This window comes from Lutra lutra, chromosome 17, assembly GCF_902655055.1.
Source record: "Lutra lutra chromosome 17, mLutLut1.2, whole genome shotgun sequence".
Taxonomy (NCBI): Eukaryota; Metazoa; Chordata; class Mammalia; order Carnivora; family Mustelidae; genus Lutra; species Lutra lutra.
Window position 1 is genome coordinate 30,812,909 of NC_062294.1, and position 144,179 is coordinate 30,957,087.

Below are 144,179 nucleotides of genomic sequence, written 5' to 3' on the forward strand. Positions count from 1 at the left end.
TTGTGGGCAACACTGCAGGGCCCCTCCTGCTGGAGAGCCTCTGAGCTTCCTGATTTTCACTCCTATATAAACCCCCCACCCCCATCACTACCTTTGTCTCTTTGGGGAAAAAAAAAAAAATCTTTTCACTTGAGCAAAATAAAAACTACCCCGTATTTGTTTCTGGAGTGTAATTATAAACTTCATTGTACATTCTTCCTGGCTTTGATGCTTATCTTGAAGGGTTCAGTGAAAATAAATTGTTTTTATGAAAGCAGAGAAACCATTTGATAAACACGCTGTCTCTGAAAATTGTTCCTGCAAAAGAGGTCATTCTTTCACTTTAAAAGAAATAGAATATATTTCAGAAAACAGGCAGGACAACAGTTTAGGATTTCTGTGAATACAGGATATTTTTTTTTTAAGGCAGGGTGTAAACACACTGAAAATTGCACACCTCCTGATTGTGTCGAGTGTATTGGTTTTTAAAATAGCTTTATTGAAGAGCTACTTAGATCACAAGCAAATACTTGCTGCATTTCATATTTCTGGGAATGAATTCTCTGCTCAGTACTTTTTTGCTACTAGGGGTTTTGGGGGGTTACAGTTCCTTAATCACTATATATCTCTCAGAACCAATGGCTGTACCTATTCTTAGTAAAAGTAATAGTCACCTGGGAAAATGATTGGTTTTCTAGAGTGGTTCTTGTATCTGGTAGCACAGAGACCAATGTGGCCAAAGTTGGTTGCAGTAATGGGAGAAGTGATCTCATGCACACAAATGCACACACACACACACACACGTATGTGTATGTATATATGTATATACATAAATGTAAACATATATGAAAAGTGAGCTGTTTCCCAATTTGCTCATGTTCCTGCATTTTTTGACCTAAGTAACAATAGCAATATAATTCCTGTTTCCCAACCTGAAAAGTTTGGACTCATGGAAAACTGAAGCTAACAATGACAAAGCTTGGGGACCTTTTCAAACCCTAATTCCTGTGTGGAACTCTCTCCCGGTGAGTAGTTTTAGAGTCTGCTCTGGGGATTTGTACTGAGATCCCGAGGTCGGAATGCTTGCTCTATACCATCCCCTATTGTGAGAGCCTTGACTTGATTTTATCTGCATGCGATTTAGACGACGAATGCAAAGTCGTGATTCTCTGACATGAAACTCTAAATTTCACGGAGATGAGTTATACAGATACTAAGAATCCATGCTGGATAGAAATGCTCTGCTTTATGACAGGAAGCCAAATTCAGACATAAAACCAAATATAAAATGTTTTACCAATATAATACATTAGCTGTTACTATGGGAATAGGATGAGAAGAAACTGGAGTAGCTCTGGCCTTGTTAATTTCCATTTGGAGCTGCCGTTAATTTGGCTACATTACATACTGCAAACAAGGATCATAATATTTGGATAGGACTTTTCATGACCAAAACTCAAGAAAATTAAACTGTACGTAATGTTTAATAGTATCCTCATCTCATCTGGGCAACCAATTCACAGAGAGATTAAATCACTGTTCACAGATTCCCTAAAAGCTGGGGTCTCAGGAAGACCTTTGGGTATAATATTTGGCGGGTTGAATGCAATCCTCCTGGGAACTTTCTTGCTTAATTTGGACACAGAGTAGAGAAACAGAGTTTTCGAGTTCTTTCAAGAGGTAAGAGAGTTTTCCCATCATGAATTCTCTCCTTTCATAAAAACTATTTTCCCTGAATCTCTTAAAGATAAGCTTGTGTGTTACCACCTCCCACCACCCCTCCACCCCTGTTTTTTTTTTTTTTTTTTTTTTTTTTTTTAGAGATTCTTGGATCATAGTACTGTTCAGTTGGAAACATCAAGGTAATAAGACTGACATTTTGATTCACGTCATCCAAAAACTTTACCGGAATTTTCTTATGCCCAGGACTTCTATTTTCTGTATAGCTGAATCTTGTACTACCCTTCCAAATCGGTAACTTAGCACTACTCAGCATAAATTCAAAGCATGTTTAAGATATGTTCTTGGAGAAGTTTCTTCAAACTCAAGGCTGACCTAGTACAAAGGAAACCTTTGTCTGTGGCACTTCAGAAACGAATGCTGACAGCCTGAAAAAGGTGACACCCTTAAGATGACAAAGCATGGCAGTTACAACTGCATTCATGTTTTACAGGCGTCATTCTCAAGTGTTCCATGGATGGGCTTCCAAATCCACTCGAACCCTTAACATTGGGTGGTATTCTGAACGCGACGGGCAGTGTCAGATCAACTCTAAATGAAACAACGTATGATTCTAGTTGTGTTGTATACAAGAGATCTAAAACAGCAGCGTGCATAAGACCACCCCCACCCCCGCCCCGCACCTTCAGGAAGGTTGTTCTTATCCACATCAGAGGTCTTGGGGTCGCTCTTCTCCAATCTTCCCTTGACCAGATTCCCTGGGAATGCTTGTCTACAGTTAAAACCTCTGTTTGCCCTCCCCGTCCCTCCCTTTCTCCACCTCTCCCTTCTTGCCTTTCTTCCTTCTTGCTGTCCTCACTTAAATGGATATTCATTCATTGCAAACCCCCCTGAGTACCAAACATGGTCCAAGGTTCTTGGGATACGGCTGCCATCCAGCATGTTCCGCGCCCCCTCCTCCCCCACCCCGAGCTTTCTTTTACGAATATCATGGAAGTACAGAGCCTGGCATCCCTCCTACTACTTGTGAATGTGTTTCTCAGATTGCTTCTCTCAATAGCACTGGTGGTTTGTGTCAGGCCAGGATCTCCCGGTGAGCGGATGGGATGGGGTATGCATCCATGTGTGCATGGGGATATAGGTGTGTCAAGGAGTGTGACAGGTCCAAACCATAGTGTCCCCAGAGGATTTCCACGCATGTCATCTGGGGACCCTCTTTCTCATTCACAAGTGCCTAAAACAGCACGGGGTAGGCAAGCGAGTAGCTGCTGAGGGCACGGAGACTGTAGGCAAGACTGTGAGGTCAGCAGCTGTCCCGAAGGGATGTGTTTCTGCTCCAGGGATTTTTTCCGTTCCAAATGCCTGAACACACGTATCTCAGACCCTTCACTTTCTTTTTCTCCGCCCTACCTACCCCTTTTAATCAAGATCTACAATCGAAAATCACCTACCTTACCTCCTAAATCATCATCATAATAAAATAGTGACTGATGAATATTGTTCCCTTCCCCAAGGCATTTGCATCATAAGGGGGAGGGGGCGGGTTTTAAGGGGAAGGCTTTTTCAAAACGAGGGCCAAGAGGTGGTATTGGATGTGACCCGGCATTCCTAACTCCCCGGAGCCTCCTGGGGCTGTTTCCAGCGTCTACAGCTCAGGGCTGTGGCAACACGTCAGCCCACATGCAATTCCCAGGCTCGCAGCTAGTGGGGTTTCCACTGTGAGTATTTGTATTCCAGATCCCCGAGGTCTGATTACAACTACAGGTTTAGTCTCTCCGTAACTCTGATTATACTTTCCCTCATCCCGTGGAATCAAGCTCAGATTACACCAGAGTGAGCACAAGGTGGGCAAGGGAAGTGTGAAATGAAAAACTTCTTCTTCCCAGCCTTTGGGGCTCCGGTTAACAACTATCTGCAAGAAAAAAAAATAATTTCTTTTTTGGTACCTCAGATCAGCAGGCTGCTTCTCTCCTGTGGCCAGATGCTGCCCTATACGCCATTGTTAAATACTAATAGTGAAACTTAAAAGATGTTCTCGTGCGAGGCAACAGGTGGCCACTGCACCCTCCCGCTCTGATTGGTGGAAAGGCCACAGGCGCCCAGTGGCCCAGAGAAAGGGCCTCCACGTCTGCAGTTTCAAGAACCTGCTCAATGGGGTGTTGTCCTGATAATATCTCAGCTCACTGCCAATTTGTGCAACCCGCTGGGCCATTAGGGAGCGCCGCTGGGTTGTCAACGTTAAATGGAGACCCGGGAGAGAGGACCTAAGCTTTTTTTTTTGGGGGGGGGGGGGCTGGAGTCAACCCAGGGACAATGTAAGCAGTTGTTCCTTCCCTGAATACACAGCGCTCTCTCGGGCGGTGTCCAAACACACGTTTCGGCTAAGAGAAGAGCAAATACACAAACTTTCACCTAATTGACGTTTATTTTTCCTGCTTGGTTCCAGAAAGATAATACTGGGGGAAGGTACACACACCGGTGTCACCAAGCTGGAGAGCCTACTTTGGAGAACAGAAGAACAGAAGAAAAGCAACCCATCTGAAGCTCGTCTGAAAAAGTTCAGGCCCCGGGGCCAGCCAAGTGTGTTCAGGCGACGGAAGTGTTGGAGAGTGTCCGCTAAAATATTTGAAATTTCTCCCTTCTGGTTAAAGCAGCTTCTAGATAACCAAATTGGCGAAGGGGGGAGCAAAAATCCCACCGCCTTTCCTTAACGTTCTCATCTAAGCAATAAAGTCACTTCCCTTCGCCAAGGCTGAGGGTCAAACTCTCAAATTAACCCAAAGCAATAAAGCAAGGGAGGGGGGGACGTGGAGGGAAGGGGGGGAAGGAGGGGGGAGAGACAGAGACAGAGACAGAGAGAGAGATGTAGCTTAAAGAAAGAGAGATAAAGAGGAGGTGGGTGAGTGCTGTTTGGGGAAGTTTAATCACCCAGAACCTTTTAGGAAAATGGGGACATTTTCTCTCTGGGAGCAGTGAATGATCCGCCTAGATCCAGTTACTCAAATGCCTTTCGAATACAAACAAGAGCAAAGGAAATACGGAGAGAACCGACACAAGGCTTAACTCGGGAAGCTTCAAGTCTGCCTACCTGTGAAAGGTCAGGCCCCAACACCCCTTCTGGAAAATACCACAGGTGTACATGGGGTCCCGGCTCCCGGGTCCCGGGAGGCCCTCATGCCGGTTAGCTGCTCGGTTAGGTGCCTCCGAGCAGGGGCCATTCCTGCGTGAAGGCGGAGTAGGGTAGACGGACCGGGGGACCGGCACCACGAGGGACGAAGGGGGCGAGGGGAGGAAACCGATGGAACGAGGGGTGGCAAGAGAGCGGACGGCGTGTGGACGCCGGTGGCCGGGGCTGGGGGCCGAGCGAAGCGGGGCTCGGAAAGGGGGGTGGGAGGGCCACACCGGGCACCGGACTGGCGGCCGGCCCGCCGAAGCGGCCGAGGAACGGAAGGGAGAGAGGAGCGCTCCGAGGCATCGGGGACAAAGAGGACCGGAGAGGGAAGGGGGGCGAGGTGGGGAGAAGAGGGGCCCCGGGGAGGGGGAGGCCGCGGCGCGCGCGATGGGCACAGCCAGGGCTGCGCAAGGCGCGGGGTGAGCCGCGAGGGGCCGCGAGGGGCAGGGGCCGCAGCGGGGCGGGGTCGGCGCGCCCGGGGGCGGTCCGGGCCGAGAAGCGCACCGGCGGGGCGGGCGGCGCGCCAGCTGCCCGCGGTGGGAGGGGCGGAGCGGCGGCGGCGCGGGGAGGGGACCGGCGGCGGAGGCAGGAGGGGGAGAAGGAGGGGAGGGGCCGGGCCCCTTGTCTCCGCGGCTCGTCTCCTCAGTCCGCCCGGGGAGGAGGAGGAGGAGCGGGGCCAGCCGCCGCCGCCGCCGTCCCAGCCTCGCCCCGCGCACCTGAACTCGCCGCGCCGCCCGGGCCCCCGCGCCGCGCCCCGCGCCCCGGGCGCCCGGCCCGCGCGCAGCGCTGCCTCGGTGCCCCGGCGGGGCGCGTCCTCCGGGCCGCCTCCCGCTCTCCCGCGGCTCGCGTGGCCGCGCCTTTGTGTGCGGCGGCCGCGGCTCCCGGGCTCTTCGGGCTCCGGTCGCAGCGCTCCTCCGGCCCCGAGCCCCGCGCGCCGCCCCCGGGAAACCCCGGCCGGGCGCCCCCGACGGTGGATCTAGCGGCTTCGAGGAAGCGGGCACCGGACCCGGCGAGCCCTAGCCCCGGCCCCCGGCCCCGGGCCCGGCTCCGGCATGGATGTGAGGTTCTACCCCGCGGCGGCCGGGGACCCCGCCGGCCTGGACTTCGCGCAGTGTCTGGGCTACTACGGCTACAGCAAGGTGACCAGGCCGGGGCCGGGGGGCGGCGGGGCGGGGGCCACCTCCCCATCCCCGGCGCGCCCCGCGCTCCAGCTCCCCGCCCGCTGCACTTTTCTCTCCCCTCTCCACGCCTTCCCTTTTTGCGCCTTCGTCTCTGTCCAACTCTCTCACTCTACTCTTTCTGCCCCCTTCCCACACCCCCCTTTTTGTCCCTCTGCCGACGCTACACTCTCTCTTCCCCCACTACTCCCCCCTCCAACCCCGCCGACTCTCCTTTGCTGCCCCAAAGAAGCGAAGAGCAGCCCGAGGACTGAAAGAGAGGACACGCTTGTGATTCTTTGTTGTTGTTATTAGTAAACATGGTCGCAGCGCCCCGGAGTTGGGGGGGCACCTCAAGAGTCCCGGATCTCGTGGTCCGACGACCTCGCCACACCCCCACACCCCCAACTCCTCTTACCTTCCCGGCGCACTCGACAGCTGGACCCGGGGCCGCTCGGGGGGAGGAAAGGAACAAACTTTTGAGCGTGCCCTGGATTGGGCGGGGGCGGTGGGGGCGCGAAGTGTTGGGACCCCCTCAGGTGGCTTTTGCTGCCCTCTCGCTGGGGCGCCTTGGACCCCGGAACGGAGGTGCCAGCCCCTCCCTCGTTACCTCCAAGCTGCTTCTCATCTTTCATTTTTTGGGGGAAGGGGTAAGTTTTGCATTTCGGGGAGATCAGGCTTGAAGACCTCCCCACCACGCCCTGGGTCAACCCACCTCTTCTCCCCCCACTTCCCCGCGGCAACTTCGAGCACTGAGCTTTTCAGGTGGGCGAAGGTGGGTCTCGGAAAGGCAGCTGGCGCAGCTCGGACCGGCGAGGCGGGGCTGGAGTCGCAACCCTTGGGCCAGGGCGGCGCGGACTCCCCTTCTGGGTTCTTCCTCCAGCCCCCAGGGCCAAGTTTTGGAGGAAACATTCACCCCGAGGGCGATGTTCAGAGAAAGAGCTGTGCTCTAGATGGCCTGTGCCTTTTGAATGTGGTTTTTCTTTCTCCTTCCCCCTGCTCCTCCCTCCCCTCCCCCGCCTTTTCTTTCAAATCGTAGTTTGTTTATGATTGCTTGGATAACAGAGGAGGAAATAAGGAGCCGCTGAAAGAAAGGTGCTATACAAAACTAATGAATAAATAACAGGAAGAGGAGGGATTGTATCTAGAGTGTAGAACAGTTTGCTGTGCCCCGTGGCTGATGGAGGCTCGTGTTCCTTTCTATTTGTTTATACTCCGATCCCAACTCCAGTGCTGAAGTTTGTAAAAGACCTTTAGGGTCTCTCTGCCTAACCCCTGTGTCCCCGTCGCCCAGCCCCGCGCCTGGCACCGCGGGCCTCCCCACCAGTAAAGAACCAAGGGACATTATTCAGTGTGTTTTAACCCTTTGGTGGTGCTGGCGGTGGAGGGCCGGGGTTGGGGGGGGGGGCTTTCATGCTCTAAAAATTCCAAGAGTGGTACGTGAAGCTTAGAAAGGGAAGCAAGAAAAGGCCTCTGTCAGTAGCCAGGGTTAAGGGTTTTAGTTTCTGTCCTCTGATTTTGGATTTACTCAGGTTATTAAATCCTTTAAAAAGTCCCCCTTGTATGCTCAGTTAGTGACTTAGGCAGCCTAATTAAGTATGTCGTGTTTCTGAGAACCCACCTAATTGTTCCAGCGGGGTATTATTTATCTGCTTACAACTTAGCCTGTGTATGCAAGCCTGGGAGAACTGGGCATGCTCTTATTTTTGGAAGCCATTACCTTGCTTAATGTAACTACTTCTTTCTCTGATTTAAGATCAGCAACACTCGAATGACACCAAAATAGAAACCTTTTGTACTAATCCAGTCACTGAAGTGCCGTTGCAAATCTCTGTTCACTGCGATCCCAAGGGTACTTCAAGGGACCAGAGGAAATTGTGGGTGTTTTGTGTGTATGTCTCTTTTTTATTTTTTTTTGAGCAAAGCTATTTTGAGCCCATTTAAACTCAGAACATTTACTTCAGGAGGGTATAGAAAGCTCGAAACCCACCCATTATTTATCAAGATGGTTGTTCAACTTCGTGAGTGAGAATGCAAGTTGGTTTGCTGTCATATTTTCTTTACACAGCTTTTTGCCTGGAACAACCTGGTTTCTTAGTAATTCAGCGATCTGGTGGTCGCAAGTGCTGTGTGTATCTGATTTATGAAAGTTAAACACAGTGCTTACTTAATATTGGTGGAAATCAAATTGTACTTCTTTTAAGGGATGTCCGCATTTAATTCCTTGCAGATAAAAATCCAGTAATCTTGCATTTGAGCCCCAAATATCTTCGTAGTCTTAATTTCAGCAGAGAAAAAACCCAATTTTATTCACAGTGATTTTTCTTTATAGGGAGAATGTAGTAGAAGAGGAAGTATTAACTTTGTGGGTATAAAACAGCAAGTGATAATTAAGGGTTTATAGCATTTTGTTTCACAGCTAACTTGTGTGTCTGAGGTGGTGCTATTCAGTACAGATTTATACTGAAAATGTAAAAACTAGCATACAAAGACATGCATTTATTTTAATTTGGAAATACCTGTAATTATTAATCTCTTAAGACTTAACTCTTGGTGAGGTATATTGTCACTCCGGAGGCGAAATGATGGGTTTCAAACAAAGTATGTTTCTGCCCTTTCTTGTTTTTAACGACCATCTGGGAAACTTTAGAAGAAATACAGAACCCTCTGCTCCAGGCTTAACAAGTGAAAAGTTAGCACTTATCTTTAAATTTATTTACAAACCGTGAATAATAGGGTTTTATTCATTTCTCTCTTTAACAAATGACCAGAGTCTTCGTATAAATTATATGTTGTGTGTATTATCTTTACGTTCTGTGAGTATATGGATCCTTTTAAAATGTCAGCGCTCGGAAAGTGTACTGTCTATGGAGAATGGATGAAAGAGTTTTGAGGGTTCAAAAGTCATTGCAAGTAGGAGAATAACTTCAAATAAAATATAGCCAGGATCATTAAAATCAGTTAATAATTCATGAACCAGCCGCTGATGTATAAACTTACAGTCATCTCTGCTTTCTAAGGGCTAATTTCCATTTTAATTTCAAGTGGAGAATCTACTGTTTGAACATTCCTTTTTCTGATGTGGCTAACAAATTAAACTAACACCTATATTTTTTAAAAAGGCTGTGGGGGGGTGGGGCTAGGCTTATGTTGCCCAAGTGCATTAGGGATCCGCTGTCTATATATCTGGAATTTTTCTTTCCCCAGGGAAGGGGAAAGGACCCAGTCCTTTCACCAATAAGATAATATGCATCAGATCAGTTAGCATGTAGTTGTCAGAAGTCTGCCACCCCCAAATAAACTATTGTATTGAAGGTGGGTGTGAGCCAAGTGAAATGACACAGTAGGTTAATAATGAACTTGGACCAGACTCTGGTTACTAGCTTTTTCTGTGTATTCTTAGGTTTTGTTTTGTTTTGTTTGATTGTTTTTATCCCCTGCCCCCTTCCAAAATCTGGCTCTTGACTTCTTACCCTGTGCAGAATGGCCTTTGGTTGGTTTTAATTTATCAGTCCCAAATCTTGCTTTCTAATTACTATATGTGTGATTGATCACTCTGCTTAATTAAGGTGTTCTGATGTGAGTGCTTTTACCCCACCTCCTTGGGCTGGCCTCTACCTTGGCCAGCTTGGAGAGTAAGAAGACCTGAAGGGTCGTTTGTCATTTGTCTATCTTATTGGAGACCGTGGTTCAAATTGAGGCCACACTGAGAGGGGGATTTGATTGAAACTTTTTTTAAGTTGATACCTTGCACTGGTGTGAGAACCAGTGATTTTGTTTCTAGGGCCTGGTGTATGGGGGTGTTGAATTTTCAGAGAAGATTGAGAGATTTCCATGTGAGGTCTTCAAATAAGATAGCTATTGAAGCCATGTTGTGAAAGAGATAGAAGGTTTTTCTAAGGACCATAGACAAGGGGTCATAAACTCAAAATGCCTCTAGGGACAGCCAGTTAACCTACATGAAGATAGGGTTTGTGGTCGGATGGAGAACATGCCCCGTGTAAAGGGGTAGCCTTGCTCAGCATCCCTAGATTGTTGCCATGCCTACATTTGAGCCCAGGATCTGTATTTTGCAGTTATTTTTCCAAGAGAATGATAATCTGAGTTTTTATGTGAAATAGCCTGAATGCTAAATGTTGGTAGCAAATTAACCCATTATTGAAATCCTTATGTAAGACCCTTAAAACATGCTTGTGTACTGCTTCTTTGCAGGGTTTTGTCTTTGATAAACTCAGATACAACTGAGGTTTGAAAATCATTTTTTAGTAAGTCGTTTATGGTTTATGTTCAGCTGTATGGACAGCTCTATGGCATCTACCTGTGTGGACAGTTCGGTGGAATGGGTGCAGGTAGTAGGACCTGACCACTTTCAGCATAGCTCTGATTGGATAATATAAATTCTGTCATTCATTAATTTTAGGTCTCGAGTCTGTGGAATAGTTCTAGATCAGGGGTTGGCAAACTGTGGCCCATGGGTCACATCTGGCCCACCATCTGTTCCTGCTTGGTTTGTGAGTTAAGAATGGTCTTTCTGTTTTTAAATGGCAGAAAATCAAAAGAAAGATGACTTCATCGGTGTGAAAATTACATGATATTCACATTTGTGTCCATAAATAAAGTTTTATTAGAACACGGCCCCCTCATTTGTTTATATATCATCTGTGGCTGCCCGCATGCTGCTGTGTCAGAGTCGGGTCGCTGTGAGAGAGACGGTATGGCTTGCGAAGCCTGAAATATTAAGTATTTATCCCTTTACAGAAACAGTTTGCTGACCTCTGTTCTAGATCACTAGAGCGCTTGATAGCACCAGGGTCTTCCTTTGTTCCAAGACTTGGCAGTAGAAAGAAAATCTAGTTAATGAGGTGGTGTAACTGGGTAGATGAACTATGTCAGAGACTGTGTTCCAGAATGTTTCTAAAACGGTGGGGATTTAACCCTGGCTATACTCGAGCTATGGTGAGTGGGGTGAAGCTCGTGAAAGATACTCAGCCTCACAGCCTTACCCTAGTGCAGTTTAGTTAGAGCCTCTGGGGCAGGGAACCAGGCAGCCATGTTTCTGAAGCTCCCTAGGTGGTTTCAACGTGCTGCCATGGTTGAAAACTTTGTTTCAGGCTGGGGATCCTCCTTTGGAGTAAGCAACCTTAAGGGGCAGTAGAACGGAGTCAAGAAGTTGGGGATTGCTTTGAAGTAGACAAGACTTAGGACGGAGTGATTATTGGTTCCATGTTGACGTTCAGGGCCTTTTCCAGACCTCAGCAGGTCCTAAGCCCTGTTGGTCTGGCTCCCCTCCACATCATATCAGACGTTAAAATGCTGTGTCCACGTCCTGCATTTACAGTGCTGACATATTACTAGACCCTATCTGAGCTGATGCTGCTTGGTTGACTTATATTCACATGTTGTAGGCATCTGTTAGTTTGAACTCTGTCACATGTGTGTGGAAGGGGTGTGGCCAATTAATTTTTTCCTCACCTCGTAAGCATTTTTGTAAGCCCTTGAGAAGCCTGTGCTTCTAGATGTCATCTTCACTGACTGATGGATAAAATAGTCCTGTTGACACTAACTAAAGGTCCATGAACTTACCATTTCACCACCCCCAACAGGGGAGCGTTGATGAAGACCCTGTGCCCAGGAAAGGCTGATACACAGTAAGCCACAGAGAAATAATCATAGTCGTTTTAGAGCAAGTCGATGAATGTAGATGGCCACAACATTCAAAGTACGTGTACATATTTTAAGAACTTGCTGTTTTGGGTCATAGACAGTCAGGGGGATGCTGAGTCCACCTGAGGACTTGTTTTATCTAATTTGGACCAGTAGTTTAAAAAGTTCAGTTAGTTGTCTATATCTAAAAATCTTGCATATAAATCTGGACTTTAGGTCTGTCTGTCTTTCCTTCCTTCCTTTCTGTTTTCTTGACTTGTCTCTTCCTTCCTTCCATTCCTTCCTTCCTTCCTTGACGTAATCATAAATTTGGCAGTCCTGTATTTGTTCCCTTGCATGGCAATGTTTTCCTCTCCACTCTGACTTTCTCATACTTAGCCCTTGGTGTCCCTCACCAGCACCCGGAGGCTTTGAGTTTGAAAACTTTAAGAAGAGATGAAGTTAAATAAGCAAAAAATGTGATGCTCAAACCTAGTGAAGTGGGGTTACCACCACGGGAGAAATACAGACCCCAGTGTTCCTTAGGGTATGTAGGGTAATAGGTGAATGGGGAAAAAGTAATTTGTGATCATATTACAGGAGAGTGTTTCTCAGACTTCAGCATACACAAGAATTACCCCGAGAGCTTTTTCGAGCACAGACTGTTGGACCTCACCCCCAGAGGTTCTGAATCCTGGGGTCTAAGCTGGGACTCCCACTTGATGCTGATGTTGTGCTTTGAGTACAACACATAGCACAGAGGACCTTCCAGTGGTAAGGCAAAGAGTTTGTTCCTTGTAAGAGTTTGTGAGAATGCTTTGGGCTGTAGGTAACAGACAGCCAACAGACACCGGTCTGTAGGTAACAGACACCCAACAGACAGCAGTGTAAAGCGTAAGGACATTTGCTCACTTACAGAGAAATTGTTAGGGTATCAGTCTCAGGCTATTTTGGATGAAAGCAACCATGTCTTCAAGGACCCTCTTTTCTTCTTATTCTGCCATTCTTGAAGTTTTAGCCATCTCCTCATGGTCACAGGTTGGCTGCTGTAGCTCCAGACATCACATCCTCACATCCTCACATGATAGCATGCAAAACAGGAAGCAAGATAGCGATGGGGGTGGAAGTGATGGCAAAAGTTCTTCTATGTATCTCTTAATAAGAAGGACTAGCTTTCCTGGAAACAGTTCCATTGGATTTTTAAATTTATTGATCAGAAATGGATCAGCTGACCTTGGATGGGCATAGGCCAGCCATTGACAAAGACGGAGCTTGTGATCAACTTAGACCAATCCCCTGTCATCCCCTGGGGGCCAGGCACATCGTCATGTGAACATCAATGATCTTAATGCTGCTCTGTGAGTGAGGATGAAGGCCTTTGGAAAGACAACCAGCTCTATCACTGAGCACATTTGAAGACTTTGGCGTGGACCAGCATCGTGGTTGGAGTTGTACATTGTGAGAATGGATCTGACATTTTGACTATATTAGTGTAGAGCCTGATAAGAGGTAGGGGGAGCAAGAGAGGATGCCATCACCCAATGGAGATAAGGTGTGAGAAGATTTGAACTAAGGTGATGTGACTATGGATGGGAGGGAGAGGAGGGCACCAAACAGAGCATCTCTGTAACTTAGAAGGGAGACTGAGGCGGCACGAGTGACTCAGGGTGTTTGAACTAAGGCTCTTAACAAATGGTAGGGTCTGGAGCTGAAGCAGAGATGTCACAGAAGAAGCTGGTTTTGAAGGAAAGCGAAAGCTGATATTGGCTATTTTGGTGCTATGTTCCCACAGAGACATCATGTAGACACTCGCATGAATGCACTGGAGAGCCCTCAGGGCTGAGGCGGATCCAAGTGGGAGTCCTGTAGGCAGTAGAGTGATGGAAATGCAAGTGACTGCCTCCCCCCAAAGTTTGCACACTCACCTCCCCAGTTGGCAAGGCAGTGTTTCAGGAAGTGATGTGTGGGACTCAGAAAACTTGGAAGTCCTGCTGTACCATTGCAACAACGGTATAAAAAAGGAGTACGTGTGTGTGTGTGTGTGTGTGTGTGTGTGTGTGTGTGTGTGTGTGTGATGGCGCAGCCTTTTTATCTCAATAGTTGTTTGGGAAGAAACAATTTTAAATTGTTGTTATTAAGGGGGAATGATGTAAAATTTATAATAATGTAATTGAAAACCCTCTCAGCCATTTAGGAATTTAGGAACGTTTCATGTCTTTTCTTTATGTAAGTGGTGCAATTTCTAGTTGGATTTTATGACATGAGTGAAGTCATGAGTACCTTGGAGAATCTGTTTTGAGTGTGCTTAATGAGGAAGGATGGGATTTTCGCTAAGGATGCTTATAAATAAAAGGTATTTGGAAAGTGGATTGAGCTCTTTAAAAACAAAAACAAAAACGAAACTCCCCAAACCCTGTTTATAAAGTAGAGGCTTTTATTCAAGGTCTGTATGAGCCTCTGATAGGTTTGTCTTCTCCCTTTGTAGTAGATTATTTTGTTTTCTTTGTTTCCTGGGTTTGTATCCTTAATCCCTTCCTCAGGGAGGCCATGTTCTCTTAAATATGTTCTGTGCTTGTGCGCAGAACATCTGACCTTGGGCAATGGCCCTTCTCTTATGACCAACATTCTGTCTTTAATCTTAACTTGATTGTACTTCACTTATAAAAGAATAATTTGAATGTCTTGACAATCCATAAGTTAAACAAACTGGCCAATACCGAGAAGTTTTTGGATTTTGCTCTAAACGCCTATGTGAAGGGTATGGATTCCTTCTTTTAGAGGAGATACATTTTAAGCTAGGCCTTCCTATTTTAAGTGGTACAAGTTGAATGTGGTCATTTCTGCATTGACTGAATCATTCATGTAGAAGAGCTCTATCAAACATGGTGAGGGAGGTGAGTTTTTTTAATACTCCAAATTGATGTGATTTCAGCGATGGTACCATATTGTGAAAATTTGTAGTAATTTTTCCCTCCGATTTGTATTGAGCAAGGGGTTTGATGTACTCTAAAATAATAGAAGTTTTTGCACTTTCTCTTAAAATCTTCTTGGTATAGGAGGTAGAAGTCCCAAATGCTGACTGACTACCAAGCTTTTATGAAATACATATGATTGGTTGGAAGTTGATTTTCTGGAAAAAAGAGGAGTTAAACTTTACTGGAAACATTGGATACTCCAGCATACTCAGTAGATTTTTTTTTTTTCTTTTTAAGATTTTGTTTATTTATTTGACAGAAGAAAAAGGGAGAGTAAGTACAAGCAGGGCAATTGAGAGAGGGAGAACCGGGCTGAGCAGAGAGCCCAATGTGGGGCTTGATCCCAGGCCCCTGGGATCATGACCTGAGCCAAAATCAGACGCTTAACTGACTGAGCCACCCAGGCACTCCTCAGTAGATCTGTCTTGTTCCTCCTTTATGCCTGTGTGTCTTTAATGAGAACCTCAACCCTTATTATTTGGCTTTTATATAAATTCTGATAAAAGTGTTGAATGGAGAGGTAGTTAAAACTGTTGGATTTGTGAAAATTCTTTCAACTGCAAATGGGAAAAATTCCTTAAACTTTTAATTAGATAGGAAAGGGGTAGTGAGCTTTCTCTCAAGCATGACTGAACCAGAGTTTCCAGGGATGTTATCAACACTTCCTTCTTGGCTTCCCTGTCAGGCCCCACTCAGGTGGGGGGAGGGTTCCAGCAGTAACTCCAAGGCATGTCCCCACATCCCCATAGGTGTGTGCATGTGAGCATTCATGAAGTGTGTGTGTGTGTGTGTGTGTTAGAGAAACAGAGAAAGAGAGTATATGTGAGCCTAAGGGAGATACTGTAGTAAGTAAAAGAACTCCAGGAATGGGACAAGAGAAGTTATTTTGGGGGGGGCGGGGGTGGGGGGTGTGGTTTGGTGCAGGAGCTCACAGAGGCTGAGGGTTTGGAAAGGACAAGTTGGAAAAGGGGTATTAGAGAAGAGAAGGCTGGAGAGGGAATTCCAGGCAGGCCTTCTGTGTAAGCATGACACCCTAGTAAAGTTCCCATTGGGCCTGTGTAAGATGGTCCCTGGGAGAGTGTTTGCAGATAAGTTTGCATCTGTGTAGACGTTTCCTTTGGTGGTTGATGTGGGTGTGGTGATGCCGGCATGTCTGGTGACAGAGTTGAGGTTTTACCAGATACTGGTAAAGGATGTGTGCCTGTACGTGTGTGGGGGTACATCTGCTTGGCGCGTGTGTGTGTTTCCATATGTGTATATGTGCCAGTTTTGTGGGGTGCGTGTACGTAGAGGATGACCATTTGAATGTGGGGGGGAGGAAATGAGAGGCTGTTTCAACAGTACCCGAGAATGTTTGAAGGAGAGAATACAGACACACGAAGAGAGAGAGTGAGGAACTGATGGACAGATGGTCAGTTGGTGTTGGAATGAAGGCTGTAGATAGAGGGCTATTCGCCTTGAAAGTTGGCTACCCCTTCCTCTGAGATAATTGGGCAGAAAGGGAAGATGGTTGAAGATTCAGATGTGTGTTTTAGTGGACAAGAGGTGGCGGGGAGGGAGAGAGACAGAGACAGTGTGAGAAGGAGGGAGGGAAGTGGGGAGGAAGAAGAGAACGTGAGGAGGAATGGGTGGGGGAGATGACTGACAAACCCAGGATCCACCCCCTGCCTGTTTCTACCTCGGTTGTGGCCCTTGGTCCCTCCACCTTGGCCTTGTGTGTCTTATCCTGCCAGTGTGGCCCTCGCCACTTAAAAACATCTGAATATCTAAAATCTCTCCCCACCACCCCCCACTAACCTCCAGTCACTGTCTCGTTACTTCATTCGTAGCGTGTATCTCTGAACGTTTTTGTTCATTCATTCATTCATTCATTCGTTCATATATTCCCTGTTTACCTCTTTCCACTAGCATGCAAAGCTCTGTGAAGGTGGGGATATTTGCTGACCACTGTATGCCCAGCATCTAGAACAGTGCTTAGCATGGGAAGGAAGGCATGCTAAGGAGCGAACTGGAGATGAGTTAGAGTACTGTTGAGTAGACCTCGTGGAAGTTTAATCTTTCTTTCTTTCTTTTTTTTTTTAATATTTATTTTTTAAATTTTTTTCCAGCGTTCCAGAATTCATTGTTTATGCACCACACCCAGTGCTCCATGCAATACGTGCCCTCCTTAATACCCACCACCAGGGTCACCCACCCCCCCACCCCTCTCCAAAACCCTTAGTTATAAGCACATGCTGGACCTACTATGTGCCAGATACTTGGAGACAGTGGGAGACGATGGTGAGGGGTCACCTGCCCTGTTCTTGAGGAACTGGCCTGGGGTTGAAAGGGTGATCCCTCTTGGATGGTTTTAAGATTAAATTTTATTTTAAATTTCCCCTTTCATTGTATCGTGTGCTGCTGGCAGGGGACAGAGCGATGGGTGGTGAGGACGAGGGCCTGCGTCTTGCTTGGGCAGGAATGAGAGAAGAACAGGGCTTGCGAGAAGAGCAGTTTGAAATGACTGTACTCAGTCCTAAGGATCCAGGCTGGCTGAGGAAGGTCAAATGGTCGAGGACAGGAAGACTTTGCTAAAAGGCAAAGACGAGTGTGTTAGTTAAGGTGGGCCAGTGGAAAAAACATAACTTGAGTAGCAATCGCATAAATGAGGTAGACCTTCGTCTCTCTTTTCTCTAATGAACTCAAGGGGTAAGCAGTCCAGAGCTGTTGGGGCTTCGTAGACACCTGGGAGCCAAGCCACCTCTGACTTCCATGTGACCCTTTACCCTGCAGGGTAGAGCGCCGTCAACATCCCTGTCTAACCAGAAGAAAGATGGTCAAGGGAAAAGGGAGGTTTCCAGGGGCCGCCTCGTGATACGTGCTTACTTCTCATTGGTGGGCACTGAGATGCATGGCCGTGCTTCCACCTTTAAGGTATCCAGGAAATGTGGTCCATACTGTGGCTGGCCTTGTGCCCTGCTACATACTCCACTGCTGTGGAAGAAGGGGTGAGTGGACAGTCAGGGACAAAATGCATCTTTCAGCAGGTGCATGGGAGTGAGTGAATGATGGGGGAGGTCCAAGGAAGACTTCTTGGGTATCTTCATGTTTGAGGTTTTTGGGTACCAAGTATAGCACTATATTTTGGTAAACCTTATTCAATATTTTAGTTTTCATTTGCTCTTTGGAGGGGTCCCCTTTTGGCGATGCACTGTGACGAGAGAGCTTTTCAGTCCTTTGTTCATTCGGGGGTTTTATGTGGGGCATGCTTAAAATACTCAGTGATTTATCTTCTTCTTGCAGGAACTGTAAATCCTATGTCCTGATTTTAATTGATTACCTTTATTTCTGGCCCACATTTCTCTTCTTTTTAAAAAATACCTCTTGAATTTTTATACTGCCATTTCAGCAATCCTGACCATTGGTAACAAAATTTTGAGTACAGGTCAATCTTCAGGCAGCATTTTTTAAACTAGACTTTTTTTTTTTAATTTTTTTTTTTTTTAACTTGATGCTTTTCTTTTTCAGTCAAACCCAGCTTACCTCTGACTCCCCCTGCGTCTTCTTCCCTAGAAACCTGTGGTTCTTTATGCTCTTGTATACTCTTTCTTCCTCTGTCCCTCCACTGGCTGATTTTGTTAACCCTTGACCCTTGTGCAGCCTCGGTGACAAAGACATGTCACCGTCCTCAGCCCCTACCAACCCCCTCAATCCCCTCCCCTTTTGCTATGTATGTCCTATCAGCCTCCAGGAGGTGGCCTCTCTCAACCTGAGGGTGACTGAACTCGGGTGCCCATTTTCCTGACTAACGATGAGCACTTGGGCCTTTGCTGTGTCAAACTTCCGTTCATCTGTTGATTCTCTTGGCCATTCTCCACAACGGCTGGTCCAAGATTTCTGCTGGTATAGTCCACCCAGCCCTACTCTCCTTAGATAGGAGCTCTGGTCTTTGACTTTATGGGGAACATTGATAGTTTGCTGTCCCTCCTTGTCATTTTTCCAGACCCAGGGGAGAGCAGTTCTACTATTTGGGATAAATCCTTCCAGCAGTGCTAATCCCTTCCTGAGTGTAGTGTACTCTTGGTTTCACAGACAGCTCCCGTCTTTCCTGTTTCATTCCTTTGTACTTTCCACCAGTGCCCAAGGGTCTTCAGACCTGCACAAGGATTTTCCAGTCTTCAGGTTGCTGAGTGTCGCTTCCCTTGCGATGACGTTGGCTCATTCCTCATTCCATCCACATTCTGTTTCGCTTCATGTTTTTGTGGAACTCTGGTTCTTCCCTTAGAAAAATGTGAAATGAAGACCACCACAAATGGAAAACCCTATCACTTTCCTTACACAGAAGAAAATCCTGAAAATAAACACCATTATCCAAAGCTTACTGGAGACCTTGCTTGCCTAAGGCTTTGCCTCTGTTTGTGGAAAAGCGAGCTTTGCAAGTGTGAGAAAGGTGTTGAAGACCCCTTAGCACCAAACTGAGACTTTGTCTTTGATTTTATCTTGGGGGGCGGGTGGGGACGCCAGTGGGGAGCTTGAAAGGGAATTCAAAACAGAATGACTTTCTCAAGATGTAATTAAAGGCTCTCTTGCTTTGTTGTCTCTGTACCTCCAGAGCAGTGCTGCTTCTACTCAGATGTGCAGATGTGCTTGCAAGTCAACTGGGCCTCTGGGTAAAATGCAGATCAGCAGATCTGGGGTGATCCTGAGAACTGGCATTGCCCACAGGTTGCCAGGGGGCCCCTGCTGCTGCTGGCCGCTGGCCCCTCTTGGAACTGTAGAGTCCAAGAGAAAGGACCATGCACATTCAGAAGTCCTCCTGACTCCATGGGCCCCTGTTCCAACATGTCTCTGAACAGTTCCTCAAACCGGAAATCTTTACTTAGGCTTCCATGTCTTTCCCATCTGGCCCTCCCCAACACGCTGCAGGCCCCGTCTGTTCCATTATCAAAACTGTCTTCCCGCTCTTCTGAAGCCAGGGCGCTCCACCTTGCCAGACCTGACTGCTTTCACTCATCCAAGCTTCTGGAGTGCCTCCTTAGGCCAGCCACTGCCCTGAGCCCTGGGGTTATGCTTTTCTGATGACTCCTTGACCTTCTGTCTTTCCGCCCTATCCATGTGTCTCCCCTAACCTCCCATGTCCCTGGTTTTCTCTACTGTTGTATATGTGGGCACTTCTGATTGCTGTTGCTCTGTTACCTTGTCTGCTCTCCAGCCTCTTCCCAGGCCTTGGGGGACATCCTCCCAAAACTTTGCTTCTTCCTCTTTTGCCTCTGTATTCTTCTAACGTTGTCTGAGCATCTTGTTTTCTGTCTTTAGCTGTTCCCACTCTGGTACTGTTTGTATCAGTCATCTATTACTGTGTAACAAACCAAACTTTGAGGCTTTGGACAAACCATCAAACCTGCAAACCCATCTCCCTCATGATTCTGCCAGTCCGCCCCGTAGGCTGGGTTCCCCGCTGTGTCAGCGGTCGACTACAGGCTTGACTTTGCTTCTGGAGGTTGGCCAGCTCCAGCTGGGGCCTCCCTGTCAGTTCTCACTGCACAGAGTCCCACTTTTCCAGCACGCTGTACCCAAGAGCCCTCCTGGGGGCTGCGTTCTGAGGGGTACCCTGAAGCACTTGAGCCCAGGTGCAGACATGTCGCACCATTGCTTCTGCCATCTCTGCTCTCCCGAGCAAGTCCCTAGGCCAACCCAGACTCAAGGGGAAAGGATATAAATTCCATATGCCCAGGAGAGGAGCATCAACAATCAAGTTGCAAAGGGGTGTAGACACAGGAAGGTGGGAAGGACTGTGGCCCCTTTTTGCGGCTGATCCCAAGGTCTCAGATCCCCACCCCTACCCTAACCTGTATGTGTCACCTCCTAGATGGCACATGGCTCTCTATGGGAGGCCATCCCTTCATGGCGGGCTGGCGGTTCAAGTCCAACATAAACCTCATGGAACCCAAGTTCCCGTTCGGGTTCTTGCCATTTTTCTCAACGCCCTTTGTGTTCCCAGGTACAAAAAGTGAATTTCGATTATGTGTCCCCTTTCACTCCCTTCGTGCTGTGCTGTGAGTCTTCACGTGGGCTTTGTTTTTCCTTCTGATGATCTCTTTTGTGTCTGTGTTTCCACGGATCCTAGCTTGGGCTTCTGCCTAGAGTTGCAGGGTCCTCATTGACCCCCTGTACCCTGCATTTCTCCCATCTACAGCTGAATCTATGGCCCCCTTCTGCTTTAATCCTTGGGAGGATACCAGTCTAAGCTGTCATTCTCCTTCTGAAAACACTTCAAATCACTTGTCCTTGTGCCGAGCAGTGTTTTCTCAGACCCGCCACCTTCATCTATGCCACATCTACCTACCATGGGTATTGCTATTTATTTGAATTTCTTTACATTGACCCATTTTAATTTATTTTTTATGTTTTTTTAAAAAAGATTTATTTATGTGAGAGAGAGGGAGAGAGAACAGGGAGAGGGGTGGAGGGAGAGAATCTCAAGCGGACTCCAGACTGAGCATGGAGATTGTGACCTGAGTTGGGGACTTAACTGACTGAGCCACCCAGGTGCCCCTACATTGACTCATTTTATTTATTTATTTATTTATTTGACAGACAGAGATCACAAGTAGGCAGAGAGGCAGGCAGAGAGAGAGGGGGGAAGCAGGCTCCCTGCTGAGCAGAGAGCCCCATGTGGGGCTCGATCTCAGAACCCCAAGACCATGACCCGAGCTGAAGGCAGAGGCTTATTAACCCACCGAGCCTCCCAGGCCTCCCTACATTGGCTCATTTTAAAATTAATACCACTCTTGCCCAAGGCAACCTTGTATAGCTTTCAGTATATAAAAATTACCCATACAATAAATGCATCACTATGAACATTTTACAAACTTCATACACCAATTAAATTAGTCCAGTGTGTGTAATAGATATTGAGAGAACTGGCCGACAGGGTAAATTGCTGTGTCTTCAGTTTGACATCGAAGACCCTCCATGTCTAATGCCAGAGTTACCACATTAAGGAAAACCAAACTTCCTTAGAAAAAAGCTGGTGAATTCTCTTAAATTTTAGAGTTCTGCTCAAGGTCCCTGTAGTGGTTATAGATCAACACCACAAAGTAGGATTGCCTATCTTAATATTTTTAGATATTACATAGATATATTAGTTGTTCTGAAAATATTAATTTGAAATAGCTCTTTTCCCTGTCCCCCAAATCCCAGTTGTTCATAATAAATAGCTTTCTGGGTGGCATAAAAGCCTTGCTCTGTCTTTCTTAATAATTTTTCAAATACCCACTTCAATTCTGGCTTTGGCTTAACAGGTTTCTAACTGCCAGTGGGCTAAAATCATATACTATGTGTTTCCATTTTTGTGGCTTGTCTCAATCTTAGATTCCTAGGCAACTCTGTAGTTAGGATACATACTGCTTTGATCATCTTCTTACGAAGAAGATCTTTTCTTCTTATGAAGAGCTTCTCTTCCTAGTTTGGCACTTTGAATTTACTGCCATTCAAACAGGGGCAAGATGGTGGGTTGCAGTTTCCATTCTCCTTCCTCCGCATTTTTCGAGGCTGCATGCTTATTAGGGAGAAACTTGTGGAAGTTCAAGGGAGAAACCAAGTGAAGAAACCCGAATCAAGTTAAGGGAATTCTGATAGACTAATGAGAAAAGTAAGAATAGTGATAACAGAAGACAAGAAGAGTGACAATGGCTGAGAGTGATCTAGAAGATTCTTAAATAAGGAAGAGAGACAAAAAAAAGCAGTATCTAGTTGTGGAGAGGAAAAAGAGATGGTAGATTTTAAGACATGAGGAGAATTCCACCTAAAGTTAGAGGGCAGACAACACCTCATTACCCTCATTGCTTGATTCCAGTTGCTGACTTAAAGTTCTCACTGGGATATAACATGTACTGGTTAGAATTCAACTTTGTGGGAAATTTTTTTTGTGATGCTGTTTTGCCAGTCCTACTTAATGATTGACACCACATTTTTGTTCTTTGGTTTCTTATCAGAAATTACAGTCTTGAAGTCTGCTGCTGAATCTTTATTAAAAGTTCTGTTGTTAGAAATGATATATTTGTGGAGAGTGGTCTGAAGAAGATGCAGTGCTTCCGTTCATCCAGAGAACCTAATCTGATGGGAGGCTTCTGCCAGCCTGGGAGCTAAATGCTCATGATAGTTCATCACTGTGAACCACCCTGCCCAGTTGTCTTCCCTGGCTTTCTCTCATGTGTGGAATTAGCATACTCACTTTGCACTGAGTGGAGTTAACGAATAATAATTTTGTGAATGTCCTTTTTTAGGGCTCTGTTTAGAATATAGCCTGTTACATATCGAGTGTCCATTTTTTTTTTAAAGATTTTATTTATTTATTTGACACAGAGAGAGATCACAAGTAGGCAGAGGCTGGCAGAGAGAGAGAGAGAGAGGGAAGCAGACTCCCCGCTGAGCAGAGAGCCCGATGTGGGGCTTGATCCCAGGACCCCGAGATCATGACCTGAGCCGAAGGCAGTGGCTTAACCCACTGAGCCACCCAGGCGCCCAAGAGTGTCCATTTTTATAATGATTTACCAGAGAGTCTTCTTAGCTTACTGTATCAGGAAGAGCTGAAAAAAAATCACTTAGTTTTATCTTAGGAGTGTTACTAATCTTGTCATTCTTGTTTCCTTCTTGTCATTAGCTTCCAAGAAGCTTGGAGTCCGACATAAAACCAACATGTAACTGACCACAGTAGTACACGCATTCCGTGTGCTGGCCATCTTGGCTTTGTTACCTTCTTAATTTTATTTTTTCTTTGCCTTGATTCTTTTAAGTATTACCCCTCCTTTTAGAGTCAAAAGTACTTTAAAAATTCACCCCTAACTCCTTTGTGGAGAAAAGCAGGCAGTGAATAAATACTTCAAGTACTTAGAATTGCGATGAATATGTTTGCGTAGTGTCAAGGATACTTTGCTTATCTTTCTACAAGAGAAAGTTCCACTTAAAAAAGCAAAAGTCTACTTGTGCCAGTATTGTAGAACTAAAAAACTTAACACTTCCCCTTTTGGCCTTTTTATAAGGATGAATGTAATTCTCAGTTTATAGCTCTCCCTAGAATTTGTTTCTTACAGGATGTTTCCCCCGGAATCATGGCATCTCTTGAAATGATGAAAATAGGGAAATTGGTTCACTCCCTGAGCCTTTCAATAAGTTTGAGTTCTCTTATTATTCAAAAAATACAAATTCCCGAACGTTTGCATCATGCCAGAATCAGTATCGATCTGAATTGAGGAAGATGTGTGGGAAGATTGGGCTGGCATTGGGGTGTCCATTGGACCTGTTGTCAAGTGTTGACTGGGTCCACAGGTGCATCTCATGACCCATGAGTTGGCTTTCCAGTGGTTGAAAAGAGTTTCTGTGCTCACCAAGGGCATTTGTCCTTTGACAAAGCTGGCTTGACTTGGGGAAAGCTGCCTGGTGCTTCGTGAGCTCTGCTCAAATTGAAAGAAGCAGCCAACTTCGTGTAAAACCAGCCACCCTCTCAGATTGATTTCAAGTGACTCATGGCCATGCAAATACACTTCACCATTTTGTTGGGGTCACTGTTTTGTTTAACCAGCTTCCTGAAAAGTGGACATTTTTATTTTGGTACTTTGGAAAGCAGTCTCTGATTCATTCCTGCTTAAGTTGCTGTGGGTTTTATTTATCTAAGGTTAGGCCCAAGAAGTACTTTGGATTTTGATGTCCTCGGATATCGGGTAGTTGGCAGGCTGGAAAGGCCTGCGGGCAGAAGCCTGGTTTGAACCCATTTCCACCACTTACTTATTGGCACTGGGAGCTCCAGCACATTCTTGAGCCTGTCAGTGTCTTCCTCTCTTAAAATGGGCATTTTCCTCTGCTGGGTGTTGGATAAACAGTGGTGAATGAAACCAAGAAAGTCCTGCCCCATCACATTTAGATTCTGGGGACCTCAAAACCCACCTATGGCGCAGGGTTATTGTGGGTGAGAAGCTGACTGTGTAGAGAATCCTAATAGTATTTGCTATTATGTATTGATTGTAACCCCATACAAAGTACCGTTTAATGTTAGCTATTGTCATCACGGTTATTATAAGATACTGTTATTGTCCTGAGATCTGGGACATTTCCTAACATATGGATAGGTTGCTGAACACGGACTGTGGGAGAAGAATCTTGCTACAGAATAGTTTGATATTTTAACAGAACTCTTTGAGGAGACGTTAACACTTTGAGCATTGCTGGGTAGACCCTCTCTGTTCTTTACTTAGGTCAGGTTTCTCAGCTTGAACACTATTGATGTTTTGGGCCACATCATTCTTTGCTGTGGGACTTTCCTGTGATTGTGGTATGTTTAGCAGCACCCCTGGCCTCTACTTACCAGATGCCAGTAACACCCACAGTGACAACAACCCAAGAGGTCTCCAGACATTGCCAGATCTTCTCCGTGTGTGTGCGTGTGCGCACGCACGCATGTGTGCAAAATTGCCCCGGCATGAGAACCACTGAGCTAAAGGAATATTTTGGAAAAGCTTTCTGGTTTTGGCATTTAGGGAGTGCTAACGGGGATGAGTTACTCCTTTGTTACAAAGGGCATCTGTCTAAATATAGGGCAGTTTCTTCTCCCGGGCCTGTTGGAGCTAAAAGAAGCCTCTCTCACTTGCATGTTCCTCAGAAGGGCTACGAAGGCCGCCATCCATTCTGAGCTGTGGATGGCCAGCAGGGAAGGGAGGCTCCAGGGCCAAGTACAAGAGTCGATACCTGTCTTTGGCACCTGCCAACGGTTTCCTCTCATTTTGCTTCTCTCAACTTGTTTGGGGATCTCACGGAATTAGTAAAGATGTCTTTAATTTTGGAAGCTGTGTGATCTAGAGGATGGGGAAGAGAAGGCCTGCGCTTGTTAGAGGGAGTAAGGGACCATCATCCGTGGAATTGGCGCCATTGGGGCCTACCTGTGTCTCTAGGTGCTTGAACTAAGTCCGTTGCAACTAAGTCCAATTCATTATGTATCTAAGTCTGCTTAAGAATGTTCCATCGGGGAGGAATTGTGAAAACACTGGTGAGCAACTGGCGACTAGCTCTGTGCAGTGATCGTATCAGAATAATGGATAGGACCTGACTGTCAAGAATTTCAATTTCTCCGGATGCGTGGCTGGCTCAGTCAGTTAAGTGGCTGCCTTCAGTGCGGATCATGATCCCAGGGTCCTGGGATCAAGTCCCGCATGGGGCTCCTTGCTCAGCAGGGAACCTGCTTCTCCCTCTGCTCCTCCTCCTCATGCTTCCTTTCCATCTCTTTCTCTCAAATAAATATATAAAATCTTAAAAAAAAATAATTTCAATTTCTCATCCGATTTCTTTTAATTTGGGGGCAGACTCAAGTTGACTGTTTCAGATTTCTGGTCACTTCCAGTTTATATTCTGCTTATATTTAATTTAATTTAATTTATTTATTTTTGTCTTGAATCACATGAACCCTAAGCTCAGAAATCTCTTCTTCTTCTTCTTTTTTTTTTTTTTTAAAGATTTTATTTACTTATTTGACAGAGATCACAAGTAGGCAGAGAGGCAGGTGGGGGCGTTGGGGGGGCGGAGCAGGCTGCCCGCTGAGCAGAGAGCCTGATGCGGGGCTCGATCCCAGGACCCTGAGATCATGACCTGAGCTGAAGGCAGAGGCTTAACCACCTGGGCCACCCAGGTGCCCCTCAGAAGTCTCTTCTTCATTTATTCCTCAAATATCTTGGGAATGGCTACTGTGTATGTTGTGGCACGCATAGAAATTTTAGAAACAGTCTTGGTCTTTCAGACTTGGCTTCCAGAGAGCAGTGACCATATCTGTTTTGTTCCCTGCCCCGTCTTCAGTGCCTGGCACTGTGCCTGGTGTGTAGGAACATTTCACATGTAACTCATTATAAGATTTCATGCCACTATTCAGTGTCCCTTGCTTAAGGATTTCATAGTTTTTTACTTTACACATTTTTTGAACCATTTTGAGGGAGGATGTCTCAAGGAAGCTACAGCATTTGGTTTGAAAGGACAGACTCCAAGAACATGCATTGTGCTGGTCTGGCATTATTTCCCAAGCAGTAAATTGCAAAGCCTACCTGGTTGATCTTTCCCAAAGCAGTTGTCGCCATGACCCTTCCCTCTCTACCATGCCTGGAATTCCCAAAGGAAAGGGGGGAGTGCTACAGACAACAATGTCCCCTCTCTGGCTGTGATCAGGGTTTTATTGTCAGGAAATCCCCCTTTTGAGGGACTTCATTGTCCGCATCCTCTAACCAGCTCTCTCCCATCCCCCCCAAGCCCCTGCCAGCCAACGATTTCAAGGCTTTATGGAAATGAAAAGTTGCTCTTCTTCACAAAAAAGATTGGAGGAGATAAAGTGATTAACACTTATTTTGTTCGGGAATCCATCCGAGCTGCCATCCTTGAACACTCATTTGGCTTGTTGGAAGGGTAATCTCTTTCAGAAACATTGGACAGAATTGACCAATTCATTATGTATGTAAGTCTGCTTAAGAATGTTTAATTCAGTGAGCCCTCATCTCCTGGCTTCTTAATCTCCTGCCTTGGCTATTCTGTTCTCTTTGAGTTTCTGCAACTCATTTCTCCCCTGATTATTGAATCTTTCCCTGGACATTCCAGGCTCGGTAGAATCTCAATGAATAGATTTATGGGGGGAAAAATTCCATACTCTTAGATGGTTGTCGATGACTGAATTGTTCTGGGGTAATTAAATTTGGGGAACGACAAATTTAGGCGGAAAAGTAGGAGAGAATGCTTAAGCCAGTGGGAATGTTGGAGAATGTTTTCGAGGCAGTGGGAAATTTTTATAAAAAGTAGCCACTTTGGAGCTCAGGGGCAGTTCTTGTAGAGTCAAATCTGGAAGATCTGAATGAAAACAAATGAACATTTATTTCTTTATGACAGACCAAGATTTTTGCTGTTTAAAGGTAGGAACAAATAATGCAAATAATTTGGGGCACCTGGGTGGCTCAGTGGGTTAAAGCCGCTGCCTTCGGCTCGGGTCATGATCTCGGAGTCCTGGGATCGAGCCCCGCATCGGGCTCTCTGCTCTCTCGGGGAGCCTGCTTCCTCCTCTCTCTCTGCCTGCCTCTCTGCCTGCTTGTGATCTCTCTGTCAAATAAATAAATAAAATCTTAAAAAAAAAAAAAAAACAAATAATTTAATCCAGGAGGTATCTTTCAGTGGGCTATATTACACGTTTTTAAAGTTTCTCTTCCTTTTGGGTTTTCTTGACAGCTGTGTATTATAGAGTATTACTGCCATTATCCCCAAATACAAAAATACTGGAAAATGTTATGGTGTGCGTGTGCATGGGCTTGGGCACCTGCTGTCCCCCAAGGACTTCCCAGTGGGGTTGCGGGGAGAGGAGCAAAGGCTGGAAAGAGGTCATTCCTTTGGTTGCTGCCTTTGTAATTCATGCCCTTATTATCTCTGATAGCAAAGAAGCAATGAGATAAATTCATAAACGTTTGACAGTAGCCACTGAATTGAAATTAGTGTTTGCCCCTCTAGGTATAGCTGGTAAAGTCACTGAGGCAGGATGCACACTTGCTAGCAAGTGGCCAGGATGCCTGAAGTTGAATTTGATTTATTATTATTATTATTATTATTTTAAGATTTTATTTATTTATTTGGCAAACAGAGATCACAAGTAGGCAGAGAGGCAGGCAGAGAAAGAGGAGGAAGCATACTCCCCGCTGAGCAGAGAGCCTGATGTGGGGCTCGATCCCTGGACCCTGAGATCATGACCTGAGCCGAAGGCAGAGGCTTAACCCACTGAGCCACCCAGGCCCCCTATTATTTTATTTTGTAGGTGCTCTACTGTCTGAGTAATTTAGGTAGGTACTCTATGGTCCAGATAAGTTTTCTTTCTATTTCCTTTCCAACAGGGGGGCTGCAGGGAAAAGGACAAAAGAAAAAGAAAAAGAAAAGGAAGAAACAACCCCATGAACGGATTCAAGTGTATTGCGTCATAACCCATGGATAGTCCCTCCCCCAGCCATCAACCTCTGCGTTCGTCAGAAGGAATCTCCAGTCACTTTATTTATTGTATCTGCATAGGTGTGGTGGGATTGGGCACACACAGCCCCAGTTAGGTTCTGCAGTTTTATTTTCTTTAAAGAACAATTAGGGGCACCTGGGTGGCTCAGTGGGTTAAAGCCTCTGCCTTCAGCTCAGATCATGATTCCAGGGTCCTGGGTTCGAGCCCCGAATCGGGCTCTCTGCTCAGCAGGGAGCCTGCTTCCCCCTCTCTGCCTGCCTCTCTGCCTACTTATGATCTCTGTCTGTCAAATAAATAAATAAAATCTTAAAAAAAGAAAAAGAATAATAATAAAAAACCCCCCACAAACCTCTTTTCTCCCCCACTCAAATAGCTTTCTCTTTAGATGTTTGAAACCAGAATAGGATAAAGTAGAATTTTTCTTTTATCATGATCACTCCAGCTAAAGAAACTGTTTGGGGGAATTTTACCTCAGTGGAAGAACATTAGGAGATATGTGCCAGGGCAGGGGAGGGGGGTGAGGAAAAAGCATCAGCAGGCCAAGGGGTCAGAAATGGGCAAAACTGGGGATTCTCAGAGAAGAGATCTGGGGAGGAGAGTTGAGGCCAGATTTTGGAAGATCTTAGGCTGTCATCCTTCAGAGCTTAGGTTTTATCTTTTAGGTACTTCATAGCTCCATGGACATCAAGGGACATGCTTAGATTTCCATTTTGGAAGATTGGAACTGGCATCAAGGAGCACCCCTGGGAGAGGAGGAGAGGGAAGAGTATCTGGAGTGGCCCTGTCCTTGTCCCAAGAACTGAGTCCCTTTCAGCCCTCTGCCAGGGGAGGAAGGGCCTGGAAGCCTTCATTCTCTTTATGTCTTGTTCTGTGAATGCTGAAGTCTTCCAAAATCTCATTAGGAGACTTTGTAATCATGCACACGTACCCGTGGTGATTTGAAATCATTTGCATTTACTGCTCCATACATGTAAATCATAGAAATTTTAGGAAAAAAAAAATCGGAAACATCTAAAAAATTCATTTGAATTCATTTCTCAAATTCCATCTTTAATATACCCTTTTCTTTCAGGCAATCTAATGTCCTACCAAAATTCTTTTTTTTTTAAAACTGAAATAGGCCACTTTTAGCCCCTATCGGATGCAGTGAGTTATTAAATTTCACGTCTCCCAGGGTTTTATTTTTTCTGATGCCATAGTTCAAGATAATGTTTTTTTAATACTACATGCAGAATTCCAGAGATTCATAATAGCTTATGACATCTTAATGTCCACAGTGACATTCCACTGGTCATATCCAACTGTGATAAACAGCTCTATACTCCATAAAGACGACAGTCACTCAGTAAAATGCAGGAAGATACAAACAGTCCCTCAATCTTATGAAAAATGTTCCAGATCCTGAATGTTAATTTTGAGGAAAACACATGCTTAAATTTAAAGTTTATGCCTTCAATTCATAGTCCTTTTATTCTTCCAGGGGGGGAGAAAAATATCAAGCAGCTATGCTTTAAATGAATTTAATGAACTGCAAAGACTGACATTTTCACTATAAAAGTCACACTTCATTTAATGAGTAGTTAAATATTGATGCTGTATTAAAATACAGGCAGAATAAAAATGGCACAATGGATTTCAAAATAGGAATTCAGGGTTCTTTTATGTTGAAAATTTCATGAACGGAAAAAAAGAAAAAGTATCGTTCATCAGAATGTCTTCATAAACACAAATAGCGTAGTAGCCCGCAGTACATAAATCCCAGCGGAGGAACTGAGGTCAGACATGCTTTTCAACTGCCTGATTCTCTGTCAGTCTTTGTTGCTTAAGGACCCTGTGATGTTTGGTGTAGTTCCTGTGGTGGATGGGAATGATGCTGAAATGATAGAGGGGTAGAACTTACCTTCCCTGAGCTGACTTGGATATGACCAAAAGGCAACTGTATGGTGGTGACTATTCTAGAAAAGTAATTGAGCTACTTACTATCTCTCCCATTGCTCCTGTGCTCAGAACTCACCAGTGGTTCTGATCCATTCACGGTAAGAGTCACAGTCCACATGCAGGCCTGCACCGCCTTAACTAGGTGACCGCCATGATGTCCTTGACCTTAAAATTTCTGGGCATGTCTCACTCTGCTCTTGCCGCACACTGGCCTCCTGGTTATCACTCGAAACTCTAGCACATACCCCTCTTCAGGGCCTTTGGTTTACCTCCCTCTGCCCCCAAACCTCCTCAGATACTTCCATATCTCCCTTCTTCATCTTCTCGGGGTCTTTTGGGAAGCCGTGTATGACCGACCCTGTCTGAAATTGAACCCTCTTTCCTCCACCTGATATTCTCCATCTCCTCTGCCCCTATTTCATTTTTCTCCAAGTGTGTGGTCTTAAAACATACTCTTGTTTTATCAATTTCCTCTCTCCTCCATGTTGGACATAACCTTGTGAGGACGGAGAGCCTTGTCTCCTTTCTTCATTGCTTTATTCCTGTTGCCAAAGAGGAGGCATTCAGGAAGTGTTTGCAGAAGGAATGGGTGAAGGAAGGAAAGGCATTTTTTGAGGCAAAAGTGGAATTTGCAAGGGAAACGTTCCCCACGATAGTTGGACCAGAGTGTCAGGAGAGGCACCTGGAATACAGATCTGGTGACCCTATGCATGGAAAGGGTGACCACGGTGTTCTGGGTTTCCTGGGACTCTCCCATTTTCGCATGAAAGACCCATGTCTAGGGGACACCTTCGGTCTTGGGCAGGCTGGGACTGTTGGTTACCATGGGCACAGAGAACATACTGGAAGATGTTGGACTTTGCACGAGGACAGGACTCCCAAAACCACGGGTCACAGACACCTGGAAGATGACACCTGGTGACAGCGGACCTGCTCCTGTGTGAGTGGCTGGGGACTTTGGCGAACAGGGACACAGACCCTTTTGAAGGCAGTGGTCATAACTCTGACAGCTCTGGGGAATTGTAGGCCAGTGTTCTCTGAGCTCCCAAGTTTTCAAGGGGAATAAGAGATTTTCCTTCTGTGGTAGTTTTTCATTTGTAAATGTTGGCAGCTAATCTCGAACTGTCTAAGGATTACATATGGCCTGTGGGCTGTTATTTGGCTACCTCTACTAAAGTAGACCCAGACTTCCAATTCATTAGGAGAGAGGGCCCGTGAATCTTAATTTTCAAGTGGTAAATGAAGAACATGGTTATTGAATGTGTTGTTTGGAGAAAATAAATGTCATGATTAGCTGTAGGTAAAGGTTTTACATGGCTTCCATGGAATGATGTTAATATGTGTGGAGTATTTCCAGGACCTATTCTGAGCACTGTATGTGTATTAGTAAATTAAACCCTCAACAGCTCGGAGGCAAGCCCTCCTAATGTCCCAGCTGGCAGATGAGGAAATAGAGGCCTGGCTACATGAAGGAACTCCTACACCGTCATAGGCTAGAAGGTGTCAGAGCAGGGATTTAAACCCAACTCTTCCAGGGCCTTTAAACCCAACTCCCCCACCACCCCCCACCTCCTCCAACTTGGTTCTCAAATTTTAATGAGCATCAGAATCCCCTGGAGGGCTTGTAAAAATGCAGATTGCTGGGTCCCACACTCAAAGGTTCTGAGTTACTTGGTCTGGGGTGGGGCCCAGAAATGTGCATTTCTGACATGCTCAGATGATGCTGATGCTGTTGTCTTGGGATCTCAGTTTGAGTACCTACCACTGCTGTGAACCATCCTGAGGCCTCTGAAGGAAGGGTCAGGGGCCATTGGAGAGAATATACTGGCGTCCACTGGAGCTTTGCGCACACACGTGTTCTGTTACGCTTGCCTATTCAGGGGATGATAGTGTCTTCTGCCGTGGCAGCCAGAGACAAAGGCAAAACCTATTAAACAGGCCTCAGATGGGTTTTATGGGAAATGAAGCACTTCCCTTGTGGCCTTATATAAACTTCAGTTTCCTTTCAGGCAAATACTGGAGACCTCTGTGAGTTTCCAGACATCCGACAGAGAAGGTAGGGCGGGCCAGGGTCACCAGCAAGCACTGGGATGGATGCATTGGTTTAGGGCAGGAGGAAACTGGATGGTGGCGAGCTTCTACCATTGGTAGGGTGTGACTTGATTTTTGGCTAGAAGGACATGTCATTGAACCATATTGGATTATATAGAAAGTGTTTTCTTTCCATTTCCCTTCGAGTCTCTCTTATTACATCAATGAGAAAAATCTCAGGTTGGTGCCAATCTGTCTTTAACACCTAACACTTGCTAATCTCTTTTTTTCAACACAGAGATTGAGAGACCGAGAGTGAAGAAAAGGAGAGAGGGAGGGATGGAAGAGGGAGAGAGCCAGGGACTTAGTTACTTAGTTACAGAATCCTGGGTCTAGAAGTTTGCTAGGATGAAATAACTTACTTTACTTTCATTGTATTTCTTTTGGTGACTATGTTCCATTTATGGCAAAGAATGTTGTTGGGTTTGTTTTTTTCCCCCCACTTAGGCTATCAAGTATCTCTTTGTTAGTAAAAAACACAATTGTTTTTATTCAAGTGGCTGACTTAAGGAGAAATAAAGGTTCACAATACCTTATCCATAATTCCAAAATTCTAAAAGCTCTGTAAAACAAAGTTGCTTAAAAAATAAGTTTATGGCAACACGTTTGCAGCAAAACCTGAACTGAGTTCACACAAGACTGTTTTCATTCTGTATTTGTCCATATTAAGACATTTTGCTGCAGAAATATTTACAGATTATGAGGTCCTGTGTCCAACCACTAGAGGTATTATGTAATAGATGGAATATGTCCTGTATTACTTTTCTAAACCTTAAAAACTCTCAACTGTAAAACATATTCTGGCCCCAAAGTTTTAGGGATAAAGATGAATGTGCACCTGCTTTAAATGGCAAAATGCATAAAGGTGTTATACGAATAATTGAAATTTGGCAGATGCTGATCTAAGGTGAAGAGCTATGATTTGCGGTGACTCTATTAACGTGAAAGGAACAAACATGACATCTGATAGAGCGCTCAGCTTTTGCTGTTCTAAACAGTTGCTAGTGGTTGCATCTCTCTTTTTTCTGTCTTCTGCCTAAGATAAGGGGCTAGTCCTGCTGCTAAACTGATCTTAAAAGCTTCTCAGGGAAATTGTAGTATGAAAAAATTACACTACTGTCGTTGGAAAACTGAAGACATTCAACCAAGAGCCAGTTTGTAAATAGATGTAGAGGTATGACCTCAAGGTTCTTTGAAATGCACCAATTACTCCTACGGATCTCTTTTTTATGTTTGGGTTTTATGCAGTAGTACTTCATACCATTGGGTTTATCTGACACGCGATACCTGCATCCACATTTCGGTGTCTGTTGGCCATTGTATCTGTAGGTCATTGTGTTTAAGTGTGTCTTCTCACCAGAGAAGAAAAATGGCTGATGGCCCAACCCTCTCCTCCTGCCTTCACTTGCTCACTAGGATTCATTTCTTTCATCCAACCCAGTCCAGCAGAGGGACAGAAGAGGCAGAAGTGGCAGAGAAGAAAGACTCAGATGCTCACAGAAGATAGAGGGAGGGGTGATTGCCTAGCTCAGGGCACAGAGCATGTTGACATGAGGCTTAGTTACCTGATAACTACCTATCTGATAGTAAGACCTAATCTTCTGGTAAGGTTGGCTAATGGATCTTGGTGGGCCAAGTGGTAGTGTATTTTATCAGTTTGAGTGATGAATGAACTAGCCCTTACATTTCTAGTCTAAAGAAGATGAAAGTGATTGGGAGTAACAAAACATAAATTTCAATGTAACACGTGGGAGCTAATGTCAATTTCATGGGCTTTAAACAGTTTGTAGCCTCCAAAAATATTTGTAGATAACTCAAGCCCTCTTAGCCTATCCATCTGCCATGGAAGGTCGTTTAGTGTTAGAAGAGATTGGTTTTACATGTCTTGAGTGATACAGTTTCCCTTTGATCTTGGTGATCGTTGTCCTCACTGTAAGGAAGGATTTCCTGATGACTGACATTTTGCCTTTTTTTTAAACCTTCTTCCTGGTCCTAAATCCAGGTTCATGAGTCACTGTCTTTTGTGTTTACACTCCAGTGTGAATTTTGGTAGGAAAAAAATTGAAATGATTTGCTTAATCACAGAATATTAATGATCATTGAAATAGGATTCAAATCAGAAACATCCTACCATGGGAAGACGATGTTTGGAAAAGCAATTCATTGTTCATCATGCTTGGAATCTGTGAGAAATGTATCAAGTAAAGTAGTTGTTCTTTTAATTTCTATTATTCAGGTGAACATTAAGGATTCTAAATTAGTATAAGGTACTGCTCATCCCTGTGCCATGTAGCATTTTGCCACTATTGCATTTTATCAGAGTAAATGTAGATATTTAAGAAATATGTTGCTGACAATTCTTGTAAATATTAGAATTCTGTGTGGGAATATTGATATTAAAGCTGTATTAGGACTGATACCATTAGCAGCAATAGAGAGAAGATGTTTTATTAAATACTAATTTCATATGTTATTTAACAAGTAGCCGGCTTTGAACACATTAATCTCTCTTTTTAATTCAAGGTTGATGGTCTGGCTTTTACATATTGTATCCCTGAATAGGCCATTCAATAACTATGCAAAATATCTATTTCTCCCATGGGTATTTGTGCTTTGATATATTCTGATCCTTATTAAATTTAAACAGGATCAAATTTATACAGCTCTGCAGAGATTTATTAAAATACACTGAATGGACAGCTTGTGGGAGTGCAGTGTACTGTAATAACATATGCCTTTTACCAGAGAATAGTAATTATTGAGAATCAAATAAATCTGTAGGAGGTTAAGTATATATGGAAAAGATATCAATTGCAGATCCTCAAAACTAGCCTGAAATATTATTTGAAGATGTGTTACCATGCAAAATAACAACCCCCATCCTTTTAGACTCTAAATATTTAGCAATATTTGAAATGCAGGTTTTTAGGGCTGTTGTAAATTCCAAAAGCAGGGGGTGGGGTGGGGATCTGGAATTATCAGAGGGGTTGCATGTGTTTAGCATATTCCATCTGTAGAAGCACCTGCTTTTTACTTTGCCCTACTTTTTATTAAATAAAATTGAAAATTGAAAGCACATGTATTATACCGTTGGTCCAAAAAAAAAAAAAAAAACCCACAGAGAAAGACAAAACTGTTTTTTGGAAGCCGAAATGTGTGTGTCTCCTTTGCTTGGGGGTTTGAGAGGGCTCGCAGATGGATTGAATACAAATGTTTTCATACTTTGAGTGGTTTATATTTTAAAAAATACAATGCTATGGTTTGATACTTTTGTGTTTTCCTGCATACATTCAAAGTGGTCTTGATGGGTTCACTCAGACCAGAAAGACCACAGTGTTCCCAATTTATTATTTTGCATGGAAAGTGATGGCACTGTATAGACAGTTAGACTTTTATTTGTTTATTTTCATTTATTTATTTTTAAAGATTTTGTTTATTTGAGAGAGGGAGACAGCACAAGTGGGGGTCGAGGGGTAGGAAGGGCAGAGGGAGAGGTAGAAGCAGACTTCCCACTGAACAGGGAGCTGAACCCCGGGCTTCATCCCAGGACCCTGGGTTGATGACCTGAGCCAAAGGCAGAGGCTTAACCCACTGAGTACCCAGGAGCCCCAACAGTTAGGTTTTTAAAGATTGAACTTGTGCACAAGACACATGTAGCCTTTCTGTTCTTCCAGAGCTCCCCTGGCTCTAATATTTTATCCTTCATAAATTATTTAATTATGTTACATTAGTCGTTATTAGTGCTTTTCTCCTCTGCTCTCTATTTATAGACACTCTTGGGGGCCAGCCCAGGGCACCTCCGAGGAGAAGGGAGCTATCAGTGTGTCAAGAGAAGGTTTTGCAATAACAGACCTGGCTTGCCGCTAGATCTTTTTCCTTCCTGTATCTGAATCTCTTTCTCTGCTTCATTCTTACTGGTGTTGAGGCAGTGGCGTGGGTGGAGGTGAGCCACTCTTTCCTTGTCAGGATCATTCTGAACATCGAGTGAGACTAGACGGAAGTGCTTGGGAAGGAGGGCATTCTTCGAGGGGTGGATATCTGGAGGAAGTGACTTAAGACACTTCTGGAAATTCTCCCATTCTGCCCTAAGTTAGACTGAGCATGATTAAGGGATAGTCAGGGCAGGGGGTGGGAAATATATTTTCCGTTCTGTATGATGGTGTCTGACTGAATTTTTGTACTTATTATTCCTTAACATGTAGCATGTGTGTGGTTGTCTAGGAGAACACCATGTACATTCTGCACGCTTTATATCATGTTGGGTCATAGGATTTGTGTGCACATGGTGTTCTAGACAGGTACTCCATAGAAATTATTCTTAGGAGTCATGGTACATCAGGGTTTGGGTTTTTTTTTTGGGGGGGGGGTGTGGGGGGTGGACTCAGATTTATTGAGATAATTTACATAAAATAAAACTTGCCAATTCTAATCGTGTAGTTTGGTAAGTTGATAAATACGATAGTTGTGAACAACCACCACCGTGATAATTGGATATTTCTGTCACCTCAGAAAGTTTATTTGTAGGGGCGCCTGGGTGGCTCAATCATTAAACGTCTGCCTTCAGCTCAAGTCATGATCCCAGGGTCCTGGGATCAAGCCCCCCATGGGGCTCCCCACTCAGCGGGAAGCCTGTTCTCCCTCTTGCACTCCCCCTGCTTGTGTTCCCTCTCTCGCTGTGTCTGTCAACTAAATAAATAAAATCTTTAAAAAAAAAAGTTTCTTTGTGCCCCTTTGTACAACTTAACCCCTAACCACTCATCTTGTCTCTGTCTATATAGTGTTTATGATATACATTTATTTTTAAAGCAATTAAGTTAAGCCAAGAAGTATGTAAATGTTTAAATATATCCATATTGGTAAACCTCTGTGGATTAACATATGTTTTATTTCTTCAGTCTCTTGCTACTTTTGGTGATGTTGAGTCATTATCAGAAAGAAAGAATGCCAGGAATTTTAGTGAAGAGTTTATATCAATTATAGCAAAAAAGATTTTTAAATACCCCAAATTATTTGCTTTTTTTTCCCCCCAAGATTTTATTTATTTATTTGACAGACAGAGATCACAAGTAGGCAGAGAGGCAGGCAGAGAGAGAGGAAGGGAAGCAGGTTCCCTGCTGAGCAGAGAGCCCGATGCGGGGCTCGATCCCAGGACCCTGGGATCATGACCTGAGCCGAAGGCAGCGGCTTTAACCCACTGAGCCACCCAGGCACCCCAAATTATTTGCTTCTTGAAAAATAAGTATAATTAATTATCTTTGTTGCCAGCCTTTCTTTTTCAGTGTTGCTGATGAATGAGATAAATTTTTTTTTTTTTTTAAGTAGGCTTCATGCCCAGCATGGAGCCCAACATGGGGTTTGAACTCATGACCTTGAAATCAAGTCCTGAGCTAAGATCAAGATTTGATGTTTAACTGACTGAGCCTTCCAGGCACCCCTGAGATAGATTTTTCTAAAAGCATATAAGTAATGCATCCAGGTCCCTTTCTCTTGCAATTATAAATTTTCATTTATATATTTATTTTTAAACTGGGAAAAATGTAATTTTTCTTTTATAGTGTGTTGCACAGGGCTTTAAAGATCTAGTTCCTGGAATCTGAAAACTGATAAAAATATTAAATGAGATTTTAAAATCTAAATATGTTAATGCTAATCTTTATTTAGCTGATTTTCTTAGCTGTTACATCCATGACCATGTTACACATCTGTGTGAAATTTGAAAGTTAATTTACATTTGAGATCATCTGTAGGACTACGAGTTTGGACTCAAATGCCCTTTCAGTTGCGAAATACATAGTTCTTTGAGTCCCCTCCCCCAATATATGTGTGCATTATATTTGTGTGTGTGTGTGGTTGTATAGGGTTATGTATATACAGACCCTCCCCACAAAACACACATGAATAATAAATGAAAAGGAAAAGAGAAAAACCCAAAGTGGTTATACTGTTGCTATTTTAGACTTACTGTTTCAGAAGATTGATTATGAAAATAATTTAAAAGCATTCTCGATGTTGATTGTTTTGATGAGGAAGTGAAGAAAATGGAAAGCTAGCATATAGTTTGCTACAGCTATCCTTAATGCCAAAAAAAGGAAGTTACAAGGCAAAAAGAAAAAAAAATCAGCTTAAGCTGGTCTTCTGTTTTACCTCCTTCAAACTGAGAGAGTAACATGATCACTAGCTTTGTGAATGCCAGGCTCTTAAATCCTCTGCAGTAACAAGGGCATGTTTTAGTGTTGTCAGAACTTTTGTTTGCACCTGGTGTTACACTTGATCACTGAATAATTGAGTGATAATGACTGTTATTTTTAAACTAAAGTATAACATCAGGGGAGGATGAGAAACACATAACGCCCAACTTCCCAAAGGGAGTAGGGAAAATATTTGTGAGTGGAGCATGGTAGAACTGTTAAGTCCATGCAGCCAGCAAAGCAAGCTCAGAGCAGAAGTCAGGGGATGATTTGTTCAGCAGCTCAAAAAAAATCATCCTCTTTTATTTCATAAAGATGAAAATTCAAACAAAGAATTTGAACACCAGTGACCTGGGATTAGGAAAACCATATGTAACCAAACACAACCGTTCAGGACCAAGGACAGGGACACAGGCATGCCTCTCCCCACTAAAAAATACTTTTTTATAAACTCTACATACCTATGCTTTTAAGTTACCATTTGCTTCATTTATTTATCCAATAATACCTAGTTAGTGTCTACTGTGTGACAAAACAAGACAGACCAAAACTCTGCTCTCATGGGACTGTATTCTCTTGTGTCCCCTTATAAAGCTGGTTCCTTTCTGAAGTTATATGCTCTTTCTTTTCCTCTGGGGCTTGGCTCTTACAAGATAATTCCTATCTCCCATATAAATACCTGTTCTTAGATTTTTTTTTTTTTAAGATTTTATTTATTTATTTGACAGACAGAGATCACAAATAGGCAGAGAGGCAGGCAGAGAGAGAGAGAGGAGGAAGCAAGCTCTCCACTGAGCAGAGAGCCCGATGTGGGGCTCGATCCCAGGACCCTGAGATCATGACCCGAGCCGAAGGCAGAGGCTTAACCCACTGAGCCACCCAGGCGCCCCTGTTCTTAGATTTTTCAATCTACTTGTCTTCTTCCAGTATACCCATCCTCTCATAGGCTTCTGGAGTCTTCTATTTCCAGCTCTATTTAGCTTGCTAGAGCTATTCTTACCTCATCTTTTACAACCACACTGTGAAAACAATACCCATTTCCCCCTTTTTAACATGGCTGTTTCAAAGTTGAATGAAGTGTGCTATGAGTAGTTTAGGGACTAAGTATCAGTCAGATCTTGCTGAAGATCAGTCATGTGGAGTTAAATTAGAAAGCACTGGTTGGGGCGCCTGCGTGGCTCAGTGTGTTAAGCCCCTGCCTTCAGCTCAAGTCATGATCCCCGAGTCCTGGGATCGAGCCCCGCATCAGGCTCTGCTCAGTGGGGAGCCTGCTTCCCCCTTTCTCTTTGCCTACTTGTGACCTCTCTCTGTCAAATAAATAAATAAAATCTTTAAAAAAAAAAAAAAAGAAAGCACTAGCTCTTGATTTATGGCTACAGTGATACCCAGAAACACAAAAGAAGACATAAAGTGTTTAATAAAAAATATATTTATTTAGGTCTCAGTGATTTGGAGTTTGTTAAATTTTTGTATCTGAGAGCCAATCTGATATAGTGGAAAAATACCTAAATTTGGAGCCTAAAAACCTTCTGTTCTACTCCCACATTTGCCGTTTATTGGCTTTGTGCCTTTGTTGACATTACTTAATATCTCTGAACTGTGATTTTTTTTCTTCAGAAATAAGGAGATCATAATATCCACCTCAGTTCCATTGGAAGGTTTAATGTTTATAAAGCATCTAGAAAAATATATGTAAATTCCCTGCCCTTCTGCTGAGTAGTTTTAATGAATCAAATAACTCCTCCTTATTTTGAAAGTTCTCTGTTTTAGAATTTTTTTTCGATCGACCTTTCCATTACGATTCTAGATCACTCTGCTTTTATTCAGTAGAGTTAGCTTTAGAACTAGAGTAGAAGCAATGCAGAAAAAAACAGATTACTTTTATTTTAGAAAGGAACTAGCATTTACTGAACCCTTATAGGATCTGAGGTACTCTGCTAGGAGCTTTGCATAGATTTTCCTATTTTAACTGCAAGAGAAATTGTTTTCAGTATATTTTCAATTTCTGTGTCATCTAGACTTCTGTGATTTTCACTCATGCTTTTATTCTTACAACAGCTCTGGTTAATGTGACTGTTTGGGAAGAATGGGCCAGGTCCTAGATATGTCTTTACATTGAGTGTACAAAGGAGGAGATGATTTGTTACATCCTTGTAACAAATATCCCATAAATCTCCCATTATCATAACACAGAATGTTTCTAGGACACAGTTGATGTGTATCTGATTGCTTGGAAGATTACTGGTAGTGATAGCTCTCAGCTGGGCATGAGTGAAAATGGAGAATCGGTTGCCTTTTCTACAGCATCCGTCCTTACAAGTTTTTGTTGGATAAGGCTGTGATTTATTCAGCCTTTTGTATTGGCATATTGGCATCTCTACTTCTGTTTTCTACTCTTTTTTTTTTAAAAGTTTTTGTTGTTGTTGTTGTTTTATTTGTTTGTTTTTGAGAGAGAGAGAGAGAGATCACAAGCAGCAGGGAAGGGCAGAGGGAGAAGCAGGCTCCCCACTGAACAGGGATCCCAGTGCAGGGATCCCAGGACCCTAGGATCATGACCTGAGCCGAAGGCAGACGCTTAACCAACTGAGCCACCCAGGCACCCCTTCACCTCTGTTTTCTTAAGCCCCTATAAGAATCCGCTGCCGTCTATATACATTATAACCATTCATTCCTTTTCACCTGCTGCAGTTGTGCACAATGTGATATTATGTACTTACATAGTGTTTGGAATTGCAAAAAGAAAATTGATCAAGTTTTGGATGTTAAGAGTGATATTATTTATTTTTGCTTACCTTGCTTACATTATGTTCTTTGGTTCCTTCCTTCCTGTCCAAGCTCAAGTCATAATTTTTCTTGGCTTTCATTTTGTTAAAGCCATCTTAGTTTGCTTGCTTACTTGCTCTTTTTTCCCCTCCTCTCCCCCAACTCCTCTCCTTCTCCTCCCCTGCTTCTTCTCCCCTCCTTTTCTCCTTCCCTCCTTCTTCTCCCTTCCCCCATCCCCTCCCCTCCCCTTCCTTCTCCTCTCTTCTCCTCTCCTCTGTTATTCTTTTCTTATTCCCCTCCTCTCCCCTCCCCTCCCCTCCTCTTCCCTCCTCTTCCTCTCTCAAGCACATTCATTTTTTGGGGGGGGGGGGGCACATTCATTCTTAACTCAGGGCTTCTCCGCTCTTTGTGTGTGTCTCAGCTCCAAGTGTCACCTTCTCCAAGAAGCCTTTCCTGGTCCCCCTTTCAAAAGTATCTTTCTACCAACTCACTTTAAGTAACATAATCTTGTTGCGTTTTCCTCATATGCAGTTCTTATTGATTGCCAACTGTGTTTGCCTGTCCCCACTTGTCACGCTCAGGGACCTTGTTCTCTTTTGTTGCCAGCTACATCGTAAGCACGTAGAATAGCACATGGCATATGTTGTATAAATGGAATATTGAGCAGTAGCTATGCTCTGGGTAAATGGAAAACAGAGGCTCATGTTGGTTGGAATATCCCCAGAGTAAAGTTCTGGGTTATAGAGCATTTGGGGTTGGAATCATTTTGAGGTTGACCACCATCTGCTAGTATGGTAGTTTTTCCTTCCAGAACCTTCCAGACACTTTAGCAACTGTTCTGAGGTAAATTTTTTACCCCTTTGATTCAGTCAAAAGAAAGTCAACAGAGCTGATATTTGTCTTTTCCAGAACAAGTCCTGATTTCTGAAGTATGGTGATAATAAAATGTCCTATTCTTTTCATGGTCCAACTATCTTAAAGATGGGCCAGCAAATGCCCTCAAACAAATACAAGCCTCAGAGATTGTCACTTTAAACACATCATTGCACATTTGATCCTCTCATTTTCTGTGAGAGGGAGGAATGGCAGGCATTAACATTTTTTAAGTTGGGAAATAGGGAAAGTGGTGTTTGAACCTGGGTTATCTGATTCCAGATTTGCTTCTCCACTGTGTTCTGCCGTCTCCCTCCCTCAGGAGCTCCACTGGGATTTTATACTGAAGAATTTCTTTTTTTTAAAGGATGCTACATTTTCAAGAGAGTATGGACTAAGAGTTCTCAAACTTCCTGACTCTTTAATTAAGATCACTCTTCCAACTGGGGCTGCGATCCTTCATGTTTTCTCGGAACGTATTATACTTTTCTGGAACTATTGGGTTACTCAGAGTTCCTGTTTTCATTCTTTCATACAAACACAACATAATGAAGAATGCAGATCTGTACTTTATAAAGAGGCGAATGCTTAATAGGAGAAACAGAACGTCCCAATCTGTGAATAATACTTCACACTCCCCCATTAAAATTTATTTTAAAATATCTTCTTAGACTCACTCTTCTTTTGTATTACAGATAACCTTTTTAAAAAATATACTTTACATGAGGCGCCTGGGTGGCTCAGTGGGTTAAGCCTCTGCCTTCAGCTCAGGTCATGGTCTCAAGTTCCTGGGATCGAGCCCCGCATCGGGCTCTCTGCTCAGTAGGGAGCCTGCTTACCCCTCTCTCTCTGCCTGCCTCTCTGCCTACTTGTGATCTCTCTGTGTCTATCATATAAATAAATAAAAATCTTAAATAAAATATACTTTACATGAACTTTTCTATTTTAGCATCTTCAATTCAGCTTTTTCTAAGATGCACTTGTTCTGATTAATTATATTCTCCTGTCGCTTCTCAGATGGTCACAGTGTGACCTCTGGGGCTCCCTCCATGGCCTGTCAGCCTCACTCCCAGGCATTCCTGAAAGCATTTTTGTTTTCTGAGAATCACAAAAAGTTCCAGCCAATCTCGATATTCTCCTGTTCCAACACTTGGAATCCACTGTTCTCCAAGGAGCTCTGATCTTTTTGAGTGGAGAACAGATGCAAGTCTAAAGTTTGGCTACTGTTCCATGTACATACTTCTCGAAGGAAGAAATGACTTCTCCATTAAGTCATTTTAAGGAGATAGCTGAAAAGATCTTTTTTTTTTTTTTTTTTTTTTTTTGGTTAAAGTCAAGAATTTAAATAGCTATTTTCAATTTAAATCCAGCTTTACTAAATCCATTTTTATTTTGTTCTAATATAAATGTTTCATAGGTCTTTCTGCTCAACATCACTACTTTAGATCTTTAAGGCCCTCATGTTAAGTATCACTTTTCTCTGCTTGAATCTTTGTGTCTCATGCATCATTTTACTGACACAGATATTTTGAGATTATCTAAGGTTGTCATAAGAGAAGGAAAAGACAAGTGAAAAAGAGCCTTGCATTTTATCTTGTTAAGTGGTTGTTTTTGTTTTTTGTTTTGTTTTGTTTTGTTTTACCATCTTTGTTCTTTCTCTTGGAAATGCAACATATATTTTTTGAGGCACAAGGGGAGGAGGTGGGTTTCCAGGGGTTGGAGGAATATAGCTGATTTTGCGTTTAGAAGCTTCCTCCTTACCATTACCAGTAGCAAATACTTTTGGTTTCTGGGAGGTGGGACTGGGAGAGAGGGGGGTCCTTTTAGATTTATCTCATAAACACAATGACTCACCATTATAGCACAAACTTGAGAACCACAGCTATGGACCTTAGACCTTGGACTTGCCAGTTCACATTTAAAGGTATTAGTGGAACTGATACTATCAGCCATTATGTTCAATGTATAAGAAGATGGTATGCTAAAAATCTGTTGGTTTGACCAGTCTCTAGCAGTTAATGTGTTTCTGTGTATTTAAGCATTCTGTGCGTGCTGTGTGCACACGCATACCCACACACACACACATTAGGCATTAGGCCACGCCACATCATCTGGAGGAATTGTGAGTGGGTGGGTGTGATTGGCAAGTGTGAAATTGAATTTAATATGAGATTCTCTGTCTTAGGTAAAATATTTGAAAGAACAGTGATAGCAAAAAGCTGTCTAGCTCTGGAAAAATGGTTTATGTGTTTGGGGAGCAAGAGATCTGAATGTTAAAATTTCATTTAAATGGCAAAACAGTTTTAGGGCTAACTGAAGAATTTGGCTTTAGTGGGAAAACTTTAATTTGCCTATAACATGAGGTACAAGTTATTAATTGCACCAAAGATAACACACTAATTAAAGGTTCATGTGTAGTTGTCAGAGGTTAACAGTGCACACTGACAGACTTGAAATAGAAACTAATTATATTATGTTCTCTAAACGGAGTATTTTTACCCGCTAATGTAAGATACCTTATTATAGTACTGCTTTTTTTTTTTTTTCCTCTTAGCTTGGAAAGAAATCTTTTAGATGTTCTTTGTAATAAAACTGCAGTGATAAGCATTCAAACCAATGATGAGGCTATATAAATAGCTTTGCTTGCAACATTAGCTTCAAGCATAGTTATAGAGATAATTCCAAGTAAACATTTATTCATACTTGCGGCTTAGAAGAAGGATACACAAAATGGAACTTTCCTTAACTTGGCTATCCTGGGTTGAAGGAACATCACAGCAGCCGGGATTTTTGGCAATACACTAATGCTTCTTTTTGAGTTACTTTATTAATAACAATCATCTTTTGATTGTTCGTATGCCAGAGATTTGGGCTTATTCCCTCTTCCATGGCATTTTAAGCCTCTTCATTGTTACATATGTAATATATACATGTATATAGAGCTATACATGTGGGTTTAAATAATGAAATCTATTTTATATACAAGAGTATGATTGATGAAGACTTTTTTTTTTTAAAGATTTTATTTATTTCACAGAGAGAGAGATCACAAGCAGAGAGGCAGGCAGAGAGAGAATGGAGGAAGCAGGTTTTCTGCTCAGCAGAGAGCCCGATGCGGGACTCGATCCCAGGACCCTGAGATCATGACCTGAGCCGAAGGCAGAGGCTTAACCCACTGAGCCATCCAGGCGCCCCCTGATGAGGACTTTTAAAGAATAATAATAAAATGATCACCTACTTACTCAACACCCAACTTAATTGAAAGCTGTCATGGGTTTCCTACCTCCCCCTCTCCCCTTGGGGTCCTTTCTGGTTGTGGTTCTCTCCATCCCCACCCCCTGGAGGTCGTCATCCTCGTGAATTTATCATTTCCTTTTCTTTCTTTACGGTTTGACTGGGCATCTGGTTATCCCTCAACTATGTATTGTCTGGTTTTGCACACTTCTCGTCTCTGTAGCAGTGGAATTACACTGTACATTTCCTTCTGTGACTTGTGGTCCCCCCCCCCCCCGCCATTATTATTTTTGTGATACTCCCCTCCATTGATGCACAGGTCTGTACTTCTGTTTTCACCGCTCTGTAGTATTCCGTTGTATGGACATGCCATCTCTGTCAGTGGGCATTTGGTGTGTTCTGCGCATCCTGCCCCTAGGAACGGTATCCCTACAAACATCCGAGTGTCTGCACCCCAGTGCAACATACAAGAGTTCCTTTCATCTCTTTACCAAGGGGTACAACTCTTGGGGTTTCAGGTAGGGTAACAGGCTTGATTAGGTCATGGTGAAATGTTGTCCGGAGTGGTTGCACTAATGGGCACTCCCACCCAGAATGTGTCTCTGCTGGACAGCTTGTCCAAATCAGTCTCCATAACACTATCTCCAGATATTTGTAGGCTTGATTGTCTGATTAAATCAGAGGGAAACTTCTTATAAAATGGAAACTTAGAGGAGTTCTGCTTAGATGGCATATTTCTTTGCCTACCATGCTTCATCAGAAGCACTCAATATTTTTGATCAAATATTAAACATGTTCTGTAACCAACCTGAAACTTACGATGTTGTTGTAGGTAGGCAAACTCCATAGCTTATTTGGGACGTAGCTGAGTTATCTGATTTACTTTCTCTGTTTCCTGGGCTTTCTTCTGCCACCTAATAGGGTTAGATTATTATTTTCAAATAATATAATCTAGGTACCAAGGGGAGGGAAAAAAAAAGATACTAGCCCTCTAAAGTGTGATTCAGATCATAGATAAACTGTGAAAAGTCGGGTGGATTTCATTTCTTAGTGGATGACTTCTAGACTTCAGAACCAGGTTTCTTGGGTTTTTTGTGGCATTCCTTTGCTCCATTAACATGGTCATACTGACTATAGATCGTTTTCCTTAAAAATAGTCTTTGACATAATATTTTCCTAACTCTTTCCTTGTTTGTGGCTTCTTTTATTTACTACAATATGTACAAACAGGTAAGCATAAATAGTGAAATGAAGATGTCAATGACTTCTGAAAGACCCACCTTCTTCAGCTTTATCACAGGAGCACCTAGATGGCAAAGAAGGTAGAGGACTCCTATTCTTCAAAGCCCCATAGCTTGCAACAACTCTTCAAAGTCCTTTGTTTTATTTTTTTAATGCAGATTTTGCATTCTTTTATATAGCGTCCCCGTGTTTGCTACAATACGTAAGTCACAGTTCCCGTTCTCTCCCCATGCTTTGAGTAAAATTGATCGTTTGGGAAACTATCACTTTACTCTGTAACTCTGCAAATGTTTTGTATGGATCCTGGGTGTCTGTGAGCCCCAGTAGCGGGGTCCCAAACACCACACAGTTTAATAATAAATGTGAGCTAAAGGGGTCTCATCACCGTGAGGGTCGGTGACCATTTTTTGGGAAGCTTCGAACACTAAGCAGAATTCACAACTCTGAGTGACTCTATCTAGGGCTTCCAGGTACTTCCAGTCTCCATGATAACCTCCTTGGAGAATTTGACACAAACCATATTACATTATGAATGGTAGCACTTGTTTGATGAAATAGGTTTGGAAGGGCATTCTAAGGAAAGGCAGAGTTCTAAGGAAGAGAGTGTTAAGATGTGATTCAGTCATCTTTTTTCATCTTTACAATGATTGTAAATAGTATCTCGTTATTGGAGGCCTCTCTAGCCCTGTTCTCCTGCCTCACTAAGAGTCTTCTTTGCTATGTCTTGCCTGTAGCTTCTAAAGGGTTCTCATTACTTTACGAACCTGATCAGTAGGCTTCTGGTCATGAGCATCTTATGGTAGGGGGCTGGCCACCATGAGCCCGTGGTTATTCCACTGTCCAGAAGCCCTCCTTCTTCAAAGAAGGGCTACGAATTCACAAAGCCCTTCGGTTGTATACAGAAGCCACTTTATAAAGCCTCTAATCTCTCGGGCACCTGGGTGGCTCGGTTGGCTGAGCAACTGCCTTCGGCTCAGATCATGGTCCTGGAGTCCCGGGATCGAGTTCCAGGATCGAGTCCCACATCGGGCTCCCAGCTCCATGGGGAGCTCCATGCTTCTTCCTCCAACCTTCTCTCCCCCTCATGCTCTCTCTCACTGTCTCTCTTGCAAATAAATAAATAAAATCTTAAAAAAAAAAAGCCTCTAATCTCTCTACAGTCCAATTTGATATATTACTTGGTGAGTTGGGTTGAGATGAAGGCAGTAGGACTTTGTGTTCTGTCCTCTTTCTCCACCTTGGACTTGGCTTCTACCAGTTGGCGGAAAATACTCCTGTCTGTTCTATTTGTTCTTCTTTTTTGGTAGCTGTACCTTTGGGCACCTGGGTATTGACAGCTTGAGCATTTTGTGTGTTTCTGGCATGTGCGTAGTGAGACCTAAAACTAAGAAGTACTTCTGATGCCTTGTTCTTAGCATGAGAAATTTTCATTACTGTGCCCCCCAAATTCTTTCTTGAATGTAAATAAAACAGCCTAAGAGTTTAAGGCTGAGACCCTTCTCCAGTGATAGTAATTTTTGACTGGAAATATCGATTCAGGGCCAAGTTCATAAATTTATCATTGAGGTTTCAAATAGGTTTAGATAAAAATTGAGACCTTCCTAGGGATTCTGAATTCTTATCGTGATACGGAATTATTAGCTCGTTGAATGTGATTTTGACTGTTTTGCATTCTCCAGAAGGAACTTGGGGCTTATCCATGAGGCCATTCTCTGGACGCCAAAGCAGTTTGTGTGATTTTGGTGGCAAAATCCAGCCATCAGCTTCATGAAAACACAATCTAGTTATATTGTCTAGCATAATCTGTAATTATTCCCATGCTTCCAAATTATCAATCAATTTGTTTAATGCTCAGTTTGGAGACCCTGGCATTCACAATTTATTGTAGCTAAGGAAACAAACAAATAAGTCATCCCTCAGAAGCAATAGATTAGCCAGATTATTGTTGTTTGAGCAAGAGATTAATAAAAGCAGAGCTATTGGTGGCATAAATTAATCATTATATCTTCACTGCTTCGATGACTACGATGACACCGTATAGAAATGATAAGGTTTAGAGATTCCTAGCCAAGCCTTTTCTTTCCCATCTGTTGCCTTCCTTACCTGATCTTCACTATCCTGTTTCTTTCAGACTTTCTCTTCTTTTCATACATTGCCAGGGACTGCTGTTCCGTCTCCTCTTTTCATCTCCTCTTCCCATTTCCCTCGATCGAGCCCCTCATCCTGCCTTTCTGTCTCTCACACTTGACTCTTTACTTGGCCATCCCAGTAGATGTCTGCAAGCCTCCTTTAGTCCCTCAGTGACACAAACCACATCTCTCCCCTTCCCTTCTTTGAATCTTACCCGTGCTTTGAAATATTGCCATGTGGGTAAGAGAGTGTGTTGACTTGACCGTGCTGTCCAGCTAATGTGGGCCTATGGGGGCCTGTGGGCACAGGGACATTTCCTCATGCCCCCCATTTTATTTTTATTTATTTATTTATTTTTAAAAAAGATTTTATTTATTCATTTGACAGAGAGAGAGATCACAAGTAGGCAGAGAGGCAGGCAGAGAGAGAGGAGGAAGCAGGCCCTCCGAGGAGCAGAGAGCCCGACGTGGGGCTTGATCCCAGGACTCTGGGATCATGACCTGAGCCGAAGGCAGAGGCTTTAACCTGCTGAGCCACCCAGGCGCCCCAATGTTCCCCATTTTAGAACATGATCTCCTTCAGGGAACACACCGGACTTCTTCATCAATTCCCAACAACAAAAATTATTGCACATCTAGGTTGGCCTATGCTCCTCTCCTGTCCAGTGTTGCCAAAAGAAATGACTTAATCCCTTATTTTCCTGACCTATTATTTGTTAAATATTTCATCTCCTACTGTCGTGAATACAAAAGTGGTGATGCTGCTGGGAGACATACACCAACATAGGACCCTTGATTTTTTTTTTTTAAGATTTTATTTATTTATTTGACAGACAGATCATAAGTAGGCAGAGAGGCAGGCAGAGAGAGAGAGAGGGAAGCAGGCTCCCCACTGAGCAGAGAGCCCAATGTGGGGCTTGATCCCAGGACCCTGAGATCATGACCTGAGCCGAAGGCAGAGGCTTAACCCACTGAGCCAGCCAGGCGCCCAGGACCCCTTGATTTTAAAAACAGTGACAAAGTCGGCTTTGGAGAGATGTGTCACTGCCTGCTACCGTTACTCCTGGAGTATTGTGTGTCATTTCTGTGACCTCATCCTTGGGTTCAAGTCATATCGTATAATAGCAGGTCTTTTCTTTTACTGCTTAGGTCTTCTTTTGGAGTTTGAGCAAAACAAATTATGGGAATTCTCTCTAGAAAACCTACTAATGCAGTTCAAACATCTGTGATTACTTTCTGTTGCCTTTCTCTTTTAGAAAACATTAAGAGGTTCATTCAGGTTTTACGTTAACTTGGAAACTAAGGTCAAAATTCACCATCTCCCTGCATCCTTTTACTGTTTTCATTTGCTTATGTAGGAGTACATTCTACTTAGTTATGTTGGGTATCATGCTGGGTGTGCTTTAATATCCTCAGAGATGAATTAGAAGGAAATTGATAGCAGTAATTGTGACAGAGTACCAGCGCTGGGCTTGAACTCTACTCACATTCACTCCTCTGGGAATGTTGATGATGTTTAATGTCAGGATAAGGGGTGGCTGGGTGGTTCATTCGTTAAGCTGCTGCCTTGGGCTGGGGTCATGATCCCAGGATCGAGTCCAGAGTTGGGTTCCAGCCCCTCATCAGGCTCCCTGCTCAGCGGAAGGCCTGCTTCTCCCTCTCCCACTCCCCTTGCTTGGATTCCCTCTAGTGGTCTCTATCTCTCTCTGTGAAATAAATAAATAAAATCTTAAAAAAAAAAAATAGTCAGGATGGTCATCATATTGATTTCTTGAGTGAAGAAATGACACTTTGAGATGGTGGGTCACTTGCTCAGAGTCCCACAGCTGCCCTGAAACCTCGTCCTTGTTTGACGTCCTAGCCCAGTGTTCTTTCCTCATTTTGCATTTTTACACTTTCCAAATGTCTTCAATGAACAAACATAGTATTTGTGACGAAAAGAGCCTGAGAAACATGAATCTTGAAAAGAAACTCAGTAGATACGAATAATAATTTAAAGCATGGGTCAGCCAACTAGGGTCCGTGGGCTGGTTCGCCTGTTTTTTTTGTCAATAAAGTTTTATTGGAACGCAGCTATGCTCATTCATTTCTGTACTCTCTGTCTTCTGTGGTTGATTTCTTGCTACCTCAGGCAGAGCCAATGGCCCACAGGGTCTAAAATAGTTATGATCTGGTCCTTTAAGAAAAAGTTTGCTCACCTCTGATTTAAAATAAGGTGAAAAAATGCATTGTTTTTTTTATTAGTAGCATTAGTATTCTGCCAGCTATGTTATACATGAAGCAAGAAGCAATATTGTTTGACAGTGTTTTCAAATTCCTAGAAACTGAGTTACTGGGATTAGTCTTCAATAGGATATCATGGAATTCTTATGTTAGTCCCTCAAAATTTTTTTTTATCATGATTGTAAAATACTTCCTCTGCTCTTAGTTTTGTTAAAAAGTGATATTTGAGAACTCTTTGTGGAGTTCTTCATTTTGACTACAACTTAATTAATTTTTTTGGTCAAACTTCAATACTGAAGATTTTCTTAGAAACCTCACTGTTTCTCATTAGACATGGCAGCATGGATCCGAAAATTGTTTCCTTTTCTTGAAGATCTGTTCTTGTGGGTTTGACTTGCATCGTATTTATTGGAGCGTATCTTACTGGAGACTGGCTTTCTGGCTATTATTAAGGGATGACCTTTTAGAAATAAGAATTAAACTTGAAACATGGAAGTGTGGGGCTTTTTCCACCAATGTTTGATTTTCCTCCTTGTTTTGACTGTGAAATCTTTTTCCTGAAGGACTCTCACTTTTATTTTTGTGCTCCTGGTACCGCACGTGAGCTGGCAAACAGTGGGCACTCAAGAGATGCTTAATTGTTTCTTATTAGAGGGCGGGAAGGAACTTCCAGGAAGAAATGGAGTTACAGTGTCTCAGGATACTATGTATTGATAAGCTACCTGGGGGATGGTTTCCTCTTTTCCCTTATTGACATGGCCCAGGTTTTATTTGGTGGATTTAGATAATGGGAGACTGCCCTTTTCTGTTGCTACCTTCCCTCAAGTAATTGTAGGGCTTAATTGAGAAGAGTCCATGCTACCTCCTGGGAAGGAAGGTGGAGGGAGCCTTCTTTGGTGGCATGATTGTCTTTTATAGATCATTCTAGATAGGGAAGGTTGTCAAAACAAATCTGTTTAGATTAGTGGCTTGAGGGCAGTGGTTTCCCTAGTACAGTTCACAGAGCTCAGGGAGTGACTTTTATGGCTGGAGAAAATATTAGTAATTCTGTATTTTCAATCCTTTCTTATTATAGTTTTTGATGTTTTGAAAGATGCATAATTTGTCAGATGGTAACCATTGTATATATAAATTATAAATAAGTAAATTTGCATGTGTTGGGGTGGATGCCCATTTTTTAGAGAGACAGTACAGTGGCTCAGGAGTGTGGGCTTTGGAGCCTGCTTGTCTGCATCACTGTGTAGCCTTGGCCAAGGGGCTCAGTCGCTTTTCTGTAGAATGGGTACAGTGACGGTATCAGTCCTGCAGGTTAATGAGTTAACCCATGGAGAGGGCTTTGGACTGTGTTTGGCACCATGGAAAGCAAGAGCAATGTGTGAACTATGATTATTTCTATGAATATCTTTAGTAGAGGCATGTAATAAAAATAACTGAGACTACTTATTTAGAATTTAAGATGTCAGAATCCAACTGTTCTCAGTATGGAGTCCAGAATTTCCTGGTGTGTGATTGTGGATTGGTTACTTAACCTGTCTGAGCTTTGAACTCTGAGCCTTAGATATAAATGGGGAAAGTAATTGTACTACTACTAATAATAATAATGATAATGCTATATTTCATTGACCTAAGGCATACATTTTTTTCCACATCATAACACATCTGTAGTTGGGTTTTATCTTACAATCAGTAGTGTCTTAGATTTTGTGAAAAATGGTAGTTTCTACCTCCTAAGATAGCTGTAAAGGATAAATGAAATAACTGGGACGTGATTAGCATAATACCCCGCGTCCGGAAGGTTCTCAGTAAATATTGTTGTCAAGACACATTGCGTATAGATTATTCGAAAACGTGGTGGCGCTGAGTGCAGAGTTTTGGAGTGTCACTGTCAGCCTTCCCCAGTCTTGGAAGTGCCTCTCTGGTGCCCTGCTTAAGAAACCTGGAAACATTTTAACGTTCTGGAGCTCTTTGTGTGGCCTTCCATTGTGATTACCATTGGTTCATAAGACCGACTACTGCTGAGGTGGTACCGGCCCTGTCAACTGGCAGGGTATTTGTTGATGACAAGGCTGTATCAGGAGTTATGGCCTTTGCTGAGGGGGTGATGTGTGTGGGATGTACCTGTTTTATTTACATAATCCTTGGTTTTTGTTCATAGTAATGCCGCCTCCTCCCATAACAGATGTTGAAACACACGAAGGAAATACGCAGACACAGGGTAAAATTTGATGCGAGGTGGTTTCCTCTGCCAACAGAACATTAGCAAGTTGTTTCTTAGGTCTCTTAGACACAGCAGCATCTCTTTTATTTGGAGAAGAAAATCCTGTCCTATAAGGAATAGGAAATCATTTTCCAGTTCTAGAATGCCCTGTCTTTGCCGAGGTGGACGACTTCCGGCCTCCGTAAGAGTATCCCTTCTCACGTTGGGTCAGATGCGAGAATCTACAGTTGTCCCTTTGGGGGCTGGTGACACTTGTGTTGAAGGCAAAGATTGACGCTTGCCATGATTTTTGCTTGTCTTAGACATCTCATACACCCTTAGAAGCTGGAAGAGAACTGACTTGGAAAGAGCTTTTGTAGAGGGTCTTGGATCTTTACCTTGTACCCGGGGCAGGGGAGGGGGTTGGTGATGGCAGAGATGTGGTCCAGCATATCTATGCTCACGACCACGCCTCGTCCAGGCAGGCCTGTGTTGGAAGCGAAAGGGAAAGTGTATTTTCAGCTTGGTTAGCCCCTCTGATACCAGGCGTGTACTCCCTGCCTCCTGAGATCCGGAGCTGGGTCTTAGATCCTCCAAGACTGCGAGGGAGGAGATTGGTTTAGCCGTGATCACGAGGTTGGTATCTTTTTTTATTGAGGGGTGAAGGGCAGGGATAAAAGAGGCCCTTCGATGGAAATCCTCGGGCAATTGTACTTCTTGTCTCGTTCTGTTTATTGTGGATTTTTAGAATCCGTCTGGTCCTAAAACTCTGGTTCTGGGGAAAGTGATGGATTCTTTGTACTTTGCCTAGCGTGCTTTCATTTACGGCTTTCTTTGAATCAGAAAACCTTGCCTTAGTACCACCCTCGAACATGGCTTTAGTTAACATTATGAGTATTTAGAACACATGCCAGAAAGACCGAGGCAAAGGAGCACGTCTCAGCTAATTCACGTGGACTGGGTTTTGTATGTGGTTGGAAGGAAACGCCAGCTTCATTTGAGCAAACCGCCCGCCTCGCTAAGACCGATGTAGGAACACCTAATTCCCTTCTTGCCTACTGGCTTTCTAATTTTTCCCCTGCGATCATGGTTATAAAACCTAATTTCCAGGGGGTCTTGTGAATCATATTAGTAGCTTTGTGTTATAATAGCAATTTTATATTGCATTGGTATTCATTTTCACTATTACGGAATAATCAAATCAGCACCCCTCTTATTATGCCGTTGAAATAGAAAATAATGGAAACTGCAATGTAGAACCGCTAATGTGATGACACCCGCTCATTGTGCGAAGTAAGAATGTCCTCCTTTCTTGTTCCAGCTCACTTGCAACTGTGATTGAGGAAGGAAATGGAAAGCATTTCTACATCTGTGATAAAGCCCCGCATATATCCTTCATTTGAATACCTAATTGTCTTTGTAGGGCTCAGGGGGTGCGTGTTGCTCCCCCACGACTGTCCCCCCGCCCCCGCCCCCGCCCCCGCCCCGCTCCCGCCCCTGCCCCCGCCCCAGGCGTCCCCTGCCACCCTGGCGATGCGCTGGCAAGCAGGGGGCTGCGTGGCCCCATTTCATACCGCGGTTTCCCTTTTAATCATGACTAACATTTGATGTCTCTTTGCATCCGGAGGAATTGTTCGCACCCTCTTTCATGCTCATTGAGGCCTTCTTCTGGCTTCTAAAAAAAAAAAAAAAAATGAAGAGCACATTTAGGCTACATTGTTAGAAAGTACAACAAGCCCCCCCAAAGGTTCCGATTTGACAGCGATGTCGGGAGGCAGGTCAAGTGACTGCCTAATGAAGATGAATGGAGAAAATTGCTGGTACCGGGATCACGCGGGGGCTGCGGCCCAGACTGTTGCGAGTGTGATAGAATCTCATCGCTCCATTTATCAGTGTCATATTTGGGCTAAAAGTGAGCAGTATTGTTCTCATTTCTCCCAGATGGATAGGTCAACTTTAATATTTATTGCTCTTGTAGAACATTTGTTTGATGTATTTCCATTAGCTAGGCAATAATAGAAAAGCAGTGGAGAGAAACATAAAACAGTTCTCTTCCTATTCAGTTGAAATACAGCGTACACTAATGTGTAACTATGGCTTGAAGTGCCATTGATTTCCCCCCTTTTGGTTGATGACATGATTGTATATATTAAAGATCCATGTGAAAATAATGGGGAGGCAGCATGAATGTCATATATACTGAGAGCAGCTGGTGGGGTATAAATTGTGTTGTCTTTTGATTTTCGTGATTTGGCCATATAATTGGTGCGTTTCTCTTGGCGAGATATTAAATTCTTAGCCCACTCTCATATTTTAGAATTGGGAATAACGTGCAATAGATCACATCATCCTCCAGGTTCTACGGCAAATCTCAATAAAGCCGGAATTTTCTCCACATTACAGAGCAAATTGTTTTCAGTCGCTGAATAATGTTGATTTTTTCTTTATATCTTTGGAGGGGAAAAACTACCTTGTGATGAGATCATACCTTCCCATATGTTTTGAATATATTCGAGGGAAGACCCTAAACCTTCAAAAGGATGGGCTCGGCAAGGACCTCTGGCTCCCAATTTATTAGCCGATGTTCCCGTTCTGCCGGGCTAGGATCTTATACCGCCGAGCAAACCTAGCTTGTCGCGAGGAAGGTGTTGTCTTAAGTGCAAAGCAAACATCCTAGCCATATGTTTCTATAATTTAAATTAATTTGGTACAGTCATACTGTTAATCTTTAGTGACTTGTTGATTGGCGTTTTGCAGACATATTTCTGGAAGGCTCCCAATACCATTTTCTGCAGCCTTTCTGGCAGTAGCAAAGAGCAACATTTCCACAAATTGGAATCTTGTACAGCACTGGGAAGCGAGCCAAGATTTAAATTAGACAATCACCTCTGCTCTGTGTATACCTTCTATTCTTCGGCTGTAGGCAGAGTGATTTGTTTAATACAGTCAGCCCTGTAGCATATAATAGACTGATATATGAGTCACTCCTTGGCAATGTGTGTTTCTTAAATTTATATAGATTGAACAACTGGTTGGTAATGTACTTGGTTACAGTTGTACAAACAATAACTATTAGCAGGCCTGAAACAGGCCTGGAAAAGCTGCACCGGGCTGCTGTTGGTGAGGGTCCCGCAGCATTGCCGAATTTCGGAATAATTCCCCTTTTGAGACTACGGGAGACTCTCTTTCATAAACATGAGTGTGCTTTTTTAGCAAAGTAGCCATAAAAGTTTTATGTCAGAGTTTTCTGTTTCTCATTTTCTATTTGTTGAAAATTGAATTGGGGAGCCTCATTTGCTTCGAAAATTAAACTTCACATCAGTCTGCATTTGGGGCTGGATAATGTGGTCACCGGCTCTGTGTGTGTGTGTGTGTGTTTAATATTCGCTATTCCTTTTAAAAAGACATTGGTAGAAATACAGATTTTCTCCCCCCGCCCCAGGTTAGCTTGTCGCTGGCATTAACTGCTCTGAGGTTGAAAGAGATCTTTCTGAACAACAAAGATCTTTTCTTAAGGGAAAAAGCTTGTGCTCCAAGTTCAGTTCATGTTTATTTAAAAGATTAAAATCATTAGACCAGATCTCACTTTTTTGTCCCAAAGAAAATTGATTTTGCTCCCCATAAAAGTGGGATCTGAAAGGGGATATTCAGGAATACGCAAATAGAGGCGATGTAGAAATCTGTTTGTGCAGCTGAACAAAGCAATTCTGTTTTTTACCACTGCACATTTACTTAGCCTTGGTGTGAAGATTTCTGAACAGAATCGTCACCTGTCTTTAGAGAGTACTTCTTTTGTAAGGCAAGAGGAGATCGTTCTGATCTGAAATGTTTTAATGTCTTTTTTTTTTTTTAACTTATGCCAACTCGAGCATTTATAAAAGAACACACCCTGTAAATATTGAACAATACAAAGACATCTTTCAAAACAGTTTATAGTATGTTGCGTGTGCTCAGTAGGAGCCAAGCAGTAGTTAGCAGCAAATGATATGCCAATCAAAAATTATTATTGTGAGTATAACCTGGTATAATGCGGTATCTTATCTGCAAGTGTCAACTTGATATAAGCCAACTCTTTGTCTTTTAAAGTTAAGCTCTTGTTTGCCCTCAGTTAATTCTGTTTCCCAAAGGCTCATTTGAATTGCATAAAGGATAATCTACTTGACAGTTTTATACATTTAAACAATCTTGATTATATGGTATTTTACATGTTTTCTTAAGCTCCCAGTTACTATTTTATGTAGGCTTTTTAGTCTTTAGTTAAAGAGAATGAGAAAAAACTCATAGGTAGAACTTGATACTCTTTTGTGAACAGCATTTAATAAAACTGGATCGAAGTCCTCTTTTCACTGTGGCCTGTGGGTCACTATGGTCGTGTCTGATCATTGTTGATGGTGGGTTGGGGGTGGCCGGCCACCTTTCTCATGTCTAAAGTCCATACTGAGAACAAATGGAAGAAAATGTGATCCATGGGTTTCACAGTACCGAAATAGGGCTTTGTACCTTCGCCCACCACCCCCCACCCAATATAGTTCAGAGAATTTCTAGATGATTTGGGGAGGAAATTTTAGGATCCAGTGCGTTGCTGTAAGAATCTGGAGATTATAGACATGTCAGTTGGGCTCTGGAAGGGCCAGGCAGGGTGTCTGTCAACACCGTGCTGGCGGTGAAGAGCACACCATCTGGCAACAGGCAGACCGCCTTCCAGACCTGTGTCCACCACATGTGCGTGCACTGTGTGGCTTTTGAACAAGATACTAAACTTCTCTGAGAATCAGCTGCGTCTGCAACGGGGGCAGACACTAGTGCATCCCTCGTTGGTTCGTGGTCAAGGCAGGGTGTACTGAAATTTGCCAGTAAACGTTGTTCGTGTGGTCTCTCTCTTCGATGTTTCAGAGCCAGTAAGATCTGGAAAAGCTGACTTGGGAGTGCTAAATTTGGGACCTAATGTTCCCTCCCCCACCACATTATTTGATAATGATTAGTGTAAAGTCACATGGCTATTCTCCACGTCTCCCAACAAATCTTCCCTTCAAATTCATCTCCCATGAATTTTGAAGAGACGTGAGGCATCAGGGGAGTTTGCATTTTGAGGAACAGGAAGATTTTCCCTGTTTCCAGAAGCACTTGTAGAAATCTTGACTCTTTGGAAGCCGGTAGTATGAGGTCTTTTTTTTTTTTTTTTTTTTTTAAAGATTTTATTTATTTATTTGACAGACAGAGATCACAAGTAGGCAAAGAGGCAGGCAGAGAGAGGAAAGGAAGCAGGCTCCCTGATGAGCAGAGATCGATGCGGGGCTTGATCCCAGGACCCCGGGACCATGACCTGAGCCGAAGGCAGCGGCTTTAACCCACTGAGCCACCCAGGCGCCCCAGGTAGTATGAGGTCTTAAAGATATGGGGGGTTATGTCTCTCATCAGCTGATGGACAACAGTCCTGCAAGGCCAACTTCAGCATTAGCTCCCTTGTATAAATGAGGAGGTGGGAGCTCAGAGAATTCAAGGAACTGGTGAGGAACTTCTGTTACCCCAGCTGGTGGGTGGGATTTGAACCCACGTCCCCCAGACTGCACACCCATGCCCTTTTCCACAACATCAGGCACTGTTCCTATTTTTAGGAATTCTTCACAGGGGATTTATTTGCCACCCCTCCTTGGAAGGTACGAAGGAGGGTGTTGTCATAAATGATGGAAGTAAACCCCTTTTGCCCAGGAGACATAAATTCTTGTACCCCCTGGCCTGTGACGCGGGTGGTTGATTGTCACAGGAAATCATGCAAATAAGAAAAACCTCCTTCTTCCTCCAGTATCAGATGAGCTGGTTGGTAGAAACTTTGCATATCTGATGGTAAGTACTAAATACATATTTATTGAGAGAGGGATCGAAACGCTGATGGAACCAGGCCCAAGTGAGTGGTGACATAAACAATACACGTGTCCAGAGGGTGATTTTTGGTGGAAGTTTCTATTCGAGAGATGGACCTCGTCAGAGGTGTGAAGGACTTGAAGGGCGCAGGGTGATCTTGGTCATGTAGAACCATGGCGATGGCCTTGGAGGCATGACAGCATGAGGAAACGGGAGATGGCGGCCCAGTGAGAATAGTCTAGTGGCTCTAACAAGTAGACCTCAACTGTGAGATGGGGTACACATAGTCGAGGTGTATTTCTTCCTCACCTGTACAGTTGAAGGATGATCTGGTGGGCAGTGAACTTAGGCTAATGGAGGCTCTGCCATCTTCCTTTTAAGTGCCATTAGCCAGCCGGGACAGGAAGTGGGAAAGCGACACCTGCTTCTCAACTGCTCGGGCCCCGGGAGGGACGCCCCTCCTTTCTGCTCACCCTGCCATGGCAAGAGCATGCGTGAGAGCTGGGTGCGGGGTCTCGTGGAAGTGCAGGGGGTTTTCCAGGCCTGCTACCTGATGGAAAGAGGAGCCTGATTTGCAGAAAACAGTTCGCTGCAGCTGCAAATGACAAGCAGGTTTGTCTGCCAGGATGGGAGGATTCTTTTGGGAGTTGGAAGAAGAGACTGGAAAATTATTCCTCAATGTATAAGGGGAGTTTTGGATTATCAGTCAGAAGCGGCCTGCTCTGCTAAGACAGAACGTTCGAGCCTTTCAGTATTGGTGCAGATAAATGTTTAAAGATCATGCGTCTGCAGGGAGAGTTAGAAAACACCGGAAAAGCATCTCGAGTCCTGACATTGAATAGGAGGGGGGATGGCAGTTGACAAGAGCTGTCTGGGTAATTAGGCGCTTAAAGGGATGGGAGTTTGGAAAATATCTACCACCTTTCTTCCAAATAAAGGCGAGGGGTGCTTTGGAGGGATGGTGGGGGTTCAAGAGGTGGGAACAAACGTTTGGAGGAGAAGGCATGTTCTCCAACCAAGGCACAGTTTGTTAAAGAAGATTTCTGCGAGACAGGCTGGGATGAAAAGACAACATTGGGGACATTTCCTTGGGAGAAACAGAGGGGTCGGGAAGGACAAAGAGAGTATTTAGGGCTGTCAAACATTTGTAACCGACTGTCTCTCTTTATTCCTGCCAGTAAGTAATTCTCTTCGGATGAGATTTGGTACAAAAAGTGCTTTATTGCTTCTTATCAGCCCATCGTTTACTTAGACGTTTATTTTTTAACCTCTCCTGGGAGCTCACCATTACTACTTTTATTTTATGGGCCAATTTATGGATATGCTGAACCTGAGTAAAAATCGTAGCTCTCACTGTTCCAAAGAGCCGGTTTCTGAGAGGAAGCAGGTCGATGGGCATGTGGGGGGTGTGTGTGTGTGCGCACGCGCACGGGGGCGGGGAGGGGTGTGTGAACACAGTTAAATCTTTCTTTTTTTTTTTTTTCAAAGTTAAATATTTCTTAACATTTCCTTACATTTATTTCTCCCTTGCACTTTATTCTGCACGAGTTGTTTGCAGTGCTGTGTCCGAGTTCCTGTTCCCTCTGCCCCAGTGATAAGTCACTGGTTTGGTCCCCCTTTCCTTTGCGAGACAGGAGTCCTTTACAGGTGCGAGTATTTAACGAAGCCTGGAGGAGCCCAGTTCTGTCCACTCGTTCTGTGTTCAGTCAAAGTACAAAGTACATATTTGTTTCACTTGTAAGTATAAAGGGGAAAAACCCACCTGTTTTGCCTTCAGAAAAATTCTTTTGATCCGACTGTTCTCAGAACGAAAGCTGAGGTGAAATTTTTTTTTTGTCAGTTGGGTTGTCTGATCTACCTTGTGCCTCTCATGAAAACAAAATTGAGAGTTGAAAGACTCCACTCTTGAGGAAAAAAAAAAAAAGAAGATGCTTCTCATCATTCTGTGACTCAGAAGCAAAGAAATGACCTTTTATTTTTCTTGTCATAGCCGAGAACACCTGGTAACGTTTGGAGCCCCGACTCAGTTGGGAAGGGGAAGAGGGACTTGGCTTTGATTGGCCATCTGTGTTGGGTCCTAGGTGCGGTATATTTAAAATGCAGCTTCTCGGGAATATTCTACATAAAAAGCAAATGAAGGAATTTTTTTGGTAGTTTTTTTTTTTTTTAAGATTTTATTTATTTATTTGACAGAGATTACAGGTAGGCAGAGAGGCAGTCAGAGAGAGGAGGAAGCAGGCTCCCCGCTGAGCAGAGAGCCCGATGTGGGGCTCGATCCCAGGACCCTGGGATCATGACCTGAGCCGAAGGCAGAGGCTTTAACCCACTGAGCCACCCAGGCGCCCCTTTTTTGGTAGTTTTAAAAGTGACTGGCATGAGTAGCTCCATGAAAACATTTTCAGAATATTGCCAAAAGAATTTGATACCAAAATTCATTGTAGAGCTCCATTTCTCAAAATGGATCTGATATATAAAGCCAGGAACAACTGAGGGAGTACTGTTTCAAGGTCGGCCTTTGTCCTGTCAAGGGGGCCTGTCTGAGCTGTTCAGATAGGAGTCCTTCAAAAGCCCCAAACTTTGTATTGCTCCAGGCGACGTGGCATCCAGCCCTGAGCACTGCTTGGCATATGGCCACGTGTGTCTTCTTTCATGAGAGACAAAAAACATTCAGAGAAGTTGTCAGGGGACATTGAAACCATACTGACACATCATCTGAGTTTGGATATAACACCCCAACCCGAGCATTTGAACTTGAGTTTCCACTCTTGAAGGATGAAGATGACCCTGTTAGTGACTTCCCAGGGTCATTGTTCATCGACGTGGGAAACCTTGATTTAGCACCTACCTCATGCCACCCACTGTGTCCAATACTCAACCCAAATACTGAAGACAGAGGGAAGTGGTTCCCTTGTGACATTTCCATTCCATGGGGAGGGCAAGTATGTCTGGCAAATAATTATACAAATGCAAATAAAATTGCAACTGTGAAGCTCAGACAACATTTCACATGGCTCACACTTAATGTTCAATAACTTTGAGCTCTTGTTATAATAGGTATTAGACAGTAAGTCCTCACGGGTCACACGCCCGAATCAAAAACTGTTGTCCCCACTTATTTAACACAAATTTGAGGGGCTGCTGAGTCTTCAGCCGTGCAAGACAATGATGTGTCTCATAGGGGCTCACAGCCTAAAGAGAGAAACAGACAAACAATCATATTCAGTGTGAAAGACAGCCCAGGCATCTTGGCAGCAGACCTGTCACCATTGGTTAATAGGAGGAGAGGACACTTCTAGGAGAAATGCCAAACCAAGAAGCGGAGGGTCATGGGAGTAGAGGGGGTGAAGTTGACGGCAGGGGAGGGGAAGGAACGGGAATGATGCTGTGTAGATAAGGGGACATCCATTTGTGAATGGCCTTTTTGTCCTACTGAGGAAAAGAGCTTGTAGTCAGTAAGTTGTGGGCAGCCTTTGAAGGTTTTGAGCCCCACAAAGACGGGCATGGTCCGATTTCCATTTTGGAAGGCTGAACCTACTGAGCACTGATGGAGTGAATTTTGCCGTGCCCATGTGTTGGCCCATGGTATAGCAGCTATTAAAAGTCACGTCTTAGAAGGTAACGGTGAGGAAAATGGTTTAAGCTCAAAAAGTATTACATATACACTGTCGTCCCAACTTTATTTGAGAGATTACTCTATACATTGTGGAGAGGAAAGGCAAAAAACGCTGGGAAAGCATTATACGAAAATATTGGATGGTGTATCCGGTGGGTTGAGAAATGACTTTTCTGTTCCTTGTGCTCTTCGATATTATCCATTTTGTTCTACAATGTAATAAAAGTGTTATCGGGAAGATAAATGGAAAGAAAGGTAACTGCAGACATGGGTTAGAAGGATTCTAATCTGGACTGGGACCTGAGGGCTGGCTGGGACTGACAGGGCCGTTTGAAGAACAATGGGAAAGAAGGTCTGTGTAGCTGACCAGGGGACTAGCCGAATGACCTCTGGTCAAAGATGAGGGAGAGGATCCAGGGCGATGTTTCGATGGAAGGTTGAACTGATAGTGGTGGTTTCCTTGAGGGGAACTTGTCTGCAGTTGGTCAAGTAAAGCAGAAGATTGGTAAAGAAAAGCTCTGCGTTGGGTTTGTTGTCTTTGAGTTGGTAGGATGCCCTTGGTCCTATTCAGAAGGAGCTGGAAAACTGTAGCTCAGTACAACAACTTATGTTTAGACTTGAGAGTTGGTGGTGGTTGACACGTTGGACGTGATGAATTATCAAAGCATGTGTTAAGAAGAAACTGAGAAATCTTCAGGGGGATAAGAAAACTGAGAGTAACTGTTTCCAAATGAGAATACTCTTTGTAAAAAAGAGTGGTTGAACCTGTCAGAGGAGGAAAAGCAATCATTTGAGACCGAGACACGGTGGGGAAGTGTCCGTGGGTTTGGTATTTAGGAGTCCATGGCGGACTTAATGAGAGCGGTTCATTACAGAGGAAGACTGATGGCAGGAGGGTTAGGGGTGAATGGAAGATCAAGGTGTGGGGATGGAGCCAGTGAGTGGGGATGGGGGATGGATACTGATTTGAGAGGGACTCTGTGGTCTCAGTGGTTTCCCCTCCTTCCCCCTCCACACCAGAGGAACAGGGTTGGAACATTTTTCGTAAATTGAGGGAGGAAGCGGTGCGGTGGGAAAACCTAAAGAACCAAATGAGAGGTGAATTGACGGAAGTCACCTCTAGATGGGGCCAGGATTTGGAGTAGTGGTAGAAGAACGTGTTTTTTTCTGGTAAGGGAAGGAAAAGGATGATTTCAGGTGCTGTTTTTTGGGGTGACAGGTGAAGAATTCAACTCATGGCCTGTTTCTTGGTAAGGAACAACGTTCTTTGGAGGAGGATAGGAGAGAATGCTGGAGGGGAGGGAACAGGGGAAGGGGAGGAGGGGCAGAGGTTTGATAGAGCTCCTCTAAGAAATGAGTAGGAAGAGTTACTAGGGATTCCTGAGTGCTCACAGGGGCTCTGCTGAGATCAGAAACCTAATAATAAAGAGATAGATCATGCCTGTTGGGACATACATATTATTGGTGCTCATGTCTCCAAGGCTTATTTTAATCCTTTGTGTGTACATATATGTGTGTGTCCATGTCTATTTATATATTCTGTAATGAAGGCTCAGTACACCTCTGTTGAATAAATGAGTCAATTGTTGTAGATTTGCAGACCATTTGGGGAGGGTCTATTTCCTGGAACCCAGATAATATAATGTTAAGACTTGAGTCCCTTTTCCTTGTTATGTTTTACTTTTATGACCTTTGTGTTTCTTTGTGTTCAGTTGGTATTTCCTCTAACACTAAAAAAAAAAAAAAAAAAAAAAACAAGTCCGCGGAGAATGAAAAGATAAAACCAAATACTTAATTGTGTCCCTTCTGCAGATAGTTAGTCCTGCCAAAGAGTCCTAGGGGACAAGATGGTCCTTGCCCTTAAGAAGCTTCCATTGGAGTGGGAGAAGTGGGTGGTTGGGGGAAGCAGGAGGAACTCCTTATTACCAGCACATGCTGAGTGCCATAAAAGAGATAGAAAGGAAGGGCTTTGAAGATTCTAAAGAAGGAGACAGCAACTCTGGTGGCCTGAGCTGAGAAGGCTTTCTGCCAGAGCTGTTTGCTCAGCATCTCAATGAATGCAAGGAATTTCGAGGGGAGGCCCCTAGCTTCAGGCAAGGGCCTGTTGGAATGGGGGTGGGGAGAAGCATTTCAGATAGAGAGGGGTGCACGCACGCACTAAGTTGGGAGACTGCATGTATGTTAGAGGCAGAAAATATATTCCAGGATTTCCCATACAGAGAAAGTGCAGCCAGTTAGTTACTCAGATTTGAGGACTTGGAAGTTTTCTGCTTCCTTAATAGAGCTGACAGGACCTCAGAGGAAAGGGAAAGGAGTCCACGTGGGTGAATTTTGTTCCTTATACACTATAAGAATGGGGAAGGTGGATGGAATTCACTCTTCCCCATTCATCATTACTTTTGTTTTCTTTCAGAATTTATTTCCATATTTTCTTTTTTTTTATAATTTTTTTTATTTTTTATAAACATATATTTTTATCCCCAGGGGTACAGGTCTGCGAATCGCCAGGTTTACACACTTCACAGCACTCACCATAGCACATACCCTCCCCAATATCCATAACCCCACCCCCCTCTCCCAACCCCCTCCCCCCATCAACCCTCAGTTTGTTTTGTGAGATTAAGAGTCACTTATGGTTTGTCTCCCTCCCAATCCCATCTTGTTTCATTTACTCTTCTCCTACCCCCTCAACCCCCCATGTTGCATGTCCTCTCCCTCATATCAGGGTCCATATTTTCCTTTTTAAAAAAATATTTTATTGACTTATTTGACAGAGAGAGAGATCACAAATAGGCAGAGAGGCAGGCAGACAGAGAGGGAAAGCAGGCTCCCTGCTGAGCAGGGAGCCCGATGCAGGGCTCGATCTCAGGACCCTGAGACCATGACCTGAGCTGAAGGCAGAGGCTTAACCCACTGAGCCACCCAGGCGCCCCATATTTCCATATTTTCTTAATCATTCCGTTTGCGGTTCTAAAAATTGTATAAATTTTAGAATTCACTTTGTTTCGCAGACAGTTTAATAGAGCCCCAACACCAATGTTTATCAAAACCAAATTGCTGTGTGAAGAATGGTGTCAAGTTTTATGAGAAATTTCCTCAAATGTCCGGTTCCTATTGCCCTGCCTTAACTTGAACTATAAAGTCTGGTTTGATTCTCTTGTTCTTAAAACATTATCATGAAGACACGTGACAATGACAGTTTCCAGCTTACAGTTGTCCCAGACATAGAGGCAATGCTTTCCATCCTGTTTCTCCTAATAGATGTCATTTTCCTCCGAACATGTGTAGAAGTTCCTCATACTGAAGTGTGTGGGTCAGTAAAACTGGAGATGAGAGGTGTTTCTTGTTCAATACCTGGATGTTTAATTTTGAATTGCCCCTAGATTAGTATTCAGTCTTGAGGTTGGAGTCAACCTCTAATACCTTTTAATATATGACGTTTCCTGGCAGTGAGAGGGTATCGGGAAAGCCAGTTTTACTCCTGTTTGCACCACTCATGATGAAGGGGATGTCTTTTTTCCTTTTCCTTTTTTGTCAGCTCTGACTCAGCTGCTCCAGTGGCCCCTGATGGGGAGGGATATGAGGTAGCGGCATGAGCACGGAGTAGTAGCCCTGTGCCCGTCACCACCGGAAACCCACCAGTTTCTGGAACCCACAGCACTTACAGTTCGTAGGTGGAGCAAGGTCATTTCGCTAATCCCCAAAGGTACATCACTGCTTCATTGTAAGAAAATCTTTTTTGTCCATTTGTTCTAAGGAATTTTCCTTGACAGATATTTTTAGACTCTTGTTTATCTGTTGAGGGGTAATTTACATGCCATGGGCATAATGCTTGCCATCTTTCCTTCCATAATAAATCAGGAACTCATGAGGAGTATGCACATTTTCTTTATACCGGTGACCCTTGACCAATGCAAGTTTGGACTGCATGGGTCACTTACATGTGGATGTTTTGGGTAAATACAGTACAGAACTCTAAATGTGTTTTCTCTTCCTTATGATTTTCCTGGTAACATTTTCGTTTCTCTGGCTTGCTATGTATTGGAAGGATACAGTATGTATTATCTCCAGCATACAAAATATGTGTTAATTGACTGGTTACCTGTAGGTAAGCCTTCTGGCCAACAGTAGGCTGTCAGTAGTTAAGTTTTTTGGGAATCAAAAACTTTGTGGATTTTCATCGGTGTGGGGGTTGGTGCCCCTCGCCCCCACACTGTTCAAGAGTCCCCGTATGTGTGATTTATCCTTAGCGACAGCATGCCCTCTTGCTCCTCCCCTTCTGTATTCTCCCACCAAACCTGGAGTAAGTAGTTGAGGGGTTTTTGGATATGGTTCCCTGCTGTTGGAAGTCTGTCTCTCTTGCCTTCACAACTCCTCAAGGGCTGGGGGTCCTGTCCCTCTCTTGTATTTCTGCTCTGTGCTTTTTGTGAATGGCAAAGGGTCTGGGAGTCATGAAACAAACAGTTACACTTCAGCCTCTGTATCTACCATCACTTATCCCTATCTTCTTCCTGAAACCTTCTCCTGACATCAGGAACACGACCCTCTCTAAGCTGCATCTCTAACCCTTGTCACTTTCATAGGCTCCTTTGCTGGGTCTACATCTGGGTCATTAAACACTCCAGTTCCTCAAGATTCTGCCCTCAGTGGCTCTTCTCGCCCAGCTCTGTAGGTGCTCTCTCCATAGGGCTCATTTGTGTCCCTGGCTTCGTTGAACATCTGCACCCAGGTCTCTCTCACACACATACTGTCTCTATTTTACACCTTTCCATTAAACTACAGACATCTCTTGGTGCCTCAATCCCAACATATTGAAAATGCACCATGATTCAGCCCCCCTTCCCTCAAGACTCATTCTTTTCTGCCTCCCCTAGTTCCATGAATGATATTGCCTTGTGTCCAGTTATGCAGGCTCCAACCCTAGCTGCCTTCCTTGGCAGCCCCTTCTCGCTCTCCCCTCTCAACTCATCAAATCCAGGGTCAAAATCCTGGGACTCCATCCCCTTCTTAATTTTTCTCATCCCTCACCTGCCCCTGCTCCCTGCCTCTGTCCTCCATTACCTCCTTAGTTCATGCCGCCATCATCTCTCATCTGGTCTGTTGGATTATTTTCCTAGCTGGTCTTTCAGCACCATTCCTAATCCATCTGCGCTCTATGTCTTTCTTCATGGCATACTTCACAAGTGACATTTCACCATATCCTCTCTCCTCCCCTCCCCTCCCCTTCTCTCTCCTCCCTTCCTCTCCCCTTCCCTTCTGTTCTCTCTTTGGAGAGAGAGGGATTGGGGGGGGGCAGAGAAAGAGTCTTAAGCAGACCCCATGCCCAGCACAGGGCTCAGTCTCATGACCGAGATCATGACCTGAGCCAAAATTAAGAGTTGAACGCTTAACCAAGTGAACCACCCAGGCGCCCCTCACCATGTATTTCTCTTATCATGTGATGGCTCTCGTATTTCCCTGATCAGAGCTATGTGCTCTGTGAAGGCAAGGACTTTTGGGTCTCATGTTGTATTTTCAATACTTCAGCAAACTGCCTGGCAACGTAGATATTCTCAGAATATGTTTGTTGTTGGAATGAGTACATGAATGAACAGTAAAAATTGATTATTGTTCTTTTTTATTTCCAGGATTCTTATTTACTTACATGCTTTATGCTGATAGAGATTAGGGAAATCCTTCCTGAGCAGTTCTATTGTAAATATATATTTTTTCTGAGTACAGAACTAGTAGGTACTAATTTTAGAAAGCATACAAAAATAAAAGAAGAAAAATTACATCACACTGCGTATGGTTTTGAATCATGGTGTGTACACCCTGGCCATTTTCCTACGTCGTTAAAACCACTTCAGAACTGTTTAAAATGAATAAATTTGAGACCTACAACCTTTCCAGAATGTTTATAGTTGATGCAGTTAAGCTCTCAGAAAGACCTTACCTAGTTAATGGGGTTTCTCTACACTCCTGGAGTCCATAAGGTTTGATGAAAGTTAGGCTGCATTTAAAGTGTATTACGGGGGGGCACCTGGGTGGCTCAGTGGGTTAAGCCGCTGCCTTCGGCTCAGGTCATGATCCAAGTGTCCTGGGATCGAGTCCCGCATCGGGCTCCTTGCTCGTCAGGGAGCCTGCTTCTCCCTCTGCCTCTGCCTGCCATTCTGTCTGCCTGTGCTCGCTCTCTCTCCCTCTCTCTCTGACAAATAAATAAATAAAAAATCTTTAAAAAAATAAAGTGTATTACGTTGTGTTTAGCGTCAAAGGTACGTTTTCTACTTCAGTCCTGCTGCTACTTTGTAAAACTCCGTGTTATCCTCTGACCTTTCATCATTCACGTTTCTCAAGAGCAGGCTGAGGACGCCCCTTGGTCAGTACTGGTCACAGAGCCACTCTCTATACAGTTCTAGGTGACCCCATAAAGCATGGACTTCGGGGTCTGTCATTAGAAATGTAATTGTGTCTCTTTGGTTAAGTTACTTTTCCTGTAATAAAAACTGCCCTGACTAGTAGAGGCAGCAGCTTTTTTTTTTTTTTTAAATTTTATTTATTTATGTGACAGAGAGAGACCATAAGTAGGCAGAGAGGCAGGCAGAGAGAGAGGAGGAAGCAGGTTCCCCGTTGAGCAGAGAGCCCGATGCAGGGCTTGATCCCAGGACCCTGAGATCATGACCTGAACTGAAGGCAGAGGTTTTAACCCGCTGAGCCCACCCAGGCGCCCCGAGGCAGCAGCTTTAAAGTAAACTTTGGCCAACACTAGAGGCGTCGGTATGTGAGGGTTTAGCTCATTTTCAAAAAAGGCGTGTGAGGAGAGTTTGTCACTGTTCGATGCTGGAACGAGATGCCGACTTGGTCTTTGCTCTGCTCTGCTCTGTGGTCAATGCCAGAATCAAGAACTTTGACTCACTTTGACTCACCTGTTATCTGGAGGGTTTATTTTCCCAATGGGGGACACTCATTTTTTTTTTTTAATTTTATTTATTTATTTGACAGACGGAGATCACAAGTAGGCAGAGAGACAGGCAGAGAGAGAGGGAGAAGCAGGCTTCCTTCCGAGCAGAGAGCCCCATACGGGGCTGGATCCCAGGACCCTGGGATCATGACCTGAGCTGAAGGCAGAGGCTTAACCCACTGAGCCACCCAAGTGCCCCAGAACCTCATCTTTTACGTTAAACTCTGTTCTCTATGTACTCCCCACTCCCCTTTCCCTATTGTTCATTTGGATACCAGCTTCCCCGCTTTATCACCTTATGAAAGTTATTAAAACTTAAGAGTGAAACAATTTGGGCAATAAGCATGGCTTTTGAGGGCATGGTCTTTCTGTGAGCGCTTATTTTTGGTATGGAATGCTTCCACAGCCCGATGGGGAAGGGAGTCGCTTATGGCCAGTACCAGATGGACACCCCTCATGGAATCTGTTACTTATCCCAGGGGGCCCTATTATACGGGGTTTGTTTTCAATATTAATCTTGATATGAAAGCAGCTGCAGTTCTTGGGAAAAAAAAAAAAAGATCATACCTCTAACTTATTTTTATGGTAGCCGAAGAAATTTATAGATAGGCTTTATAGACGGATCTTACTTTTTCCCTCCGTTATTAACCAGCGCTGTGAAATGTGTAGCAATTTTTCCTTTGTGCCATATATATTCTTGTGCTAGTAGCAATGAGAAAAAAAAAAATCTCTTTCTAGGAATAAATGGAGTCGGTACAGGTTGGTAGTGTGTATACTTGAGTCACCATAAAAAGGTGCTAACATTTTATTTTAAAGCTAAGCAATTTGTCCTTTTGTGATAAAGTTTCTAAGCAAAAATTTCCTCCCCAAATAAGGTTGCGTTTTTTAACTGAGGTGTGTCAAGAGGGTTGGGCAGTTTTTTAGATAGTATCCGTAAACTGTCTTTAGCTTAAAAAGCAGCCTCACAAATACGCTTTTATGATTGTTTTAAGATTTTTGCATCTGTTTTACCTCGTTTTTGGTTGCCTTTGCATTTATTACTGGATACAGTTGTCCTTCGTATATAGTTGAGTCACTCTTCTGGAATAGAATTGGGATTTTGCTGAAGTGCATAAAATTTGATACATGATTTAAGGAGAGCTGCTGACAAATTGCTGTATAATCACATCTCTTTAAATTCATGCAAGGTAATGTTAAGGTAATCTTGAATGTATTAGTACACAACAACTTCTGGGTTTGCAAGAATAAAATGCCTCCTTTATTTAGGACTACTTAAATTCATGGTTATTTTGTATGAAAATTCTAGAATAAGTTTGAGCTATATACCATATTAACATCGGCATCTTGACTGAATTCCATTTTTTGTCTCCCAGATGAAATCTAAGAGATTTAATTTTATGGTTATGTTTAAGAAGCCATTAGCCTCATACTCCAATTAGAATATAGGTCTGGGGGGAAAAAAACAAAACCCCCTCTTTCAAAAATAAACGTGTTATGAAATCTTAAATTACACATTTTGGAAGAGCTGGTTGCAAGGAACGTAGTTTTCCTCCCTCCTGCCCCAAGACCTTATCCGAAGTGGGATTTGGAGTCTTGTGTGAGCCCTTTCCTAGTCAAAGATGTTAGATTAAAAAACAAAGATAACTGGTAAGACAAAGGAAACTAATGAAAGCTGTACGATCACCCATCTGGTAAAAAGTTGTCCCTACAGAATTCAGGCAATCATACAATCACAGAAAGATGTATGTAATCAAGATGTTCTTGCAGTGGGAGCAAAAGCTCCGGGCCACCAGGCTATAAAACTCTAGCCCTGACCTGTTCTAGTAGCCAAGACCCTGCCAGTAGTTGCTTAAATGCTCGTTCTTATCGAGTAGATGAGCCTTTTTTCTTAACTTTTGGAAATGATAGATGTGAATTCATGGGCGTGAATCCTGTTTGATTTAAATGATGACATATTATATCTGGTTGGTATCTTCTTATCACTGATGATTTTTGAGTAAAGTAGGCCTGCGGTATTTGGTTTATCAAATATGATTGAGACTGGAAAACAAACGCATGAAATCGCTTACAGTTCTTCAGGAAGAATTCATAGATTTGTTGCTCTTTTTAAAATGTTAGCCTTAGCATACCATGTTACACTGTTTCTATTTCTTGATGTATGTGCAGCAGAGGGAAAAAAAGCAACAGAGTATTTATGTATATGGAAAGCTTCCTAGCTGACAACCAACTAGTTGATACATACTGGAAACGCATTTAAGTAATCCTTGATTGCAGGCGATAGCCTCACACGTAGATCCATCTAAAGTCAGCGTAATGCCCACTTGAAGAAAGACCCCTGATTGTGTTTGGATAGTGCAGAAGCAATAATCTTGTAATATTTATTTTTAAAATACTTGAATGTCTTTTGTTTATGCTGAATGTGTAGACTGATCGGTACCAGGGTTTCTCAGTCTTGCTACTGTTGACATTGTGGACAGGATCATTCTTTATTGTGGGCGCTGTTCTGTGCATGGTAGGATGTTTAGCAGTATCCTTCTAGATGCCAGAAGGGGCCTCTAGTCGTGACAGTAAAAACTCTGCAGACATTATCAAATGTCCCTGGCGGGGGGAGGGGGACAAAACTGCTCATGGTTGGGAATGTGTGATCTGCAGACCTCTTTGCTTCTATCTGCCTCTCTACGTCTATGGCTTTATCTGCCATTTCTGTATTAGCATATTTGTTCTAGGCACCTGAACACCTTACACTTGAAGAGCACTGCATTTTCTACTTCAGAGATCAAAGAACAGAAGACCGATAATAGAAGTCATGGATGTTATGAAGGAATTCATGATAAATCATAATTACAGGGACAGCTGAAACGAGAGAGAGTGAGCTTTACCATTGGTTAATAGAGTTTAGTTATGGAACTCAAGAAATACTGTAATTGGTTAAAACGTTTTCATTTAAAAACCACTGAGGGATATTTGGCTTCATTTGTTGGTCCTTTTTTTACATTCAAAATTTCATACGGTGTGTAAGGAACACCACCCAGGAGACTTACTAAGGGTGTTTGGTATAAATAGGTCACATCGTTAGAGACCTTAAAGTTTGTTTTCGGTGGAAAGTCTCTGAGGCCCTTAGTCATTTGACTGCAGCGTGAACCACGGAGTCTGGAAGCATGAGGAAAATAACTGACTTTCTCTTCTCTGATTTTCCCTTTCTGTTCTGTTTCAAGGCTTGGCCATACTTTGGTTGATGTTAATGGTGGTTCACCTGAATTCGAAGTCGACGGAATCATGTGTACAGAAAAAGAAATAGTTTGGTTACAGGTTTTTAATGCCACCGAAGCTGCCAATTGGAAGTACTTCTGAGCTTGACCCCGAGGCACCGCCTTATCAGTTGAGGACCTATTGTGTGCCAGGCAATGGTGCTTGGTGGCCAGTGGGGCTCTCATATAGCCTCTGCCCTCAAGGGAGACAGGTGTGGAAGTAGATCACTTGAGCACAGTACAGAGAGACACACAGCCTGCCTTGGAGCTTGGAGGAGGAGAACTTGGTTGCAGTCAGCAGTGGACAAGGTGGTCCCAAGGAGGACTTTTCTGAGGGGCTAGTTCTCTACCATCCTTGCTGATGATACCTATTGTGTGCTTCAGGGGAATCCATTCCCTGTAAACGAATTCGCACTGAGGTGCTTCTACCAGATGAGAGCTAAGTTATTATTCCTCGCAGAGATACTAGAATCTATCACGAGACATAGTCCTTTCGAAACGCACGTGAAGCAGTCTACTGCGGCTAGTGATGGAAATCTGCATGTGACAGTCAAAACGTCAGGGGCCATGGTCTTTCTGGGTCTAATCCTGACCTCAGAGAAAGGAGCCACCTTTTCCATCCGGACTAATCACTCCTCTTAGCTATCATTTCAGTGCTTTTCAAGAAACCAGAACAGACCCCGCACATCTGTTTCACAAGTCGCTGGCATTACATAAAAGATGCCCCCAGTTTGCTGGACACAATCGAAAACACACAGAATAGGCATTATTCTTACTCTCTGGAAAATGTGCTCCGAATCGTATTATCTTCTGCTTCGTGTTGGCTGCTCTTCCCCTCACTTTGGTGTTTGGTCTTGCTGCCACCTATAAACACGTGCGAATCTCCTTTTATCCGTAAAGCATGTGTGAGCTAAACCTCTCCAAAGTATGCTCTGTGCCTGCTGGCTCCTGTTTCAGCCTTCCTTCTGCTGTCTCTGCAAAGAAGGCTTGTATCCCCATTTCTTTGTCAGCCAGGCCCATTTGTATGACATTGGGCCTTTGCCCGAGTGGTTTTCTCTACGACGAAGCTCTTGTCTCACCAGCAAGCTCTTATGCATCCTTCAAAGCCCCACTCCGGTGACTTCTCTTCTTTGAGATCTGCTGACTGTTCATGGGGTGTGCTTTGCGTTATATCCGTATGCAATGGCACTTGCCACGTGGAGTCTGAGTCTTACATGTTTTTTCCTACCTAATATCCACCATTATCTTTTTAGATTATAGGCACCTAATAAATACTACGTAAAATATTTCCATCACCCATTTATTTTTCCCAGATGATCCAAGTCCTAGTTTTCCAGGCTCCTCACTCTCAGCTTTCTGACATTTACCAAGTGCCTCTTCCATCTAAGACCATTTGCTGGGGGGGCACCTCATGTTGTCTCTCTTCTAACACAGCCCAGTCCCCCTAAAGCTCCTTTCTTCTCCCCTTAGAAGTAAAGAAACAGAAATTCAGAGTGGTGACATGAAGCAGCTTACCTGATGATCTTCAGCTTGTAAGTGACAGAACTGGGATTTGAACTTGGATCTCTCTGGCCCGTTCTTTCACTCATACGTTCAACAAATATTTACTGAGCACCTACAAACCGTGGGCCACCCATTGCCCCGGGGCCAGAGGAAACCACGTAGAACCAGTTGTGAAGCCAAAAGCTTCATAAAAGGTGGAGAGGGGAGAGAATGGTCAGGTCAGGAGGAGGGCTGTGCAAAGGCCCCGAGAAGAGAGTGAGGAGGAGTCAGAGCAGTGTGCTTGGGCCTCAGTGGGAGGGAGTCTGGAGAAGCAACCAGCAGCCACATCATACAGGAACTTGGATTTTACTGTAAATATCATTGGGGAGCCATTGGAGCTCTTTGAGTAGTAAAACTCTCCTGTTCTGACTATAGAAGCCACGACAGTGTACGAAACAGACATGTGTGGTCTGTTTTGGTGTCTGCCGGGCTCACTGAAATGTTACCTTGCCATTAGTACAGATGGAAAAGTTGGCTTTTTAGGTACAAACCCATTCAGTCCTCAAAACCCTGAAGCGCACGGAGGCCCAGTGGCTGGTGCACAGTTCCATGGCTAGCAAGTTCCTCAGCTGGGATTCGAACTTGTCCTTAAGACCAGTTCAGTGACTTACCTACTACCAACCCACAGCTACCGTGGCAGGACTGGGGTTCAAAGCCACTTTGTGTGACTCTCGAGATGAAGTGTTCTCCGTATTCGAGTCTTCCCACTCTTGACTCTGCCCAGTCTAGTCACCTGCAGCCTCATGCCTGCCTTGAAGTCTTACCTGGTCTTGTTTCCAGTTTTTCCCTGTAATTAACCTTGTCCACGTCAGACTATCTGTGTGCTCGGGGCTGGGTTTTCCATCTCTCTCTCATTCTTCCTCCCAACAAAATCCTTCACAGACCTTGAAATTTAGTGCATTTCAAAGTGGCTAAGATTGGCCTTGGGGGCTCTTCAGGGCCTGGCTGCCTGCCATCTCCCCCAGCCTCCCCCCTCCCCCCAGTCACAGACACCTCCCTGCGGCCACATTGGTCTCTGTGTTGTTCACGTAGGTCTGCAGCTTCGCACACTCTGTTCCCTCCACCTGGGACGCCCTCTCCTTCCCCCTCCTTCCTCGGTTCAAGACTTGTTCCTCAGAGTGGAACAATTTCCTCATTCCCTTTTGGTTCTTCTAAATGAGCATGTCATGGGTCAGTGTCACTCCCTGACTTGGCCCTTAGGTGGAGAAATGTTTTGCCCTCATCTCCCTAACTGGGTTGTCATCCCTTAAAAGCAACTAGAGTATCTTCTACTTCTGCTTCTTGTCTTAGGAAAGGTAGATGTATTCCCCAGACGTATGCTACTAGTTGGGATCTAGTAGGTACTGGGTTTAGAGTTGGTAAGGCCTTTTGGGGTGCGGTGCATGAAGAAACCAGAATTACACCAAAGAGGTGACCACTTAGCCCTCTGTGCAGCACAAGTGGCTTCTTTTGTTGGTGTGTGTTTAAGGCAAATCAGGTCTTTCTTTCTTCATTCTCTGAATATTGGTGATGCTTGCCGGCCAGGCCAGTCCCAAAGATTGCTCCATTTTTGTTAAAAAGAAAGCTTGATTTGGGAAGCCTAGGATCCTCTCCTCTGCTTCTAATTGTTTTTCTGATATTAAACAAGTGCAGTTGGGTTTGAGAGGGTGTTGTGGGTATTTTTTTTTTTCCCTTGCCACCTCTAACTAGTCCAGATGGTTATGCAATTTACAGACTCAAATGTGTCCAGATCATGAAAATCCAAAGGCCCCCGTGTTTGAGTATAGCCCATATGTTTAGGCATTGTTGTCCCTTGTGTGGGTCCACAGAACTTGTTGAGAAATCTAGTAGTGGAACTTGCATTCCCTACTTGGTCCAACTTAAGATGTTCCCATCCTTCCTTCTGTGCATGAGGGTTGGGAGAGGGGCCGATGGTCCCCCTCATGGCTGGTTCCATTTTCCTGTACGTGAGGACGGCAAGAAGATATTGGAAATAATTGAGCCGAGCCTTTGTTGCTCTAAACAAAACAGCTCATGCCCCATCAACATTTCCATGAGATCATCATCAGATGTTTGGAAAGGTTTATTTAAAAAAAAAAAAATTCCATATTTGTCTAAAAGGAATGAGGCTAGTCATTTTCAAATATTAGTGTGTGTTAGAATTCCTGAGAAGCTGGTTAAACATACAGATTCGTGGGGCCCCACCACCTAGAGATGCTGATACAGTAAACTTTGGGGAATCAAGTAATCCCCATTTTTAACAGGCATCTGCTCAACCTGGTCAGTTGGCGTTCCCTGGCGCCTAGAGTTTGAGAAACTCCGACCTAGCCAATAAAGCAAACATTTTTTTTAAAAAGAGTATTTTAAATTAGGAAAAAAAAATCAACTGTCCTATTTATTACTAAATATTTAATACTGAAATTCTTGCCCCTTTGATGTTAGGTTATTGGCTTTTTCTTCTCTGGATTCTCTGCCTGCAGACCCAAATCAGCGTGATTCCCTGCAGTGTGTTTTCAGCCACCTCCCCTTCACACTCCAACCCCACCCCCCCAGGCCTCTAGATCTTCTCTATAAAAGGGTTAGTGCATTTTCTAGAACAAAGCATTTTTTTTTCAAGCTCAGTAACTCTACTGTTTAAAATATTAATTTTATTAGATTATAGAACTCTTTCTTGTTTTTCCTTTTTTCGCATAGGTGTGGTTAGTGCTGGAACCTGTGGGGATAGATGCCTGGTTTCTCCTTTGGCTTGAATTTCAGGTGCTTAGATGGGGCCTGGAGAGCAGTTCTGCATACCGGCATTTCCCATCTGGAAATTAATTTCTTTGTTGGTTCATTCGGTGCAGGTTTGTTGAACACCTACTATTTATCAAGCTCTCTCCTTGGCACCGGGACATCAGCGTAAACAGCGCAACACATGGTTATCCTCATTAAATTTACTTCTGGTTGGGGGAGAAAGACAATAAACATGTTACATGGAAAAGTGTTGCAGAAAAGAACAAGACGGGAAAGAGGGATAGAAAGTGGTGGAGGAGGAGGAGAGCTGCAAAGACAGTTGATAGCGTAGTCAGAGTACGACATCTGAGAAAAGTCTCCAACGGACGGAACGTGAGAGAGGCATGAGGACATTGCTGAGGATGATGGCTCAGGTAGAGGAAGGAGCTGGTACAAAGGCCCTGAGGTCAGAATGTGTCTGGGGTCCTGCAGGAACAACAGGGAAACTAACAGGGTTAAGGTAGGATAAGCAAGGGGGAGAACATTGTCCAAGGGTCAGAAAAGAAACGGGAAGCCATTGTGAAGTCTTGGCTTCTTCCCTGAGGTAGGAAGCCATTGGAAGTTCTGCGCAGAGGAGAGATGGGCTCTGACTTAGGTTTTCAAGGGATCTCTTTGGCTCTGTGCTGAGAATACACTGATGGACAGCATGTTAGAGATGGCAGGACCAGCTGGGAGGTGAGCGCTGTGGCCCACCAGGGGGTGAGTCGCTTGGGCCTGGGTGACAGAGTGGTCAGCCGTGGGGGCATAACCGGAAAGATGAGCCAATGGAATCTTTGATGATTTGATGGGGGCAGGCAGAAAGAGTGGATTCAAGGATGAATTGTGTCCTGAGTCACCAGAAGTGAGTCATCTCCCCATCAAAGGAGATGGGGATGGCGGTGGGTGGAGCGGGTTTGGGGAGAAGATGAGGAATTCAGTTTCGTGCATATGATCGAGCCTGCCTATTGACATCCAAATGCAAATGCTGTAGGCAGTTGGATAGATGAGTCTGGCACTCGGGAGATAATTATCTAGGAGTTTTTAGCATATGGAAAAGGCAAATAATATTTTTGAAAGTTTATTTTCTTAAAAAAAATCTTGCTTTATATTTGAACCTGTTAATATATGTATGCAAATGTATATGCATGTGTATAATTATACATATGTGTGTACATCAGCCTCTCTCTGTATTTCACTGTATATACATAATTAGCAGACGTGTTTGCGCACGTCTGTATATCTTCTCCCACTCATTATACCTCCTGGTCCATTGTTGGCAGTGTTTCATGTCCAGGCTGTGGTCTTGCCCACAACCTTTGGTGTAGACCGTCTTTATTGCAGGTGCACCCGATAATCGCCAGTATTTATTATCCTCTGTCCTACTGGACTTGTGTTCACTCTTTGGGGCTGTCTGTCTTGAAACAGACGACCACTGCTGGAAACGGTGAAAACTTGGTTATCTCGGGGAAGTTCTTTTCCGTGGGGGTAGGTAGCTGAGCTTTTGAGAGTGAGTGAACTATGTGAATGAGAGGGATTCTGCCCTTCCCTTCACGTGACCATGCTTGGCCCACTGGAGCCACGATGGCACAGTTCATTTGGGTAAGCAACTTGAACGATGTCCTTACTGAGGCACCAAATTGGATGGTGTTTGCTAACAGATGTAATGGGGAAAAAAGAAAAGAAAATTCGAAGGATTATCTTTTTTTTTTTTTTTAAAGGATTACGTTTGTGCCATTTAGCTATTTGATACCCGGTAGTTAATGCCACTTTATTAGAAGCCCATACAATTCTTCACATGGGCGTCAAAATAATTTCAGGGGAAATGATGTTGTGTGGACTCATCGGGCTGGAGTATTTTGTCTTGTGATTACAGATGGGTTTTTGTCTGTGCTGCTCTACTTTCTTCCAGGCCTTTTGCTGGACAAGCTAGAATTAACAATCTCCATTAATTTACTTTGGCACTTTACACGGTGAGACAGGCCATGAACATGATGGTTTCTAATAAATTTTTTTAGAAATCCTGCAATGCTCCTTTTTAATTGATGTCCTTCATAAATTGTATTTGCCGAAGCTGTAATTATTCATCAAGCAGCCAAAGCAAATCTACCTCCAGGTACAATGAAGATGTTCTTTTGTGAAATTATTAAGATACAGAAGTTCGACAGGCAGAGTAATTTAGTTCTGCTTTATAATTATATCTTTGGGGATTATATCTTTGGGGATCACATCTGTTAGAGCCTATCAAAGTGGAAAGGACCGATCATCGCCAATGTACTTCATAAATGCCCCTGCCTTGTAGTGACCATTTCCCCCAATATATAAGCCCTTGGAAACCGTTGGAATTGGACTCTTTCTTTCACAATGTTTTTATACGTCTTTGCCATAGGTAACTCCCTATTTCACCCGATGTTCATTTAGTTTATTTGAAATATTTTGTTTTGACTCCTGAAATCACATTATAAAACCTTATATTGGTTGAGTTAGGGATCTTCCAAGGAATATCCCTGAACAGCTACTATCTAGAAAGTTTGGAAATCAGCCAATTAAGATGACCCGGAATGCTAATTTTTAGAAATTCTTACTCAGGTGATTCACAAAATGGGTGAAGTTTACCATGGTACAAAATGAGGATATTAGCTTTGGTAAGGATTCAGGGAATATAAAAGAGTATTGTCAATAAAGGCTTTGGAACAAGGTTTCGCAGAGTGTTCCCACAGACAGTTGTGGGGGAATGCAAAAGCAGCATCCCATGGCAAATTTGGGGAGAGGGGGAGGGTTTACCATCTCCCACTTAAAGAAAAATATAAGCTTCATCCAGATAGGAACTTTGTCACCTTTCTCACCATTTTGTGGCCAGTGCCTTGCACACAGGAGGTGCATAAGTAAATGTTTGTTGAATGAATGAGCTACAGGACTTCTCAGAACATTGAACCTGGTGTGGTGGGCACTGTGGCTCATCAAAGAGGGAGAGTGGTCTGCAGCCTTTCTCAAACTTAAGAGCCTTGGAACTCTTCCCTTGAGGAGCATTTTCCCAGAATGAGGTGCCTGGAAGTACCTCCCGGGAAAGTCTAGCCCTGAATAAAACTGATGAAAATGGAGTCTTAACCTTGAATTGATCATTGAGTGAAATAGTCAAGGTTTTGTGGCCCTTGGAACATAAGTGATACATACTGTGAGGCAAGAGGGATGCCAGACTCCCATGCTTACATCTATGATTTTGGCCATTGACCTTTAGAAGAAGCCTCAGTCTCTTTATCTATTAAATAGGGATAATAATGACTTTTTTTCCTAACTTGTTCTGGGGTAAATAAATTGCATTTAGTCACACTTGGGAAAGTTAAAGGAAGTAATGTATGTAGAGGGTTTCTCATGATAATTATTATTATTGCTATCATTATTGTCTCAATATCATTGTAAAAAAATGATGAAATTGCTCCAGTCAAGATGTGTGATTATGAGACACTGAAGTTAAAAAAAAATGTGATCAATCTTTCTAAACAGCCTTCCAACAAACATTGGAAGGTTTATAATATGCTGAGCTTTGTTGTTGATTTTGGGGGGAGATAGTAGTGAATGCAGTGAAGGCCCCTTCCCTCATGGACCTAGGGATTTTTTGTAATATATTGTGTTTACCGATGTGGCTGTCTCTTAGAACATAAAGTAAATTTAATTGTACACAATTCAGTTAAAGTTAATTGTTCCGAGGTCATTATATTAGAGATCTGCCCCAGAGGATCACTTTTTCTCTCAGAATCAGATCTGTTCATACACAAAACGAGTAGAGGAGGATTCATAGGTCACATTTTAAAATAAAACAAATTAAATTAAGCTAGTGTTACCAGATAAGGTAAATCAGATGGAAAGTGGCATCCCTTTCACCCTGATCAATTTAACCACACTGTAGAGTGGCCAAATTTAGCAAGTAAAAATACAGAGTGGTCTGTTATAGTTGAAGCACAGATAGAGAACACTTTTTTTTTAGTATAAGTATATCCCAAATAGTGCATGGGACATACTTACACTTGAAGTTCTTTATTTGAAAACCAAATGTAACTGGGCACCCTCTGTCTGCTAAGCTACCCTACCACGCTGAACCAGGGGCCCAGCCACCTGTGCAAGAGAGAGAGTGGCCGTTCGTTCCCCGCCTAAGTCAATACTTGCGGCATCTTTGTAGGGGAGGTGTTTTTTTTTTTTTTTTTTTTTAACCCCACACTGAAAGGAAAACCTTCGCTTCTATTTGAAATGATTTATAACTGTTCCCGCCTGATCGCCAAGGGTTTCCAAATTAAAAGCCATTAATTAAGGCCTTATATAGATACAAAAGATATGCAAGTAGTGCTTTGTAATTCCAGCCCTGTACTTCAGGTGAGAGCTTTTCAAATTACGTGGACCACTGGAGCCACCTGCTTGACTAAACGGAACGCGCGGGCCTGTGGCTCATCAGCACACCGCGGTGCCAGCGTTGTTACTGATTTTTCTCATTTCTCCAGGGCAAATACTAATTAATGGATACAATTCACAGCTGATTAGCTGTAGTTTCTTCAGTAATTACATTCGCAGACTAACTGTTCAGAAGAGGATTTCTAACCCAGTTCTTACTTCACTCTAAGCTTAATTTGTTTTTTGAATTGTTTAGGCCCTTAGTTTAATAGCCATTTTATTTTTCTTTGTTGTTTTAGGTGCTATTAGATAATAAGTGAGTTTAATCTTAAAAAAAAAATTACTCTCTGATAATGAGGCTGCTTTCCTTAAATGGATTTCTAATTCCCCAGCAAAACCTACATTTAAATAACGTTAAAGCTGGGATGCAGGCTGCCGGGCGATCTGGGGAGGCGGGATGGGTCCCTGGAATTTACGTCATGACCCAGGTTCTCAGAAAATACCCAAAAAGAACGTTCGAAAGGGGGGGGACTAGAGATTTTATCCTAGCACCATTAATTCATGGAAAATTCCAAGACAGAAACCTATGCTTTTTCTTGCATATAACTAACATTGTAGAAAAATGGGGGAAAGATGTTGGTGTCTGTGGAGGGGGGCAGCAGTGCACGTGTACCTGCTCCCATATGTACTTTTCTTAATCTTAAAATTATTTTTAAACCCCTGTATTGAAATGCAGTGGACACACAACAAACTGTGCATAGTTCACGTAGACGCCTTTGTGAGTCTAGAGACAAGTATACGTGGGTGAAAGCATCCCCCCATGTTTTTGGAATCACACGCCTTCAGAGAAACCAGATAAAGGTCTTTCTTAAGTGCTAACAAATACATCTTTCAGAAATCCTTATAAAGATGTTTATACAAATGAATCTGAGGGCTCATTGTGTGAGTATGTATTTAGGGGTCGTTTTCCAGGGTGGGATTTTGCTTCCGTAGACCAGAGCGGCATTCCGGAGCCATTAGAGCCTTTCGTGTAAATCCCGCTTAGTTCTTGGATCCCTGACATGATAAAGTGTAGCATGTCAATCCTGCGTCTGTGCGCAGATCTTACAGGTTGAGTCAGGGGCTGAGAGCCCCCTAGAATTGCTGAGGGGAGGATTATGTAGGTCTTCCATGTCTATATTTATTCTCTACATTTACCTGTCCATGTATCTGTATTTCTCTCTCTCTCTTTCTCTCTCTCACTCCTTGGGAAAGTTACACTTTTACTTTAAGTAATTAACTAGCTCTGTTTACATTAGAGAATGGACATATACATTTCACCCTTTGGAAGCCAAACCTGCGTGTTTATTTGATGCACTGAAGGGAGGAAACAATATGCGTTATAAAAAAAAAAAAGGGCATTTTTCTACCATGGAAAGATGATGAAAATAATATAGCAACAAATAATTGTGCTCATGGAGCCTTTCCATATTGCCAGACTGATAACGAAATGTTTAAAGCAACAAAACGTGCCTACTTATACCATCTGAACCTGAAAATACATTTCTGGCAAAATCCAAGTTTTACATTTTGATAACAGGTCTGTCGCAGTAAAGAGCTTATGTCTGAAATGCTGATACAGTCTTATTTGTGATGGTATGAATAGGCTATTGTGTTAGGGAATTAAATAAAAATTGCTGTGTTCATAGGATCCAGCTTATTTTTTAAACCTCTTTGCACTTAATGTAACATTGAGAGATTAAATATCACTGTTTTCAACAGCTCTGATGGACACAGATATCGTTTTCAACTCTGGAGATCAAAAAAAAAAATTCTTTCATCTCATTATTTATTTATATTCATGCCACACCCCATTCACAAGAAAATAGCATTTGAGTACCGAGAATTGAATTCTATTCCCTTTATTTCACATTTTAACCTCCTCACACTTGTGACATCTGTTCCTGAAAAGTACGCTGCGAAATCCCAACATGCTCTAAAAATGTGTCAAGGTGATTTTCTTGGGAACTTTGCCTTCCGCCCTCTGACAAAGGCCGGTTCAGCAAGCCACACCCACTCGTGGCCAGTTGGCCAAATGTTTGTACGTCTCCCTTCACCGCCGGTCTTGATGAGGAACACCATTTTCTAGAATTTTCAAGTTAGCTTAACTCTGTGCTCTCTTTCCTGAGAGAAGCAGCAGACAGCACGTAGCACAGAGCCTCTGTCCCAGGTCCCATTTGGTCTGAAGAAAACCACTCTTTTATCTTTTGACACTGTCATTCTTGCCAAATCCCATCTGAGTATTAAGGAAACCATCAGGATTCTTTATTTTTCTGCATATTAACGTAAAACAATCTGTTTTCTTTCAGTTCGGGAGTAACAATAATTACATGAACATGGCTGAGGCAAACAGTGCTTTCTTTGCAGCCAGTGAGGTAGGTGTCTGCCTTCATATGTCTGTTCATGTTTTGTGTGTCATTTAGATGGTTTAAAAGGCTTGCAGGGAAAAAGCAAAGTATCGAATTTATCTCTCTTATGTGGTACAAGGTAACAACTCTGGAGGAGAAACGAGAAAAACCTTTTGGAAAAGAAAATGACCTGACAAGTCTATCACTTGTCCAGAGGCTGTTCCCGTTAGTAATTCACACACATCTCTTGATGGAAAGAAATGCTCATGCAAACGAAAGTGAATACATAAGAAAGTACATAAAATCTATCTTCTCAAATTGGTATCTGAGCAAATCAAGTGGTGATTTTAAAACTTAGGGTGGAAGTGACTTTCAATAGAAAATATTTCAACTTCACTGAGCTCTGGAGATAATTTCATTAAGATGCCCTGGTTGGGGAAAGGATGTGGCAGGGTAGTATTATGGTTTCTTGGGTCTTCACTTCAGGGGAGTAATATGAAGCGAGTGTTTTGTTTTCTCTTTAGAGTCCCCACAGCCTATTACAGTGCCTGACACTTAGTAGGTGTTCAATGAATATAGATAGAATGAATGAATGAGAGGGTATGTTCCAAGACTTGGCTATGGAGGGAAAAACTGGGTGGCAGACTTGAGAGGCAACACCACGTGGGCTCTGGGTCTGTCTAGAACGTACTAGAACAAAGGGATCAAACGTCTTCTTGTTGCTGTTTTTACTACATGCCCTGCTTACTGTCCTATAGCTGTTTTCTGGGCTCACTGGCTGGCCCTCCAGAAAAATCTCGATCTTGACGAGATCAAGAAAACAGTTTCCTAAAAAAAAAAGGCAAACGGTGAGATTTCAGATTTTAAAACAAGAACACACAGGTGAAAGTGGTCCAAATGGGACATTTCCTCCTGGGGTTCCTATAATAAAAAGTCTTCATTTTCCCAAATACATTCTCAAATATAGGAAACTGAACTAACTTGACCCCAGAGGATGAAAATCATAATGGCTTTGTAAATGATCTCGGTACAGGGAAGCAAGTGGTACGAAAGAAATTAACTTGGAGAAATTAGTAGAAAAAATGAGGAATTAAGAATTAAGGGTATTCGTGGATGAATCGTTTTTTCCAGTGACCATCCTCTCTCTCACCAAGAAGACGGCCCAGATAAGGGATATTGTCTGGCACTGGCTGCTGTGTTGTTTGTGATAATGAACACAAACCCCATCTGTAAGGACAACATGATGTTTCATTCTGTAGGATTTTTTTCCCTACATTTGAATCAAACATTGATGAAAGCTCTACTGCCAGCAGCTGTTCAGAGACAATTTAATTCCAGCTGTGATAATTCACCGTGTCAGACATTGGCTGTTATATGTTGATACAACAGTTCTCGGGATTTGCATTTTTATCAAAAGGAACAAATGTTTTGAACATTTCAGTACAGATGGTATTTAACCATGTACATACTATTTTAACATGTTCAAGGTAAACACTTGAAGAGTCCGTATCTGTGAGAAGGAATCATGTAGGCTCTCAATGATGAACCTGATACCGGTCATATGGCAGGGTTGCAAAAGTCTCTTTTTTTGTTGGTGGTGGGACCATATATAGTTATTGTAGCTTCTCAGACATACCCAGTGTTTGCACCTTCTCTTTTCTCTAAGGAATGCTTAACTTTATTGTTCATATATTACCTCTCTTTAAAAGTGTTTCAAGATCTTAGCTTTTTTTTTGGTTATTTATGATAATGTCGTTTTATTATATTGTTTTGCTAGGTTATGCTCTAGTAATGGACCCGAGTCTCCCTTAAAATTAATTTTTTTTTAAATTACCCCACAGGGACGTATTACACGTAAGACATCTCTCTGTCCCTTAACAAAAATAAAGACAAAAGCCTCTTTAATTTTGACCGCCTAGCAGAAGACATGCTTTACGTTAGAGTTTTAAGACCTAATCTTATGCAGTGATTTTGCCGTACATCTTTTCTTGAACAAAAAATAAAGCCCAAGTAAATGTTAATGCACCACATTATAGCATGTGCCTAATTTCCCAATCATTGCATTAAAAGTAAATTTATTTGGTTTTTTAACATTTTAATGAGTGCAAAGTAATACAGGCAGACTTTAGGTTTGAATGCTGTAAAGTCGAAATTGTGCCTGAAACCAATTCCCTTCCCATAGGTACTGCCCTGTAGATAACACCACGGGGACTCAGATACTCCGAGTTTGAAATTCACACATTTGCTTTATGTTTTCTGTCTGTGTCATGATTACCCTGACCATTTTTAAAGTACTTTAAATATTTATTGAAATAATATTTCAAGTGTTAATTACAGTGGTAATGAAAACAGCCAAATGCCACATATCAAGAATGAGTGTTTATCCGTATTGTTAATGTGATATGTTAGATTTCATTAAGCAGTAATGGGGTAGCAAATGAGTCACAAATTACAGTTGCATCTGTTACTAGACCACATTAGTGCCAAAGTAACGGCAAATGCCAGCTATAGGGCTATGTTCATTAGCCAACCACGTTTGTGGCCAATCTATCCCTTTGTGTTTGAGAACTCGGGGTACCACAGTCAGACATTGATATCTTTTGGGGGGGGTCAGGATTAGAATAAGTATATCAAAGAATCTCGTACTCCATCCTAGCTTTCAAATATCTTTTTATGCTCTCACGTTTTGCATATATAGCAAATCTTCTAGGGACCTCAAGATGTTCACTTGTCCCACTGTAGCCTCCCATAGCTTGTGACCTCTTTATTTCTGGGAAGATACAATTGACAGTGGACAGATCCTAGATGCGGAATGTTTTTTTTTTTTTTTCCTTGAGTTTGTTTCTATTTTCTCACAAGTGATTATTAAGTTATAGCGTCATTAATAGTTTGAGGAGTGATGGTTTGTAGCTCTTAATTAGTTCTCTAAGCCAGTTGTCGCAGATTCAGATTACCTTGCATCAGTTAATCTTTCAAAAAAAAAAATGCTACTAATAATGGATGATACCTTCATCTGACGTCAGATGAAGGTATCATATCTGACCCCTTCACCCCGCCAAAACTAATATCCTGGATATTAGTCTTCCACCCCAACCCCACCAAATCCAAGTTCTAGTTTAAGAAAGGTGGTTAGCTTGATAGAACATGGCAGCCCTGGCTTGCATCCAAATGCCCAGTTTTCAAACACTATCTTTAAGACTCGAAGTAGCAATGAAGAGTGTAGTGTTATTATTTCTTTAGGTCTTGAGAAATCACACTTTTCTGAATAAGTGAGGAACCTCAGTCAATTCAGTACGTCTGTATCAGTGTATTTCTGTGTTCATTCTATAGTCTTTTTTGGTTTGGTTTTGTCTTTTTGTTTGTTTTGTTTTAAGTGGAGCCCAACATGGGGCTTGAACTCAAAATCCCGAGATCAAGAATTGAGCTGAGATCAAGACTCATGATTAACCACCTGTGCCCCCCAGGCACCCCTATAGATAGTCTTTTGAAGTTGAAGACTGCCAGAAGTGTTCTGATGCATACATATTAAAATCATCATGAAAGAAAATAACTCTCCTTATAGTTTAAATAAAAGCCCTGGGACCTTCTAATATATGCTCCGATAATCCTTATATAAAATTTTGTATTATAAACCGTAACAATTTCCATAGAAGCCTTCGCTGCACTTGGGAGTAGACCAATAAGGAAGTTTAAAAACACACCCCAAATTTAATATTACATGTTTTATATGTTGTGGCAGAAAGTAAATATGTGTAATGTTCACTTCCGGATTAATGTAGTGTGTGTGCACCACAAAATCGTCAGCATTTTATGAAGCATGTGGATAATGTAAGCGGCTTGAGCTGTTTCGCTAACATATCAATAAAGTGGCAATTTGTTATATAGCCAAGTCTAATGTCGCTGATGCTCTCACTAACAACAAAGACAGATGTTGCTAATTAAGTACGCATTAAAAAACTGTTAATACTGATACTCCATTAAAACCATATGATAATGAGACTTAAATCTTTAATCAGAACGATCAGCAAAACTTTATATATGGAAATCTGTGTTTAAGATGTTTTCATTTGAGAAATAAATATTTGGCCTAGCTATGCAGTGTTATCATGCAAAATCTTTCTTTTTCCCTCTAAGGAGAAATAAGACGTAGGAAGAGAATATGAAGATGTCTCTATTTTGTTTCCTTTTAGCAGACATTCCATACGCCAAGCCTTGGGGATGAGGAGTTTGAGATCCCCCCTATCACGCCTCCTCCAGAGTCAGACCCCGCCCTGGGCATGCCTGATGTTCTTCTACCCTTTCAAGGCCTCAGTGATCCATTGCCTTCCCAGGGAAGTGAGTTCACACCCCAGTTCCCCCCTCAAAGCCTGGATCTTCCTTCCATTACAATCTCAAGAAATCTCGTGGAACAAGATGGCGTGCTTCATAGCAGTGGGTTGCATATGGTAGGTGCTACCTTTATTGCTTGAAAGTGTTTTTTTAATTGTTTGCACTTCTCATGGTAAAGACCTGAGAATGCACATTCTGAAACGGGCTTCTGCCCATCTGCCGATGGACCTGAGGATTATTCTTCCCGGTGCCATTTAAGCACAGAGGCGAGAGGGTTATGGGTTGATTGACGATCACATGATGGAGGATGACCCAGCAAGATCCTTCTGATATGAAATGATTTTCAACAAGTCTGATCCATTGGTTGGGAAGTAGGCAGTCTTCCCTTGGCTTTGGTCTAACACAGAGATGTACTTGAATCGAAAGTTTGCCCAGGAGAGATTTTAGAAATGGAGGCCCATACCAGGTACCTAGGCCTTTTGCATTCGTTGGATTATAACATAATGTTTATGCTACATGATTTGCTCCTACCTCAAATGAAATATCAAACTGGGATACAGAGAAAGGGAAAAAGAGTAATTGCTCATAGCCAGCAGAGGAAAACATAGAGTGGGTTATTGTGTGAAATATACCTAATTGTGTTATTTATTGTCATAAACATGGAACAAGGCACTCCAGAGAGCCAAAATCACTAATGCAATAATTTTGGTTCTGTTTTTCTTAGTGTGCAATTATAGTCAGCAATCACCAGAGTAAATCTGCTTAAGTATTTTAAAGTCTTCTGCTGGGATTGGCTTTTCCTTCCATCATACTATATATAATACATTTGTGTCTATCTAGGTGAGGTACTAAGCAGATGTTTTAAAACAAGATTAATAGTTTATAGGGTTTTTTTTTTTTTAACCCTGCTAAAATGAAACAGATGTGTTGGTATAACAAAAAACAAATCCTATTTCTTGTTTACATATTTCTCTGCACATTAGGACCATGCCAGTGATGTTTATTGGTTTCATTGTTAATTCCCCAGATAACAACAGATGATTGCAAAATGTATAGTGGATTAGTGGCGCAAAGATTCAGCGTGCTCTCTGAGATATAAGATTACTTTCCCAAATAGGATTGCGGCAACATAATTTTCTTTGCTTGTGATCTTTTGTGTTTGAGCTGAACATCAGGGCTGTTATTTTTACTTTTTTTTATCAGAAAAGAATGCAGCGAACAGTCGGGAAATGGTCATTAAGTATTCATAAACGTCCCTCACCATCGCAAATAATTGTTTCCTGTGGACTTTCTTAACATTTCTGTCCCTTTGACACTGGAATGGAGGGTTCTGTCCTCTGTTCCTCTACAATCAGCCTTGTAGCGCGGTGCTCAGAAACTCATGAAAATAAAAAGGGTGTTTAGTCACCAGGGGAGTTTATTGGGGTTCGCCATTATTCACAGATGCTCAGCGAGGCTCATTTCAGTTGCAGAAATAGTTAAAAGACCATAGAATGCATGCTAAAATGTGTATTTTATTAAATTGGTAAATATTTATTAATAATATAAGAATCTGCCTTTAAATTAAACATCTGATGAATTACCTTGCCTTAACTGTTATTGCTGCAATAAAAAAGTGTAAAGGAGGCATTTTGACTATGAAATTTCATTTCATGGTCAATTGAATTTACTATATTGGAAAGAACTAAAGATGGAATCATAAAATAATTATGATATTCACATACACTTAAAGAACAATGCTTTCACGGACTGGCCTTGGGAGAGAGGACTCAATTTTTAATGCTTCTTTTGTAATGTATTGCTAATCACTAAAGCAGTTGAATTATTTCATTGATTTTTAAAAGGAGAAGTGCTTTAGCTAAGTGCAGGCTGTTGTCACGGTACGGACATAGACCTCATCACATTTACGGAGTGCCTTTCTGAAGTTTTGCTGAACCTGAGTGATATTTATTTTGGCTTGAAACAAACTAATCTTGTATTGAAAATTCTAGTCGGATTTCACCTTGAAGAAATGTCATGGGATTTTAAATCACAAATGTTGGAAAGAATAAAATGTACTTGGACAGAATTATGATGAATACAATGTGTCGTTGGCTTTGTTCTATGTACTACCTGACATGTTCACCTATAAACTTGAATTCAGAATCGCCAGAGGCATGGTTAAAAATAGGCTATGTCAAGGTTCTTCTAGATCTCCCTCCGGGTACCGAGTTGGCTGGCTTCATCATAATACTCCACAGCAGCTCCTTGGAGATTTGCCTTAGGAAGGTCACCAGAAAAATAATAAATAATACTTTATACATCATGCATTTGGTTTCCCGGTGTGTGCTGGATATTTCAGGATATTTCAGACCTTATCCAAGTAAGAAGTTTTATTATCCAAATGAATATGGCCGTCTGTTAAGGATTGCTGCGGTGAATTAAGACTATCCCAGAAGGAGAGAAGCCAGCTTGTTCATGCTGTATCCAACCGGCTTCTCTTCAGAGCTTCACGGTTTTCCTTTAGAAAGACTGACAGCTTCGTCACATGACTGATGAGCCGCATTTTTGTTGGCAACAAACACAACGTGTTTATCTTCCTTACCTTTATGCCATTATACGTAAAAACAGAAAGCGGGGAACAAAACAGGGGGGATTAAAAAGAGCCCAGTGATTAGCATTCATATTTCAACATATGCAAAGAATGCCCTCGTAGTCGAAAGCAAATTGTTGAAAAATTGAACGTGAATGCGTTTGTGACTTCAGAGAACAACCTTGATTTGCGTGTGTGTGTGGTGGCGGGGGGGGGGTATGTGTATTTTGAAACAGGACGCAGCTGGCCAGTCAAAACCAACAGTATATTCTGGTTAAAAAAACAAAAACAAAAACAAAAAACAACTCTACCTCTAAGCATTATTGTCAGTACAGATGATCATCTGGAAATTATTTTAATCTCCAAAAGATTGCAATTCTAAAAATCTACAATGTGCGCTCCAAAGGGTTTGGTGGTGGTTTTTTTTTTTTGTTTTTTTTTGTTTTTTTTAACACCTCTCTATAATCTGCCCAGCCTGCTGAGTAGTACTGACATCAGTAGTACATCAATTTCAGAAAGTGGATTATTTTTACTAGACAGCCATTGTGACATATTGGGTCAGTCATAAATGAAAGATATTCATGCAAGCATGCAATACTTGTAATGAAGTCTCACTCTGACCTTCTGTATGATTGATTCTGTAATTTAGTTTTCTGAGGCAGTGCCTGAAATGAAATGAAATCATGTTGAACAAGTTTTGAATACCCACAGTGCACCAGGAGAAGAAAAATCAGCAGCCCTAGAGGCTTGAGAGAGCAGCTGAACGATTTATCTCTGTGCTATTATAGCCTTTGCCAGCGTTCAACATTTCTTTCTTTCTTTTTTTTTTTTTTTTTCTTATTTGGCTTAAGTACTTAATTCTGCAGGTAGCTGTAAATGGGAAAATAAAATGCTGTTCAGATTTAAAATGACAGGACAGGAGTATGTGCAGGGGACTGATAAAATATCTTGAATAGAACTGACCTTTCATGTAGCTGAAAGTTACTGGGGGATTCATCCTCATAATTACCATATAGATTATTTTTATTTCTTTCCTGCAATGAAACATTTCAGAGAGCAGTAGTGCTGATTGAATGAAAATTGAACTTGTTAACATTCTTTTCAGCTTAGCCTGTTGTACATAACAGAAGGTTAGCTTTGATGAATTTCAAAATTCTCTTTGATATCCAAGAAACAGACAGTAAAATAATTGTCTCTAGTCTGATATTTTGAATGCCCCCCAAAAGAGAATTTATAAAACACACTGATAATTCACATACTTTTCCTTCATACATTATATTTCATGTTTAGAGGACTGACATTCTTCTGTTTGATATTGCTTTGGATTTAATTGTGATACCGCATATTTATAGAAAATGCTACTCTCGTTGCTCTGGTCATATCAGACATAGTGTTAGGAAGTTGAAAAGGCAGGAAGTAAGGGAAGTGTATTGAAGTATGGGAGGCTCTGTACCTGTTAAGGAAAAAGAAAAGGAGTGATAAAAGTCTTTTAGAAGATATGCGTGCAGAGAAGAAAATTAAAAGCTTTTAAAATATTCATAAGATTCTTAAGTCACACTCTGGACAGATACCACTTATAAGCAGAGAAATGAGGCTACAAGCAGAATAACACATCGAAAACTACCAGGCCTGTTTTCAAAGTTTTTCTCGAAATCATTGTTCTTATGGCTCTGATTTCAAAGTTGAATTATTTTCGTTTTTATAAAATGACTTTCATGCCATTTTTATACTTTAAGAAGAAATCTTACATTTAGAGAAATAGCAGACTTCCACTTAATACATTGTTTTAGCAATGTTGCTTAATGTGTTACAGATAAAACAGTTATTTCATGGGTCATTAATGTGTTTAACGCGTGGAACGTTCTATTAAAACAAGCCCTTATTATTGTTATGCACATGTTCATTGTCATTGTCAACAGAGTCTGCACAGCTACATGCCACAGGATAATTACCACGTAGCCATTGGAGGGACCGACAGTCTCTTATACAGATTGAATGATTACAGATTGAATGATAATGACGAGTTAGATATGTTTTTGGTCAAGTGATGGTCAAAAAAAGTATTTTTATTCTGAGTCAACAGTAGAAAAGGCACCAATTACCTCAATAGAACACCCACTTTGAGTGGAGTGGGACCTATCCATTTCAAGTCCAAATGTGAGCACATTGAAATGGTATCAACCTTTAGCAGGTATTTGTTGAGACCTACCAAAGTGCCATATGTTGTTCTCAATGATTAGAGAGTGATTATCCTATGTACAAAGTTGCTTTCTCAAATACCAGCATCTCTTCCAGGTCATCCAAAAACTCGCAGAGTCTGATAACTGTTTTAAAGGTTCTTCACATCCACACTTTTAACTTAGCAGTTACTACACCTTGACCATTGTGTGCCCCAAATACACAGGCCACAGGCATTTTTATGATCTGCCTTTCTTTGTAGAACAAATAGCCTTGGCCCATGCATAGCTTGAAATAAATGTTCTTTTTTTTCTTTTTAAAGCTTTTTTATTTATTTATTTGACAAACAGAGATCACAAGTAGGCAGAGAGGCAGGCAGGGAAGCAGGCTCCCTGCTTAGCAGAGAGCCCGATGCAGGGCTCGATCCCAGGACCCTGGGATCATGACCTGAGCCGAAGGCAGAGGCTTTAACCCACTGAGCCACCCAGGTGCCCCTAAAATAAATGTTCTTTATTCTGTCTTTAAAGTTGAGTTAACTTCACGGTCATCCATTAAAAGGTGGAGCGTGTTCCAAACTTCTGCTAACCCCAGTTTGCGTGTGTGCAAAATGTGACACGTGATCACTTGCCTGATTGATAACACTCAAGAAAAAGAATTGTTAGAAAGTCATGCCCTGATTTATTGCCCCGGATCTTGTTTTTAGCTTATATAACCTATAGTAACCTACTATATGGTGATGCCGCCAGCACCTCCCAGTGGGTCAGGGACAGGAGAGACAGCATTTTTTACATCGCTCAGATTGCCGAATAAAACTGGCGTGAGGGCTCAGACTTTTTTTGTAGAGGGGTATACTCCGTGCTGTTGTCCCATTTCCTTTAATCGTGGCACCTGTCACTCTTTGAAGTGACCTCTTTTGCCCATACACAGCCTGTCCCCTCCTCTTGCCTGTCTTGCCTCTTGCGTTCGCACCTGGAACGGTGTCTGGGCTAGAATACACCAGGAGCTCAATAAGTGTTTTATCTGTTGCATATATGATGAATGAATGAAAGACTGCGTATTTGCTATTAAGAGCATAAGTTGATTATTAAGAAATGAAAGGCCATTTGAGGTATAAACAGCTGTAAACATGGAATTCCTCCTTGAACTTTTCTTTGGGGCCTGAATGAAATCAACAAGGAGCCGACTCCTTGGTAAAAGAAAGGAGTTACGGGGTCTACAGGTGCAATACCATTAAGTGTTTTATGGCTAACTCTTGGAAATTTTATTTTGCTAAGAAACTATTAATTAACTTTCAGGAAGACTGTTTTTCACAAAACACTCATGTGTAGGTATGTTTGATTATAACCCTGAGGGTAGCTATTAAGGAAAAATTATCTATTTCAGGGCAGATATTTTGATGAAGTTAAGGTTTGTGGTATGTAGGTCTGTAATTATCCTTGGTATGCATTTGTCATAACAGTGTTTATTTCAGGGTTTACTGGGGTCAGGAATACACTAGCTGGCCGTGACAGTTGATTGTTGTTCATTTGGAGACAAAGTTTTAACATCGCTATAGGACGCAGTAACTTAAATAATTGAGTGTAAAATTACCGACCTGAATTTCGTATCTGTAGTTCTCTGATCTTTATTAATACAAAGCAATTTTTATTACTGATAATTGTTTAATTGCTCCATTTCTCAAGAAATATTGATTAAAAAAACCACCCCAGTGCAAATGTGTTTAGTCACACTCGCTAATATATTTGGGTTATTTGCTTCTTAATTAGGTGCTGTCTTCTGTTATGAAAACCTAACATTGGATCGTTACAGAGAATATTTATTTGTAAACGTGCACAAAAGATGCACATTAGATGTTTAAAAATCTTTTATAGCAAAAATCAACCCAGAAGGAAGTAAGTGACACTGCCATGAGAAAAATAATAAATAAAATAGAGTAGTCATGTGTGATACCTCAAATAAGGTATCAGTTCGAAAGCCCCCGTCTCGCATTTGCCAAAGAAACCTGAACCCAGTACTTGAGGATGTGTAATTATACACTACTAAGCGTGCAGCACACAGATATTATAATAAATGCCAATGGAGGAGGGAAAGGGGTTTCACCCATGCACCAAGACCGGCCCTTGCTCCAGGACTGGTAGAATGAGAAAGAACAGATTTAATATGTAGAGGAGGTAGAGTTTTGTTGGCTGAGAAGGAAAGAGCAAACTGCCCATTTCCCACCCAGCCCCCTCCCACCCCCAGAGTCCCGACATATCTTTATATGATTTGTGTCCAAGGGTAATACCCCACTGTAATTTAGTGAGGACATTTTTCACCTTGCCAATTGCTTTTAGTCTTGTTTAAGTCCAGGAGAAAGTCTCAGTGTGGGGCTAATAAGTCTTCCACACCTCTTTTATCCTTTTTAAATAAGAGAAAGCAGAGGTCTGGCTCAGAGCCTTAGGCAGGCCCCGTATTTAGATAGACTGCAACCGTGTTGTTTCCTTTTCTGGGTATTTATTTGGCATTCCGTTGGTCCACGTGTCCCTGGGTTTTAATTTATGCTAGTGATCCAAAGTTTTCCCTTTTCACATAAAATTATTCGGATTTTAACAGTTCACTCAAATAATTAATGTTCAGGAATAAATTGGATCTCAGGCAATTTAAGAAAATGAGGGACCACTACCAGAAATATCCATTCCATGGTTTCCTGTTTTAAGAAAAAAAGACAGAGAGGCTCTTACCAGGTGGAGAGAGAAGGGCATGTCAGCTGGGCACTCCCCGCACCAAGACGTGTGCAGACCATCAAAGCTCTGTTGAAATGTGCTTATGGGCAACTAGAAAGCAGTGTGCCTCCTCTTATCTTGTGAAGTCCATGGCCTGCCCGTTCAGAAAGACTTGGGTCCTCTTCAAAATGTAGGTTAAAGTGTTAGGATATATATTTATATTACTTATATTATAATCCAATAGCCCACCATTGATTTAGATGGGTTGCCCTGGAGGGGCGATCAATTAATATCTATTGGAATAAATAACCCTGCTAGATAGATAACCACTCTTTATACTTACCGTGACATCCTTCTACACTCTGAATAATATGCAGACTTCCTAGGATACACTGTCATTTTATGGTCATTCCTTGCCTTTCCAGTTTCATAGCTAGTCCTGCTTTTCCTGACCCGGTGACCCTGGCCTCTCCTTTACTTCTTCGTGCACCAGGCCTTTACACATATTCTTCTCTGCCTTAGATCCTCTTCCCTCTTTTCTAGCCACGTAGCTTCTACTCTCCTTTTGCACCTTGGCTCTAGTGGGTCACCTCCTCGGGAAGCATTCCCAGTTCTCCGTCCATTGCATTGCCCTCTTCACTTGGCCCACCCTGCTCCCACCTGTACTGGCATCCTTTCCATTTCTCAGGCATGCCAAGCTTTCTCCTACCTCAGACTTTGCACATGCTGTTCCCTCTACCTGGAGCATGATTTCTTTCCCCTCCTTTCCTGGTTGGCTCCTCCTCTTCCTCCACACCCAAGATGTTTGCATTATAATTGCCTAATAAAGTAGTTCTCAAACAAGGAGCATTTTGCCCCCCATCCTCAGGGGGACAATTGCCAATGTCGAGAGACATTTTGATTGTCACAACCAGGTTGGAGAGGGGAGGCTTCTGCCATCTAGTGTGTAGGAAGCAGAGATGGTGCTAAGCAGTCTACTGTGCCCAAGATACTCCTCCCCCAATGAAGAATTATTGGAAAGAAGGAGTTTGGAAGTTATTGGAAAGAAGATCAAGGAAAGAAGGAGTTTTTTCCCAAAGGATGAACAGTTTAGGAAATGATACAAGAGAACTCTAGATAGAAAATGTAATTGTGAAAGCTAGCATTCAGCTCTTACGTCGGACATAATCATGGCAATCTCTTAGAACCCGCTAGTTGCTTTGCCTTTCAGTGATCATGGGTAAGTCTTTTAAGACTGAATTCAAATAGGGGAGAGGTAATGATTTTCAAAAATGCATTACATCTCTTAGGGCTTTATCGATGGTTATATATTTCCTTATTGTGTCATGACTACTAGGAGAAATTGCAAGCTATTTTTGAGGAGTAGATATGAATTCTTCTTGCCTGTGCTTTGTCAATCTATTAATCCACTCTAAATTATGCTTCACTCGGGTAGTGTTTAAAAGAATCACATGCTGGTTTTCTAGTTTTCAAGGATTTGAGCAATTGGTCTATTGGTTTCTCTGGCCTGGCACATAATGGGTGCTCAGTAAGTACCTTTGAACTGTGCTGACATCTTTCTTTAAGTGGGAATCCTAAGATCAAAGGAAGTATCTTTCAAAGGTTATCCTTTTTTATGGAAAACGATTGGAACTGTTAAGAGTCACCAACTTCCCCAAGGTAGTTGTGAATAATTGGCAGCCCTAAAGGAACTTGAATTTCTAAAAAGACCCTTTTACCATTAATCTCCTCATCCCGTAACCCTCACGCATAGGAAGTTATTATGGGACAGCTGTGGACCATGGCAAAAGCTAGCACATTTTGACATATCAGTGATGTGGTCAGGGGTTCCTTGAAAAGACTTCAGAGGCTCTCAGTGTGTTGTCCCATGGGAGGTCAGAAAGATGGGGCCCACATGATTGCAGATGTGAAGGCTCTAAGCTGTGTCAGGCCTGGGCCTTACCACCAGTATGTTTCTTGAGTAGTGTTCCCCTGTCCCCACTGCAGAACATCCCCATTATTTCTCTCTTTTTTAAAGTGAAATGTTACGAGCACGCTCAACTTATAAAATAAATGAATAGAGAGTGCTTTCATTGAAGGGCAGGGTGGGGAGGTGATGGTGGTAGAGAGCTTGGGGCCCCATTCATCTCTCTCTGTCAACACATGCCTCTACTGGTGGGCCATGGCTCCCTAGAGCACAGTTTTCCCATCACCCTAGCTCCATAGAAGCTAGAAAGAGCTGATGAAGCCAAGAAAACTTACTTCCTGGCCTTCTGTTTGATGATGAGATTCATCTGGAATGCTGTAGATGTGAGACAAGTCAATCAAGTATCTGTATGTGCTGATTTTCATAGGTATTAGAGCAAAGCAACTTCTATGTTAATGAGAAAGTTGCATAAATCAGATCATCGTATCTCCCAGTCATGCCAGTCAGCTAATTTATTGTTTTACAGTCCAAATTAAAATACTTAATTCAAATGGACTCTGGAAGTTGCTTGTAAACACTTAAAACATCTAGGTTTAAATAAGTCTGAAAGGACTTTTAAAGTGCATTCTGAAGAACACATATGGAGTGTAGAATGAAGAATAAGATAGCTTCAGGGGCTCCTGGCTGCCTCAGTCAGTAAAGCATGTGACTCTTGATCTTGGGGTTGTGAGTTCAAGCCCCATGTTGGGCATGGGGCCTACTTAAAAAATAATAGTAAAACTTAGAAAAAAATAAAAAGAAGAGGGTAGCTTAATTGCCAGTAGTTGGAGGGTGGAAATGATGTAAGCAAGCAATGGTGGAACTTCAACAGAACATGGAAGAGTAAGGACGCCTGAGTGGCTCAGTGGGTTAAGCGTCTGCCTTTGGCTCCTGGGATCGAGTCCTGGGACCCTGCCAGGGTCCTGGGATCGAGTCCCACATCAGGCTGCCTGCTGAGCAGGGAACCTGCTATCTCCCCTGCTTATGTGTTCTCTGTCTCTCTCTGACAAATAAATAACACAAAAAAAAATCTTGAGGGGCGCCTGGATGGCTCAGTGGGTGAAAGCCTCTGCCTTTGGCTCAGGTCCTGATCCCAGGGTCCTGGGATCAAGCCCCGCATCGGGCTCTTTGCTTAGCAGGGAGCCTGCTTCCCTTCCTCTCCCTCTGCCTGTCTCTCTGCCTACTTGTGATCTCTGTCTTTCAAATAAATAAATAAAATCTTTAAAAAAAAATCTTGAAAAGAACATGGAAGAGTAGACAGCTCAAATTCTTGAGGAGAAAAAGCTATACGAGTAGTAGAATGCCAATCAAAAAAAAAAAGAGGACGAACCGATAATGTAAAATCCACTATTGTGATACAAGTCTGCGGAGGAACACCTGCCAATAGAATGTGATATTTTAGGAACAGTGGAAGACGATATCGATACTGTCAGTGAGACAGAAAAGAGTGTGATTGTTCTAGTACATGTGACACGTTTCTCCTGGGATGGCACAGCAATTTAATAACTCAAACTATTTAGGAATGGGAAGTTTATATATTTAAGATGTAACCCAAGCAATTAGCTATTCTGTTTTAATGGCTCATTGCTCTTTTTAGCTTTTCTTGACTCAAGTATTTTAGGTTTTTTAATTCATTTTGTGTTTTTATAAATGGAAGCATTTAAGATGCTCTTCTCTTCACCCTTCCTGTTCTACCCCTTATAATATAACCATTGTTAAAAGTTTAGATACTCCCTTTTTTTTTTTTTAAAGATTTTATTTATTTATTTGACACAGAGAGAGAGAGATCACAAGTAGGCAGAGGCAGGCAGAGAGAGAGGGGGAAGCAGGCTCCTCTGCTGAGCAGAGAGCCCGATGCGGGGCTCGATCCCAGGACCCTGAGATCATGACCTGAGCCGAAAGCAGAGGCTTAACCCACTGAGCCACCCAGGTGCCCCTAGATACTTCTTTAAAAAAAAAAAAAAAAAAAGAGAGGGGGGCTATACTCTAATTATTTTACAACTCATTTTTTTCAATTATGATAGCTGGGATATCACTCTAGGTCAGTGGTTCTCAGGTGAGAGAATTTTGTCCCTCAAGGGAAACGTCTGGAGATATTTGTGATTGCCATGACTGGTGGGGAGGGAGAAGTTGCTACTGGCATCTAATAGAGGCCAGGATTGCGGTTAACATCCCGCAAGGCAAAGGACAGCCCCACAACAAAGAATTATCTGGTTCAAAATGTCAATAGAACCAAGATTGGAAACCCTGTTCTAAGTCAATACACATAAATCTAATTCATTATTTTAAAAAGCCTCATAATACTTTGTAGTATGGTAGATCATAATTTATTCAACCAGTTTCGTATTGATAGCTATGGCTTCTTACTTAGTGGCATTTATATATTTAATATTAAGAAACCAAATGTTCCAATTTAGATATTTACAACTCATTTTGTTGCCTCTTTAAAAAGCAAAAATAAGTTACTGGAAAGACTCAAAAGAAGAACACTTAAAAATTTGTAGGCTTGTGTATAGAATTGGATTTTGGGTGACTGTGAGTCAAGAGAATTTGGTTTCCGTAAAAATCACAGACTCACACTTAAAGACAAGTCTTAAACTAAGTTGTTTGAAAGCATGTCTTCATTTTTTTGATTCTTTGGAATTAAAAAAAAGAAGCAGCGGCAACAACTCTACAGCCTTTTACATGACTGCCAAAAACAGAAGGCTACTTTCGAAGGGACTGCAGTAATTTTCAGAGAAGTTAATTCTGACGATCTCTACCTCCTCCTTATACATATTTTTAAAATCCATTAGCCCATTAAATCATGGCGGGTTGAAGGAAAGAAAACAAGGCAGGTTTAAGAAGAAGAAAGTGATATCCAATTCCAAAGACATTGAATGACTTCCAGATGCCTCTGACAATGTAATTCAGAATTGGAATGACCCTCTGGTTAACCACAGAGGGTTTTATAGAAAGGGTGCCCTGAAGCAAACAGATGTTGGCTCTCTGCTTCCCTAAGCCCGTCCTCTCTACATGTCAGATGCATTCCCGGAAGGATAAAATAAAGACTGGATTCACCTTCCTTCACAGAGCTGGGTCAAGGGGAATGGAGCTAGAAAGTGTGTGTGAGAAGGATGGAGGACTAGACCAACTGCTGAGCCAGAAAGGCCCGAGCCTCTGCTTCAACCCTTTCTTACCCATTTCCTCCATAAGAGTTGGACGTTTTCTTTCACTGCCAGGTCTTTTATTATTTTCTTTAAAAGTCATTCAGTGACAGTTCTAGAGTGAAATAGACTAATGAGGCTGGACCATTTGGGCTTTGTGCTTTTGACCTTTCAACTTTTGGGGCATGAGTCCTTAGAGTTAATGAACAGGGACTATCATCCTGGAGTAGGTCAGACCTATCTAAGGAACCAGTGCTAACATTTTCAGCTTGTTGATATTTGGGAAGACTAAGATCTCCCCCCTCCACCCCCACCATTGTCTGTTGTCTTTTTAGGACCAGAGCCACACACAAGTGCCCCAGTACCGTCAGGATCACTCCTTGATCATGAGGTCCATCGTCCACATGACTGATGCTGCTCGCTCTGGGATCATGCCTCCCACTCAGCTCACCACCATCAACCAGTCTCAGCTCAGCGCCCAGTTGGGGTTGAATTTGGGAGGTGCCAGTATGCCACACACCTCTCCTTCACCACCAGCGAGCAAGTCTGCAACCCCTTCCCCTTCCAGCTCCATCAATGAAGAGGATGGTGATGAATCCAACAGAGTAAGTTGACTGACTGCCTTCATTATGTCACTACCTAAGAACTTGGAATCACCCCATGCTGTGTCTTCGAATTTCACTCATGGTATTACCTTCTTTCTGCATTTGTTAGCATTTAAATTCATGACAGTTTAATTTTTTTCTTCTCTCTTTTACTTACTTGTTTTCTGTGAAAAAGCTTATTCTACTGGAAATTGGGAGATCTGGCTTCTCCTACTGGTTATAAGGCATTGAAATGTCACTTAACTCTTGTAGGCATGATTTTCCCATTCTGCGGAAGGGAGGACTTCCGCTAGATTCCCCAGGAGTTCTGAAGTGCTCTGCTTCTGAGTTAATGTTCATGTGAATAAGTTTCATCCAGTTAGTTGGCTGAGCCACTGTCATATTTGACAGCCTTACACCTTCTGTGTTGATCACTTGGTAGGTTATAATCGTTCCACATCTCTGCTTTTGTCATAGAGAATGATAGTTCAAATATACATGGTTTGAAATCAAAACTTAATTTCAGGGAGGACTTTTCTGAATGCTTAGAAAGGTATTCTGTTTCATTAAAGTTACCTGTCCTGGGTACTTTCCTTTTTCATCATATTTTGTACACCTACTCTGTGCTTGGCCTTTTACTTGGTTCTGGTGATATAAAGATTTATAAGAGAATTACTTCCTGGGGGACTCCCCACTGGGGATGAAAAGCAATGTTTAATACTAGCTCTAGATGCGATTAGATGTGATTAGAGGTATAATTGATGTATCTTGGTGTGCTAAGATTGTAATCGATTCTGCTTGGAAGAGTGATTTGAGGAAGAGTTTATTGAGAAGGTGATATTTGAATTAGGTCTAAGAGGATACATAAAAGTTTGTGAGGCAGAAGAGAGAGGCCAGCATTCTGGTCGAGGGAGCAGTGGAAGTACACGTCAATTTATGAGTATCATGAACAGTTTGATGTGGGGAAGAAAGAAATAGGAATTGAAGAAAGCAGTCGCTGAAATGTGGTAGCCTTTCTCCTGCAGGTAGTTGAGAGCTGATTATTTGCATAGAGGAGGGGCATAAGCAACTCATGCTTTAGAAAGATGGCTTTGGCTGTGTAGAGAATGTATTACAGAGGGAGGGACTGGAGGAAAGGAAATGATCAACAGTTGCTATGAAGTGTTTCCTTTTAGCCAAGGAAGGAATGGACAGGAGGTACCAGATGAGCGAGACTTTTAAGTAAGAGGGAGAATCATGAGGTAATCCACTGGGATTGGTAATCCACTGGGATTTGAAGGCATGAAAGATAAATGGGATTTTAGTATGAGAGCCAGCAAGGACTATTAGGGAATGAGAGAATCGGCCCAGAAAGAGGAGTGTTACTTTTTCTCCCATGGAGAAGATGAGAGTTTGGCATGGTCTGGGTTGAAATCAAAGCAGCCATGTTTGAGTCTAGAACTCAGTTCATGGGGGATGGACTACACATTTGGGGACCATCAGCACCTAGATGTGAAGATATGGAAGTAATCGGGATTTCTCAGTGTGTGTAAGGAACAAGTCAAGGCCAGAGCCCTGGGCATCATTTATTTTTAAGTAGCAAATGGAAGAAGAGGAACTAGAGAGGGTTGAAAGTGAGGAAGAGGAGGAAAGGGAGGTAAGAATATATTGCAGGGATTGGAAGAAGAAGGTTTTGATCTGTCCTGACACATTAGCACCCCCTGGACGTGTTAACACCTCACTGGACATGTTAGCACCCTGCTGGACACAGATGGGGTCAATGCATTAATGTATCAACAGTCTCTGCTCACAGATTTCTATGAAGGTGACCTGAGAACAATGATTATAAAGAAACTCAAGAGATGTGAAAAAGGCCCTGCTAAGTTACAACTGGCCAGGACACAAGTCACATGGATTCCTTTCATTTCACTCACATTTGCCACAGATCTTCTACTCACTTTTGTACCACTCTGAAATTGTCCTGGCTAAGGAGAATCTTATCTGCGACTCCTCGCTTACTCCGTTGTAAGCAAGGGTCTAGGTTTTGTGTAAAGGCACAGAATCCAATTGGTTATCTTCCAAGCACCTGAGCTGAGAAAGAAAGATTAAAATCATCATTGAGGGTAAACTCCACCTTCCACCTTCCCCCTTCCCCAACGCTCAGGTTTCCTATGGAGAATTAATTCTGAGCTTTTGTTTAAACTGTGAGATTCTTCATTTCAGGTTTACTCTTCAAAAGTAATGATGATTAGGGCAAGTCATGGTTATCCAAGGGAAATATCAAAGGTTGTCACCATGGAATGCTGGTTTACAGAGAGAGAGATCGAGCTGTTTTTCTTTTGGAAAGGCTGCCCTGGAAATTACTCTCACCTTGCCATCAGTTGGGGCATTGTTGGTGCCAACAGTATCAACTTTTCTTCCAGGAAAACAGTATAGTTGTTGGACTCAATTAGAAAAATCTGTGTCCCTATATATATATTTTTTCCTATGGGGCTAAAGTGATATTTTTCACTGAAGGAAAACTTGGCTCCTGTTCAGTCTCTAACTGAAAAGAATCCGAGTCTCTTAAAAGTTCAGATTCATTAACTAGAAATAAATAAGACTCATTTATCCTGAGAATTTAGAGGAAAAAAAAGACCATTATTGAAGATGATTGAATTAATCGTGAGTTATGAAAGATGGCATTTTGGAGGAGAGTTGAGATGTGGCTTACCACCATTGGAGGTGTGTAAACTACTTGTGTGAAGTACACAGTTGTTATGACTCGAGGGGGGTTCACGGAGAAGTAGACTTGTGGCTCCCCCCCATCTTGAGGGTTCAGAGCTCTCAGAGACAAGTTACTTCACAGTCTTCTCCTTAAGAATTTTAGTAATCGGATTAAGTTCCAAATGACTCTCATTCAGGAGGTAATGATACTCTCGGAAAATTTGAATTTAGGATCCGAGACTCAAGGCCATTAAAAAACCAATCTGTTAGTAACTTGAGTCTCTCTCTGTTGATCTTCCCCACGGCTGGCTTTTAAAACCGATTTTGGGGACGCCTGGGTGGCTCAGTTGGTTAAGCAGCTGCCTTCGGCTCAGGTCATGATCCTAGCGTCCTGGGATCGAGTCCCACATCGGGCTCCTTGCTCCGCGGGGAGCCTGCTTCTCCCTCTGCCTCTGCCTGCCATTCTGTCTGCCTGTGCTCGCTCTCTCTCTCTCTCTCTCTCTGACAAATAAATAAATAAAATCTTAAAAAAAAAAAAAAAAACGATTTTGTCACATATTTCAGCTTTCCTGATGAAGTTAGCTACAAAATGATCTTCAGTTCAGTCCTGTTGTAATCTAGGGAGAGAATGCAAGGCTGATAAATTTTTCCTCCTGCCTCTCTAATAAGTATATGATCACTGAAATTAGATGATGGGAGTAGCAGGTGAATCTGGAGCTCCAGGGTATATGAACGTGGAGAGTTATACCCAGGTCATTTCTGTGGCCTTGATCTCAGAGCGTACCTATGGTAACTATGTGTGAGGCACTTACTGTCCCTGTGGCAGTCAGCTTTTGAACAGAGTTACTTTCCGTGGGACTGTTTTCTTATCAGTCTTCTTTTCAGCCTTGGTGATTTTAACAATCATTGCACTCTTAGAGGTTTTTAATTTTAATGAAGAAAATTTCCTCTCTATCTCCAGTTAAAGGAATTTTGACATTTTTTATAGTTCTTGTTAGCCTATTGTTTCGAACGTTATCATGACTTAAAGAAATAAAGATGACTTTTCTTTTCTTGTGCAAGCTCGGGGATTGTAGCTAATTTCTGCTAGTTTCTGGAGACCCATGAGCAAGGTAACGTTCTGGTAAAATAAAAAAATGAAACTTTGCGAAAGTCGATTCATGTGACTATGGCCAGGGACCTCATTTAAAATATCTGGATAAGATCAACATCCTGAATTACTTACAGTTACTTCTGAAGCCTCTGAAAATGTAAAATATTGTATGTGTACACATGGAATGCATACACACACACACACGTGCACACATACGCACGCACGTCTTTGCCTGGTACAGAGACTGTTCTGTTTTTCATTACCATAATTGCTATTTAGAGCATATGTTGTGAATGTATTGAAGATACTTCTGGGTCTCATTAATCAATGTTCTAAATGCTAATCTCTGCTGTCCAGTTAACTCTAAGAAAACTCACCCCTCCCCTGCTTTTGCTGGGGATTCCTCTATTGATGAATCAGCTGAACAAAACCTTCACAGTACAGTTGCGGACCTGGGTAGGTCTTGCCACCTTCTCTGCAAGGACATTCTAAGCAGTGAATTTTCTTCCTGCTTTGCAGGCCATTGGAGAGAAAAGAGCTGCTCCAGATTCTGGCAAGAAGCCCAAGACTCCAAAGAAAAAGAAAAAGAAAGACCCCAACGAGCCCCAGAAGCCAGTGTCAGCATATGCCCTGTTTTTCAGGGACACACAGGCTGCAATTAAAGGGCAAAACCCCAATGCCACTTTTGGAGAGGTCTCAAAAATCGTGGCATCCATGTGGGACAGCCTTGGAGAAGAACAAAAGCAGGTAAGGTAAAGACCCAGCATGGCCATATAGGAAAAAGTCACCAGAGTATTTCCTGGACTTTTTTCCTTTCCTTTCCTTTCCTTTCCTTTCCTTTCCTTTCCTTTCCTTTCCTTTCCTTCCTTCCATTCTTTCTTTTTTCTTTCTTTCTAAGATTTTATTTATTTATTTATTTGAGAGAGAAAGAGAGCATGAACGGGGGTCAGAGGGAGCAAAGGGGAGAGGGAGAAGCAGACTCCCCACTGATCAGGAAGCCCCATGTGGACTTGATCCTAAGACCCCAGGATCAGGACCTGAGCCAAAGGCAGACGCTTAACTTAAGCCTGAGCCACCCAGGCGCCCCTCTTACATCTTTCCTGCATGAACGTTCACTTAATATGACTGTTTCTCATCAAGGCCTTTCTAAGCTATGGAATTTAGAAACACAGTTGAGTAAATCCAAGCCCCTCTCCAGTTATATGGATTTCTTGGTCCCCCTTAAGGGTACGTGTTCAGAACCCATTCAGAGGAGAAATGGGGAAATTCAGGTGGCATCCTGCCCACCTAAATTTTGATGATCATCTTTTCATTTTAAGTAATGTGAAATTTGCCCCCTTTTTTCAGAAAGGGCACTACAAAGGGATTAGGTCCATCCCTCTTGTCTTTTCTTTGATCATCTGTCCAAACCCTTATGCCGTCCTGGTGGGTCTCCAAACTTTGAACCCACCTCCACGAGTCTCACTACCATCACTGGGCATTTGAAATTTTATTCCAAGGTCATTGAAAAGCTCGGCCATATGAGAGGTATTGAGTGATTAGCCAAGCTGGCAGGAGATACTTCCTTAGGGTCTGGACTCCTGGGCTTCCCCTTAAAGCATCTCCGCCACAAACAGAGAGGAAGAATGGCTTCCTTGCTCCTTGTGTGAAACTCCCAATGACCATTAGTAGGAATGGACGTTCCATGTCCTCAGATGAATGGACCTCTCTTAGTAACAAAATAGAATCACCATCTCAGAAATGAACATGGGGGGAAAATCCTTGATTTTTCTTTACAAATCATGACCTCATTCCTACTAGCTTGGGATGGTGCAGTGCAGCTGTAGAATTTGACCATTTATTGTTGTATGTGGCACACTGATTTTCTGTCCCCAGAATGTAATCCTAAGGGGACTGGCAGACTCCTACCTCTTTTATCTCTGGAAAGATAGTTGCATTTTGGTCTAACAGACGGCCATCAGACACCCTTAAGAAAAGGAAGCACCCATCACGTTTAATATATTGGGACTTGTTTATGTAACTCATTGGCCTCACTAACAGAAATTTCTCATTCCTGGCTTTTTTTTTTCCTTCCAAAGAAACCCAAGGTGGTTTCCTCTTTTCTCTTGTGCCTTCACAACACGTACCTGTTGTGGTTGGTCTCTAAATCCTCTGATTTGGTGCAGGTTAGAAATACGTGTGAGGGAAAGGAGGCACTGATGGAGAAACTTGGGATTTTCTGTAATTTGAACCTTGGTAGCCAATTTGACTCTTCTTGCTCTTTATCTCCTGCCCTAGCGTGAGGCCTTCCACTGTTTCTCTCAAGGCATCTGTGCTACAACTGGAAATCTTGTTCCCATTTATCATCGGAAACATCAAGATTGTGCTCTGATGAGCATGGCAGGGTTTTGTTTTAATATGTCTGTGTGTGTGTGTGTGTGTGTGTGTGTGTGTTCACATTTAAAAATCAAAGCCACACAGACCAACTTTTTCGGTGAGTTCAGTTGTGACCTCATTTGCGTGGCTGTGATTTTATGGCTGAGAAGCTGTATGCTAAAGGTGGTGCTAATTGTGGTCTTTTTTTAATAGGTGTATAAAAGGAAAACCGAAGCTGCCAAAAAGGAGTACCTGAAGGCCTTGGCCGCATACCGGGCCAGCCTCGTTTCTAAGGTAAGCCTGCATGGGGATGGCGGGTCTCTGAGTCACGGCGTTGAGAACACCCCCTGGGCGTTGAAAACATCAAGGCAGCTCCCCTTAGAGTTGACCAAAAAAAAGGCATCTTGGACAACTCATAAACTCGTTTCCATGAGAGATGACCACAGTGATGGCCCAGAAAGTAGGAGTTAATGGAAGCTGCTGAATCTTGAGTTGTTTCCAGAAGATTCTGTGGTCTTTCTTTCTGCGTGTTGAAACTATTTAACAGACACAAATAGGGTAGACAGGTTTTTAATAGCCTCTTTATCTTTGCTTTTTGTCAGGGACTGAGATCTATGCGAATGTCCTCTATTTAAACAGGTGGTGTTTTGGTCATATTTGGGACATCCTAAAGTAAATTCTCCAATGGTTATATTATTGTAATGGGGGTGTCGCATTTTTGACCAAACTGTTCCCCATCAGATAAATAAATAAACCTCATGATTATTTAAAATAAAATTATGCTCCAAGTACTTAAAAAAAAAGACATGTATATGTATTATATATAGAGTATAAAATGGACCTTGATGTATTATAAAATGCACCAGTATCCCAAAGCAAATGTCAGTCTAGATTATTATTACCTTGATCCAAAAGGAGCATGAGCTATTAGGTTATATTTTAAGATTTAATTAACTTTGTCTTTGGCCTTCCTAGAATTTAGAGAGGTTTTGGGGAGAATAACTTGAACTAATGTTTTTGCTCTTGATGTATTTCCTCTGGCAATCGGGCATTCCATTCCATCATCTTGCGCGTTGCCTCAGGTACCACGTAGGGCTGCAAGCCATGGTAGGCGTTGCCAGCAAAGCCATTTAGAAAGGGTGTCATTCCTTTTTTTCTCTTCCTCACCTGAGCTGCTGCTTCTTTATATTAAGATGTACCATTGGCAGCTGCTCAAATCAGATCAGGAGAGGTCCTCCCTTTTTTCCACTGCCAGCTGTTAGGACACCTTCCACTTCATTAGAAAGAGAAAACATTCATCAGGTCAATGGTAAAACCTTTTTCTGAGGCGCTGCAAGACCCATCGTGTAAGATGTACCAGTCCTGGCCTCAGATTTGCATATTGGCAGGCAACAGCCGAATGTGTGGGCTACAGATGTTAAGAAGGGAGGTATATAGTTGGCTAATGAGATGGGGTGACGTGAATAGGAACAGTGTACATGTACTTCCTAAGTGGATCATTTATTCATTCATTTACCCAGAAGCAGGAATATGTGATCTTTGTGCATTAGAGCATGAATAATTGACCACACGTGGATTTCAGCCAAGAGCGGGTATCTCAAAAGGCATTCGGGAAACAGCAACCACGATTGGACTCCTCGAGTCTGTCACTGAGGTGGAAGGGGTACTGTGAAAGTTACATATGGGTTCCAGAATCAGGATTCAGAAGTAGCTCCGAATGGAAGTCAGCGATTCCCGAAAACCAGTAAGATGGAATTTAAAAGGAAAAAATCTAAAATAGTGTTTGTTGGGGGTTTTTTGTTTTGTTTTGTTTTGTTTTTCATTAAGTTAGCGCAGTTTGAGAGCATCCTTAATTTATATTCAGAGCCCTAGCAGGAACTAAAATAGTCCTTGAGGTAGATGTTGCGAATAATTTCAGTCTGAACCAAACGTATGAGATAGCGTCCAAAGTGGTGAGCTCACATGAAGCAGTATCCGTTATACAGCATGGTGATGAGACCACATCTGAAGAATTCGTTCTGTTTTGGCCCCTACAATTTAAAAAGGAATGGTAACCAGCCGAAAGCCCTTCTGGAGGGTTGCTTCCATGATGGTAAGGACTGAAAATCAGACTATATTCAAATAATTGAAAGAATCATGGGGGCAGAGACTCCGGGGCATGTGATCTTGGTCCTCAAGTTAAAGGCCATCATGTGGGAAGCCCAAGTTTGAACTCTGTGCCCCAGATAGAAGATCTCATCCAAGGAATGAGGTCACAGGCAGCAAAAATTCAATGTTCATTAGAAATCGTGAGTAGGGTTGCATCATACATGCATTTAACATTTGCCCCTACATTCAGAGCCTGGGCCCCCTCTCTTAAGATCTGTCTGTACTATATTACTTTTTTTTTTTTTTAAGATTTTATTTTATTTATTTGACACAAAGAGGGAGAGATCACAAGTAGGCAGAGATGGAGGCAGAGAGAGAGAAGGAAGCAGGCTCCCCACTGAGCAGAGAGCCCAATGCGGGGCTCGATCCCAGGACCCTGAGATCATGACCTGAGCCGAAGGCAGAGGCTTTAACCCACTGAGCCACCCAGGCGCCACTGTACTATATTACTTTGAATCTTCCCAACAACCAACAAAAATTAATAGGAGCTTAATAGTAAAACATAAGGGAGTAAACCTGGCAGGCAAGCAAGACCTCTTTCATCTACTCATTTCTATTCGCCCCTAGGGTGGCATCTGAAAGGCACATGGGTATGATTGCCCAGGTGTCTAAATATAGATTCCCTTGTAGTTTCATACTAAGACTAGCTGGGTGGTTTTTAAACATTAGAGTATATAAGAATTATTTTCTTGTGAATATGTACCACACTGTGTGTATTTTACCTTATGGGTGATTTAACGGTTTTTTAAGATGGTGGATGAGTCTTTGCAGGTTTCTTCTTACCCTAAGGCTTTAGAATGTGCCCCTCCAGTAGGCATGCAAGGCCACCAAGCCTCTGCACAAAACCAGAGAGCTGTCCATGGGTGCATGGTGCTTTACAATGATAATGTGTTCAAACAGAAGCCATTAGCCTTGGCTTCTCCCACACTGAGTGATTTCCAATACAAGATCACCTCTCAGGTTCCTTCTCACAGTAGATTTTTAAAATGTGAGTAATACAAATCTGGAAGTAAGCATTCCGTATCACTGACGAGACTGGATATCAGCTCGATGCCTCCAGAAACACCTAATTCTGTGACGAATAAGAAAAAATAGTAAGCACAATTATGTCCATCACCGTTGCATGAGTAAAAGTATTTATTTTTGTGGCTATATTTGTGTTTGTTCAGTGCAGAATGTAATAGGTCATTTCTCTCTGTCGTTGAGCCTCACATCAGATCAGTTATTCTTATCCTGTGAGAGGTTATGGGATCACCTGAGTGCTGAACATTCTCCCCTCATCTAGGACTCCTGTGATAAATTGTGCAGATCTTTGAAAATACCAGGTCAACTAAAACAATTTCTTATATTTCTTATACTTCCATTTAGTATCTCTGCAGAATTGAGTTACATTTTTCTTACATTCACATGAGCACGGTCCCACACTGCTATGCCCGTGCAGAGCCCTGATGTTTTCGAGTCGTGGTTTTCTGATAATAGTAACTGTTAATTCATAAAAATTACTCACATATGCTAAATGCTTCTGTAGACCAGGTCCTATCTAAATGCTTAACAAATATGAGTCAGTTTAATGCTTAAAACCTCTATGTAAGGTAAATGCCATAGAACCTCATTTTGTAGGTAAGGAAAGTGTGGAACAGATGGGCACATTAAGTTGCCCAAAGTCACAAAGTTGTTAAGTAGTTGAGCGCAACTGGAATGCAGGCAGTCTGTACTCTGTTGTCTTTCAATATGCTTCTTAGTGATGCAGGTCAGCTCAGACTTAACTGCTGAAGAAGTGTATCAGCCACCTTTTGCTACATCGTGCTGTGTAACAACCAGCCCCAAAGACTCCCAAAACAGAGGAGTCTTTATCTCAGAGGGTACCAGAGAACTGGCTAGTTACGCAGTCTTGGCCCCACAGGATCTGCTGGTCCTGCTTCAGTCTGCAGTCAGCCTGGAGGTTGGTGGGGGCTGGGCTGACTTCCGTGTGGTGACTGGACCGTATGTCCCTTACCACACACATGGTGATGGCGGATTCCCAGAGCGATTAGAAGGGACCAGGCTTGGCCAAGATCCCAGGGGTGGGAGATTTCACTCTCCCTCTGGGGAGGGGAAGCTAAAAAGTCACATGACCAGAGACTTGGGTCTAGGGAAGAATGAGTAACGGCAGTCATGTTTTAAAAATCCATTTACAGGGGTACCTGGGTGGCTCAGTTGGTTAAGCCACTGCCTTTGGCTCAGGTCATGATCCCGGAGTTCTGGGATCGAGTCCCACATCAGGCTCCAGCTCCACGGGGAGTCTGCTTCTCCCTCTGACCTTCTCCCCTCTCATGCTTTCTCTCGCTTTCTCTCTCTCTCTCTCGAATAAATAAATCTTTTAAAAAAAATCCATTTACAGTACTTAAAAACAGTTCAATCTGTCAGTCTCTGGCTATCTTAATATTTGGGGACTTTTCTCCCCCACCATGCAGGCTGCTGCTGAATCAGCAGAAGCCCAGACCATCCGCTCCGTTCAGCAGACCCTGGCGTCCACCAATCTGACATCCTCGCTCCTTCTCAACCCTCCGCTGTCGCAACACGCAACCGTGTCGGCCTCCCCTCAGACTCTCCAACAATCGCTCCCTCGGTCAATCGCCCCCAAACCCCTAACCATGAGACTCCCCATGAACCAGATCGTGGCGTCGGTCACCATCGCAGCCAACATGCCATCGAACATTGGGGCCCCGCTGATAAGCTCCATGGGAGCAACCCTGGTGGGCTCAGCCTCTTCCACCCAAGTGAGCACTTCCGTGCAAACCCAACAGCAGCAGATGCAGCAGCAGCTGCAGCAGCAGCAGCAACAGCAGCAGCAGCAGCAGATGCAGCAGATGCAGCAGCAGCAACTGCAGCAGCACCAAATGCATCAGCAGATCCAGCAGCAGATGCAGCAGCAGCATTTCCAGCACCACATGCAGCAGCACCTGCAGCAGCAGCAACAGCAGCAGCACCTCCAGCAGCAGATCAGCCAGCAGCAGCTGCAGCAGCAGCTGCAGCAGCACATGCAGCTGCAGCAGCTGCAGCACATGCAGCACCCGTCCCAGCCCTCCCCCCGGCAGCACTCCCCCGCCGCCTCGCAGATGACGTCGCCCCTCCCCGCCCTCGGGAGCCCCCAGCCGGCCTCCCAGCAGCACCAGTCGCAAATACAGGCTCAGACACAGACTCAAGTACTGTCGCAGGTCAGTATTTTCTGAAGACGCCCGCGGCAGAGGCAGGTGCGCTCGGCGGCGGGCGCACGGAAGGAGGGTCCGCCGCGCGCCCTCGGCCGCGGCTCGTAAGTTGCTGTCGGTGACGCGGAAACGTGTAACAGATCACATGGTCCTCTCAAGTGTCTATTAGATAGGCAATAAGAACACAGTGTAGCTGAGTATCATCTTCTAGCTGACTATAAATCACTTTGTTTTTAAACAAGAGAAAGCTGTGCTCTTTTATGTGATGCCTTTTTTTTATTTATTCAGGCTATATACCTACAATATGTGAATCAAACAGTTTAACGAATCCTGGGACATACTGATGACTGTAGACTGGCCTCTCTGAGTCATAGAAAACGGCCTTATTTCCCCCCAGAAGTGAATAAACCACACTTCGAGGCTATTTGAACTTCCGGAGCCCTAAAAAAATAAAAAGCACAGTCCTAATTACCTGAAATATGAAGATCCGGTTTCATACAAACATTTGTATGACGTGAATCGTTAATGGCATTTTTTGTCATGAAAAAAAAATAATGTAAATCACAGACTTTTGCCAAAGCTCTTATTTTTTTTTCCTAAATCTCTCCAGAAAAGAAAAAAAAAAATGCAAGTGATTAGATTCCATTATTGACTCATTTCCACTTTTTTAACCCATGACTTCTCCAAATCAGACCACAGTATATGTTGTAACGATATCTATGGCCACTGTTAGCCCATTATACTCATTCCAATTAGAGGAAAAGAATGTGAATATTATATTCTGTGTTTTGAGTGACAAGTTTCGAAAAATAAAAACACTGTATTTTTAAAAAGGGAAATGCACTTAAATGAAAGCAGTTATTACAAAAAGTTAAGATTTAAAAAAAAATGCAAGAGTTTTTATTATGATGTGATACCGGTAGAATATTTAAAAAACGCACCACATCTGAATAATCAATGTAAATATTTTCTTTCAAAGTTGTAAGTTTTCATATCATGTGTTGTAAAGTTTTCATAAACGAGGCTTTAACGTAAACACTGGTGACATAAACCATTCATTGCTACGTTGCTTATTGTGTTTTTATGCTGTTTTATACTTTTTTATGAGTTATGATAGCAGCAATTAAGTTGTTTGTATTTTGCTTAACTAAAACAAAAATGCTTTTATCTTGCTATAGAATAAACACATTTCAGTAAAAACTGTGGACTGTATTTTGATGCAACCAGGAAAATGTTCACTTTTCAAATAAAATGATATGTCAAATTTCACTTTCGATTGCTTGAATATGTATATGATGGGAGAGGATGCCACATACCAACGTTTATTTGAGCCAAAGCATCATCTTCTGTGTTCAGTTGGAAATAGGATATTCGTTGCTAGGAATTTGGATCGTGTATGGTCTAAATCCAGGACCTCTTAAGAAAATTGGAATTATTATTATTTTTTTTTTAATGATCATTTTGTTAAGATGCAAGTGGCAAGGTAAGTATAGAGGAGAAAGCGGTTGTCCTCTGTCTGGGGCTAGAACTTACGGCATTGTGTTATTGCTATTAAAAAGGATGGTGAAAATAATTATTTCAGTGTTCATTTCTTCCCCCCTTTTCTCGCTCTGTAGTGGCTCCTCTTTGAGAACAGTGTGAACCACTATCCCCAGTTGTCTTGCATGATTAATTACAGCATCTGTCCTGTCAGAAGCTATAATGAAGAGGTCTTGATAAAAATTGCAAATTACCACTGGCAACAGTCTTAAACTGCTTATGATAAAATGAAAATTAAAAACAGAAAGTGTCAACCCTGACCAGAATCCTAATCTGGCAAAAATGAGGGTATGGGTTATGGTGTCCATAGTTTCTGTGCGTAAGACATTCAGAAAGAAGGGGATATGGATTCCTCAAAGTTGTTGTTGTATTTCAAAGAATATTTACTGTATGTTGTGGGCTATGAATAATGAATTCAGCTTTCAATATTTCATAATCCTCTTGTACTCTGTATTATGTACAAATATTGAACAGCAAGAGATTCTAATTATAAATTTATAGATTTCTTGCTGTAGGAAAATTTATGTCTAAATTGAAGCTTTTCATAAGATGTATTAGTTGACAGGTATCAGTGTTCAAACAGTCTTAGAACGATGCCTAATCACATCTACAAGGAGGCAATTGTGTTCCACAAAGAAATTATCTGCCTCCGACCCATCAGAAGCAGAGCTGATGGTAAGAGATTTTCTGTGAATTGAAACTAACATTACATAACAATAAGAACCATTTTATATTCTGTTGTGAAACCTTTAGACAAATGTCTTCAAAATTAATTGCTAAACTACATGTGACAGTAATTGTGTATTAGTTCTGTCATTGTCATTTTGAAAACCCATGAAGTATTGCTTGGGAAAAAAAATGTCACAAGTGATAAGACTTAATTGCAAGCGAAGTCTGTTTTCAACTGTTTGCAGTTAGAAGCAGGTGTTGCAACATCTATTAAATGATTTTATAAATCTTAGGTTTTATCACATTTGATTAAATGCTGCTAAGCCACTGACGGTCCATTTCAAGGGGAAAAAAATAGTTTAATGACTACAGTTTAGGAAAATTAATCATCAGGCAAAACTGTATGTTTTAAATGTCAAAAGGCTTGAATCATGAAAAGACTTCTCCAACCTTGTCACCCGATTATTTTTCTCAGGATTCGCTAAAGCATATTATGGAACAACCTGTATTTCAGTTTATACATGTGACTGGTTCCTAGTCCTGAAACGTCAGTAAGTACTTGCTGTGCTGCTTTGGTTACAGGTCAGAAATAAATCAGGGCAATGAAAAATAAGGCGCGAGAAATGTGGTAACTGATTAGTGGGATTTCTAAACGGTCTAACTGCCTTCCCTCCTAAGTGGTCTCCGGCATTAAGGAGGCTCCTGCGCACTACCCACCCCCCATCACGCACCCCTCACCTCACAACCCCCCCCCCCATCTCCATCACGCACACCTTTTCTCTCCCCCTGCCAGGTTACTCCTGCTAAACACGTTTCCTTTTTCGCATTAACCTGCACCGCCATATGATGGAGGAGCATAAGGGGGTTCTCATTTTTAGCTGACACGGGGTCATTAGTTCTCAACTCAAAGAACAAAAGCTTAAATGCCTTCGTGCAGCATAATTTCTGCCATATATTATTACCACCTGACGGAGGTTTGAAGGCGTTCTAGACAGATGGATTGATATCTCAAGTTTAAGTAGAAGTCCTCTGCTGAGTCCATTCAGCGGGCTTCAGACCTCTGAATGGTTTCTTTCCTGTAACTCACTTCATGGAGCATTTTTCAGCACTGGACTTCAATCTAACCTTTCCTCCCCCCCCACCCCCACCCCCACCCCCTTTGTTTGGCTTTTGTTTTGCAACAGCTGTTATTATCGGTTTTGGTCAGCTGTGATTGCTGGAGGCAAAATAGGACCAGATGGTGTTTTGCTATGCATGAATGGCGAGTTAGAGGCGTTGAGATTGAATAGGCCAAGTTTGAATGGTGTCTGTGCACCACCTGCCTGCCTGGGCTGTGGCGTCCACATCACAGTAGCGTGATCTGCCACCGATCTACGAGAATCGGATGGGAAAGTGGGGCGCTGGGGTGGACGGTCCCCATATTTATTGATCTTCCATGCACTCACAGAATAATGCACTGTACAGTCAATTTGAGTTAATTGGATATGACACAGCATGGGCGTGCAATCTATCACTCTAGAATTCTGGTTCGCTTTCAGGATTTCATTGCTCACACACACACACACACACACACACACACAGTAATAGCAGAAATTAACGGGCTAAGTAGACACAAGTTTAAAAAAAAAAAAGTATGTCTAAAATTATAGACAGGAGTCCCAAGGTTGAAGTGTGGAGAAAGGGAAGGACATCTCGTGAGGATGCTCGTGGTTTGTGTCAGCTAACAGTGCAAGGTAAAGAAAAGCTATGATCCGGGTGTGTTCAGACAGACAGCCCTCCTAGTTGTTAGCTACCCATCAAATATTACAAATTGGTTTAAAAAAAAAAAAGTGCCTTACTGGGAAAATCACACGGATGCACAACCAGAGTAGTAGTCTCTTAGAAAATAGTCCTAGATCGTTTTCACCCCTCAAATATAGTTAGCTTGCCAACTATCTGAAATAACCTTCAGGATGAAACACTTTCCCTGAATTTTAAAGTCCGTGAACTGTTCAACCCATGTTGATTGTGATCCTACAGGTGGGAAGGCTATGTGTGTGCCAGCGTGTTGCGGAGGGGAAAAGCTTAACCACCCACGAATCACGGAGTGAGATAGGCAGACAGGCACTCCATTTGCCTACTGCCCTAATGACTTAAATTTACTTCTGCGTACTACATGCAAAACACTGTGATGGGTCCCAAAGGAGACGCAAAAATAAGTAAGACCTTCTGTTTACTTTGTATAGGTTTGAACTTTCCATAATAAAGATTTAAAAATTTAAAAATAATAATAATAAGCCATCTTCAGCATCAGGAACATTTTGTTTATGACAGCAAAGAAATGTACCCCCCCCAGATAGAATGATGAGTGTGCCAACAAGAGACATATAGCACATTGTTCTGGGTGGGGTTTTTTTGGGTTTTGGTTTTTGGGTTTTTCTTTGGTAATCTAAGAAATTGAACATTTATTGAGAAAGGGAAGAGGTCGCAATTGGTTAGGGGTATTAGGAAAGGCTGCATGGGATCATTGGCATTTAAAGATGTACCCCAAAGTTTGGGTGGGATTTCAGTGGGCCAGGATGGAAGTGATATCAGGACAAGCAGAGCAGAAGAAAAGCCATTCAGGTCGATAGCACCAGCCCATTCAAAACAGCAGTAGACAGTATAGCAAACTGGACACACAGTGCTTCTGGGAAGGGGAGCAGGAGAATGTACTAGAAAGGAAATTAGGAGTTAGATTTGTCAAAGGTCTGGGTAAGCCCGGCAAGGGACTTGGGCTTAACTCAAAAGGCTCTGAAGTCCAAATGAGCAAGCTATGATCAAGATTGATAAAATGCATGAAGGGTTTTATCAAGTGACTTCAAAGAAGGGGGTATCCAGTTGGCATTGAAGCAGAAAGAAAAACGGAACAAGATTCCCACTTGAAAATGTACCTCAATATTCTAATGACTCACATACCTCAATAAATCTGTCAATTCATGTCGTCTCACCTTACCCCATGTCTACCTTCCGGGGCAAGAACACACCAACGACACAGCCAAAGGAAGGCATTTTGGGCGACGACTGTAGAATAAGCCTTATCCCTACATTAGCATCGAGAGGGAGATCATTTTTCTGTGTTTCTGCTGTGAAAAGAAAGCTATTTTCACCACTGTAAAAAGTACCTCTCGGTGCTTGAACTCAAATGTGATGAATGATGAAAAGAAGCCCGTGCTTTGTTGCTGAGTAAAACCTCGGGCAGGCAGCACTGGGAGGGATGTTGGTTATGGTCTCAATTTAATTTCAAAGACGAACCTTCACAGATAGAAAACGTGAATGTGGATGTACACTTCTTAGCAGAGGAATAATGCTTTTCTGTAAAACATCTCATTATCCCGAGCATGTGTATCGTGCTCTGCCCTTTTCAAAGCAGTTCCCTTTCTAGTTAGGCAGGTGTTAAGCTCCTGTAACAAATTAGGAAACTGAGGCACAGAGAGAGTTGTAACGTGTTCCAGTAGCTCTGCTTAGAAGAGGCACAGTCGGAACTGGAATGGAAATATTCTCATTGTAGCTTTCCTGAGATTTCATCTTCTAATACTTGCATAGGAATGGCATACCTAAGATACATACTTATATCTGTTTTATATTGGCATACAAGATAGGCAAATAGATGTGTGTGAATAGATGATAGATATAGAGATAACAGATGATAGATAGATACTTGCATAGATGACAGAAATCCATCAATACAAAAGAGAATAGTAGCCCATGTTTTCCTTATGGCTGGACAGACCTTAAACCAGAATGAACGCCGCCTCGTCTGTGTTCTCCAAGGGGCGTCATGCCACATGGCAGGTTTTTTAGCGTGAATACTTTCCAGTCAGATTGTTTTCTCTACCAAGGTCTCTCTGTAATTATTTTGTATTCAGGCAAACAGATTTGACCTGTGGCGTTTGAGCATTAGGACCAGAGTTATCCCAGAAATGCCAAAGCATGACACCATACCACCTGTGCAAAAAAGAGGGAAAAAATTGGGTTTGAAGGAAATTGGGATGGGTGAACATCAGGTAGATGTGTGTCGTTATGCATTATTTAGGGCCTCCCGTGAATCAATATTAAGCAAGGGAAATCAGTGCCTGTATAGGAAAGGCATCTCCTTAGGGATTATGCGATAGCGACCCTGCCTACTGTTTTGTGAGTGACCGCTCCATCTCTGCAACCACAGCCCCTTCCCCCCCAGCTGAGCGAGGTGGCCTCTATCCCGGGCCACCACTTGTTAAAGGAAATACATAGGTGAGGACCTCGTTAATCCTTTGTCCCCTGTCTGCAAGATTTTGTTATTGCCACAACTTTAAACGAACGGAGCTCTAAAGCAATCTCACAGACAGTCACTTGCTAAAATCAAATAGAAATGAATGACAATTCTAGGGGCGCCTGGGTGGCTCAGTGGGTTAAGCCTCTGCCTTCAGCTCAGGTCATGATCTCAGGGTCCTGGGATCGAGCCCTGCATTGGGCTGTCTGCTCAGCAGGGAGTCTGCATCCCCCACGCCCCACCCTCTGCCTGCCTCTCTGCCTGCTTGTGATCTCTCTCTCTGTGTCAAATAAATAAATAAATAAAATCTTAAAAAAAAAAAAAAAAAGAAAGAAAGAAAGAAATGAATAACTATTCTAAAACCCAGAACACCAGGCATGAGCATTCTGGTGAATGAATATTTTGGGGGCAGGAAGGGCTTTCATTTGCAAAGTGAGTGACTTATACTGAGTCCACAGAGTCCTGGTTATTTTGAGACGCACATCTTACGCTTACCTTCAGATTTTTGGCCCACTTTTTCTTTCTGGTCAAGTCGCCTCGCATCTAAGGATCTATTGTTACCCGGTAAGATTCTTTCTGATACCAGTCCTTGTTACATGTCATGCCTCTGACATGCAGAGAGAGTCTTAATTTTCACTTTGTCACAATGAGAGAAAATGATGCCATGTTCTAAACCTGTCTTAATTGGTAATTTGCAAATTTGATACAAGATCTTAGTCCAAATCATTCAGGCCTGCTGTTCCACCCCCCACCCTCTCCGCTCATTCTTAATCCTCTCCTCCGTAATTGCTATTGAGTATGTAGAATCCCAGGGGACAAATAATAGCATCTGAGGAAATTACCTACATGTAGCCCGACCTCGGGTGTGCTTTTTTGGATGCCAAATTAAGACATCCATCTTTGGATGTTTGGACAGTTACCTGGAAGGACTGGCACCATTTTCTCCATAATAACATTTTTATAAATTGTGTCCAAATGCTGGCATACCTAGCATGGGACTTTTTAATGATGTTCAGAATGTGTTGGCCAACGAATGTGAGGAGAGCGATCATTCTTTTCTAAGCAGAACGTAATTCTGTGGGGGAAATGTGCTAGCCTTTCATATGCAGAAAATAAAATTGTTGCTTAAGCTATTTGGAGGTAGAAATGTCTTTACCCCCCACCAAAAAAAAGTGTGTTTTCTCACAGTTTAAATCCTAAAATCCAAGTTAGCAAGGAGATTGGGATGATTAGCAGGAAAAAATTTCAAGATTGAAATACACTAAAAAAAGGTGGCTTCTACTAGCCATCTTGCTTCTAGGTCATTGAGAGCCCTGCTTGGCCTCAGTCGACTAGTAGACACAAACAACCAGAATGACTTTCAGAATGGGTGCAAATGATCTTTTTTGCATTGGGTTAACTTCTCTGAAGACATTTATTTATAGGTTGTGCCTGAAGTTTGTTTATTGCTGAAGAACATATTATTTGTTGGGGACAAAATATGTGCTTTGTTCGTATTTTGAACAAAATAAGGGAAGTCAGACACTTGAGAAGGTAACTTTCTACAGAGGTTTAAATTCTTTTTTCTTTTTTTAAGTTTTTTTTTTTTTTTTTTTTTTTTTTTTTTAACAGAGATTGAGAGAGAGAGCGAGCACAAGCTACGGGGCAGAGAGAGGAGGGAAGCAGGCTTCGCACTGAGCCCGATTCAGGGCTTGATCCAAGGGGCACCTGGGTGGCTCAGTGGGTTAAGTGTCTGCCTTCAGCTCAGATCATGATCCCAGGGTCCTGGGATCAAGTCCCACTTCGGGCTCCCTGCTCAGCGGGGACCCTGCTTCTCCCTTTGCCTACCACTCCCCCTGCTTGCACTCTTCTCTCTCTCTCTCTGACAACTAAATGAATAAAATCTTTGAAAAGATGAATTCTTGAATCAAAACTGCTTCAAGATCAGAGTCACGTTTTTTAAAAGTTGTTCTCTGTAGTTGCTAAAAATTTTTACAAAGTGAGGGGCCTCTTCCTGGGGAAAACTTCCTTTGGGGATTTCTGGATACGAAGGCTGGCACTCCCAAGACCTCACCAGCACTTCCCCCCGGGGGAAATTCACAAAGCACCATTTGGTCAATTTCAAGTGCCTACATCACTGTCACTCCTGCAGGAAATGAACACAGCAATCCAGAGCATATTACGCATGCTCCGTGCTACACAAAAACTCTGCAGAAGTGTGTCAGGGGTCTGCACACGTTGGCCACGATTCCTGCAACGGGCCTGAGCTGACAGGTAAGTAGGAATTACGTCAATGAAAGAGAACGCAGCCTAGGAAGGAGGAGATCATTGGATTCCTGTGGTTTCTGGGGGCCCGGAGAACAGCCCTGAAACTGCTTGGCCCCAGAACTAATAAGCTGCATTTTGTAAGCCTGTATTCTTAGAACAACTAAGAGTTTTATGTTTGATACAGATGGTGTTTATGTGGAGTATACGAGCTCAGCGTGAGAAGTAGTCATAAAACAGACTGGGGTTTGGTATAATTATTCACAATTACTATTGTATAATTGGATGCCATAACTATTATATAAAAAATATTTTAAGAAGTAGACTCTGTTCATACTTTCATAATAGTTCTTAACAATAAGAGACATATGCTGTAAACATCGTAACATATTTTATGGTGTTTACAAACTTCTACAAGGTTTGGCAAAGTTGCAAATATATAAAGCCCAGGTTCTCCTTCTTGGCATCCCTAGGAAAACCAGTTGCCCTTATTTGCTTCCAGTAGCAAGCCACCTGGGACTTGAGGAGCCAACTGCTGTAGGCCACTGAAATGAATGGATAGTTGTGGATATATCAATATTTTAGCAGTTAAAAAAAAAAAGGAAAAAATGGGTCTGTGCTGTTGAAAGCACCCAATTCTTCAGTTTTTTCCAAGCAAAGTTCTGTTACGCCACATTGTGACAACTGGCACGTTGGCATAATGCTTATTTTAATGTTTCTGGATGGAATTAGTGAATCTACAAACATCAGATCATTATAGACATAAACTCTTATGTCTTCTAATAGGAAGAAAAGATGAGCCTATGTCCCTATCACCCCCAAGCTACAAAACCAGCACAAAGAAAATTCATTAGCGTTTTAAGCGAAACTTCATTTCCTTTTAATTGCATTTACAAAGCAGGTCTGTGTCCGTGAGCGCAGCAGCTCTTCTCGCTGGGAACAGTAGAGCATGGGAAGTAAATTTCAGAACAAATGACTTCAGTGAGAGTCTTGTTTTCCAATGCATGTGTAATGGACACTGAAATCAATGCAGCTCTCTCCAGTGCCCCCCCCCCCACTCCTACTCATGGGTGGCATCCACTGCTGAACTTTTGCCTGATTCTTGAGGGTAATTATTGCACTTTGATGACTGGAGTCTTTATTACAGCGGTATCGGGGGTTTTCAACGTTCCTGTGTTACCATCAAGAAGTGAGAAGCATCTTTACCGTCTGGACCCCTCTCTAATGTCCACGATTCCTAATGCAGAGGAGTGAGCGCCAGGCTGGAGACTATTACTCACATAAGCTCGCCCCTTGTGGCTCCGAGGACCTTGCCAGGTGACAACAAGCATGATGTCTTCTGCCTTAGCAGCCAGGAAGAGTGAGAGTTAGCTCCCTTGTTATGACGGAGGCCAATACTGAATGTTCCAAGCCTAGATTGAAACGACCTGTTTTAGGCATGGTTTCCGAAAAGGAGAACTGCTCCTGGTTGTCCTCCTTAGCCCTGGAGGAGGGACGCAGTGAAGCATGGCTTTGGTACCCTGCTGCATTACGCCTGGGTGTGCGGCTGGCTCCAGCCTTCCAGAGATTCTCAACTGTCTTGCTGTTTCCTGCACCTGGAAGATGGCCAAGAATGCTCCTGACTCCATGAGTGCGGCAGAGTGTATAATCAACTCTGGGATCAGGTTCTCTTGCAAAAGAGAATATGAATATTCAATAAGCAAGGGTGCTCAGAATTTTCCCTCCTTGGACCTGCACTGGCACACCCTATTTTTTTTTAATAGATCAGATAAACATGCATATGCATTTATGGACTACTAAGCTTAACCAATATATCACAACTGTTTGGTTTATTTGACTATATGTCACCCCTTTTAATCAACCTGGCTTAATTCTACAGCTCAAGCAGCAGGCAGTCCAAGGGACTGTTATTGAAAGAGAATAATTGTCTTTTCTTTTTTTTTTTTTTTTTTTTAAGATTGATTGATTGGTCAGAGAGAGAAAGAGAGAGAAAGAGAGAGAGAGCACAAGCTGGGGGAATGGCAGGCAGAGGGAGAAGAAGACTCTCTGCTGAACAAGGAGCCTGATGCGGGACTTGATCCCAGCATTCTGGGACCATGACCTGAGCCAAAGGTGGATGCTTAACCAACTGAGCCACCCAGGCATCCCACAGTTGTTCCTTCCGGTGTTAGTCTTGGAGTTTAGGATTTTATTTCCAAGACCCTAGTTTCTGTTAATGGCTCACTGTGAATGTGCTACCAATTAATTATTCTCACCTTTTCATGTTTACAAACGTTATGATTTTTCTCTGAGCTTTATGAAATGGAGTATCAATGGACTTGACTTCTTATGCTTTATCCCATTATCTTATTGGCTCAAGCGTAGGCATAATATTAATAACAGTATTCTCATTCATTCATGCATCTGTTCACAAATATTTATGTGGTGCCTTTGCTCATGGAGCACTGGAGTTAACACACAAATAAGCACTTAATGATTATCTTCTTTGTTGTATAGGTTGCTACCTATTTAAAAGCTCATGGCATGCAGGGTCTTACATTGAATCTTTCACAGTCCCTCATCACCAAGGAAAGTGCTGGGTCCACAATGGATGCTTAAATATGTTGGTTGACTGATTTTTCAGATAATTTTCATGTGAAATCAAGAAGAGGACTTTATTGATTTTAAATAAGAGTTCTTAACTTTTTTTTAATTTTTATTTTTTTATTTTTTTATTCTTATTTTTCAATTTTTTTTTCTTTTTTTAAAAATTTTATTTATTTTTTTTAAAGATTTTATTTATTTATTTGACAGAGAGAGATCACAAGTAGGCAGAGAGGCAGGCAGAGAGAGAGGAGGAAGCAGGCTCCCTGCTGAGCAGAGAGCCCGATGCGGGGGCTCGATCCCAGGACCCTGAGATCATGACCTGAGCCGAAGGCAGCGGCTTAACCCACTGAGCCACCCAGGCACCCCTAAATTTTATTTTTTATAAACATATATTTTTATCCCCAGGGGTACAGGTCTGCGAATCGCCAGGTTTACACACTTCACAGCACTCACCATAGCACATACCCTCCCCAATATCCATAACCCCACCCCCCCTCTCCCAACCCCCCTCCCCCTATCAACCCTCAGTTTGTTTTGTGAGATTAAGAGTCACTTATGGTTTGTCTCCCTCCCAATCCCATCTTGTTACATTTATTCTTCTCCTACCCCCTTAACCCCCCATGTTGCATCTCCTCTCCCTCATATCAGGGAGATCATATGATAGTTGTCTTTCTCTGATTGACTTATTTCGCTAAGCATGATACCCTCTAGTTCCATCCACGCCATCGTGAATGGAAAGATTTCATTTCTTTTGATGGCTGCATAGTATTCCATTGTATACCACATCTTCTTTATCCATTCGTCTGTTGATGGACATCTAGGTTCTTTCCATAGTTTGGCTATTGTAGACATTGCTGCTATAAACATTCGGGTGCACGTGCCCCTTCGGATCACTACGTTTGTATCTTTAGGGTAAATACCCAGCAGTGCAATTGCTGGGTCATAGGGTAGTTCTATTTTCAACATTTTGAGGAACCTCCATGCTGTTTTCCAGAGTGGTTGCACCAGCTTGCATTCCCACCAACAGTGTAGGAGGGTTCCCCTTTCTCCGCATCCTCGCCAGCATCTGTCATTTCCTGACTTGTTAATTTTAGCCATTCTGACTGGTGTGAGGTGGTATCTCATTGTGGTTTTGATTTGTATTTCCCTAATGCCGAGTGATATGGAGCACTTTTTCATGTGTCTGCTGGCCATCTGGATGTCTTCTTTGCAGAAATGTCTGTTCATGTCCTCTGCCCATTTCTTGATTGGATTATTTGTTCTTTGGGTGCTGAGTTTGCTAAGTTCTTTATAGATTTTGGACACTATCCCTTTATCTGATATGTCATTTGCAAATATCTTCTCCCATTCTGTCAGTTGTCTTTTGGTTTTGTTCACTGTTTCCTTTGCTGTGCAAAAGCTTTTGATCTTGATAAAAACCCAATAGTTCATCTTTGCCCTTGCTTCCCTTGCCTTTGGCGATGTTCCTAGGAAGATGTTGCTGCGGCTGAGGTCGAAGAGGTTGCTGCCTGTGTTCTCCTCGAGGATTTTGATGTATTCCTTTCTCACATTGAGATCCTTCATCCATTTTGACTCTATTTTTGTGTGTGGTGTAAGGAAATGATCCAATTTCATTTTTCTGCATATGGCTGTCCAATTTTCCCAACACCATTTATTGAAGAGGCTGTCTTTTTTCCATTGGATATTCTTTCCTGCTTTGTCGAAGATTAGTTGACCATAGAGTTGAGGGTCTATTTCTGGGCTCTCTATTCTGTTCCATTGATCTATGTGTCTGTTTTTGTGCCAGTACCATGCTGTCTTGATGATGACAGCTTTGTAATAGAGCTTGAAGTCCGGAATTGTGATGCCGCCAACTTTGGCTTTCTTTTTCAATATTCCTTTGGCTATTCGAGGTCTTTTCTGGTTCCATATAAATTTTAGGATTATTTGTTCCATTTCTTTGAAAAAAATGGATGGTACTTTGATAGGAATTGCATTAAATGTGTAGATTGCTTTAGGTAGCAGAGACATTTTCATAATATTTATTCTTCCAATCCAGGAGCATGGAACATTTTTCCATTTCTTTGTGTCTTCCTCAATTTCTTTCATGAGTATTTTATAGTTTTCTGTGTATAGATTCTTAGTCTCTTTGGTTAGGTTTATTCCTAGGTATCTTATAGTTTTGGGTGCAATTGTAAATGGGATGGACTCCTTAATTTCTCTTTCTTCTGTCTTGTTGTTGGTGTAGAGAAATGCAACTGATTTCTGTGCATTGATTTTATATCCTGACACTTTACTGAATTCCTGTACAAGTTCTAGCAGTTTTGGAGTGGAGTCTTTTGGGTTTTCCACATATAGTATCATATCATCTGCAAAGAGTGATAGTTTGACTTCTTCTTTGCCGATTTGGATGCCTTTAATTTCCTTTTGTTGTCTGATTGCTGAGGCTAGGACTTCTAGTACTATGTTGAATAGCAGGGGTGATAACAGACATCCCTGCCGTGTTCCTGACCTTAGCGGAAAAGCTTTCAGTTTTTCTCCATTGAGAATTATATTTGCGGTGGGTTTTTCATAGATGGCTTTGATAATATTGGGGTATGTGCCGTCTATCCCTACACTTTGAAGAGTTTTGATCAGGAAGGGATGCTGTACTTTGTCAAATGCTTTCTCAGCATCTATGGAGAGTATCATATGATTCTTGTTCTTTCTTTTATTAATGTGTTGTATCACATTGATTGATTTGCGGATGTTGAACCAGCCTTGCAGCCCTGGAATAAATCCCACTTGGTCGTGGTGAATAATCCTTTTAATGTGCTGTTGAATCCTATTGACTAGTATTTTGGCGAGAATTTTTGCATCTGTGTTCATCAAGGATATTGGTCTGTAGTTCTCTTTTTTGATGGGATCTTTGTCTGGTTTTGGGATCAAGGTGATGCTGGCCTCATAAAATGAGTTTGGAGTTTTCCTTCTATTTCTATTTTTTGGAACAGTTTCAGGAGAATAGGAATTAGTTCTTCTTTAAATGTTTGGTAGAATTCCCCCGGGAAGCCATCTGGCCCTGGGCTTTCGTTTGTTTGGAGATTTTTGATGACTGTTTCAATCTCCTTACTGGTTATGGGTCTGTTCAGGCTTTCCATTTCTTCCTCGTTCAGTTGTGGTAGTTTATATGTCCTAGGAATGCATCCATTTCTTCCAGATTGTCAAATTTGTTGGAGTAGAGTTGCTCATAGTATGTTCTTATAATTGTCTGTATTTCTTTGGTGTTCGTTGTGATCTCTCCTCTTTCATTCATGATTTTATTTATTTGGGTCCTTTCTCTTTTCTTTTTGATAAGTCTGGCCAGGGGTTTATCAATCTTATTAATTCTTTCAAAGAACCAGCTCCTAGTTTCATTGATTTGTTCTATTGTTTTTTTGGTTTCTATTTCATTGATTTCTGCTCTGATCTTTATGATTTCTCTTCTCCTGCTGGGTTTAGGGTTTCTTTCTTGTTCTTTCTCCAGCTCCTTTAGGTGTAGGGTTAGGTTGTGTCCCTGAGACCTTTCTTGTTTCTTGAGAAAGGCTTGTACCGCTATATATTTTCCTCTCAGGACTGCCTTTGTTGTGTCCCACAGATTCTGAACCGTTGTGTTTTCATTATCATTTGTTTCCATAAATTTTTTCAATTCTTCTTTAATTTCCTGGTTGACCCATTCATTCTTTAGAAGGATGCTGTTTAGTCTCCATGTATTTGGGTTCTTTCCAAATTTCCTCTTGTGATTGAGTTCTAGCTTTAGAGCATTGTGGTCTGAAAATATGCAGGGAATGATCCCAATCTTTTGATACCGGTTGAGACCTGATTTAGGACCAAGAATGTGATCTATTCTGGAGAATGTTCCATGTGCACTAGAGAAGAATGTGTATTCTGTTGCTTTGGGATGAAATGTTCTGAATATATCTGTGATGTCCATCTGGTCCAGTGTGTCATTTAAGGCCTTGATTTCCTTGTTGATCTTTTGCTTGGATGATCTGTCCATTTCAGTGAGGGGAGTGTTAAAATCCCCTACTATTATTGTATTCTTGTCGATGTGTTTCTTTGATTTTGTTATTAATTGGTTTATATAGTTGGCTGCTCCCACGTTAGGGGCATAGATATTTAAAATTGTTAGATCTTCTTGTTGGACAGTTCCTTTGAGTATGATATAGTGTCCTTCCTCATCTCTTATTGTAGTCTTTGGCTTAAAATCTAATTGATCTGATATAAGGATTGCCACTCCTGCTTTCTTCTGATGTCCATTAGCATGGTAAATTCTTTTCCACCCCCTCACTTTAAACCTGGAGGTGTCTTCGGGTTTAAGATGAGTTTCTTGTAGGCAACATATAGATGGGTTTTGTTTTTTGATCCATTCTGATACCCTGTGTCTCTTGATTGGGGCATTTAGCCCATTAACATTCAGGGTAAGTATTGAGAGATATGAATTTAGTGCCATTGTATTGCCTGTAAGGTGACTGTTATTGTATATTGTCTCTGTTTCTTTCTGATCTACTACTTTTAGGGTCTCTCTTTGCTTAGAGGACCCCTTTCAATATTTCCTGTAGAGCTGGTGTGGTATTTGCAAATTCTTTCAGTTTTTGTTTGTCCTGGAAGCTTTTAATCTCTCCTTCTATTTTCAATGATAGCCTAGCTGGATATAGTATTCTTGGCTGCATGTTTTTCTCATTTAGTACTCTGAATATATCATGCCAGCTCTTTCTGGCCTGCCAGGTCTCTGTGGATAAGTCTGCTGCCAATCTAATATTTTTACCATTGTACGTTACAGACTTCTTTTCCCGGACTGCTTTCAGGATCTTTTCTTTGTCACTAAGACTTGTAAATTTTACTGTTAGGTGACGGGGTGTGGACCTATTCTTATTGATTTTGAGGGGGGTTCTCTGAACCTCCTGGATTTTCATGCTTGTTCCCTTTGCCATATTGGGGAAATTATCTCCAATAATTCTCTCCAACATACCTTCTGCTCCCCTCTCTGTTTCCTCTTCTTCTGGAATCCCAATTATTCTAATGTTGTTTCGTCTTATGGTGTCACTTATCTCTCGAATTCTCCCCTCGTGGTCCAGTAGCTGTTTGTCCCTCTTTTGCTCAGCTTCTTTATTCTCTGTCATTTGGTCTTCTATATCGCTAATTCTTTCTTCTGCCTCATTTATCCTAGCAGTGAGAGCCTCCATTTTTGATTGCACCTCATTAATAGCTTTTTTTATTTCAACTTGGTTAGATTTTAGTTCTTTTATTTCTCCAGAAAGGGCTTTTATATCCCCCGAGAGGGTTGCTTTAATATCTTCCATGCCTTTTTCAAGCCCGGCTAGAACCTTGAGAATCATCATTCTGAACTCTATATCTGACATATTACCAATGTCTGTATTGATTAGGTCCCTAGCCTTTGGTACTGCTTCTTGTTCTTTTTTTTGTTGTGAATTTTTCCGCCTTGTCATTTTGTCCAGATAAGAGTATATGAAGGAGCAAGTAAAATACTAAAAGGGTGGCAACAACCCCAGGAAAATATGCTTTAGCCAAATCAGAAGAGATCCCAAATCGTGAGGGGGGAGAAAGGGGATAAAAAAGGGTTCAGAAGAAGGAAAAAAAAAAAAAAGAAACTATTAAAAAAAGTAAGCCGATAAAAAATATAAAAAGGAAAAAAATATATATATATTAGATAAACTATTTAAAAAACGTTAAAAAAGAAAACGGTAAAAGTTAAAAAAATTTAGCAGAATAAGAGAAAAAAAAATTGAAAAAGAAAAAAAAAATTAAATTAACTGCAAGGCTAAAGAATCATGGGGAGAAAGCCATGAGTTCCGTGCTTTGCTTTCTTCTCCTCTGGAATTCTGCCGCTCTCCTTGGTATTGAAACTGCACTCCTCGGTAGGTGAACTTGGTCCTGGCTGGGTTTCTCGTTGATCTTCTGGGGGAGGGGCCTGTTGTAGTGATTCTCAAGCGTCTTTGCCCCAGGCGGAGTTGCACCGCCCTTACCCCGGGCCGGGCTGAGTAATCCGCTCGGGTTTGCTGGGTTTGCTTTCGGGAGCTTTTGTTCCCTGAGCGCTTTCCGTAGAGTTCCGGAGGACAGGAGTGAAGATGGCGGCCTCCCGGTCTCTGCCCCAGAGGAGCCGAGAGCTCCGGGCCCCACTCCTCAGTGCGCCCTCAGAGAATAGCGCCCAATGACTCCCGCACCCTGGCCTCTGGCCGCGCTCCGAGCTGACCGAGCCTGCGACCTGTTCAAGGCAACCCCGAGCTGAGAGTCACTCCTCAGCTCTGTCTCTGTAGCCAGCTTCCCTGCTCTAATACTGGTAAGCTCTGCGACACTCAGACACCCCCGATCCTTCTGTGACCCTGTGGGACCTGAGGCCGCGCTGACCCCGCATGGCTTCACCCCAGTTAAGCCTCTGGAGCGATGTCCCTCAGCGGAACAGACTTTAAAAGTCCCGATTTTGTGCTCCGTTGCTCCACTGCTTGCCGGGAGCCGGCCCCTCCCCCCGCGGTCTATCTTCCCGTCGCTTTGGATTCACTTCTCCGCCAGTCCTACCTTGCAGAAAGTGGTTGATTTTCTGTTTCTAGAATTGCTGTTCTTCTTCTCTTCAATCTCCCGTTGGATTTGTAGGTGTTTGCAATCTTTAGATAAGCTATTTAGCTGATCTCCCGCTACCTGAAGTAGTCTCAGCCTGCTACTTCTCCACCATCTTGACTCCTCCCCCAAGAGTTCTTAACTTTTAATCAACATTTACTTTATTAATAATTCTTTAGTTTAAGAGTAGTATGTTAATAACAGTTAGTGCAGAGGGATGGCAAGATGACTTCAAATGATTTGTCCCAGCCTCTGGAGCACTGGGATGGTCCCCAAAATCCAGCTTCACAAGGAGCACGTGAGAAGGAGAAGTTGAATTGGATTTTCCCGTGGCCCCTAAGAATATCCCAAATTTGACCATGACTCTTAGTGCTATCTCAAGCTTAAGCCATCTGGTCCAGGCCCATTTGGCTAAGAGGGAAGAAATTCCAAATTGACATTGCGTTAGCTTATCTCACTTCCAAGAAAACAGGACTTCTGCCTTCCACATTGATCTTTCTCTTTGCATCACCTAAAGCTTTTTGTATGTCATTTGATCCATAAAACTTAACCCTTTTAATTTTTTTAAGTAGAAGTGATTCTGTACCTCACGGCTGCATGAACATTGTCTCTTTCTTTGGCAATAAGCAACTTTTGGTGGAAGGACGATGCCTTCTACTTCTTTGGAAGCCCCACAGCAGGTGCTCAAGAGATAGTGTTTAAAGAAATAGAATTAACAAAATGGATTATTGTGTTCATTCCTATTTTAATTAGGACTCTCAATTGTGGGAGATTAAAAATCCAAATCAAATTGGCTTAGGGGAAATAAGGGAATTTATCTGCTCATGTAACTGAAAAGTCCAGGGATAGAACTGGCTTCAGGCACAGCTGGTACCAAGAGCACAGACAAGTCATTAGGGCTCATTTTTTCTGTCCTCTACTGTGTTATCTTCATCCTCAGGTTCCACTCATTAACTTCTGGAAGTACTGGCTTACAATAATACCCTTACCACTGGCATTCCCAGGAGGAAGGAGAATGTACTCTCTCCCCAACCCAGTAAAATCTCACTGTGTTAGGTTGGTTCTGATTGGGTCTTGTGCTCCAGCAGAACCAATCACAGTGGGCTAGGATAATGTACCACTCTGATTGGCTAGGCTCAAGCCACGTGTTCATCCCTGGAGAGGATGGATTTCGCTCCCCTAGAAGTACATGGAGTAAGAACAGGGAAAGGTTGTTCCCCTCTGGAAAAGTAGAGAATTGTCGCTAGAAGAAGAGTAAGTGGATTCTAGGAGCCATCGACAGTGCAAGTAACACACTTTCTGCAAAGGAAAGTCCTCTCATAGAGCTGGCTGATTCAAAGCATCTAACAGGAGTCTGGGAAAAGGGTAAACTTGCCTTTGGTGTGTGCCAACATAATTAGTTTTGTGGCTTTGGGGATGGGTTTGCTCTTGCTCTCAGCTTGCCTTTTAAGTGAGGACATTGCCTGGAGTCAACCGTGTAGTCCCTCCCGGAAAATTGAGGCCGTATGACCTGCCTATTGTTCAGAATCCCTGTGCATGGTTTTATGTATATAAAATAAGGAAAGAGAGTCTTCTCTGCAAAACCTACCAAAACATCCAAGCTCACTTGCCTCCCCTCTTGAGCTCCCCTGTGTGACTGTTGAATAAATTATTGAACATGGGACAGCACTTATCTTCTTAACAATACCCCTGCAAACATCCAACACTGTCAGATGCTTTTCTGGCATTTGAAAGTGTGCCTGCAGCTAAACCCATCTATTGAATGTTTGCTGTGACTAAGACCTCATGGACAAAGAAGGCTGTCTGTAAAGCTGCCATCATTTGGCAAAAGCCCTCTCTGTGGGGCCTCCTGTGGGAAGAGGAGAAGAAGACATGGTAGGTGACCCCTGCCCAAGCTCTTACACTGACTGTATGCTTTACATTCAGCATGACTGGGATGGACTCCAATTTGAGGACATTTCGGGTATGGGCCTGGGAGTTGGGAAGCATCCTTGGCCCTCCACAGCCTAAGTGATATCCTGGAGGTTGCATTTGTCACTGGAAGGCTCTGTATCTTGACATCTTTCCACTTCATGCAAACTCCTGATCCAGATTGGATTTGCCAATGGGGACGTTGCCTCTAGTTTTTCAGTACAGCTATGTTTCCTAATTTTAAAAACTGTTGATATGGTATTTCAGAACTCTAAATGAATTATGAAGAGCTGATAATGAATTCCACAAAGCTTTGGCTTATTTTATTGGTAATGGGCACCACTTAGTGACGGTTTCCCTGCTCTTTGTGATTTTTCCTTGTCTGGCACTGTTTCCTGATACATTGGACAGGGTCCTCCGACATAGCCTTTCTGGCCAGAGTTGATGGACCAGGGACACCTGTGCTTCAGTGAGCCAATCAGATCAACCCCTCCCAGAACTTGCCAATTGGAGCAGAGCCTGAGCCAATGGAATGGAATTAATGTTAGCACTTTGCTAATATTCCCAGTCTTTTCTGTTAAGTATGCAGATTCCAGGCTACTCTCTGCAAAATTGATTCAGTAAATTTGGATTGGAAGCAGAAACCAGTTTTAGCAAGCACACCTAGGTGCTTCTTATCTTCATGTTGATTTGGAAAATAACTTGTTGGAAGTCTAGGGATTTCCGCTCAGGGTTCTCCATGGTATGTTGGTTCTTCCTTCCCAAGTTCTTGAGAGTGCTCAACTCTTTATTCTATAAATAAACTTAACACATTCTCTTTTGTCTTTTAAATTGGCTAAAATTAGTTTCTCTTGCTTACAACGAAAAACTACTAATTTGGAAATATACCATGTCTCGAGGGACCAGTCAAAGGGCATTACATGTTGAAACCAGAAGGAGCTACAGATGAATATGGAAGAAGTTGATGAGCTAATTAAATCACGTTGCTAGCCGGTTGAAGACAATTCCATACTATGGTATGCCCTACAGTCATTTGTCCCAGGGAAGAGAAAAACGTGGCAGATGAACAAACTGTAGCTATTGCTTTTGGAGTCCTCTATGACCTACTATTAGATGTCTGATGCCTTCTTTTGCTTCCCATCATTGTATTTTCAGAAAGTGCCAACACCCCCAGGCTTTCCTGGTCAATATCCCCTTTGTGTGAGAACGAAGTGTTCAACTTCAGAAATAACACTGATATATGAGATAAACACGTGGCTAAATTGGAAAAGCACCATGATGCGCCACTGGACAGCTAGATCAAGAAAGGCCAGTAGACCAAATGCTTTTTCCTTGAGCACATATTGAGTTCTTCTATTTTCATATAAAGTCTCTTAATTCCCAGGTAGTAGCTTCTAACCACTTAAGCGAGGTGAGCCTGTTAAATGCATGTGGATGTTTTTGCCAAAGGACCAAAGTCTAGCAGTCATGTTACGTGGCTACTTGTTTACTTAGCCAGAAATCTCTAGCTAAACTGTAGTCTTAAGCACTAGATTTGCAGCTCAGGCTCTCCAAATTAATAGCAATGCAAGAAGCAGAAGTTTCCAAAGTGGGTGTTCTTCATAAGAAGGAAGGTCTTTTTATGAGGATGTATGCATGCATATTTTACGGTCCCAGAGTGAGGGATATGTGCAAAGAAGATATCTATTTCTTGAGTTCTACTGTACTAGTGTACTGTCTCTTTCCCCTGTTCCCGAGAGCCATACCCTACAAATATCTTTCATCACCCCTTCCCCAAAATTTGGTTCATAGATGGGACTCTAAGTCACTCTAGATTTCCCTAAGAGTACTGGGTTGGACTTGTCTGACAGTGCGACCCTGGGCAGCCCAAGATAATTTGATATACAGAGTAACAGTGTCCACTATAATACATCAAACCCTTCTTCTTATTTCCCAATCTTGAACTGCCTTTTTGTCCCCTCACACTGACAGCCTGCTATCAATTCCAGCTGGGAGAACACAGCCTCGATATTTGGCAGGTAATTAGTTGGCTATATATCAGCAAGAGTTGGTCATTTTATTAAGCATGTTCATATCTTATTAGCAGTTCCTCACCAGGGCCCATCAGCTCTGTGGCAGCTTTAGTTCACTCATCTAATATTAAGTCCCCTGGGTAATGAGGAATTGGGAAAGAACATTCCAGGGGAGCAGTATTTAGTGTTCTTATTTTGGCCTTGCAACTCGGGATCTGATATCAGCTGTAGGAGCCCCTCGTCAGGACGAAGTGCCATCTTATTTTGAGTTCCTACCCTACTCCCCATAAAAGTGTATCAGTTAAGGTTGCTCACAAGATACCAGAGTGGAATTGACGCTATGAATTCTGAAAAGCTTTAAACCTTCTTTGATGCCTCCTCTGCTGTAGTGAGACTATCTTTAGATCTGTGCTTACAGCCTCCCCCAGTTTCAAGGTTGCGTTAACAAGGTTGTCGTGTGCCTTAGAGTTTGTTGAGACTTACCTATTGCTTATGCGTTAAGTAATGATTTCACTGATGGACAAGGCTAGCCTGAATTTTGGGGTCCATCTTCTACTTCTCCCCATGTTCATAGTGAAGTAGAATTTGCAGACTTGTTTGATTGCTTAGTATCTAGTCCCTTCTCTTGGTATCTGAATCCTGGTTCTTCCTTATCTGTGTGTGGCACGGGTGTTGCTGACTTCATTCTTGACCCAAACTTGGACATACGAACCAGGCCCAGCCAATTAGAGCATCACATCTCATGGGCCACAAGAATAGACTTAGGGACCCGCATGGTCTCTAAGACTGGACACAGCCACAGTCTAAATCTCTAGGGAAGGGAAAATCTCTATCTGTCGTTAGCTTGTTCAGAAGTAAGTGGAAGGTTATCGTAACCAGCTCTAGGAGATACACTCCCACCACTGAAAATGGCATCCAACAAAGGAAGGTGAAGATGATGCAAGAGCAAACCTGAGTGTGGGGACATGATTGAGGCTTCTTGACCCAGTTGTGCCATTGTAGGTTACAAACCTCTTGTTCCGAGCTGCTTTCAGGATTTGTTCTTTGTCTCTGAGACTTGTAAGTTTTACTATTAGATGTAGGGGTGTTGACCTATTTTTACTGATTTTGAGGGGGATTCTTTGTGCCTCCTGGATTCTGATGTCTATTTCCTTCCCCAAATTAGGAAAGTTCTTGCTATAATTTGCTCCAGTATACCTTCTTCTTTTTTTTTTTTTTTAAGATTTTATTTATTTATTTGACAGAGAGATCACAAGTAGGCAGAGCAGCAGGCAGAGAGAGAGGAGGAAGCAAGCTCCCCACTGAGCAGAGAGCCCAATGCAGGGCTTGATCCCAGGACCCTGGAATCATGACCTGAGCCGAAGGCAGAGGCTTAACCCACTGAGTCACACAGGCACCCCTCCAGTATACCTTCCTTCCCCCTCTCTCTTTCTTCTTCTTCTGGGATCCCAATTATTCTAATATTATTTCACTTTATGGTATCACTTATCTTTCCAGTTTTCCCCTCATGATCCAATAGTTTATCTCTCTTTTTCTCAGCTTCCTTATTCTCCATCATTTGGTCTTCTATATCACTAATTCTCTCTGCTGCCTCATTTATCCTAGCAGTAGCCTCCATTTTTTTATTGCACCTCATTAATAGCTTTTTAAAATTTTGACTTGGTTGGATTTTAGTTCTTTTATTTCTCCAGAAAGGGATTCCCTAGTTTCTTCTATGCTTTTTTCAAGCCCAGCTAGCATCTTTATAATTGTCTTTCTGAACTCAGTTCTGACATCTTACTAATGTCCATATTGATTAGTTCCCTAGCAGTCAGTTCTGCCTTTTGTTCTTTTTTTTGAGATGAGTTTTTCTGTTTTGTCATTTTGTCCAGAGTAGCTGAATGAGAGAACAAAATGCTGAAAGAATAACAATGACCGCAGAAAAATATACAATAACCAAAATCAGAAGAGACCTGAAACCAGGGGAAGAAGCAAGGGAAAAAAATATGATCGGGCTGGTGAATAGAACAGAGCCACACACTGGATTTGGGTGTACTTTGGTCTGTTAGAAGAAATTGTACTCCAAAATTTTAAAGAAAATAAAACTTATACGTGTACAAAAAATAAGATTAAATACAATGAAGGGATAGAATAGGACTATAAAAATGAAAATTAAAAAAAAAAGATTTTTAAAAAGGTATTGATAAGATAAAATAGAGTAAGTTAAAATAGGAAAGAGGAAAAATTCAAAAAAAGAAAAAGAAAAAAATAACGAAAATTTTAAAAATTCAACTTTGAAAGACTAAAGGATCATGGGAAAAAAGCCATGAATTCTATTTGCTTATTCCCCTAACACTGGTATTTTTCAGTTCTCATAGATCAGTAAGTTTGGTCTTGGCTGGATGTTCTTGCTGATCTTCTCGGGGAGGGGCCAGTTGCCAAGATTCTCAAGTGTCTTTGCCTGAGGCAGAATTGCATGGCCCTTGCCAGGGGCCCGGCTAAGTAATCCGCTCGGGTTCGCTTTAGGAACTTTTGTTTCCTGAGCGCTTTCCGTAGAGCTCTGGAGGACGGGAATGAAGATGGCGGCCTCCCAATCTCCAGCCCAGAGGAGCGGAGAGCTCGGGGCCCCACTCCTCAGTGCACCTTGGAGAAAAGCAGCCAATCTCTCCCAACTCCCTGGTTTCCGGCCGCACTCTGTGCTCACCAGGCCTGTGACTGAGCGTTGTTATCTCAGGTGCACTGCCCTGTTTGGAGTCTCCAAACCCAACATATTCTTGCCACCTGCTCCTGCGCTGCTTCTCCCAGTGGAGGAAGGGGGAAGGTCTCCCCCGACTGCCACTTATGGGGCTCCTGCGTGAAGAGCAGTGGTCTGACTGTGCTTTGGATCATAGTTTATGGTAACCCCGCGCTGAGAGCCCCTCCTCAGCTCTGTCTCAGCAGCCAGCATCCCTGTTCCCATATCTGGGAGCTCTGCCGCACTCAGACACCCCCAGGCTTTCTGTGACCCTGTGGGTCCTGAGACCACACTGTCCCTGCAAGGATTCCACCCCCCACTTAGCCACTGGAGCAACATCCCTCCATGGAGCAGACTTCTGAAAGTTCTGATTTTGTGCCCTGCTGCTCTCTTACCCACCGGTTAAGTGGCTCACAGAGGCTCCTCCCCCACTCCCCCACTCCCCCACAGTCTGTCTTTCCAAATACCACCTTGGATTCACTTCTCCGCATGTCCTACCTTGCAAAAAGTGGTTGCTTTCCTGTTGCTAGAATTGCTGCTCTTCCTCTCTTCGACATCCTGTTGAGTCTGTAGGTGTTCAGAATGGTTTGGTAACTATCTAGGTGAACTCCTGGGAACTGAGGAAATTTAGATCTCCTACTCGTCCGCCATCTTGCTCCTCCCTCCAGTCTGTTTTTTTTTTTTCTTCATGCAACTTAGCACTTTCTGAAAGGACCCCATTCATTTATTTATTCTCTTGGATATTGCCTGTCTCCTTCCCCTAAAATGTGAGCTCCCCCAAAACTTAAACTATATTTGTTTTAGTTTCTACTGAAGCCCTAGTATGTAGAATATCACCTGGAACATAATGGCCCCAGGAAATAGTTGTGCAGTGGGATAAATTTTAATTAACCATTATTTTCCCTTTCTGCCTATGTGAACAAACATAACTAAGTCAGTCTCAGATTTTCATTGAGATCTGAGTGTAATATGGAGAGTTTTGCAATGCCCACCTGATTAAACTGAAAATTAAAGAGTGAGAGATGCTCAGAAAGAGGGAAAGTCTTGAAGAAAAAAATCCCTAAACTCTTTTTTTCCCCAAAGTACTGCAACTGATTTTCAATGTTTACTTCAAGTTTCTCTTTTCAGCATTCATTTTTCTCCCCCCTCCATCATCAATCATTGTCAATTTGAAAAAGTACAATACTTAGGGTCATTTATCTAGACCTATTGGAGTCTAAAATTATGCGACTTCAGTCAAATATATGTGAATAAAGACTGTCATTTCTGATTAATGACATGTGACTTGAATGTCTCACAAAATCATTTATGCCATCCAAGCTTTACAGAAAGGTTATTATGTAAGGTCTTCCCCCTCATGTTTTCTGCTTTTCTCTCTAAGAATCCTAGAGGATCCAATTTCTCAGTAGGAGAAAAAGCAAATGCTTAATGATTTCAGTTGTAATTGTTACTCTGGTCCTTGGTTTGCTGGACCAAGAGTATTTTTCAAGTTGAAAATTCTCTGCCACTGGATGGTTAGGCAAGCTTATGATGTTGCTGTTTTGCAATTTTTGTTGCCAACATAGCCTTCTCTATTATTGAAAAAATAATCCATGTAAGACACTAATCTTATTCAGTTGATGCAGAAAAAAGAAGAGTTGAAAAACATGCCAATTCTTTGTCGATTATACTTTCCATGATTCATCAACTCTCTTCTTGAAGCATAAAATTCCACTTCAGCATAGATCCAAAAACATGGAAAAGAAAGATTTAGAAAGCAAACTTAGAAGGAGGGAAAGCCAGGCCTGAAATAAGAATTTAAAAGAGAGAGAAAGAGAGAAAGTTTTCCTCTGAAGTGACACTCTTCTTCTTCTTCTTCTCCTCAAGGGTATCACCCTCTCAGACTCTTTCCACACAATCTCTTTGGGAATTCTTTTCTATCACCAGGCGTGTAAGAGGAGAGCGTTAGCAGCCGTCATTCACATGCTAAGGTTTGACGAAGGCAAGTGGCTAGAGCATGTGTTGAGGGACGGAGGTACTTCCTCCCTGGCCTTGACATTCCCTCTGAGGTGGAGGGAAGGCCTCAGATGTGGTACTCATAGTTTCCTTCTCCTTCTCCTTTCTGTGGGGGGTCAGAGTGGACCTACTTGATTGTAAGTAGGAGGGGAATGACTGAGTATGGGAGACTCAGATCTGACCTTATTTCTTCTGGGAGTGAGCTGTCCACAAGGATCATGATATCTCTGCTTCCCCCTTTCACTCTAGGGGAAGCTTCTCTGGCCCAGTGCTGCTAAGACTAGGTCATTAACTCTTCCTGAGGTGCTATTAGTATGGTATCAGTACGGCTCATCTTCCGCCTTGATTCCTATTAATGTACTCAGTTGGCTTGGCCTTCACCTTTTTTCTTTGTTTCTTCTACTGACAGAGAAGCCAGCTCTGGTTGGGGGGCTCTGTTTTCAAGGACCTCCCTCAGAGAATGGAATAGGGTGTGATTCCTTGGGTCATAGTGGGAAAATGACAGAAACTCATAGCATTGTATTTGAAAAGTCCAATAGCATCTTGGTCCCCCACCCCTTTTTTTTTTTTAAAGATTTTATTTATTTGACAGATACAAATCACAAGTAGGCAGAGAGGCAGGCAGAGAGAGAGCGAGAGGAGGAAGCAGGATCCCTGCTGAGCAGAGAACCGGATGTGGGGCTTGATCCCAAGACCCTGAAATCATGACCCAAGCTAAAGGCAGAGGCTTTAACCCACTGAGCCACTCAGGCGCCCATCTTGGTCCCTTTTTGAGTACCCTCTGCATAATAAGCATCTCTAATTTTTTTTTCTTCTTGAGACCTGTATCATACAATAAATTAGGGAGTCCCTACTATGCACTAAGCTCTGTTTCAGTTCTTGATATAAATACAAAAGACCCATGAAATGTGGCCTTTGCCTGCAATAGTGTACTTTGAGTTAAAATTCATTTAAAAAAAGAAAAAGGGACAATAGGCCATAAAAAGATGAAACTGCCTATGGTTTGGGTGCTAAGAGAGGGAAAAAAGTGAAGACTATGGCAGATGGGGAAGACTTCTTGGAAGAGACAGCACCGAGCCTTTAAGGATGAACAGAGTTAGAATAATGGAGGAGCCGCATAAGCCATGGTTCTCTTGGTTGCAAGGGACAAAATCAAATTCAAACTGGTATAAATAAAAAAGGGAATGCCTTCGTTCACATCTGAAAACCCCGGAGGGAATACTATTTAGACATAGCTGGATCCAGGGAGGCTGGTGGGGTTCTCTGAGTTTGGTCTTATCTCTCCGTCTCTTGATTTATATCTGCTTTACTTTATGCTGGCTTCATTCAGACAGGCAGGCTGTCTCTTTGGTAGCAAGAGGTCTGCCAGGATGTCCAGATTTAAATCCCATCAGCAACCCCAACAAAAAGCAAATTCGTTCTGCTAAACAGTTCCCAAAGTCCTGGAATTCAGCCTCATGGGCTCTGATTGGGTCATATGTCCATCCCTGAAACAGACATTGTGGCTGTCTGGTCCTATTAAGCAGAGGGTAGAGTCATGTGGATTGCAAATGGGAGGGATGTTTCTTCCTGGAAATTTGGGGTGCCGTCTGCAGATCCGTGGGCAAATAGGTGTTAGATCGACAAATATAAGACATGGCTATAAGAGGGAAACTGACAAGTGTGTGGGGGAAATGCTCTTTAAAAAAATGTCCTATAAATATGAGGGAATATGGGGGTTGGTCATGGAGTGGGAGCTGAAGTGAACTAATTAGAAGGACATCATGAGGGGAAAATGCTGTGTTCTTGGAAGGAAGAAGGGAGAATAAAGACTGACAAGAACGTAAAATTATCTCAGAAATGGTGAGTAAATGAAGCTGGAGAAGCAGAGTGGATCGAAACATCAAAGGACTAGAAGTTATCTAGAGCTAGATTCCATGCAGTATGTGAAAGAAACCAGCCATCGAGAGATGTTAAATCTATCTTCAAGCACTGCAGACATTACTTGCCAGGCTGGTCTGTTACAAAAACCACCGATCTGTTTTCCTTTTTGGAGCAAAAGGCAGTTGACGCACCAGCATGACTTCCTCTCAAGGAGTTTGGTATAAACCAACCGGGCTAAGCCCTTTTCCCTGTCCCGGGACTGGGTCAGAGGTGGGCATGGGATCCAGCCCATCTCCCAAAGGCTGAAAAGTCTGTTGGAGGAATTTCTGTGGAAAGGGTTCTCTTTCCCTAGAAAGGGACTATTCTTCCCCAGCCTATTCTGGGAAGACGTGAGAACCTAGATCCTTCATGTCATCGTCAGACTAAGTCCTGCAGTATACTTTACTCTGGGCCTTCTGTTACGCGGCATGATGAATATCTTTGTGGTTTTAGTCCATTCCAGTTGGGTTTTCTGCTATTTGCCACCAAAAGCATCCTAAGGTATGCTTTTTTTTTTTTTTTAAGATTTTATTTATTTATTTGACAGACGGAGATCACAAGTAGGCAGAGAGGCAGGCAGAGAAAGGAGGAAGTAGGCTCCCCGCCAAGCAGAGAGCCGGATGTGGGGCTCGATCCCAGGATCCTGAGATCATGACCTGAGCCGAAGGCAGAAGCTTTAACCCACTGAGCCACCCAGGCGGCCCTAAGGTATGCTTTTTATACTGAAGATATGGACCTGGAAACTTATTATAAGTCATCTATTTATTCCTGTATTACACACACAATAAAATCCTCATTAAAATAAAAAGGAAAATTTTCACTATCATGCAGAAAAAAAGACTAGAAGGAAACGGACCAAAATCTTAATAAGTTCCTTTTAGGGACCTAAATATAGATGGTGTGATTTTTTTTTTCTTTTGGTTCTTTTTTTCTTCAAATGTTATATTAGAAAACTTGTTACTCTTATAAAAGTTAGGAAATGTAAGATTTTTCCCCATGACCAACCCAAATTCAATGAATCTGAATTTTGAGTAATGGACTATTTTTGATGTTTTAATTTTTGAGCACCTCAGAACGCTTTTGATTTCAAAAGGTTGTGATTAGAAGTCATTCGGAAATGTATGAGTCATTTTTCTCTCTTTTACATTGTGTGGTAACCGGAATGGAATTTTTCTTTACTGATGGCAAATGTCTCAGACTTCAGGTCATTTTTCTGAAGGTCAAGTCCTGGAGATACAGGCCGAGCTGGTGTTGGAAATTAAGCTTAATCTATACTGACTGGGTACTGCCCTGGAAATTGCCTTCCTGCCCTGGCCTGTTTATGAGTCCCTCAGAGTCATTCGTACTCTATCAGTTGAATGATCTCAGATTTCTTTTTAAATTGGTTTCCTTTCTTTTTAGGAAAAATTAATTAAAAAGAAAATGTATCTCACTGTCATAGTATGAAAACTGGTGTCATTTGGGATAAATAGAAAGCAACCCAGAGGGATAACCCAGATAAAACTGAATGATATTGTATTCTATTTTGATACTATTGAATGCTAAAGTTTCTAAGCTTGGATCCCGATCTGTCTTTATTTCAAAGGGAGATTATCACAAGTTAGAGAGATGGTGGAAAGTCTATTAGTACTCAACTGAGTCTTCTTGAGAAGTGAGAAGGGTTGAAAAGGATTAACTTTCTCGCTACAAGATTCAGTATGATTTAAAAGTGCATTCCAGTGCCATTTAAAATCACTTTCTCCAGATCACCCAAAGTGAGTCATCTACCACTTCGTGGTAGTATTCGTACATGGCTGGTCCTATCTGCTGTGTGCCACATTTTAGGAAACGATGTACTACATTGGTGGCTGCATATTTAAAGCAGTCCGAGGGGACCCCTGCGTGCATGCTTGCACTCACAAACTGAGTGCACTCACGCGTGCACATAAACACGGTTCTCAAATATTAGTGTGCAACAGATTCCCTTGTAGGGCTTGTCGAACAACACAGTTTCTGACTCACCAGGCTGGGCACAGAGCCTCAATATTTGCATTTCTAATGAGATCCCAGGTAACACGGACACTGCTGCCAGAGACCACACTTGGAGGACCCACGCGCTCAGGGAGGGAAGAGCCAATGTATTGCTAACTTCAAAACAATGTCGCCTCCTCACTTTCGTTGAAGCCAGTTCACGCGGGTCTGTAGAGTAAGCAGAGGAATCGAGCAGAGCAGAAATCCAGATGAATTAAGATGCACACAGTTTTTAACCTTTACTCCAGCTAGGAGTACATCAGTTCCTACAAGTTGATCTACCGCATCAAGTAAATAGATCTGCTCAGAGGAAAGGTCAGTACACATGTTCTGCTACAATGTAATTTCAGTCTATTGCCCTGTGCCCTATTACTCTCTCTGGTGCAAGAGATACAATGGTGAAAAGCTTGCATTTAATTGTCTCTTCTCGACTAAAAGCCTCTCGGCTCACAGAATATTCATGAGAACTAAGCAGATGAGCTCCGGAAGACAAGCCTGGCCGGCCTCAGGATCACACACACCACTCCTCCGCGGCTGCTGCTTCTCCAGTTCCTCACCCGTGTTTGAGAGAGGGCTCCTTTTCCATCCTCAAGCAGTTTGTGACTCTGTTCTCCTGCCTCTTCACTCACTGCATGCCATTCCCAAGAACCAGAACTT

At 42.6% G+C, this 144,179-nt stretch overlaps 1 protein-coding gene across 2 annotated transcripts; it reads left to right on the forward strand.

Moving 5' to 3' along the window:
* Positions 1-5,739: 5,739 nt before the first annotated feature.
* Positions 5,740-114,674, forward strand: TOX3 (TOX high mobility group box family member 3). 2 transcript variants are annotated; one of them, XM_047712027.1, is made up of 7 exons: positions 5,740-5,970; positions 84,138-84,203; positions 88,370-88,621; positions 101,384-101,653; positions 105,930-106,157; positions 107,979-108,059; positions 112,367-114,674. In XM_047712027.1, the coding sequence occupies exons 1-7, from the start codon at positions 5,884-5,886 to the stop codon at positions 113,123-113,125; spliced, it is 1,743 nt and encodes a 580-aa protein (XP_047567983.1). In that variant the 5' UTR covers positions 5,740-5,883; the 3' UTR covers positions 113,126-114,674. The 2 variants fall into 2 exon arrangements, with proteins under 2 accessions (XP_047567983.1, XP_047567982.1); XM_047712026.1 differs by having other exon boundaries at positions 88,367-88,621; positions 112,367-114,668.
* Positions 114,675-144,179: the final 29,505 nt, after the last annotated feature.

Coding starts and splice junctions, on each gene's coding strand:
- TOX3 (XM_047712026.1), top strand. CDS start 5,884: ATGGATGTGAGGTTCTACCCCGCGGCGGCCGGGGACCCCGCCGGCCTG. Junction 84,204..88,366: donor CTTTCTTTGCAGCCAGTGAG/GTAGGTGTCTGC, acceptor GTTTCCTTTTAG/CAGACATTCCATACGCCAAG. Junction 108,060..112,366: donor GGGCCAGCCTCGTTTCTAAG/GTAAGCCTGCAT, acceptor CCCACCATGCAG/GCTGCTGCTGAATCAGCAGA.